The 144,179-nt window shown below is 39.7% G+C and overlaps 2 protein-coding genes across 3 annotated transcripts; both read left to right on the top strand.

The window, feature by feature from the left end:
- Nucleotides 1–47,860: 47,860 nt before the first annotated feature.
- Nucleotides 47,861–101,578, top strand: znf507 (zinc finger protein 507). The gene is made up of 7 exons (XM_060837677.1): nucleotides 47,861–47,892; nucleotides 79,722–82,076; nucleotides 86,535–86,646; nucleotides 89,805–89,916; nucleotides 94,051–94,155; nucleotides 98,968–99,102; nucleotides 100,922–101,578. Exons 2-7 carry the CDS (start codon nucleotides 79,785–79,787, stop codon nucleotides 101,310–101,312), a joined length of 3,147 nt encoding a protein of 1,048 aa, XP_060693660.1. The 5' UTR covers nucleotides 47,861–47,892; nucleotides 79,722–79,784; the 3' UTR covers nucleotides 101,313–101,578.
- Nucleotides 101,579–107,241: 5,663 nt separating this feature from the next.
- LOC132823699 (dipeptidase 1-like) lies at nucleotides 107,242–129,800 on the top strand. Of its 2 annotated transcripts, XM_060837675.1 has the most exons (10): nucleotides 107,242–107,403; nucleotides 113,204–113,330; nucleotides 115,142–115,274; nucleotides 115,687–115,837; nucleotides 116,956–117,025; nucleotides 121,298–121,474; nucleotides 125,561–125,645; nucleotides 125,725–125,800; nucleotides 125,892–126,027; nucleotides 128,705–129,800. In XM_060837675.1, exons 1-10 carry the CDS (start codon nucleotides 107,249–107,251, stop codon nucleotides 128,822–128,824), a joined length of 1,230 nt encoding a protein of 409 aa, XP_060693658.1. In that variant the 5' UTR covers nucleotides 107,242–107,248; the 3' UTR covers nucleotides 128,825–129,800. The 2 variants fall into 2 exon arrangements, with proteins under 2 accessions (XP_060693658.1, XP_060693659.1); XM_060837676.1 differs by lacking the exon at nucleotides 125,892–126,027 and having other exon boundaries at nucleotides 125,725–125,808; nucleotides 128,705–128,836.
- Nucleotides 129,801–144,179: the final 14,379 nt, after the last annotated feature.

Below are 144,179 nucleotides of genomic sequence, written 5' to 3'. Positions count from 1 at the left end.
GATGCAGCTCTTTTATTTACTCTTTCTTTGACTTCCCTGTTGTTTAATAAAAATTAACAGTACTAACTGTTTGAAAGTGACGTTCCCACATTCAGCAAAGTCAAGATGTAATGGTACGATGGGCATTAAGAGACAGTAGTGGTGATACAGATGGGTAGCCCCTGTAGCTTCATCCTTTTAACTGCAGCTGCACTGAATCAATCAGAAAGGTGACGATATAAAGGACAAAGGTATTTACAAATTTGATATTCTACTTACAATGAAGTCTCACCCATGCACTCGTGCCCTCAGAAACTTTTCTTTTTCATTTTCTTCCCACTACACCTACCATAATGGGCTGTCAGTGTTTGACCTGCTGCACAGTTGGGCTTTAAATTAGGGTCCTCCAAGCGAAATGTGCCAGCAACGATGGGCTCTTCCATTAAGTACAAAATAGCGCAGGCACAGCCCTATAGAAGAACAGTGCATACATAATGAGGTGAGCTGTGGCGAATTAGACATAACTCACTAAAGATCGTGGAGGGATACCCTTCATTAAAACTCCTCAAAATTTACACTTAGTCAATTTTTAGTATAGTTCATTCTACAGATTGTGCATCCAACACATTCCAAATGTGCCTCTTTCCAGCTGCTTTCGAAATTGCTAACAATCTAACCATGAGGAAACAGGCTGCTTGAAATCTTTGCTTTCTCAGGTGAAGGAGATCATGTGTATGCAAATTTCTTGTGAGGAAACTACAAGGAAAGAGCTAGTTTTTCTTTCAAATCAAAGTCACAAATAATGACCCATTAAAGGTCTCAAATAATGTTCCAGTTTAGAATTTCTTCATTTTATTATTATTAATATTTTAGCTTTGAAAGAAAAGTATCATAAATGCAGATTATGAGCAGATGACTCGCCTCTTTTTTAGGTTCTCTATTGCTTTGACTTGTAACCTTTAGAAGCTTCAAACCAGTCAGCATATTCTGCAAGCTTTTCTTCTTTAATAAAATTACAATCATTTATCAACTAGTGTAGCAATAATGTATGAATTGACAAGTTTCCAGAGACAACCAGGAGCCTGGATACTATAATATCTAACACCACTCAATACTGTATGTAGCTGTGACAGAAATCTATCAATACAATTGGGATGACAGATGTAAACCAGTGTCAGATGTTGCATCTTGCAAGATTTATTAAAAGAAAATCATTCAGGCTTTTTCATGTATAATATGTGGGGGCTTCCTACTCTGTAACAACTTCAGCAATCCACTTTTTTAATAGCATATGATTAGGATCTCTTTATGTTATATGTTAAAGCAGATCGAATTACATCAGAAAAATTATTTCCATATTATTTGTTAACGCCTAAATGTGTGGAGGACATTAGATGTTGATTTTTCCATTACACAATTAGTGAGAATTACATAGATTGATGGACTATAAATAGCCAACCCTCAAGTAAGGATTTGTTCATATATTGTAAAACCTGCTATGTTATTCAGGTGGATATCCTCAATAGGTATGGGTCACTACCGGATTAAACTACAGTACCTCGGGCATATACCTGAGGCCGTTACCTGTCAAGTTTACCAGTGGTCCCTATTGACTGTATGGTCCTGATAGCTACAAACTCGGCTGGGTTTATCGCAGGTCTCTAGGTCCCTTCAGTTTATCCTTTCACCTAGGAGTGAGAGGGATTCACTTTAAGTCAATCCTAATGCCTTGTCAGCTAAGTTCTAGACTTATCATACCAACACAAAGGTAAACATATCTTATCAAATAAAGGTTCGGCTAATACGAAGTGTGTGGTGTAAGATATAATCGAAATTTATCACTATAATAAGTTGAATACTCACAATCTGATGTTTTCAGTTAATCACAATCGTTACAGCCTTTTTGAATGTTCTTAAAAGATACCTAGGATAAAAGCAGAGCTTAATACCTGAGTGTCCCAAATGGGATCTTCTTAGACTAGCGTGTTTCAGCTAGTTGGTTCAGATTGTATCTTTTTCAGGCTAGAATGCAGTGCCTCAACCGAGAATCTTTTAGGCAGGCGTATTTCAGCAAGCTCTTAGCCGTCCGTATGTTTCATCCGATCGGTCTATATTTTGCACAAATGTGTCTTTTCTGCAAGCCTGGTGGTTCAGTGGATCTGCAGTTAAGCCAAGATGGTTGGGTGACTCATTGTCTGTGTTTCAAGACAAGAGTGAGTTCTGTCTGTTTTAGCTCTGCTTTTTATCCTTTACAGTCTAAGTTAAGCAATTACATCATTTGTTTAAAGAACTGGAATCTCAAACTGTGCCTCGGTCAGCATTGTTTAAAGGTCGCGTTAAACACTTAATTAGCTGAGAAAACAATAAGTAGCTGATAAGTAGCTGGTAAAGAGCAGCTGCCACATAGTCATAGTTATACTTAATTGTTGCTAGGCTAAAATACAATAAAGAGTTAATAGCATCATTGTTGCTATAATATAATATAATCAGGTAAAATTCCACAGAAGAATCGAGTCTTTTCATGAAGAAGTAGACGGATCCCATGACACTAACGAGTTAATAGCATCATTGTTGTTAAGCTTAATCTTATACAATATAATATAATCAGGTAAAATTCCACAGAGGAATCGAGTCTTTTCATGAAGAAGTAATGGATCCCGTGACAAACCAACATCAGACCAGTTGGAAGTTAGCTCCAAGGGCTACATTTCCAAATTGCACTTAAAGTGTGCTGCTGAGTGAGTTTTATAGGGCCTGGTCTACCATCGGCTGGGGCAAATTTTCTCACATGATCTTCTGTTTTTCACTTCATTCATTTTGCCAACGTGAGTTTGGGGATGTCTCTGGTAGAATTTGTACCCGGGACAACAGGACTTTCTGGCTCACATGCCTCTAGCGTCATATTTAAAGCCCCAGTGCAAGCAGGCAAGTTAGGAATAACCTCTCAATGCTTGACCCTGAAAATACCTCTGAAGAAAGCAAACTAGCTCCCTGCTTCCAGGACAAAGATCTGGAAGTGCTCTTGGTCAGGATTGTGGAGAGGACAGCAGTCCTTTCTCCTGCTGATCAGCAAAAGGAGGCCACACCAACAGACCCAGCCAGTCGAGAGCAAACTTGCAGAATGGATCGATGCTATGTCCTGAGTGAAAACGTACACCAAGCAGTGCTACAAGAAGGTCAATGATCTTCTGCACTCAGCTAGGGTAAGTGTCCCCATCTGCTCTCTGCTAACTCACACAGGGTCACCATTCTACTGCTGCTCATACATCTCACCCAGACCAATGGACTACCTCATTCTCAGCCAGACCAATGGACTACCAATTGCCTACCTCATTCCCCCAAACGACTAACCATTTCTGTCCTACGTGCTTCCTACTCACTCAATGCAGATACCTCACCACCATTCCAGTTCCTACATCATGACTAGTTGCTCTTCCATCTACATGTATCATACTCAATCACTCCCTTTGACTCACTGCAGGAAAAACTTGCCCAGGTTATGGAATCAAGCAGAGAAAGCATGGCATCATGAAGAAGAAATTATGCCTCGCAAATTTATTAGAATTTTGTGAGTAGGTAACATATTTTATCACCTTACTCACTATTAGTCTCACCACAATAGGGAAGGGTAAATTCCATCACACATGATTTTTGCAAACGTCTCAGTCTAATATTTTATACCTGTGACTCTTTTAAAGTTGCAGTATTTTTATTTCTGGTTAGGTGGTTAGCTACTTTTGTCAAAGTCATAAATCAGCATTTTCATTAAATTAGGTAAACTTCAAATTTCAGATACAAACAGACATTGGAACCCTAATTTAACATTTGTCCGCTACTGAAGAAATAGCTCCAAGAACAATTTTCAGATCACCTGGACTGCAGGATAAATCATCAAATAAATAAAGAAGTACAAATACAATCTGAGTTGCCTGGCTTCATGGGCTACATGCCAGACCATTGTTTGGAGACCCATTTATTTTGTAACCTCATGGTGAACGATCCAGAAAATTACTATTTAACCACAAAAGTCAGGTTATATAAAAAGTGTCACTCTTTTCTTCCAGCAGCTGATTACAAGATGGCTTTTCAAGTTATTTTAGCTGTTTAGCCTCACTACATCCAACACTATTGTCCTTCCTGATTAACATTGGAATGTGGAAAATGAATTTCTGTATAACTTAATTTATATTTAAAAGGAATAGTTTACACATATACACACAGTATATCTAGTTACTTATAAAAGGAATATCAACCATATTTTTTTGAAGAAGGGTAGAAAGGTAGATGGGGAGAAAAGTTCAGAGGTGGAATTACAGAGCTTTTGGCCTAACAGTTGTAGGTGCAACCAAAAAGACTGGAACATTAAAATTGTAAATGCATAAGAGACAGGTTGGAGGAGCAGAGGTATCTTGAACATTATTAATATTAGAGCAGGATACAAAAGTAGGGAGGGCAAAGATGGATTTGAAAACAAAGCTCAGAATTTTAAGCTTGAGGGATTCCCGGCTTAGGAACCTATGCAAGTCAACAGGCACAGGGGTGATGGGTGAACAAAATTCAGTGTGAGCCAGGAAATGGTTAGAGGTTTGGAAATGCTCAATTTTACATAGGACGGAAATTGAGAAGCTAGCCAGGAGAATTTGAAATAAGTAAGCTTGAGTTATTGAATGTAGAAATGAGAGTTTCAGCAGCAGATTAACTAAGATGAGATGGAGCTAAGTATGTTACAGAAGTGGCAATGGACAGCATTGGTGATGCAGCAGGTATGTGATCAGAGGACAACCTTTTGATCAAGTATAGCACCAGGATTACAAACAGGCTCACTTAAAGACAACTCTCAGGTGGGGGAGAAGTTCAATGGCTAGGGAACAGAACTTCTGATGGAAATCAATAGTCAACATTCCCAAAATGTATTTAGAGGAAATGTAAGCCGATTCAGTACTGGATGTTAGGCAAGCAGAGAGAAGTAAGAGACTGTGAAGGTTTCAGGAGAAGTTGTGGTGAGATAGAGCTGGATGTCATCGGCAGACATGTAGACTGTCATCTTTTTCCATTTGTTGCTGAGTGGAAATAGGTTACAAAATAGGAGAGGCCAAGAAGAGGTTCAGGGAAGATATTAGAGCAGCAGCAAATGAAACAATTACAGCATCCTGGCTACAAACAGATAGATAACAATGAAGCCAGACAAAGGCTATCTCACCAGCTGTATAACAAAAGACAGGTGTTGGAAAACACCGTGGTCAACCATGTGAAAGGCTACAGACAGGTCAAGGAATGTGAGGATGGATAGACAGTCTCAGTCACTCATCCATTACTTTGAGGGGCCATTCTGATACATGGACTATGACAGAAACCTGACTGGAGCAATTTCAGCATAGAATTGCCGGTGGATGGTCACCACTCTCGGAAGTAACAACACATTAAACAAATTTAGAGAGGAAAGGAGTTTAATGGGGTGACCATTTGCATCAACAGAGGATTCAAGTTAAAGGTGGGTATTTTGAGGAGGGAGGAGATGACTGAACATTTGACAGGAAGGGGGATAGTACCTGAGGAGGCAAAACTGTTGACAATATCATTGAATGGGAGAGCTCAGGAAAAGAAGTTGACTGGTTATCATCCTGGTGGGAATAAGGTAAAGGGAGCAAAAACTGGGTAAATAACAGCATAAGCTCAAGCATCACAGGACATGAGAACAAGAGAAGCTAGAAAGAAGCTCCAATATCATGGCAGTATTTTGGTAATCCTTAGGGGATGTTTGGCTTTGTGGACTACTGAAAGGAATGAAGTGGCAGAAGTAGCTGAATAGATAGAGAGAACAGCCTTGAGGGATTTAAGAAATGGATTTGTATTGGAAAAGAAATACATTGTATTGGAGGGATGGCACGGTAGCACAGTGGTTAGCACTGCTGCCTCACAGCATCAGGGTCCAGGTTCAATCCCAGCCTCGGGTGACTATCTGAGTGGAGTTTGCACATTCTCCCAGTGTCTGCATGGGTTTCCTCCGGTTTCCTCCCACAATCCAAAGATGTGCAGATTAGGTGAATTGGCTATATGAAATTGCCCGTAACGTTAGTCAGAGGGAAAATGGGCCTGGGTGGGATACTCTTAGGAGGGTCAGTGTGGACTTGTTGGGCTGAAAGGCCTGTTTCCACACTGTAGGGAACCTTAAAAAAAATGTGGGGTTATCTCTGCATTCCAGAGTAATCCTGGAATAGCAAACAATTTTGGCAGAACACAACTGGATCTGATCATGCTTTATACGATCTAGCTAAACTAGGTAATGCATGGTGAAAGCAGCTGTCCACTGTACACTGATGTTTGCATTCCTTAGAAGTAAGCAAGCAGACACAAATGCCAACCAAGGCATTAGGGGGTAGTGGTTTTTAACATGACAAGTGAAGATAAAGGAGAGATCAAACCGCGCAGTAGCTCCAGTTACTGTATTAGTAAATGGAAGACCAAAGACTAAATGGTTCAAAATTTAAACAAATTAAATGACTTGAGGGAGATCTTTTCTGCAGAAGAGTGATGTGGATGGACATGGATGAATAGAAGTAATCACAAATGGTCTGATCTGAAATGCACAATGTCATAAACTCATTATGACACAGACAGAAGCCATTTAGCTCACCAAGTCCTTGCCAGTTCTCTGCAGAGAATTCCAGTCAGTCTCATTCCTTCACTTTAGCCCCATAAAGTTGCAACTTTATTTCACCCACGTGCCCAACCAATTTCCTTTTGAAATTCATTCACCGTCTCAGCTTCTGCATTAAATTTCATCTGTCACTTGTCTGTTGATTCCTTTCTTACAATCTTCTTCTTCTTCTTCTTCTCTACATCATCTCTTCCCTGAGATTTTTCTTAAAATTCACCTCTTTGAACAACTTTTCCAATATTTCCACCTTTGGACAGGCATCCATTTCTTTGATTATCCTCTGTAATATGCCTTGTAATGTTCTTCTCTGTTAAACTTACTATATAACTGCAAACTGTTACTGTTGCTGCCATTCATCATAATCTGACCCTAAGGAACCAAAGATTCCAGGACATTATAGATAATAAATATATACCATTACTTTTCAAAGTTCACATTGGTTTCATGACTTGAAGACAATTAGGCAGCTATTGTAACCTTGGTAACAGCATGGTCAATCTCTCCAACTTGGCATCTGTGAAAAATGGGAGATTTTACATGCAACATTATGACAACATTGTGTGTAAAGCTATGTCCAAATGAGTCAAATTGTATTTACTGTAAGGAAATTATATTTGCTGCAAAGATCGGTCACCATTTATCCATTGCTCATGATACATAACTTTTGATTTAGAGATGGTTTGTGATTAAATCAAGCAAAACTATCTAAATCAAAATTATCTGAGTATACTTTTCAATAACTTTCTATTTTGCATATATTTTAGAAATATTAAGTTAATATAGTGCATTACACCATATCTATAACCTCAGTGTGATAATACAGCTAGCCTAATCATAAATTATTTGATGCTTTCCCCACTTGCAACTCCAACTCTAATTCCGAACATGCTAGAAATCATTTTACAGGTCTCTAGCTTATATTTTCCTTTTACCTCAAGGACTAAACTTCAAACTAACTAATAAATCATGAGATGAAAATTTCCTGTTTCAGCTTTACTGGATCTATTTGTTGTGTTTTTTTCTCTCACAATTGTTGCTTACTTGATGCAGATGAAACAAATGTTCCAGCTTTGGCAGAAGCTAAAATGATGCTCTGTGAGGCCGTAGAGATGAAAGTAGGAAGTGTAAGGTAGAATTTTCCATTCTCTTGAATAACATGGACAATGGCAAGAAAGTTGGGAAAATGTGGCAAAAATTGAAAACTCAGATCCTCAACATAGAGAAAAATTAAATTTAAATGTGCTCTTTAGAGTTATTATGGCAAGTTCTGAATCTCACTAAGAAGCAGTGGCTACCTAATTTCCATGTAACTGCAACTCATTATCAGCTAAAACACCCTATCAATGCTCCCAATTCTCTTCTCCTTCAAAGAAACTAGATGCGTCAATGCTTAACCTAAAAGTGAGAGTGGGTAATCGGTAGCAGCAGCTTACCACTTGTTTCTCCAGGTCTTCATCCAACAGTCCCTGCATGCTCCGAATTCACCCTCCACCCTTCGCCAAAGCAAGTCAGTATCACCAAACCACCTGTTTCACCATATCACCACTTCTGCTTTTGGACCAACGCACACACTACTTCAGCTCTTCAGAAAATCACTGTAGAACTCAGGGACAAATGGCCTGCAGGCTTTTGCCTGGCTGCCTTTGCTGCAGCATCCTATATGTATCCCACTTATTTGCACAGCATCCTCTTAACTTATTTCCTTACTTGGAAGCTGCCAGCATTTGTGGCTTGCATTTTTTTTTAGCACGTATACTCTTCGGTGCTAACTTACAGGCTGTCAACCTCTGTAGCTGACATTGCTTTTCAGTTAAAAAAAATCACACAATACCTGATTATAGTCCAACAGGTTTATTTGGAAGTACAAGCTTTTGGAGCACTGCTCCTTCATCAAGAAGCTAGTGGAGAAGGATCATAGGATACACATATTTATAGCAAAAGATCATAGTGCCATATACTGATGCAATATATTGAATAAACCTAGACTGCTGTTAAGTCTTTCATCTTTTAGAATAGGTTGCAGGTTCAATTCATTAATATGTAAATCCCAGAACTTCTTTCAAGTCACATTCCTAAGATAACTTAAGGTTTTATAAAATAAAGGTGACACCTCAGCTCAAACAAAGCAGTAAAACTATGAGGTTAGAGTCTGTATGTGTTCCAATCTTGAGTTCTATTTCCAAAGTAGTATTTTTTATAAAATGTCACATGGATTATAAAAAATATTGACTGCCAACAGATTGTGTGCTTTTTGAACAAAATAGAATCTATCCACTAATACAATTCTGCAAATGCAAATTCATCCCATAAACTTGTATGTGTGTATGCTTGCGTGAGAGAGAGAAAGAAAGAGAGAGAGAGAGAGAGAGAGAAGGAGAGTATGTGTGCGTGTACATAATAGAGTGTGTGTGTGAGTGTGATGCCTATGAGAGGGTGTCTGCATGGGTATGAGTATAGGGGATGTACGTGTGTGTGCCTGAGAGAAAGCGTGTGTATGAGAGAGGGTTTGCGTGTGAATATGTGTGTGTATACTGTAGTGGTGTAACCTGTAGTGTGACATGAACCCAAGGTCCAAGTTGAGGCCATCCTCATGGGTACCAAACATGGCTATCAGCCTTTGCTCGGCCACTCTACGTTACGTGTATCCTGAAGTCCATCTTGGAGGATGATCACCCGAAGATTCGAGACCAAATGTCCCTGACCGCTGAAGTGTTATCCGACTTGGAGGGAACATCCCTGCATGGCAATTTTACGCAGAGTCCATTCATTCATTGTCGTAGCATCTGCTTGGACTCACCAATGTACCATGACTCAGGGGATCCTTGCCTGCAGCATATCAAATAGACAACATTGGCCAAGTCCCATGGGTACCTGCCATGTACATGGTGGGTAACCCCACATCTAATGGTAGTATCCATGTCGATACTCTGACACGTCTTGCAGTGGTTGCCATGACAGGGTTGCATGAAGTTGTGGTCAATGGTGTCCTGAAGGCTGGGCAGTTTACTGCAAACAATGGTCTGTTTAAGGTTTGGCGGATATTTAAAGGCAAGAAGTGGAGGCATAGACAAGGTCTTGGTAAGGTGCTCATCCTCATTGATCATTTATACATTAATAATTTACATATTAATGAATCAAAACCAGCAATCCATTCTAAAAAATGAAAGACTTAACAGCAATCTAGTTTTGATCCATGTATGCATCAGTGTATGACATTATTATCTTTTGATATAAATTCTGTGTCCTATGATCCTGCTCCGCTAGCTACCTGACAAAGGAGTAGCACTCCGAAAGCTTGTACTTCCAAATAAACCTGTTGGACTAAAACCTGGTGTCATGTGATTTTTAACTTTGTCCACTCCAGTCCAACACCAACACCTCCACATTGTTTTTTAGTGCAGATGGAGGTGCTTTTTTTTACTGCAGCTGCCAGCATTTGGAACACTTAGTCAAGGGACTGGACATGTTTCTGTATGGCAGAATGTTACATCAACGTTACACCAAGAACGTATGCCAGCAGCCGACATGACAAACAAACTACATGTGCTTCACCCAAATGGCCATGCCTGGATTTTAAGGGGGATTTGTCTTTCAGGTCAAAGGAAACTACGCTCAGTCATGAATTGCACCATGCTCACTTAAGAGGCTTTCTGATTCCAATCATAGGGTTGCTCATGGTCAGTCAGGCACTTGGTCTGGGGATTTGGACCACAGTCAATCCTTCATGTCAAGAGAGCAACCAGTGCAGGCATTACAGATACACCAGTCAGGATGCAATTGACACATTTGACTGAAAAATGGGTGAACCTTACCTGCAAAAACACAAAGGGAGGCACTGAGTATGATGACAGCAGATGGAAAAGCAGTTAATGGCTACATGTGAGCAGGTGAGGTGATAATGTGTCTCCAATGAGGCTTATTATATTTTAGATACTGGGGATTGCTTTCTGCAGTACATTGTCTGTTACCAGTTCTGCTTTCAATTCCTCTCAAGTAACAAGTTTCATAATCATGTGTAACATCATCAGAATCAATCTCACAAGTTACTTTCTGTCACAGATATCCATGTGTCAATGATCACAAGCAGAGATGCAGACAAATACTTGCTTCTTTCCAGTAGGGTATCTGCATCTAGTTTCCATCAAGTAAAGGGTAAAGTCACCAAAGTCTCAAAGAACCCATAGAGCTGGTGTCTCATTAGAGAGATACAATTCATAGTGAGTTTAACCTGAGAGGTACCACACCTCAAATAAGGTTGAAACAGTGGGACCTTCATGGTATCCTCAGCTGATACCATCTTAAGAGAATTTTTGAGCCAAGCTTTGAATGACAGGCACATTTAAATTATTTATTTATCAATAGTTAACAATTATCATTCATAATTGTTTTCTCAGGTTGAAAGGCTAAGCAATGCTCAACTCTCAATAACATTACCAATGAACAACTGATTAAATAAAATTATTTTAAGAAGTTAATCAATTAACTGGAAACAAATCCAAAGGCAACAGCTATTCTTTTCAAGATTTTTAAGAAGAATGTTACCGAGAATAATTTATTTATTTTAAAATTATTCTGATCTGTTTTCTTAGACTGAATGAGCACTTTGAAAGAAAAGCAGTGATAGTAAACTTTTTTAAAAAGTCCTATGTGTGACAAATAAATTTTATCACAAACATAGAATGATACAGCACTGAGGTAAGTCATTCATGTCTCTGCCGCACTTTGTACAGCTATCCAATTGGCTCCAACTACACTCTTTCCCCACAGACCATCATTATTGAATCTCTGTCCATCACCTTTATAAGCAGTGTATTCAGATTATAACAACTCTTTTATGCAAAATTTTATCTCATGTCACCTTTGACTCATTTGCCAATCACTTTCACAGAATCACAAATTTTTTACAGCACAGAAGAGAACATTAGGTCCATCTGATCTCATCTTGAACCTGTCTGCCACTGAAAACAATTTCTCTTCAAAGTTTCAGCATTCTTCCAAAAGCCCTGCTCCTGTGTCCTGCTCACAGGATCACTTGTCCGTCCTCTGCATGCTGCAGTGCTTGAGCGAATCACAGCACCAACTGGAGGAACATTTCATCTTCACATTAGGCACTTTCCAGCCTTTTGGACTTTATATTGAATTCAGCCTTCAAATTGTGAATCAATTTCTATTTCTTCCCTTTCTTTTAGCCTTACTTGTTGCATTCCCTGTCACCATGACGTCTCTCCCCTACCCCCAGAGGGACTGCCTATTTTTCCAAGTCTAAGTTTGAGACAAAAAACTGCAGATGCTAGAATTTAAATAGACAGGCAGGAGGCTGGAGGAACACAGCAAGGCAGGCAGCACCAGGAGGTGGAGGAGTCAATGTTTTGGGTGCAACCTTTCTTAAGGACCTTAAGAAGGGTTAGACCAAAAACATCGGCTTCTCCATCTCCTGATGCTGCCTGGCTTGCTGTGCTCTTCCAGCCTCCTGCCTGTCTATTTAAATTCTAGCATCTGCAGATTTATGTCTCTAACCAAGTTTGTTCCATTACAAAGTCTCTTCAAATGTTAAAACCATACATTTTAATGAAATAATATAATAAATTTCACACTTTAAGGGATTTCTGAGTGTGCTAAGTTACAGTACTGTTTAAAGACAGGGGCTGAGGGTCATTATCAGCATCAGCATCATCATTTTCAGGTATAGTTCTGGAGCAAGATTATGACGAAAAAAGAAAACATGTAGTCCAGAAGTGGATGGCTGTGGTTCATTGTCCTCAGACTGTTTGTTGGGGGTTGGCTTAAAAAAGGCATCTAGCTTTTGCTGCTTTGCCACCTTTCTTCTTTCATGAAGAAGTTGTTCATAATGTTCCAGATAAGAATTTACGTCACAAGCTGCAATCCTGCTGCACTCTGCATTGTAGTCATTGTCTTCTAAGAGCTGCAACTACCTATCAACTTCCCTCTGGCTGTAGGAGCTGTTCCTTTTTTTTGAGATACTTTAGGTGCTGGAGGTGATTTCCTCGAATTCCAGGAGTAGCAGCTACTGTCTTATATGTTGCTGCATTGTTTTGGAACTTTGGAAAAAAAAGTCAAAACAACAGCAGTTTTAAAAGGGAGAAGAGCAGACAAAGGAAGTACATGGTGAGGACAGTGCAGGAGAGAGAGAGAGAGAGAGAGAGAACCTGCACTGTTACTGCCTTCGCTGTTTTTGATTTCATGTGTCGCTGGACATCGGAGTGCGTCTGGGAAAATTAACAAACAGTGAATTTCACAACTAATCTTGGAGGAACTGGTTTGGGTGAAGTTCACAACACAGAATCAGATAAGTTAATTGTTGTTTTAAGTCTGTCCAAGAGAAAGGCTGTATTCGTGAGTACAGTGGGTTCTTTCTTGATTATATGTTTTTGGAGATAAGTCTCTTGATTTAACTTAAAATATAAGCCATAGCTATTAATTTAACATGGTGTAGTGTTTTGTAGAGGAATAGGACTCTGTTATTTTCTGGGTCTGTAGACTGTGAAGGAGCAAAAATGGCCTTTGCAGTGATATGTACTTCTTGTCAGATGTGAGAGTTTAAAGAGAGATTAAGGGTTACTGCGGATTATACCTATCATAAATGCTGTTGGATGCGAATCTTATCAGACCAAGTGGTTCGGTTGGAGAGACAGATAGAAGCGATGAGGAATTTGCAACAGCAACGGTATGTGATGGACGGCAGTTATAGGAAGGGGGGAAGTCTCACATACAGTCACATAGATGGGTTAACTCCAGGAAGGGTAAGAGAAGTCGGCACCTAGGGCAGGAGTCTTTTGTGGATATACCCATTTCAAACAAGTAGGCTGTTTTGGATAATGTAGGTAGTGATGGATTCTCAGAGGAACATAGCATGAACAGCCAAGTTTCTGGTATTGAGACCGGCTCTAATGCAACGAGGGGTACGTCGGCTTCCAAGAGATCAATTGTGTTAGGGGATTCTGTAGTCAGAGGTACAGGCAGATGTTTCTATGGCCAACAGTGAAAAAGCAGAATGGTGTGTTGTTTCCCTGGTGCCAGGATCAAGGATGTCTCAGACAGGGTGCAGAATGTTCTCACGGGGGAGAGGAGCCAGCAGGAGGTCATTGTCCACATTGGAACCAACGATATAGGAAGGGAAAAGGTTGAGATTCTGAAGGGAGATTACAGAGAGTTGGCAGAAATTTAAAAATGAGGTCCTCAAGGATAGTAATATCTGGATTACTCCCAGTGCTACATGCTAATGAGGGCAGGAATAGGAGGATAGTGCAGGTGAATGCATGGCTGAGGAGCTGGTGTATGGGAGAAGGATTCACATTTTTGGATCATTGGAATCTCTTTTGGGGTATAAGTGACCTGTACAAGAAGGATGGATTGCACCTTCTTGGAAGGGGACTAATATACTTGTAGGGAAATTTGCTAGAACTAGTGGGTGGCACGGTGGCACAGTGGTTAGCACTGCTGCCTCACAGTGCCTGAGACCCGGGTTCAATTCCTCATTCAGGCGACTGACTGTGTGGAGTTTGCACATTCTCCCCGTGTCTGCGTGGGTTTCCTCCGGGTGCTCCGGTTTCCTCCCACAGTCCAAAGATGTGCGGGTCAGGTGAATTGGCCATGCTAAATTGCCCGTAGTGTTAGGTAAGGGGTAAATGTAGGGGTATGGGTGGGTTGCGCTTCGGCAGGTCGGTGTGGACTTGTTGGGCCGAAGGCCTGTTTCCACACTGTAAGTAATCTAATCTAATCTAAAAAAAAACTGCTTGGGAGGATTTAAACTAGTAAGGTGGGGGGGTAGGACCCAGGGAGATAGAGAGGAAAGAGATCAATCTGAGACAGGTACAGTTGAGAACAGAAGTGAATCGAACAGTCAGGACAGGCAGGGACAAGGTAGGACTAATAAATTAAACTGCATTTATTTCAATGCAAGGGGTCCAACAGTGAAGGCAGATGAACTCAGGGCATGGTTAAGAACATGGCACTGGGATATCATAACAATTACAGAAACATGGCTCAGGGATGGACAGGACTGGTAGCTTAATGTTCCAAGATATAAATGCTACAGGAAGGATAGAAAGGGAGGCAAGAGAGGAGGGGAGTGGCATTTTTGATAAGGAATAGCATTACAGCTGTGCTGAGGGAGGATATTCCTAAAAATACATCCAGGGAAGTTATTTGGGTGGAACTGAGAAATAAGAAAGGGATGACCACTTTATTGGGATTGTATTATAGACTCCCTAATAGTCAGAGGGAAATTGAGAAATAAACTTGTAAGGAGATCTCAGGTTTCTGTAAGAATAGTAGGGTGGTTATGGTAGGGGATATTAACTTTCCAAACATTGACTGGGACTGCCATAGTGTTAAAGGTTTAAGTGGAGAGGAATTTCTTAAGTGCATACAAGACAATTTTCTGATTCAGTACGTGGATGTACCTACTAGAGAAGGTGCAAAACTTGACCTACACTTGGGAAATAAGGCAGGGCAGGTGACTGAGGTGTCAATGGGGGAGCACTTTGGGGCCAGCAACCATAATTCTATTTGTTTTAAAATCATGATGGAAAAGGATAGACCAGATCTAAAAGTTGAAGTTCTAAATTAGAGAAAGGTCAATTTTGACGGTATTAGGCAAGAACTTTCGAAAGCTAATTGGAGGCAGATGTTCGCAGGTAAAGGGACATCTGGAAAATGGGAAGCCTTCAGAAATGAGATAACAAGAATCCAGAGAAAGTATATTCCTGTCAGGGTGAAAGGGAAGGCTGGTAGGTATAGGGAATGCTGGATGACTAAAGAAATTGAGGGTTTGGTTAAGAAAAAGAAGGAAGCATATGTCAGGTATAGACAGGATAGATTGAGTGAATCCTTAGAAGAGTATAAAGGAAGTGGGAGTATACTTAAGAGGAAAATCAGGAGGGCAAAAAGGGGACATGAGATAGCTTTGGCAAATAGAATTAAGGAGAATCCAAATGGTTTTAACAAAAGGGTAACTAGGGAGAGAATAGGGCCCCTCAAAGATCAGCAAGGTGGCCTTTGTGTGGAGCCACAGAAAATGGGGGAAATACTAAATGAATATTATGCATCAGTATTTACTGTGAAAAAGGATATGGAAGATATAGACTGTAGGGAAATAGATGGTGACATCTTGCAAAATGTCCAGAATTACAGAGGAGGAAGTGCTGGATGCCATGAAATGGTTAAAGGTGGATAAATCCACAGGACCTGATCAGGTGTACCCGAGAACTCTGTGGGGAGCTAGGGAAGTGATTGCTGTGCCTCTTGCTGAGGTATTTGTATCATCGATAGTCACAGGTGAGGTGCTGGAAGACTGAAGGTTGGCAAACGTGGTGCCACTGCTTAAGAAGGGCGGTAAAGACAAGCCGGGAACTATAGACCAGTGAGCCTGACTCAGTGGTGGGCAAGTTGTTGGAGGGAATCCTGAGGGACATGTATTTGGAAAGGCAAGGACTGATTAGGGATAGTCAACATGGCTTCATGCATGGGAAATCATGTCTCACAAACTTGATTGGGTTTTTTGAAGAAGTAACAAAGAAGATTGATGAGGGCAGAGCAGTAGATGTGATCTATATGGACTTCAGTAAAGTGTTCAACAAGGTTCCCCATGGGAGACGGATTAGCAAGATTAGATCTCATGGAATAAAGGGAGAACTATCCATTTGAATACAGAACTGGCTCAAAGGTAGAAGATAGAGTGTGGTGGTGGAGGGTTGTTTTTCAGACTGGAGGCCTGTGACCAGTGGAGTGCCACAAGGATCAGTGCTGGGTCCAGTGCTTTTTGTCATTTACATAAATGATTTGGATGTGAGCATAAGAGGTACAGTTAGTAAGTTTGCAGATGACACCAAAATTAGAGGTGTAGTGGATAGCGAAAAGGGTTACCTCAGATTACAACAGGATCTGGACCAGATAGGTCAATAGGCTGAGAAGTGACAGATGGAGTTTAATTCAGATAAATGCAAGGTGCTGCATTTTGGGAAAACAAATCTTATCAGGACTTATATACTTAATGGTAAGGTCCTAGGGAGTGTTGCTGAACAAAGAGACCTTGTAGTGCAGGTTCATAGCTCCTTGAAAAAGTGGAGTTGCAAGTAGATAGGATAGTGAAGAAGGTGTTTGGTGTGCTTTCCTTTATTGGTCAGAGTATTGAGTATAGGAGTTGGGAAGTCATGTTGCAGCTGTACAGGACATTGGTTAGGCCACTCTGGGAATATTGCATGCAATTCTGGTCTCCTGCCTATCAGAAGGATGTTGTGAAACTTGAAAGGGTTCAGAAAAGATTTACAAGGATGTTGGAGGATTTGAGGCTGAACAGGCTGGAGCTGTTTTCCCTGGAGCGTTCGGAGACTGAGGGGTGACCTTATAGAGGTTTACAAAATTATGAGGGGCATGGATAGAATAAATAGATAAAGTCTTTTCCCTGGGATCGGGGAATCCAGAACTAGAGGGCATAGGTTTAGGGTGAGAGGGGAAAGATATAAAAGAGGCCTAAGGGGCAACGTTTTCATGCAGAGGGTGGTATGTGTATGGAATGAGCTGCCAGAGGATGTGGTGGAGGCTGGCACAATTGCAACATTTAAGAGGCATTTGGATGGGTATCTGAATAGGAAGGGTTTGGAGGGATATGGGCCGGGTACTGGCAGGTGGGACTAGATTGGGTTGGGATATCTGGTCGGTGTGGACAGGTTGGACTGAAGGGTCTGTTTCCATGCTGTACATCTCTATGACTCGAAGACAAAAGAGAAGTGGAAAGTTCTCATTATTCTGAATTCTAGACTTCATCGTCTTCATCTCCAGCTTCAACTTCCCCCAAAGCAATAAATTGTTGTAGATCAGTCTCCACGTCTTCAAATCCAACTTGCTTTAAAGGAGTGACACAATGTTATTTGATTGCTGGAGGCTCCTCTAACAGTTCAATGCCTTAAAATCATGAAGAAAATCTGGGAGAAGCTTCTGCCAAACTGCATGCAAGCAGTCCTTACTGACATTGCCCAATCACGTCAATAGCGTTCTTAATATTAAAGCTCTTCCAAAATTGAAGAGCACTGTCCTCATTATCCCCCTGAGTAGCTGCAATCAACTTCCTGAATGTGCACCTTAAATAATAAGCTTTAAAAGCTGCTATTGCACCCTAGTCCATGGGTTGAATGAGAGGTTGTGTTCAGAGTTGATGTTTTCAGAAAGCTCATCAATGGTGGGAGGGTGACTTGGTGTATTGACTAGAATGCGAGAATCTTGAAATCCAATTTTTTCTCTCCTGCAACAATTTCTAAACACATCCTCAAAAACATCAAAATTTGCCCCATCATTCAATCTCTTTTACTTGACTGAAGTAAAAATCTAGAGAGGTATTAAGGTAACCGGGGATGGAATCACATAATAACCAATGGGAGTTTGCATTTTTTGAAAAATCATTCCCCTATTCACCAATAGCATTACAGCTAGATCACATTGACAAAATGCGTGTTATAGGAGAACAACCTGTGTGTGTAAGACATGTTGGCTTAGAACAGAGGGCATTTGTCAGAGAGAACAATACATGATAAGTCCAACAAAATGAGACACAATTCTGGATTTAGTTTTGGGAGGTGAAGATGGACAAGTGGGCAAAGTAACAATGGATGATCATACTGGGGATAGTGAACATAACTCAGTTAGATTTAGCATTATTTTGGAAAAGGACAGAGATAAATCAGGAATCAAAGTTTTTAACTGAGGTTAGGCAAATTTTTTAAAAACTGGTAAGTGGTTTGGCTGAAATGGACAGGACAGGGCTGCTAAAGATAAATTAGTGGTGAATCTGTGGTAGATATTAAAAAGTGAGATCCTTAGGCCACAAAGCAGACATATCCCCTTCAAAATAAGAATGGTACTGCTAAATATAGATGCTCACACGTGTCTGCAAAAATACAAAGGGACGATTAAACAGAAAGAGAAAACATATGATAGTAACAAAAAACTTATCATTGCAGATAGCTGAGAGGAGTATTGAAAGCACAGAGAACAAGTGAAAAAAAAGTGAAAACAAGTGAAAAAAAAAATATCAAAGGAAATGTTTCACTGCACTCATGTGAGTACATGTGGCAATAAAGTTAATTCAATTCAATTCAAAGTGAGGGTATGAAAAAATATTAGCAAGCAAGATGAAGGTAAATCCCAAAGATGTTTTACAAGTATATAAAAACTAAAACGATAACTAAGGAAAAAGTGGGACCCAGAGATAAAGAAGGGAATTTGTGTGAAGATGCAGAGGGTATGGGAAGAAATTTAAATGATTTTTTAAATCTCCATATTCACAAAGGACAGGGATGATGCCTATGCAATAATCCCAAAGGATCAGTGTGAAATATAATTGCATTTTAATCCAAGCACAGGTGTTTGATAATACTAAGGGATAAACATTGGTCAGGACACCAAGAAATCATAGTTAGCTTCTAGTAATGGCATAGCCCTCCAAATTTAACATATTCATAGAGCAATAGTCAACCCAGTTAGTTCCAGAAAGTAGTTTCTCACAAGAATAGTGAGTTTAGTTGATATATCCTTTCACCTTCTTCAATTTATCTGGTAGACTGAGTTAAAATAATACTTTTTTTTGGTTTATTTTGTCTACCCTGTTAACTGGATTACACATCTGTGTTTGGTCACATCAAGGAAACCCTAATCAAAAATAATGAGAAACTTTAGAAAAAGGCAATATTCATATGATAGAACTCCTTCATCACCATGTCTGAAGCTTTAAAATTATTGGGCAGAAGAAACTGGTAGAAAAGAACTCCCTCAAAGCAACAACATGGAAGTTAGCGCCAATAGTATTGCAGGTATAGACATCTGTCTGCAAAAAAAACCAGTTTTTAGTTACATAATGTTTCTAATGCACAACATATCCAAGTTTTGTTGCAGATAAATATGAAGAATGGATGTCAAATCATGGGAAGTGGTTTGTAGGCAAAGGGGTCTTGCGAAGTTTTAAAAATAAAGGACAGAGGAAAAGGTGAAGGGTTTAGGTAATTCCAGAGAACAGTGCTAAAGCAAAAGAAGGCTCTGCCACCAATGTTTTGGCTGAAACAAAATAAGAATACATGGGCCAGTTTTGAAGAATGGATAAATATAGGAAGGGATGTGGAGTGGAAAATGTTGCAGAGATTAGAAGGCCTGAAATCCTTCTGCAGTTTTAAGATGAGAGGGTAAGTATTTTAAATTACACATATAAGAGGATGATAAGCCAGCATAACTCAGCAAAGACAGACATGATAAATGAGTGATACTTAGCACAAGTAGTTCTCATGAATTAAATATGCACCTCCTTTTCCAACATTTAGAACAATCTGTTGAATGTATTCTCATTTATGCAACCAGAAACTTAGTGCATATTGTGAAATTTCTTCAATTTGTTTGCTTTACTGTGTTTCCTCATTTGCAACTATGCAATGTTCAAAACAAAAGATAGAAAGCTGAAATAAATACAAAAACCAAAATACTGTGAATGCTTGATATCTGAAATAAAAACAAAGATATGCTAGAAACGCATATTAGAAAGTTGACAGTTGCTGCAAAGAACATTCACAGAACAAGTTTACAATTTATAAGAGGCAGTTTTGAGCGCATTCTTTGGGTCTTATGTGATAGTGGAACAACAATACAATAGCTGAGCAAATTTGAAAGCAAGTAAGAGATCTAACAAAACTGCATGTGTAGAAGTAGTAGAATTCCTTCTTATCAACAAAGAAGGTTCTTATAAATCATTTGTATAAATGAGCAGACCTCCTCCTGACTCAACAAATTATTACAATGCCTCACCTCCCTTTTCATTACTGTTGTATTGATTTGTCAGCAGCAGAACCATGATTTATTAAGGTCTTTGAAAAAAGACTGTATTCATCCTAATAAATCCTTGCCTTCGAATTCATTGGTATACCATGGGTTTGTAGGAAACCAGTAAAACCAAATTTGACCTCAGACAGATTTCTAAGTTAGCGATTTTTGAGAAGATTTGTACATTTTTACACATTCCAATGCAAACTTCTTCTGCTGCTACCTGAGTAAATACTTAGTCACTGCCATATCAACAAAGTGCCTGTCACTTCCAAATCTGTTCAGTTAGACATTGCCCAATCTTATTTTTCCACTGTCCATCATATAGTCAAATTGGGTAGGGCCTGACAAATTGTGACAGAGTACCAGCAGGCACAAAAAGACAAGAAACCAGACACCAGATGGAAAATCCTAGGGAAGCAGCTGGTGGCACTTAAGGGTGTGGAGCTCCAACTGCAGAGATATCAGTAGAAGGAATATCTTGTGCTTTAGTGTAGTCTTTCTCTACATGCAGATGCTTTGGAATTTACATAGTTTCTGTTTGTCAGAGCATCTGCACATGGATTTGTCTTAAACTTGATTCTAAGGTAACGTTCATCTACAAACATTCACATAAATTCACATAAGGGTATATCAATCTTTGTACATTGTTTGGACTTTATTAATTGGTTCTTATGAAATAATGTACTTACATTTTGATAGAATGAGGTAGTCATATAATTTGAGCAAGAAATGAAGTAAATCATGCTTTGCCCTCCAGTTATTTTTGGAGGACAAAAAAATCCCAGCACAAATTTCAAGCCACATAAATTTTAAATTTCAACTTTCATCAGTCTGGTCAGTACATGATTCAGTGGCAAAATTTCACAATGATTGGAACATGAAGAAAGAACAAGAGTATATATACATTGATCTTTCATATTCGGGTTGGTAAGTCAGGAAAAAGTGCTATCATTGTGAAATTCGTCCTGATGAGCAGAGATACAAGTCCCAGTCTCGGAATGTCTCTTTTTTTAATTTAGTGCATTGCTTGCTTATCACGTTACTCCATTCCCATTCCTCCCTCTTCCTCCTGCTGAGTATACCTCATAATTTAATATCAAATGGTTGAAGAAACCATGCCTTATCTGTACATAGAGTACCGTCAATCTATCAAAGCATGCAAAATATTTTAAAAATTCCAACCATATGCTCCATGGTAACTTTTACAGAAGCACACGCCTCTCCTTGGACAAAAGGACCAGGGGCATAAGCAATAATTACAGAGAATATATACTCCATCACCAAGGCACCATCTGGACATGTACCTTTCAGCAATGAAGAGTATAGGAATGATAGATTTTACATAACTAAATAAAATTTGACAGCTGTATGGGCATTGACACTTGCAAACAATGAGTTGCTGATCACCAATGACATGAGTACTAACAGCTTTTTTGTTTCAGAGAATTTTTAAAGGGGCTTCATTCAGATACAGAGATGCTGTCAATGACCTCTAATCCTGTGGAACTCCTGTCATTCAAGTGGTCAGCCTCTCTCAGTGGTATACTACATCCACTTATCCCAACTGAGAAAACAATTAGTCATATATTTAATCCAAATTATGTAGTCAGTTAGTTTACATAAAAATTTGGATTGTATCTGGTTAAATTACATGGCATATGACTGTGGATCTCATGTGTTATTAAGTCTAAAGTTCAGATTAAAAACATATTTGAACATGTCAATGTTTGGGTAACTGGAGGTGATGGCTAAATGCCCCTAATGTCTGATGAATCAAGTATCCCTTATGGTGTAACTCCTTATCATCCTCCCCTTTCTTATCATGCATTGTTAAAACGGATCATTATTATTACCTGTGATGAATGTATTTATAAAACAGGCAAATGGCACCACAAGCAAAGCCAGGATTAGTTTCAAGCTGTACCTCTGAAAAATGAGTTGTTCTAGGCTCTCATTAGAGAATCAGACTCAAAGACACATCAACAGCAGATAAGGGTTTTCAACACTGAAACACAAATTCTGTCATCCATTGAAACACAATGGTCTATTGCTCAGAAAGAAGCTATTCACCTCATTATGTTCACTTACCACATCACTAAATCAACCTCCATGGCCAGTTATTGGCCTATAGCCCTCCACCTTCATCTGCTTCTATCATTTAGCCATATTCCCCTTCATTTTCTTGTTGTGTCACTTTCCCTTCCCTCAGTACTGTTCTAGCCAGGCTCTGCCTCAAAAGTGTCAGTCATTTGTCATTTTGATGTTATTTCTATAATGTTAGATGCTGTAAGGGATGTTGTTTCCTATATAATCCTGACAGTTATGATATAAAGCTTTTTTTTGTTTTATCTCTCTCTAATTTTTCTTGTATGTCAAAATGTAATGAGTTGGGGAGGTGAGTCAGTGTCTGGAACTTGTAACTGGGTGGTACTAAGGTAAAGTTGCACTGAAGGAGAAGACCCTAGCTGAAGACATCAGTCTTTTGAATAAAAACATTACATTGTTTAACCAAAAAAAAGTATTTAAATAATGCACATTCACTGACCTATGATCAAAAAGATGACTATAAACACCCAGACACCTTGTTTACACACAATGATTGGTGGCTTTTGGGATGGGGGGTGGGGGGGAGGAGTTGGTTGTCATATTCATTCCACCCAAGGATATGGCATGGGATAGGACTTATTTTGGCATGCATCTAGATGCAGCTCCTGCTGAGGGCATGGCATGACCACATGGCCAAAGTGGGTTTAATAGCCTAATCAAATGACTCATACTGCCTTAAAGGCCAAAGGCCTGTGTGTAAGGAGGTGCGTAAAACTACAGCCTTCAAGGACAGCAGGACTGCAGACAGAAGAGTATAATCTGGTCAGCTGTGGGATGCCCAGGAGAATCTATTGTCAGAGTGATCATCTGGTAACAGGTTCTTGAACACAGAAACCCACTAAGCAACTCATGTTTTGAGTGTAGGCAGTTGCGTTGGGGTGTCAGTAAAGAGTAACAACACTAAGTGTAAGTTGCATTCTTAGTTGTGTTTTGTGTCATTGCTGCCTAAGTACACAATAAAGGACTTCAGAAGATAGGGAGGCCTACTTCCCTTCCTTTGATTAAATGAAGTGAAGACTTTCAGATCTACATTTTTCTAGTAACAGAATGCATTATAAGAGATGTTTCATAGTGTGGGATGCTTTTCCACAGTCACAATCAATTTGTTTGGCCAGGGCCTAGTGCAGGAAAGTGGGGCTAACATAGATACTAGTGTATTTTTGGCAGTACAGACTCAATGGGCTGAAGGGACAACTCTGTATTGAATGATGATATGAATCTCCACTTCTATATATAGGTCTTAAATGGCACCATCGTCCTGAGGTGAGTGAACCAAAGCCAAATAAATCATGTTCGATGGCTCCTGATGGGAGGAAGTTCTCCAGGTTATTAGATAACCCATACGCCTTCATTTGTCACCAAGGCAGCAGTTGTAGGAGCTAATAGTCTTGGGACTGGGCAGCATGCAAGATATTGCCCCTTGAGTTGAGCTTCTTTTTTTCCTGATCCTTTCTCTTAAACAGGATGATGAGGATCACTGGACTATTTGTCTGTTCTATTCCTGATGTAATTTGCCTCTTCATGGCAGGTATTTCCTCTTAAAGGGTGTAATGCTTTCTGACTCAAATATTCCTTGTGGCAAAGTATTATAACATCCAATAATCTGCTGGGTAACGATATTCCTGCACACACACACACATCCCCCCCCCCACCCAGTTGGTTCTCTTTGATTCTTAAATAGATAATCTCTTGTCACTGACTCCCCAAATTTCAAGCACAACATCCCACTTGGAATATAGGATTTGTCAAATTTTCCAATGGCACTATTGTATCTCGTTGTGGCATGTTACTGCAAAAAAGGTGCAAGGACCATTTGAAAGGCTTAACATGATCCTTATTCTGGGACAAAATCCCAGGAACAAACAAAAAAAAATTAAAAATTGACAAAATACGCAACTGTTAGTGTTGGTTAAAAACAAAAGGTGGAAGTATAGTTCACTTTGGCATTTTCACTGAGGATTCTTCAAAAAATAATCATTGTTTTCACTTTATGATAAATCAACCTTGCATACTCCAGCATTTTCAATTTTTATTTCAAATATCATAAAGCTTATGGCAGACTTCAAGAGGTGACAATAAATATGACAAAGATTACGCTGAAATCTATGATCACCAACACAAGGTAAGCATCAGTTTGGTACTATTCAGAATGTGGGAAAGACCGAATTAATATCAAACTTGAGCCGAGGTACAAGAACCACAGTTGGAAAACAAAAGCAGAGATAATATCAGTCCTCAACTCAATGGCAACAAACCAGTCTTCTTCTGTCATAACAACTGCTGACCTGTCTCAATAAACATTATTTTCATAAGAACTTAAGAGCTAAGAGCAGGAGTATGCAATTCAGCCATTCAAGTCTGCTCTACAATTTGATACACTCAAAGTTCATCTCATCTCAACCTTATCTCCACTTTCCTGCCCACTCCTTATAATCCTTCAACCTGTTCTTAATTAATTATCTGTTTATCTCGTCCTCATATTTTCTCAATATCCCAGCATCTACCATACTCTGGAATGATGGATTCCACAGATTCGTGATCTTTGAGAGAAATAATTTCTCTTCATCTCTATTTTAAATCTGCTATTCCGTATCCTAAAACATTCCCTTCTAAGAATAAAATGGATTATGAAAGAGATCTTAAAAAGGCATTTCTTTCTGGAAGACAGAATACATTCTAAAACTAAAATATCCATTCTACACTTTCCATGGCTCCCATATGGGTTTAGCACAAATGAAGGGATGCTTTAAAGAGAAGGAGAGGAGTGTAAAATATAGTGCAGTAGCACCTGCACAAGTCCTGTAAGTTGCAGATTTACAAGACAGCAGCAACTGAAAAATATAAATATTATTGCTCAGATTTACAAGCTGTTTATGTAAGAGTGGTTAAAAGTATTGTACAATACAGAACATTGTTCCATGCATTGCTTGGATTAATTATCCATTCACAACTTAAACTACACAAATAAGAAGCGACTTACACTCCAAGAAATTTAAGTTCAAAAATATTTCTTTTACTAATTATTACAATACCAAGTATTGAAAATAATATATGTCTAATGGATGTTAATATTTGCACTTTGAGGAATCACTTAAATTTGATCCGAAAAATCAAGTACAGGTAAGCTGGGACTTCTCAATCTTCTGCATCTATAACAAATCTTTTAAAGTAAAATCACTAGAAACAGTATTTGTGAATTTTTAAATTTTCTTGTAGGTCTCCAGAAACCATTTGAAATCACTCTAGCACCTGTATTCCTTAGTACCTACATCTAACATTAGATTTAACATCTAATCTGTATGTTAAAAATTCGGGGAAGATTTTATGACCTTCACAAAGGGATGTTTTTTTTATCAATACATCCAATAAATTGTCTTTTTTACTACATCATTCATAGACTTCATAAAAGAACAATTAAATACTCATGGAAAAAATGAATCTAATTGTAATAAATTTAAATGTTACCTGACACATGAATAACAAAACTCCTTGTAGATTTATAACACTATAATTGGATCTCAAATTCTAATAATATTAATGTCGCCAGGCTTTTCTTCATATAGTACCATCGATGAAATCATCAGAGTACCCTTGATTTTCTACCAGGTAGCAAATACATTTTGTGAAAAATTACAAATTATATTTCATTCTTTTGATGATACCGGATTCAAACAACTAAATCTTTATGGATGCTGAGGAAGGTTGTTTATTTTCAATATGCCACTAGATGGAGACTGTGAACTAAGCTGCCCACTGACAGAAACATACCATTTCATTCTGTATTTGTTTTGTGAAGTACTTAAATGGTAAATAAAAGAACAGCAAGGAACACAAGAAGAGAGAACTCAAGTTAAATTTTAAAGGAATGAGGAAACAGAAATCTTTAAAAATGGCAGTACAATTTTAATGATCTCTAACCCAGAAGCAACATAACAAGGAAACTTTGGACTGTATGCTTTTCACTGAGCTAAGGGATTAGACTGTACAACAAGCAGTTACAGCAGCAGAATTAGGCCATTCAGCCCATTGGATCTGTTCAACCATTTGATCATGGCTGACATCTTTCCTAACCCCATTCTTCTGCCTTCTCCACGTAACCTTTAATCCCCTTACTGACCAAAAATCTACCTATGCCGATCTTAATTACAGTCAATGACTTAGCCTCCACAGCCTTCTACAGCAATGAGTTCCACAGATTCCCTGCCCTCTGCCTAAGGAAACTCTCCCTCATTCTCAGATCTAATGGGTCATCCCTTCCACTCTGAAGCTGTGCTCTTGTGTCCTAGTCTCTCCTATTAGTGGAAATATCTTCTCCATGTCCACTCTATCCAGGCTTCTCAGTATTCTGGAAGTTTCAATGAGATCCCTTCATCCTTTAAACTCCATCGAATACAGGCCCAGAGTCCTAACCATTCCTCATATGACAAGCTCTTCATTTGTAGGATCATTCTTGTGAACTTCCTCTGGATTCCCTCCCCTCCAAGGCCGGCACATCCTTCCTTAGATACGGGCTCAAAACTGCATGTTTCAAATGCAGTCTGACCACAGCATTATACCAAGCCTCAGCAGTATATCTCTGTTCTTGTGTTCCAGTCCTCTCAAAATGAATGCCAACATTACATTTGCCTTCCATATGCCCACTGAACCTGCATGCTAAACCTAACAGAATCCTGAACTAGGACGACCAAGTCCCTTTGTTTTTCAGATTTCCGAAGCCATTCCACATTTAGAAAATGATCTCTCTGCCTCTATTCTTCCTACCTACATGTATAAGCTCACAAATTAACCACATTGTATTCCATCTACCACTTCTTTGCCCTCTCTCTTAGCTTGTTCAAGTCCTTCTGCAGCCTCCTCACTTCCTCAACACTACTTGTCCCTCCACCTACTTTTGAGTCATCTGTAAATGTGGCAACAATTCTCTCAGTTCCTTCATCCAGATCGTCAATGTATAACATGAATAGTTGTGGTCACAACACTGACCACTGCAGAAGTCTACTAGTCACTGGCTGCCATCCTTCAGAAAAACCCTACAGCCCCATTCTCTGCCTTCTGCCAGTCAGGTGATCCTCTTTTCATGTCATTCCATTCTCCTATCCCCACCATTTCAGATCATCGAATTAAAAGGTGCACAGCTAATTAGCAACTGTCTAGTAGGAAAGTTGCCAATTAGAGGTGTAGAGAGAGTGGTTAGGACAGGGTGTTACACAGAGAAGCATTATGCTGGTAACAGGAAGTCAGTTGTGGCTACAATTTATTAGCGGGTAGGGTTAGTGTTAAATTTAAAACTCTAAAACTTTATTTTATTTCAGGTTCCAAAACAAATGTTTAAAAAATCCACAAAACTCTCACAGATGCTTCCACAATCACCAGTAGAATCTCAGCTATTGTCCTTGTGACAGGCCTTTACTTCCACCCTAACATGCCACTTGGTCATATCTGCTGTAAAGTGCTCCCAAACCCTTTCCCATGCAATGCCCAAAATGCAGTCAATACTATTTTTTTCAACAAGGTTAGCTTAATTGGTGATTGAAAAATAGTTGACTAGCTTTCAAACTGTGGGCCCACTCATCTCATAGTATTTGAAACTTGGATGATGACATTGTATTGCTGGCCAAGCGTCATCATGTTGCATTGTTGCAGGAGTGCAACCCACTTGTTTTACGTTCATTAAATCCAAATATTAGAAAAGAGATTTCTTCACAATTGCAAGACCAAAGACTAGTTCCAGGGATTGCTGGTAAATCATTGAAATGAGTGAATGTGATTAGAAAAGTATTGTAACAGGCTGTTAAAATGTGTTTAATTTCTTACTAGTTTGTCAAGTTACTGGGCTCTGGCTTATGCTATTTTATCAAGTCTCCACTCTGTCATCAGTATAGCGGAGCATGCTGAAAGCCAGGTGGCAGCAGTATGTAACTGCCAACAAGTTCTAACAAATTCCATGACAGCTGCTTCATTGCCTTCTTCAGTTACATTCCAGCTTATTGAGGCTGCAGTATTTCAACAGGTCAGAGTAAGTCAATGTCTTTTTTTAGTCTGCTTTTTATTTCGTTGCCTGCTAATGATAGATTATCATCCCACAGCATTCGCTAAATGAATAGAGATCACCAAACAACACTTTGGACAGTGAATGTGGATTGAGAGAACCCAAAAAAAAACAAAATTAACAAAATCTTCTTGAATGACTTTGCTACTTCTTGTAAGCACCAAAATATATATAATTTACGCATCACCTGTCACAAACATATTTAATTTGAGCTATTTGAAGCTTCCAAAAGATTGAAAACTTCTTGCCGCTGTTGGGTTACTTGACATGCTATCATAGTTAGTAAGCGCGAGCAATGTACAGATTTTTAAAAATCTATCAAATATTTTAACTTAACTCTTGATTAAGCAATGAACCACCCAAATTAACCAATAAAATCAATGTTGGTTTAGATTCAATTCCCTACAGTGTGGAAACAGGCCCTTCGGCCCAACAAGTCCACACCGATCCTCCAAAGTGTAACCCACCCAGTCCTGTGGAAGGAAACCCATGCCGACATAGGGAGAGCGTGCAAACTCCACAGAGACAGTCACCCAAGGCTGGAATTGAACCTGGGACGCTAGTGCTGTGAGGCAGCAGTGCTAACCACTGAGTCACCGTGCCGCCCAAATAGGGGTTTAATAGCAAAAGGGTATACATTTCAATACAGAAGTCTTTTACCAGCTGATACAAAATTGGAGGTTCCTCAAGTTACTTCACTGACATCAATTCATGCATGTTTTGCCTTTGTAAGCATCCAGTATGTCACTAGCTAGCAAAGATGTCACCTGAGCCTTCACTTCCATCCCTTAAATTTCAATACCTCATCTCAGACCATGTTTATGTAATTTAATAATGGAACAATGTAATTGTCTTTTGTTTCAACTGGAGTCTGAATGCCTGTGTATCTGTTAAAAACACACATCCAGGACTGGTGGACATTAACACAGACCTTCTAACCCAAGGGACAGTACAACCAGGCCACAAGACCTCCTTTAATGCCTGCATATATTGTCCATTGAAAGGACATATGTTGCCTTCATCTCTTGTAAGTATCTATTGTTTGCTTCAATTGTTGATGTAGTTAGGACTAGAATAAAGCTGAGCTATGCATGCTTTATCTGACTTGATGCTTTTCCAAAACAGCAAAATCTTACAGAAGCATTAGCCTCTAAAATATAAATCCACCTTAATATAGCCATGTGATTCTGATTAAGAATTTTACAATTAAGTACATAAGACAAAGGAGCAGAAATTAGACCATTCAGCACACCAAGTCTCCTCCGCCATTCAATAATGCTTGATAAGTCTCTCAACCCCAATCTCCCACTTTCTCCCATACCCCTTGATGCCCTTGACAATCAGGAACCTATCTATCTCCATCTTAAATGTACTCAATGACCTGGCCTCCACAGCCTTCTGTGGCAGTGAATTCCAAATAAACCTCTGGTTGAAGAGGTTTCTCCTTCTCTCTGTTCTAAAAAGTCTTCCCTTTACTCTAAGGTTGGGCTCTCGAGTCCTAGTCTCTCCTACCAATGGAAACACCTTTCCAACATCCACGCTGTCCAGGCTATTTAGTATTCTGTAAGTTTCAGTTAGATCCCCCCCTCTCCCTTCTAAACTCCATCAAAAACAGACCCAGAGTCTTCAAACATTCCTCATATGTTAAGCTTTTCATTCCTGGGAAAATTTTCATGAACCTCCTCTGAACCCGCTGCAGGGCCAGTACAACTTCATGAGATTTGGGGCCCAACATTGCACACAACACTCTAAATGTGATCTAACCAGAGCCTTATAGAGCGTCAGAAGTATATCCCTGCTTTTATATTCAAGTCTCTCAAAATAAATGCCAACATTGCATTTGCTTTCTGTACGACTGACTCAATTTGTAAGTTTACCTTGACAGATTCCTGGACTAGAACCCCAAAGTCTCTTTGCACTTCAGACTTCTGGAATTTTCTCCCATTTAGAAAATAGTCTATGTACCTAGACCATCGATAGAGTAATTTTATATTATATTATTGTAGTATGCTAGCAAGGTCAAGATTCAGTTTTGTACTAAAACTGTGCCAATTTGAAATGATTTTACTTTACTTTATTCATGTACTAATTAAGGTACGACAGCACAATTAGCAATGCATAAATATATGATTGACTAAGTCATGTACTTCTCAGTCCCTGCACTGATATCGGAAGATAATCTTAACTTCCTGACGTAGGATGCCCTGACTGCAGGCTGTCTTCGCTTGACCTGATGGGGAGTACTCCCCTTAGACGTTGAGACATGGCCATTTGGTGAATGCGCAGTGTGTTTGCCATGCACATAGGCTGACACTTAGTGCAGATTGAGATCCACGTAGCACTGTGACATACAGCAAAATGTCCATACCCTTGAGTAATTACTGCTGCCAAGCCTGACAAGCTGCCTGGCTTTGTGTTTGTGCTAAACAACATGGCCAGACAGAAGAACTCTGAGCATACAAGATCTAGCTGAGGGCAAATGCAAAAAGGCAAGGCAAACCATGACATAGCAAAGCAAGTAGCCTATGAGTATCCAAGTATGCACAAAGTGAATGAGTGCTAATGGAGCAAGGAAAGATCCCTGAGGTGCATCTTGGTCGATTCAATGAGTCAGGTCCTTCTCCCTGCACACAAAGTTCTGGCAGCAACATTACAATGAAAGGTACCACTGCACTCCAAAGTGCAGCATTGAGTTAAGAGAAGTGTTGCTTGTGAATCAAAGATGTGCCTTAATAGTGCAGTAGGTTGGTACATAGCCAATGCCAAGATCTGTTGACAGGACGTAAGGATAGTTGCTGCCCTTAGATGAGTGCCATGAGATCTCGTTGATCGGTGTCTAAGGTTTTATAAGTCAATCTAAACCAAGTGGACTGCAGCAGTTCAAGAAGGCAGCTTAGCACTATTATCTCAAGGGCAATAGGGAAGGACAATAAATATTGGACTAGCCAGCGTGGTCAACATCCCACAAATGAATTTTAAACAAGATGTGATCTGGAGGTGAAATGGTGAACTGGAGTAGCAAGGTAACAATTCTGACTTTCAGGTTAGGCAGTCTAGCTTCTGTATCACAGGTGGGAGAATGAGAAACTGCATATTAATGAGGGATGATTAATATTGCTAATGTTATTGCATGATAAAGATTGCAAAATGGCTTTCACTGCTTCCTATCAAGAACCTCATCTCACCATTCAACAGTTGGTTGGAAAATGGGACATTTTGTTCTCGACATTAAGAAACTCCTTGCTGGCCAACTCAGGTGATTCTCCTAAAGTTCTCATTGTTGCTCACATCATGTAAGAGCTGGGAAGATTCCACCCATAGGCAGGTATTATTTCCAACATTTCCATTTCTGTTCATCAGAAACTGATCTGCAAGAAATTAAGGAGGTCATGGATATCAGGATGTAGAGTATCAGGCTGTACATCTGTAACAAAATTAAGTCCTTGACAGTTAACTGATGAATGTGGTGTCATTTTCTGTCTTTACTTTTGCCTTTCTTTTCTTCACAATCTGTACCAAGTATACAACTGGATTCAACTTGTTTATTGTCTATTCCATCTTGAATCAAACACATTTTCCTTTTTACTTAAAATAAGTGTCAAATCTCCATCTCCAAATTCTCATTTACAAAATCTTTCTTTTGCATCAAAATAATTTTTGATTTTCTTTTTTGAAACTTTTTACCAATTAATAATTTACTATTGTTGTTCATTTCACCATTGTTGAGGAATTTGGAACTGCATGGTTCCTATGATACATACTTCTTGCTGTCCGTGTTAAATGGCCTGTTGGCCTTATGAGTCTCCCTGCATTGCCTGATAACAAGAAACTCCTGTACTTTTGTAAGGGGTTGACCTTATGACCATGGGCACAACGATAACCTGTTAGTCGATTGAGCAGGGTTACCACATATGCTTTAATAGTTAGTGAAGCTAAGCAAGGTGAACCAGGTTATTAATAAAAACTACCTTTTGCCAGTGAGGAGATTTAATATAACTTAATTGCCTTCAGGCATGAAACATCAAAATTGACTGGCTAATAAAAATGATCTGGGGCATTTCTATATTTTAAGAGGTCTAACATAATAATTTAGATTAAGGGAAAGTACTGGAACTTGCAGGAAAAATTAAAATGCTGGATGGAGGTCATGGTCTGAAGTTGTTAAACTCAATGTCAAGTCCAATAAACGTCCGCACCAGTACCCCTCCACTGACACTCTCATTCATTTGGCTGAACTGATCCTCATCTTCAATAATTTTTCCTTTGAATCCTCCCACTTCCTCCAGATGAAAGGGGTAGCCATGGGCATTGGCATGGACTCCAGCTATGCCTGGAGTCAGTTACCTGGACCAGTCCATCTTCTGCAGATACACGGGCACCGTTCCCCAGCTTTTCCTCCATTACTTCATGCTCCAACAAGGAGGTTGAACAGTTCATCAACTCCACCAACACATTTCACCCTGACTTCAAGTTCACCTGGACCATCTCAGACACCTCCCTTCCCTTCCTGGACCTTTCCATCTCCATCAACGGTGACCAACCCAACACAGATTTCTTCTACAAACCTATCGACTCCCACAGTTACCTGGACTACACATCCTCCCACCCTGCCTCCTGTAAAAATGCTATCCCTTATTCCTCCGCCTCTGCCGCATTTGCTCCTAGAAGGACCAGTTCCACCACAGAACACACCAGATGGCCTCCTTCTTCAAAGACTGCAATTTCCCCTCCCATGTGGTCGATGATGCCTTCCAACGCATCTTATCCACCTCCCGTACCTCCGCTCTCAAACACCATCCCTCCGACCGCAACCAGGACAGAACTCGCCCCCCTACCCCGGTCCTCATCGTCCACCCTACCAACCTCCCAACATCGCATCATCCTCTGCCATTTCCGCCAGCTACAAACAGACCCTCCCACCAGAGATATATTTCCCTCCCCACCCCTATCCGCTTTCCGTAAAGACCATTCCCTCCGCGGCTCCCTTGTCAGGCCCACGCCCCTACCAACCCACCCTCCCCTCCAGGCACCTTCCCCTGCCACCGCAGGAATTGTAAAAACTGCACCCACACTCTCCCCTCACCTCCACCCAAGGCCCCAAAGGAGCCTTCCACATCCATCAAAATTTCATCTGCACTTCCATACATGTCATTTATTATATCTGTTGCTCCCGATGTGGTCTCCTCTACAGTGGGGAGATAAGACGCCTACTTGTACAGCACATCAGAGAACACTTCCAGAACACCCGCACCAACCAACCCCTCCGCCCAGTGACAGAACACTTCGACTCCCCCTCCCACTCCACCAAGGATATGCAGGTCCTGGGCTTCCTCCATTGCCCCACTCTATCCACCCAATGCCAGGAGGAAGAACACCTCATCTTCCACCTTGCAACCTTCCAACCAGACAGCATCAGTGTGGGCTTCACTGGTTTCCTTATTTCCCCTACCCCATCTTATCCCAGTTTCAACCTTCCAACTTGGCACCGCCCTCATGATCTGTCCTACCTGTCCATCTTCCTTCCCACCTATCAGCTCCACCCTACTCTCCAACCTATCACCATTACTCCCATCTCCAGTAACCAATTGCACTCTCAGCTACCTTACCCCCAGCCCCACCAACCCCTCCCATTTATCTCTCTACTTCTCTGGCTCACAAGCCTCGTTCCTGATGAAGGGCTTTTGCCCAAAACATCGATTCTCCTGCTCCTCTGATGTTGCCTGACCTGCTGTGCTTTTCCAGCACCACACCCGCAACTCTGATCTCCAGCATCTGCAGTCCTCACTTTCTCCAGTAAAGTGACCAATTGGGAGATGAGGTGCTGTTCTCCCAGCGTGCATGGTTTTCACTAAAACATTGCAGCAAGATGAGGATAGAAAGACTGGAAAACTATTTTGCCTTACTGAGTCCCCATGCAGGACACTGACCTTCAGTTGTGTACCATTTCTAATGGCCATTTTGCTCTCATGCTCAAATTTCTGTATCTTGTTTTTATGGTTTGCTTTAGACAGAGCTAACCTTTATTCTGCTCTAATATCTATTCTGAGCAAACACTATGCTGCTTTACTCCCAACATTATCATTCCTTTTGATGTTTGTTTCATTTAACTCACTGCCCTCTAAACTATCACTAACCTTCCCTTTAGTTCCACCTGACAGACACTCCTTTCTCAACAACATAAAATGCATATTTCTACCTTTCTTAAGTCTGAAAAAGTATCAGATTGGATTTGAAATATTAACTGTTCTCTCTCCACAGACACTGCCAGACCTGTTATATTTTTCCAGCACTGTTTGTTTTTATTTCAGATCACCAACATCTCCAGTATTTTGCTTTAGTCCCCGTTTTTTTTAATTGCTTCCTTATGACATACACCAGGCTAAAATTTCCCCCAAGTCTGTTGAAATTCTTGAGGAACTTTTCAGTCACAATATGTAACTATTGTTGACTTTCTTATACATTAACAAAGACAATAAACACACTTTTTAACTGAATGACTGCTGCACTAATGAAATTTATTCTGATCTTTGTTTTCCTTATTGTTGAATCATACAAGGACTCTGAACCCTGGTGGAGCATTTAAAGTTAAATTTTCCTGGCCTTGCCCATATAAATCAACATTAGTACTTCTCATAAACATTAACTGTAACCTAACCCCAAGCACCAACTGCTGCTGTGTATTTTGAATTAGCTTCTCATTTAGCACACATGGATTAAGCATAAACAGTGTGTATATGAAGAAACAAAATAAACTTTAAAAAGACCATCTTCCAGAATAGAATTACATACACTTCTTAAAGCAGACATTCTAAGAGACACTCAATTGTCTGCCCCCTGTTGACAATACTGTATCTGAAGATCACTGGTAGCAATTGAAACTATTAAGTGAGAGCTCAAACATTAGATTAGATTACTTACAGTGTGGAAACAGGCCCTTTGGCCCAACAAGTCCACACCGATCCACCGAAGCACAACCCACCCATACCCCTTACCTAACACTACGGGCAATTTAGCATGGCCAATTCACCTGACCCGCACATCTTTGTGACTGTGGGAGGAAACTGGAGCAAACCCGCGCAGACCCGGGGAGAACATGCAAACTCCACACAGTCAGTCGCCTGAGGCGGGAATTGAACCCAGGTCCCTGGCACTGTGAGGCAGCAGTGCTAACCACTGTGCCACATTCTTTTATATTAATTTACTCCAACAATAAAACCCAAATGGCAGATATAAGCATTGATGCTATCTGTAACTCATAACAAATTGAATTTTCTCTTAGTTGAGTCTCATGCTGCATGTTGTAAATCCACAGAGTTCTAAAAGTTTAAACTTAAATAAAAATAATCTTTGTTTTAATTCCTGCTTCTTTTCTCTCTGAATGAAAGTAATTTGATTCTGTGTAGAACCATTTTTGTAGTGATACATTCCAAAGCACTCCTAGGAAGATTATCAAACAAAATCTGATCGATGATGAAGGATTGTTCAGATAGATAACAAAAAGGTTTGGCCAAAGAACACTCCTAAGGAGGAAAGAAGGCTTGAGAGGTTTAAGAAAGGATTCTAGAATATAGTTCAAGGCAAGACCATCAAGAGGGTGTCATTAAAATTGTGATGCTTCAGAGGCTAAAATCAGACCAGTACAGATTTCTCACTAGAAACAAAAATGTTGAAAGGGACGAAGATGCAGAAGCATGATTCTATGTCTTTCATCCTTTGATCGCAAATTCCCAAAATGAAAAAGAAAATTTTCACATAAATGACATCTTTTAGAACCTCAGATCATCCCAAAGCACTTTTTACACACAACTAATTCTTTCAAAGTATATTCACAGTTGGAAAGTAGGTGGTCAATATCTAGAACATAGAACATATCTAGAACCTCGATGTTGCGCCGACCTGTGAAAGAATCTAAGCCCATCCTCCTACACTATCCCATCATCATCCATGTGCTTATCCAAGGATTGTTTAAATCTCCCTAATGTGGCTGAGCTAACTACATTGGCAGACATGGTATTCCACACCCTTACCACTCTCTGAGTAAAGAACTTGCTTCTGACATCTGTCTTAAAATCTATCACCCCTCAATTATATATATGCCCCCTCGTACAAGCTGACATTGTCATCCTATGGAAAAGACTTTCACTGACTGCCCTATCTAATCCGCTGATCATCTCGTATGTCTCTATCAAATCCCCTCTTAGCCTGTTCCGCAAGTTCTCATAAAGAGCAGTAAGAAAACTACAGACTAGTAAAAAACTCCAGTCTGGTTAGCTCGACATCTGTATGAAAGAAAATGCTTGAATCCATAATTATGGAGGTTACAGCAGAACACTTAGTGAACGCTGTACACAATCTTGGTCTCCTTATTTAAGAAGGGATGGAAGTGCATATTGAAGCAATTCAGAGAATGTTCATTCAACTGATTCTTGGGAGTTCTTTTTATTCATTCATGGGTTGTTGTCGCTCTTGGCTAGGCAAACACTTATTGCCCATCTCTCAATACAAAGATGGCAGTTAAGAGTCAACCACATTACTGTAGGTCTGGAGTTAGACGGAGGCCATAACAGGTAAGGAAGGGATGGCAAAGTTCCTTCCATAAAGGAATTCTAATTCTAGTGAGTAAGATTGAGGGGCTATCTCATGAGGAAATGTTGGGCCTATATCCATTAGAGTTTAGAAGTATGAAAGGTGATTTGAACGAAATATATAAGGCCCTGAGTTTTATTAGCAGATTTACAGATTGACATTCAACCTGCTTGGCCACATTATGGACATATCTTCCATGGCATGATGAGGTGAGAGTGACAGCCCTTGACATCAAGGCTGCATTCAACCAAGTGGGGCATCAAGAAGCCCGAGCAAAACTGGAATCAATGGGTCTTGGAGGCAAACTTTCTGGTGGTTAGAGTCATACCTAACACATAGGAAAATGGTCATGGTTTTTGACATCTTCAACTCCAAGGCATCTCTGTAGGAGTTCCTCAAGGTACTGTCCTAGACCCAACCATCTTCAGCTACTTTATCAATGACCTTCTCTCCATCATTCGCAGCTCCTCAGACACTGAAACAGTCTGAGTTCAAATGCAACAGGACCAGGACAATATCCAGACTTGGGCTGACAAGTGGCAAGGAACATTCGTGCCACACAAATGTCAGGCTATGACCATTACCAATAGGAGACAATCTAACCACTGCCCCTTGACATTCAATGGAGGTTACCGTCACAGAATCCCAACATCCTGGGAGCTACCATTGATCAAAAATTCAGCTGGACTCACCACATAAAAATGCAGTGGCTACAAGTCAAAGGGGTAGAATCCTGCAGCAAGTAACTAACCTCCTGACTCCTGAAAGCCAGTCCACCATCTACAAGATCCAAGTCAGGAATATTCCCCACTTTCTTGGATGAATGCAGCTCCAACAACACTGAAGAAACTTGAACTAGGAGGTTCAGTTTAAAAGTTAGGGGTTTCCCTGTTAAGAGATTAAGAGAGCGTTTTTCTCTCTGGAGGGGCCTTTCCTATAGATTTCTTTTTCCCTAAAAGCTGTGGAGGTAAGGCCATTGAATATTTTAAGACAGAGATAGGTAGCTTTGTGACTATCACTGATCTCAAAGGGTATCAGACTTAAGCAGGAAAGTGAAGGTGAGGCTACAATAAAATCAGCCATGATATTACCAATTGTCAATATGACTCAATGGCCTACTCGCACTCCTAATTCCTATGATCATATAACTGAATGACTAGACTGGTAGGAAAGTCCAAGCTAATTAGCTCGACATCTGTACGAGGGAAAATGCTTGAGTCTATTATTATGACGGGCACAGCACGGCACTTAGAAAATGGTGTAGATTTTTTAGATATTTGTTGACATAATTCAGCACATCAAATTATTATAAGTACCAATAGGTTTATCATTAATAATGATAACTTTTATTATTGAAAGTTAACATTAAAAGGAGTAGACAACTGAGCAAGTAATCTTCAGAATGCAGCTCTTAAGATTGACATTCAGGAAATTCAAACTCTCCTTTATTTGTCTGGTGTCAGGCAGAGGATGGCCAGAAAATCAACCCCAAGCAGCTTAAAAACTAACTCTGTACAATTATATCCCAGGTTAATATAAACATTTTATAAACTCTTGTGGTGCAGTGGTAATTTCCCCACCTCTGAGCCGGGAAGCCCAGGTTCATGCCCCACCTGCTCCAGATATAACATCTCTGAACAGGTTGATTAGAAAATAAACAAAGCCACTCATAGAAATCAAAAAAAAGAATATTGTGGAAATGTATTTGGCTGTTTACAGAAATCCTCACAGAATTAAGAATGAATGCAATGGTGCAGTCTCACAACATACTTATGACTTGGAGTTCCTCTTGTTTCAAGCTATTATTAAATCCAACACATTAATGCAACTGTTTGAGAGGCATTTAAATAGATTGAACTACTCGAATAATTCAATACAAAACTAAGAAAACAAAAGAATTGTCAAATCAATTGTAGCTTTCAGGAGTCTGCGAATGAAGAGAAGTCTGCCAACTAAATTGAAAATCAATAGAGAAATAGTTTTAAACAGTCTGATGCATGCATTCAGGACTTGGACTGTGGACCGCCATATGAAGAAGCTCAATCACTTTCATTTGAACTGCAGAAGCTTCTAAACAGAAGTTACCAAGATGAAATGCAGCACTGGAGTACTCACCTGAGCTGGCAAACCAAGCATCTCCACCACACTGAAACTGTCACAACCATGGTATGTGTTGTAAACTATATCATTTTATTTAAAATCATTTATTGTAATTTTGGATTCCTGGTTTATAAGTTAGTAACTTATGCGTTTTCTGTATGTCTGAATTTAATCATTAACTTGTAAGTATTTCTGTCACCACGGTGTTGGGCATTATTGTGATTCCTATCATTGGAACATGATAACTGTGTGGACGAGTGCTGCGGAAAAGGGAACTAAGTTATCTCCGACTAAAGAGCTAATCTTAGTTCCAGACCATAACTGTTGTGATAAACCTCAAAATTAATTAAAGCTGAGTAAATTTAAGCAGGTATGTGATTGCCCCAAGAACAAGCTACCTGAAGTTACAGTCAAAAAATGGAAGTCACAATTGACCGAAACATACCAAGATGATGGATACAGAGATTCTGATATGAGCATTGTATGAGTGTTATTTCGGACACTTTACCAATGGTGCCTTTTATTTACTATACAAATGCTGCTTTGTATCTATTCAATTCACGAGTGTTGCATTAATGAGATTATTGTCTGTTTCAAAATCTTTGAATTTGTATTATATGTAGAACATTTGTATTATTCCATTTTATCTTCATTTCTTTCGTTAATAAACTTGTTTTATTGTTAATAAACAATAACATGCAGAATTCTGTGTTTATGTTTCATTGAGAGGCCACTTGTTAAAGCCAAAACAAATCAAAATATGGTCTGTCAAGCCAGGTTCATCTGGGATCTAACTTGCCTGGTAATCAGCTGGGATCAGAACATTGATTCAGTCATATAGCCAGAACGCTTATACTTGCTTGCCAAAGCGAATGTTCTATGGAGTGTTTGATTCTGTGGTTGCTCTCCTGGCAATTAAAGGGAACACAACTTGTGAAGGTTTCGGTTAGACATTTTTGCATCAACTTTATGTCCTGGCAGAAACTTGCCCAGGATCATTGCACCTGGACCAACTAAATAAAAATAGTTCAGCCTTCTTCAAAAGGAAGCCCAGAGGGGAAACCTCAGTAATACTGTTAAAAATCACACAACACCAGGCTATAGTCCAACAGGTTTATTTGGAAGCACTAGCTTTCGGAGTGCTGCTCTTTCATTAGGTGGTTGTGGAATATAAGATTATAAGACATGGAATTTATAGCAAAAGGTTAGAGTGTGATGTAACTGAAATTATATTTTGAAAAGTCCTGGATTGTTTGTTAAGTCTCACATCTTTTAGAATGAACATGTTGGTTTCAGTTCTTTCATATGTAAATTGCAGAACTTCTTTAAAGTTACATTCTCAAGCGAACAGCATCTCCAAATCATCAGTAATACTGAACCAATTAAAGACAAATATATTGTGGGTTTGAGACCAGTACATAAAACTGGCCTTGACACCAGAAATGTTGGCCAGTATGCTGGCAATATCGGTCTTTTTGAAACCGGTAATACTGGTAATTGTGCCAGTCATACTGGTCAAGGCTCAAAACAGGGTACAGTGCACTTGCAATGCTATGATACCAGTCTGTCTACAGTGAGTTTTGCTGTCAGTGGTATTATGTATAGGTGCTGTCCTGATAGATTCTCCATGTTTTATGGAGAATGTAGATGTGAAAGTTTGCATGGGTGGATGTTGTGCAGCTGAACAAGGGTGCATCAACAATCGTGACATTCTTTTAACAATTTGAAAGGTACTTTTATTGAGAATGTAACTGAAAGTGCACAGCCAATATAAAAAAGACAATTACTAAAAGGAACTATTTGCTTCAAGCCAAACTGGGTCACTGAATTGCCTTTTCTGGATCTGTTCAAATCTTGTCTTTTCTGAGATAGAACTATTGACTTTGGCTTGGCCCTTGTTGACCCTTCACCAGGAATCCCTTTAAAGTGTAGGTGACAGCCAAAACAAGCTGCAGATGGTGAGAAAAAAAGGGAGAAACAATGAATAATAGATCCTGAAAAGGGTATCAATGACACATCAGTGACTAGATAATTAAAAACTATTGTTACCCATGATGGGGAAAGCGCAGGTTGTGGATTGGAAGGATTATTCCCATTTATGAATAGGATCTTGGAGCTTCATACAACTGCATCTAGGATCCTTACAACCATTAAGTTTATCTTTGAAACAAGAACAATTTCCCATTGCAGCATCATTATCTGCATGCTACCCAACAGTTGCACCTGTTATGGAAAAAAAATCATGTTTCTACCTTACAGGTCTGGATATTGTGTTCACTAAATTTGTATAGAGTACAAGCACACAGATGAAATCCTTTAGAGTTAGAGGACTGCTGAGAGAATACTATCCCTCCACCACCTATACAATACTAGAGGTGCTTTACAAACAATAACTTGGCACAATGGGAGTGAGAATAATTAGTTACTCCATTGACAGGAGTAAAGACGGTCTCTGGTCAGGAACTGGATTCTCTGTCTGTGCCAGATGATGGGGACATAGGGTCCTTAGCCACCTGCACTAATCTGGGCAATACTTCACCTGATAGGATCTATGGTGGACATACTATAAGAGATAGAAAAGGAAAATATTTTCTTCTCTTCTTACCAGGTGCTGCGTTGTGATCTGAAAAAAAGATTAAAGTAGCAATCAATGATTCTGGTGATCAAATAGCTTTAGCTGTATGCAGCTCAGGGGGCTTCTCCTGGAGGTGGCAATCAAGGTCTCACAGTTAGTCTCTTCTGCCCTGGAGATGACAAACCATGTTCTGGCCTCCTGCAGCTCACAATTCAGAAGGCCATCAGATTCTGCATGAGGATGTCTATTTCTACCTTGATCTGTCCATCAGGCTCTGCAACTGTCATTCTGGGTGCTCTCAGTTCAGCCTCCCTTGTCCTTCCATCAACTAACAGAAATTAGAGGTTAGATGGGTGGCCCCGTGATGAGCAATTCCGTAACTTGGACAAGTTTGCCTCTGCTGTTCAGCAGTTCTATATCCCAAATTTGTTATATTGTAAAAACTGAATGAATGGTTCGAGTACATATTGTGGTTGTTCTAGCTCTTCACCTGTATGCTTCTGCTCAAACAGGGAGTATCATCAGTACTCTCTGATTCCACACAGCTATTCCAAATGCGACAGCCTGTGTTTAGCCCTTTCTACCCTATCTCTTCAGGAGACTCTGGAGACAGGATGCAGAGGAATTATAATCTCACGATTGACACAAACTGCTACATGAAATAATCAGGCTTAGTTGAAAGCTACATGATTTCTGCTTTGTAAATCATCAGAGTTCCATAGATTCATAGTGCTCTGACTTTCCAATGTTCATTCAGTCCATTGATCCAAACACCATGCTGGGATAGACAAATTGCAGCCTAAATGTCTTAATGTTTTTCTGAATGGACACAGTCCTGCATTGTAGCTACAACCATTTTATCTGGAAGAGCTGAAAGTACGAGCACTATATTACTGCAACTGACCAGCTGTTCCAATTAAAGACTTAAACCCCAGCTTTATAATATTCCCTATCCCCCAATGTGTACCTGATCTGACAGTTGAATGCAGCTACAGCCAGGATCAAGGAGAAATGCAACCACACCCTGCATTTCTCCCCCCACCCCCCACCTCAATAAATTTAAAGAAGGTTGAAGATCTAGGACATGAAAAAATAAGACCTTTATTGTTTTATGACTGCAGTTGACAAAGTGCATTGATCCCTTACACATAACTAACAATTGTATATACATGTGTATAAGCATACACAAACATTAACACAATGTGAATTGCACCACAAGAACCATCAAATCTTAATCCTTTAATAAAATGAAAAACACATATAAACATTTTGGGTCCGGTGATCCTTCCTCAGTTCTGAATAGAACATAGAACATTACAGCGCAGTGCAGGCCCTTCAGCCCTCAATGTTGCGCCGACCTGTGGAACCAATCTGAAGCCCATCAAACCTTCACTATTCTATTTACACCCATATGTTTATCAAATGACCATTTAAGTGCCCTTAAACTTGGAGAGTCTACTACTGTTGTAGGCAGTGTTCCACAGCTCTACCACTCTCTGCACAAAGAACATGTCTCTGACATCTGTCCTATATCTATCATCCCTCAATTTAAAGCTATGTCCCCTCATGCTAACCATCACCCTCCACAGAAAAAGGCTTTCATTGTCCACCCTATCTAACCGCCTGATTATCTTATATGTATCAATTAAGTCACCTCTCAACCTTCCTCTCTCAATAAAAACAGCCTCAAGTTGCTCAGCCTTTCATCATAAGACCTTCCAGGCTGAGCTTTACCCATTCCTTTATCTTCTAGGAGAATGTGAGGACTGCAGACGCTGGAGATCAGAGTTGAAAATGTGTTGCTGGAAAAGCGCAGCAGGTCAGGCAGCATCAAAGGAACAGGAGAATCGACGTTTCGGGCATGAGCCCTTCTTCAAGAATGAGGAAAGTGTGCCAAGCAGGCTAAGATAAAAGGTAGGGAGGAGGGACTTGGGGGAGGGGCGTTGGAAATGCGATAGGTGGAAGGAGGTTAAGGTGAGGGTGATAGGCCGGAGAGGGGGTGGGGGCGGAGAGGTCAGGAAGAAGATTGCAGGTTAGGAAGGTGGTGCTGAGTTCAAGAGTTGGGACTGAGACAAGGTGGGGGGAAGGGAAATGAGGAAACTGTAGAAATCTGAGTTCATCCCTTGTGGTTGGATGGTTCCTAGACGGAAGATGAGACGCTCTTCCTCCAGCCGTCGTGTTGCTATGGTCTGGCGATGGAGGAGTCCAAGGACCTGCATGTCCTTGGTGGAGTGGGAGGGGGAGTTGAAGTGTTGAGCCACGGGGTGGTTGGCTTGATTGGTCCGGGTGTCCCAGAGGTGTTCTCTGAAACGTTCCGCAGGTATGCGGCCTGTCTCCCCAGTATAGAGGAGGCCACATTGATGTGACTTGGGGCCACATCCCCCAAGTCCCTCCTCCCTACCTTTTATCTTAGCCTGCTTGGCACATTTTCCTCATTCCTAAAGGAGGGCTCATGCCCAAAACGTCAATTCTCCTGCTCCTTTGATGCTGCCTGACCTGCTGCACTTTTCCAGCAACACATTTTCAGCTCATTCCTTTGTCTGTCCAACTGGTGTTCCTTCTTGGGCTCCATTCCTACCATTGTTTACTTCTTCCTCTTCTCCAGCCACCCCCCCCCCCCAATCTTTAAGCATATGTATCAACCTTTTCCGAGCTGCATTCAGTTCTGAAGAAGGGTCATTGGATCCAAAATGTTAACTGTGCTTTCTCTCCACAGATGTTGCTATACCTGCTGAGCTTCTTCAGCAATTTCCGTTTTTATTTTGGAAGGCTGCCACAAATGACTACAAAAAGGATATTGTAATTTGCAGTAAATCTTTGTAAGTGAAAGGAAACCTCAAGAATAAATATTCAATATTAATATTCAAACAAAAATTGCTGGAAACACTCAGTAAGTCACGCATGTCTCAGATCTGAGGAAGGGTCACTGAACCCGAAACATTAACTCTGATTTCTCTCCACAGATGCTGCCAGATCTGCTAAGCTTTTCCAGCAATTTCTTTGGTTTTTATTTAACACAATGAACATGCGGCTCACATGTGTTTTCGTTTGGTCTTTAATCCTGATGAAGGGCTTATGCCCGAAACGTCAAATTTCCTGTTCCTTGGATGCTGCCTGACCTGCTGCGCTTTTCCAGCAGCACATTTTCAGCTTTAATCCAATCACAAAGGAAGACAGCATAGAGGTTGGGGTGGTGAATGAGATGTGAAGGTTGTAGGAGGAGGCAGGACCTCAGTATGTGTGAAATTTGGGGACGTACGTAAAGTTGGGGATTGAGGTGTGCAGGAAGTATGAGGGTTTAGTTTGGTGATACAAGCCATGAAGGGTGTCAGTGGGAGTTTTAATGGTGATGGGGAGTCAGCTATCTAAAAATAAAACAAAGGTAAATGAAGTAACAAATACAATACTGAAATTGATTATTGAAATTATATATAAGCAAGCACGATGATGTAAAGAATAATATCACTGCATGACGAAACGTCGTGAAAACTACTTGTACCAGATTTCTGACCAAAAGAATTAACAGTACCGAGGCCAGTTGTACGAATTCAGATCCGATCAGATCAAAATGACCATACGCCAGGACATCCTTAATTTTGTGAGGGTTCCATATTGGGCCAAACTGGGTATTACCTCTGAGACTGCACACGAGAGGCGGAAAGAAAGTGCAAAGAAAGGCAATCCCAAGCCATGAATCCACCCAAAACTGCAACAGAACTTCTGAGCATACACCAGCCTTAGCTACCTAATACCATGAACCATCTTTAGCCCAAAGGATAAATAATGGCAAAGAGGTAAAAACAATGACCGCAGATGCTGGAAACCAGATTCTGGATTAGTGTGCTGGAAGAGTGCAACAGTTCAGGCAGCATTCAAAGTGCAGTGAAATCGACGTTTCGGGCAAAAGCCCTTCATCAGGAATAAAGGCAGTGAGCCTGAAGCATGGAGAGATAAGCTAGAGGAGGGTGGGGGTGGGAAGAAAGTAGCATAGAGTACAATGGGAGAGTGTGGGGAGGGGATGAAGGTGATAGGTCAGGGAAGAGGGGTGAAGTAGATAGATGGAATAAGAGACAGGCAGGTAGGGCAAGTCCGGACAAGTCATGGGGACAATGCTGAGTTGGAAGTTAGGAACTAGGATGAGGTGGGGGAAGGGGAAATGAGGAAACTGTTGAAGTCCACATTGATGCCCTGGGGTTGAAGTGTTCCGAGGCGGAAGATGAAACGGTCTTCCTCCAGGCGTCTGGTGGTGATGGAGCAGCGGTGAAGGAGGCCCAGGACCTCCATGTCCTCGGCAGAGTGGGAGGGGGAGTTGAAATGTTGGACCACGGGACGGTGTGGTTGATTGGTGCGGGCGTCCCGGAGATGTTCCCTAAAGCGCTCTGCTAGGAGGCGCCCAGTCTCCCCAACGTAGAGGAGACCACATCGGGAGCAACAGATACAATAAATGATATTGGTGGATGTGCAGGTAAAACTTTGATGAATGTGAAAGGCTCCTTTAAGGCCTTAGATAGAGGTGAGGGAGGAGGTGTGGGCCGCGACTCCCACAGCTACCTGGATTACACCTCTTCCCACCCTACCTCTTGCAAAAATGCCATCCCGTATTCCCAATTCCTCCGCCTCCACCATATCTGCTCCCAGGAGGACCAGTTCCACCACAGAACACACCAGATGGCCTCCTTCTTTAGAGACCGCAATTTCCCTTCCCACGTGGTTAAAGATGCCTTCAACGCATCTCGTCCACATGCCGCACCTCCGCCCTCAGACCCCACCCCTCCAACTGTAACAAGGACAGAATGTCCCTGGTGCTCACCTTTCACCCTACAATTCTTCGCATAAACCCAATCATCCGCCGACATTTCCGCCACCTCCAAAAAGACCCCACTACCAGGGATATATTTCCCGCCCCACCCCTTTCCGCCTTCTGCAAAGACCACTCCCTCCATGACTACCTGGTCAGGTCCACGCCCCCCCCCACCCCCACCCCCACAACCCATCCTGGTACTTTCCCCTGCCACTGCAGGAACTGTAAAACCTGTGCCCACACCTCCTCCCTCACCTCTATCCAAGGCCCTAAAGGAGCCTTCCACATCCATCAAAGTTTTACCTGCACATCCACCAATATCATTTATTGTATCCGTTGCTCCCGATGCAGTCTCCTCTACATTGGGGAGACTGGGCGCCTCCTATCAGAGCGCTTTAGGGAACATCTCCGGGACACCCACACCAATCAACCACACCGCCCCGTGGCCCAACATTTCAACTCCCCCTCCCACTCTGCCGAGGACATGGAGGTCCTGGGCCTCCTTCAGCACCGCTCCCTCACCACCAGACACATGGAGGAAGAACGCCTCGGAACACTTCAACCCCAGGGCATCAATGTGGACTTCAACAGTTTCCTCATTTCCCCTTCCCCACCTCATCCTAGTTCCAAACTTCCAGCTCAGCACCGTCCCCATGACTTGTCTGGACTTGACCTACCTGCCTATCTCCTTTCCACCTATCCACTCCACCCTCTCCTCCCTGACCTATCACCTTCATCCCCTCCCCCACTCACCTATTGTACTCAGTGCTACTTTCTCCCCACCCCACCCTCCTCTAGCTTATCTCTCCACCCTTCAGGCTCACTGCCTTTATTCCTGATGAAGGGATTTTGCCCGAAACATCGATTTCGCTGCTCCTTGGATGCTGCCTGAACTGCTGTGCTCTTCCAGCACCACTGATCCAGAAATAAATAATAGCAAACTGAGATACAACCAAAGAAAGAAAGTGACATAAAGACAATACACAAACACCGACCGTAGACATTCACCATGAGGACATGGTCAAACCTCTGGGATAGAGCCGGCCCATTCTCATTACCATGACAACCGCAGCCCCACCCCCCCCTTCGCCAGCACGCTCCGTGACGTCCCCGGGGGCGGTTATCGCGAGATTCCCGCTCGGAGCATGCGCGCTGGCGGCGAGTGGTGGCATTTTGTTCGGAGGGAGGCGAGCGTGGAGCAGGAGGTGGAACGAGAGGCGAGTTCACTGCGCTTCGGTCAGCGGTGCGGCTCGGCTCGGCTCGGCTGCTGTGGTCTGGGGTTAGCGCGGCGTTTCGAGAGTGTACTCTGCATGCCCTGCCACTCCCCTGCCCCCTGTAAAAGGTTCAGGGAGCCCTGGTGTCGTGGTCTCACCGCGGCCTGTGCGGTTTATGGGGATGGAGGTGACAGTGACAGTGACAGTCTGGGCATTCACAGCGTGTACTCCTCCCGTTAGGCTCCAGAAGCAACTAAATACAAAAAAAAATTCCCGCATCTCTGCATTAATCTGGCCGTATTAGACTTGCATCTTGACTGTACCTCGTTTTCTCATCGGAGTTTACTTTCCGCTGAAAGTTACTTTCCATGCAAGTTTAATCTGGTTTAAGTTTATCCTGCCGTGCTGGCGGCAAGTAAGTTTCTGTTCGTAACTTATAAATGGAATTGCATGGAAACCTGAGCTTAGGGATTTAACTTCAATGGCGACAATTGTATTTCATTTTTAAAAAAAGAAATTGGATGCTGTTTCTGAAACGTGGTGTTTCAGGTGTTAGGTCAATTTTATCTGCTTTTTGGTGAAATTTGGCACTGCATTTGAACAGATTGCTGCTTATTGAACTGAATATGTATCCCGGTCGTGACGAGATCCATTAAGTTAAGATCCTCAACGCCTGGCAATCTATTGTTTTTATATAGAGGAAACATGGCTCTTTTTGATGTCCCTGCTTACCTTAGGGTGTGCAATGTGATTACGTTTCAGTCTTAACTTGTCTTGCTTTATTGAAGGTCACAGCTCATTGGGGAATGCATAATTATTACACTTAGCAAAGTTCTTAAATCAAATAATATCTGTGGAGAGGAAAGTCAGTGGTTCAGATTCTTCAGCGCTGATGAAAAATTGTCAATGAGAAATGTCAGAATTTTAAATGAGGGGAAGGGAGCAGAAAAACAGTGGAGAGGGCCTGTCATAGGGTAGAGGATAAGATTCATTTAATGACAAAAGATTGAGTGGTGCAGCTGCTGAAGAGTGGCAATACATATAGAAAAGAAACACAGATTGTGTCAAAATGAAGTGAGAATTGCTCCAAAAATAGTATCTGAATGCATCATGAAGATATAAGGAAAGAAACAAAATGTAGACCCAGTGAAATAAAGGAGGGAAATCATGTTTAACAAGATGAAGGCAAACTTCATGATCTAATGTTATTGAACTCACTGTTCATGGTCAAGAAGGCTGTATAGTATTGAACCAGAAAATGCTGTTAGCTGAGTTTATGTTGAGCTTCATTGTAGGCAGGCTATGTAAAGGTCACCATGGCAGCAGGTGAAGAATCAAAACTAACTGATCTTGGGGTCATGCTTGCAGACTGAAGGGAGATGTTCCAGAAAGTAGTCATATGCAATATTTCCTGTAAGATTTGTGTGCAGTCACTCTGATTGCTGTGTGCAGAACAATGTTTGGCATGCTGATCTCAACACTAACTTCTGTTTCTGAAGTCACTGCTGCACATGTGTCTCAAAGGAAGCACTGAGGGTGGCAAGTGTATAGAATGAATGTACTGAATGGGGGAACATTACTGTCTGAAACCACAAGTAGCTTGGAAGCATTATCAAGCTGGCTGAGTCTTAAAGACCATAGCTGCTAGATTGAATCTGTGGCAGATGGTGACAAGGAAACATCCACCTAACCTGCTCCTTACTAATCTACATGTCGCAGATGCATCCATCTATGTCAGTATCGGTAAGAAGAACCATTGCATAGACATTCTGGAGATGAAATCCTGTCTTCAGTGAGGATACTTGAGTGTACGTGTGGCACCTCTACCATATTAAAAGTCTGCGAGTAGCTGTAGTATTTCAATACTTGGGAATTCATGAGGTTCTATGGACTCTTGGCAGCACCAGAATTATATTCAGTCACAATCAACTCTGCAAAAACAAAGCTGGAATATTTGCATCCACCTTCAGCCAGGAGTGCCAAGTGAATGATTCGTCTTGGCCTACTCCTATGATTCCCAGCATCTCAACCTTGATCTCATGTTGAATGAATGGAAAAATGGCTGAAGGTACCAAATACAGCAAAGACTATGAACCCTGACAATATTACAGTTATACTACTAAAGACCAGTACTCTAGAACTAATTGCCCTTAGCTAAGTTGCTTCAGTAAAACAACAACAAAATATTGACCTCTCAATCAGAAAAATTGTCCAGGTATGTCCCATGTGCAGAACGCAAGACAAATCCAACCTGGTCAATTAACAGCCCTGTCAGTCTACTCTCCATCATTAGTGATGGGAAGAATCATTGACAGTGCTATCAAGCAGAATCTCTTGCTTGTTGAAGCTCAGTTTTGGATCTCCCTGAACCATTAGGCTCCTGACCTCATTACAGCTAAAACAGACAAAAGAACTAAACACCAGAGGTGAGATGATTGTTACTAACTTTGACATCATTGCCATACTCAGTCAAATGCTACATTGTTCTTGTCCACAGTCCTCAAACCATGCTAGTATATTACACAAATCTGACGTTCTCTAAATTTGTTTTCTAACTTCGTATATCTTAAGAGAAGCCTTCTGAAAATCTGAATGCACCACATCTACTGGTTCCCACTTAACTACTCTCCCAGTACAATTCTCAAAAGACTTAGGATTTATCAAACTGGATTTCCCTTTCATAAATCCTTGACTCTGAAAGTGTCCAGATATCACATTGTTTATAATAGATACCAGTGATTTCCTTGCTACTGATATCAAGGTTCACATCCTAAGAATGAATAAAAATCAATCTTTGCTAATCTTTTCCTTTTTACATACCTATATAGTCTTACCAGTTTATATTCGGGTGCTATTCTCCTTTTCTTTATCAGTTTCACAACCTTCCTTGGTTGGCGTCTGAAATGCTTCCAATTCTTGAAGTTACTAGTTTGGTTTTAGTAATTTTATAAACCACCTCCTCTGTTCTAACACTTTTTTACTTCCTTTGGTAGCCATGGTTGACTGGCTTATTTCCTGAAGGGTTTTTGTGCAATAAACACAAAATAAATAGTGATCTGAGATCATGTACTATTCCATCAACTCTCCTTGAACCTCTGTCTCTCACTGCCCTCAATTCTGGAAGGAAAGATAAGGAAGTCATAGACTTGCTACTACTCTTTCAATCAATCTCTGAATCACCTCTCCCCACACCCCACTTCAACTTGGCCACAAAACTTCCTAAAGTCTAGCATTGACTGCTCTGTATCTTTAAATTATTCATCACTTCAAATTACACTTTTCTGTAGTCTCCCTTCTCAGTTCTACCAAATCACAAAGATCGGAATTTGTAATTCCAGTCTGTTTCCTGCAAGGTTTCTGCTGTACCACAGTATTGAAACAGCATTAAATGAGGTCACAGGTGATATTGTATGATTATGACCAGATTCACTATCCTCTGCCTCTTCCTTGTTTCGGTTAACCACATTCTTCTCCCTACACATCTCCTCCATTGTCTATGAGTAGATCTGTTCTCATTAACCACATCCTTCTCCCTACACATCTCCTCCATTGCCTATGAGTAGATCTGTTCTCATTTGGATCTGTTCTTTCAAAACTAACTGTAGCTAAGGCAACTCCAGCAATAGATTATTTCTGCCCTGTCACTCGTAGGAATCTAACCTTGGCCATTCCTTTTTCATCTGCATGCTTTCCCTCAACATTATCCTATGTCCATAGGAATCTCGTTTATCAGAAGGTGGAGAGTATTTCATTCGGTTAATCAAATTTAGGATAATCGCATGCCAGGTAACATAGTTTAGCCAAGCATTGGGACATGCAATCTTGCTGGATGATTGAATGCCAGATAATCAAGGTTCTTTTGTATGTTGACAGTCCACTGCCCTGCCTCTTTAGCAACTCTCATATTCCCCTCCATTGTCTCTTGAGCTGTCTGGTTGTTGGACTTCCAATCCTGAATAACTCAGAGCAAAACACCAAAAATAGTGTTTGTCTACTACAGACTGTGCACCCACCACCGTATTTGGTCACTTTGTCACGTGAAACCAGGCTGTTCTGTGTTGGTGTTGTTGGACTCTCAGCTAAATTTTGATGGCAGTCATTATTACAAATGTGAATTCATAGCTGTCTCTATTTATAAACTAGCAGGTCACAAAGCAGGTTAAAATCATAGAATCCCCGCAGTGTGGAAGCAAGCCATTTGATTCATCAGAGCCATATGGATTCTCCAAACAGCATCCCACCCACCCCCATGCTGTAACCCTGTATTTGCACCAATCCACCTAATGTACTCATCCCTGAACACAATGGAGCAATTTAACATGACCAATTCACCTAACCTGCTCATCTTTGGACTTTGGGAGGAAACTGGAGTACCCGGAGAAAACCCATGTAGACACGTAAAGAATATACGAACTCCACACCGACAGATGTCCAAGTGTGGAATCGTTCACGATGCTGTGAGGCAGGAGTGCTAACCACTGAGCCACCATGCTGTAGCATTTAAGTTTAAGTGACCTTCCATTTTGAAATTGATTTTATAAAATGCCATAATGTATTTCAGTTCAAAATAATAAATCTTTAATGTTTCTGAAATTAATACACCATTGCCAAAAGAAGAAGAAACAGGAAGGATTCTCTTTCTCAACCTGTCCCCTTGCTTTTAAGCATGTTGACCCGGAGATTATCCGCCAGCAGTCATGTCTCTCCAATGAGAGAGCAGCCCTGTGGTCTGGCAAGACTATGGTAACTTTGTCTTTAGTTCCAGTCATAAGTATTTTAACCTTTTTTAATTATTATTAACAATAGCTGTTCATGTAGACATGGCTTGCAAGTAAGCTTCCCACAGATTCCATTATGTTTTAGCTGCAGTAGTTCAACAATCCAATGTTTGAAACTTTGGGTGTTAAAAATATGAAGTTCATTTTCACTTTGGAGTAACAGATTACAAAGAAACTTTGGTTTCACTCAATAGTTTTGACTGTAGAATTTTGGGAATCGTACTGCTTATATCATACTGAGTAGAACTGAACCTTTTTTGACTTTGCATCTTATTTTCTCTCTTAAATATTCTGAGTTATCTGAAGTTGTACTTAAAATGTCATTTTTTTTTAACCTTGACTATGTCAATATAAGATTTAGATTATTGGCAACAATAAGTAAAGACTGTGTAAAAGAGGAGGCAATATGCATTTCAGATTACAGAATGAACAGTATGCCTGGTTGATCGACTTACATTCAGAGAGCTATGACATTAAAGAATGGTGAATATATTTTTAAGTACATATCAGCAGTTATGGAATTAGATGAATTCATTGATCTTGAATATCCAGTGTATAAAAGTTCAATGTGAAATGGTTTCTGCCAATTGTACTATACAAAATGAATTGTGTTGGGATGTAGGACCTTGAGATCAGTTCAATGTTCTGCATGCAAATTTTTAACCCATACCGCGAGTGTGCCTCAGCACTGTTAATACCCAAAGAACTTGAAGTCCAAATCGAAATCACTATAAATGTGTTAATAAGTTGTTTTGGAATAATTCATATTTTTGTTTTGCTCTATGATTAGCCAATATATTATAGTTCTAGCAAATTAACATAACCTAGATATAATGCTTATGATCGATTACATATTCTGGATGGTTAAAGTATTGGAATTATTGAAATCTTAAAGCACAAAAGAGATATTTTCTCTATTCCTCAAATTCTCTGTAGCTTTTAGCTACTTGCCACCTTCTACATCTCTACACCACTGTCCAGCTCATGCCTTTAGGTACCTGTAGGCCCTGCAGTGGGTGATAACATTTTAATTTAAGATTGGTAAGTTTCCTTTGTGAATTTCCATACGATTTTGTTTTGTTCCAGTATCTCACTGGAAGCTGCGCAATTCATTTTTGCTTATTTAATAAGAGTGGAATAATGGACCACAGTAGGAGACCATTCAATGCCTCTGCCAACACTTTGAAAGAGCTATCCAATTTATCCCACTTCCCCAGTCTTTCCCAAGAGAATGACAGATTTGTTCCTTTCCACAATGTATTCAGTTCCCTTTGAAAACTGTTTCTGAATTGACTTCTCCATCCTTTCAGGCCATGCAGTTAAGGTCATAAATCACTGCATCAAAACAAATTCCACTTGTCCTCCCCAAGTGATGATTATCTTAAAACAGTTCTCTAACAAATGATATTGCCAAAGGAAACAGTGATTTCTTATTTACTCTTTTAAAACTGTTTATAATGCATGTCACTTAAAACTCCTTAACCATCTATATTCTAAAAAGCAAAATCTCATTCTCTCCACACAACTGCAGCCATGACACCATTCAAAATATCATCTTCGCACCCTCTTTATGGTTTTAATGTCTTGCTAAAGTGTAGTGTGCAGAATTGCACACAGCTCTAGCTGAGGTGTAACCAAAGAGTGAAGGTTCACAAGCTTCCTTGCTTTTACACTCTTCCTTTAAAAACACACGATTTAGGATAAGCCGGATAGGTATATGAAGGAGAAATGAATGGCAGGATCGTGGGAAATCATGTCTCACTAATTTGATTGAATTTTTTAACAAAGGGGATTGATGAGAGCAGAGTGATGAACAATTTCTATATGGACTTCAGTAAGACGTTCAACAAGGTTCCTCTTGATGGACTGGGTAGTAGGGTTTGATTACATGGAATACAGGGAGAACTAGCCATTTGGATACAGAAATGTAGAAAACTGAGGGTGGTGGTGGAGGGTTGCTTTTCAGACTGGAGGCCTGTGTACAGCGGTGTACCACAAGAATCGGTGCCGGGTCCACTGCTTTTCATCATTTTTATAAATGGTTTGGATGTGAGGGCATAGGTCTAGGGTGAGAGGGGAAAGATTTCAAAGGGACCTAAGGGGCTGCTTTTTCACACAGAGGTTGGTGTGTGTAAGGAATAAACTGCCAAAGAACATGGTGGAGACTGATGCAACTACAACAGTTAAAAGACATCTGGATGGGTATATGAATAGGAAGAGTTTAGAGGGATATGGACCAAGTGCTGGCAATTGGGACTAGGTTTCTTCAGGATATCTGGTCAACATGGACAAGGAGGACCGAAGGGTCTGTTTCCATGCTGTACAACTCTATGACTCTTATCTGCAAGTAAGGGGAGATGAATTACATTGGCGCATGTGATCTCGGAAGCCTATGGAGACTTGTGCTAGATAGTCTGATTCAGTGCTATAAGTTCTGTTCGATGTAACCTAAAGACTAAGAATCATATAAGCTATTTTTAACACTCTTATTAGTTTGTCCTGTCATGCTCAAAGATTGGTGTATGTGAACCACATTGCTTCCATTTTTGTCACCACCCCCCCCCCCCCCCCCCCCCCCCCCCCCCCCCACACACACACACACACACGCACACACCCCTTTTAAATTGTGGCAATGAATTCATATTGCCCCTCCTCATTTCTTCTTCCAATCTGTGTTTCTCAGCATTGAATTTCATCTACCATTTGTCTTCCATTTCATAAATCTATGCATGCCCTTCAGAGGCCTGCTATCATTCTTTTAGCTATTTGCTTTGCTTTCAAGATTTCTGTTGTCTATAAACTTTGAAGTATTGCCACCTGTACTGAAATCTGAATTTTAAAATAAATTCTTTCATTGAGAATTTTAAGATGTCAGTGGATGCTGCAGTTGTTGGGTGATTGTGTAGCTCTTTTGCCATTTGCAGACATCAATATAGATACAGTAATGATACAACACTTGATATTCATCAGCTTGTTTCAATGTTAGATTTTGTGAGTTTTAAATATGTACTTAATAAAACATTTTGTCTTTTCCAAAATTGTTTTACCGATCTAAATCCATAAATTTCTAGTGAACATTCTGTTCTAGTTTTTATTAGAGAAAACAAGCATTTGCTGGAGGCAAGCCTTTATTTCTGTGAATTTTGAAAAATAAACATGCCAGCAACTATTTGACAAGGGCTAAGCATAAAAGTAATGAAATTAGAATGAACTGTTGCTTTGCAATATTACTGAGACTTAAAGTACAAATATTAAGTAATGTAGCTGTATTTTGTACATAACATGTGACCTTATAGAGGTTTACAAAATTATGAGGGGCATGGATAGGATAAATAGACAAAGTCTTTTCCCTGGGCTCAGGGACTCCAGAACGAGAGGGCATAGATTTATGGTCAGAGGGGAAAGATATAAAAGAGACCTAAGGGGCAACATTTTCATGCTGAGGGTGGTAAGTGTATGGAATGAACTGCTAGAGGAAATGGTGGAGGCTGGTACAATTGCAACATTTAAGAGGCATCTGGATGGGTATATGAATAGGAAGGGTTTGGAGGGATATGGGCCAAGTGCTGGCAGGTGGGTCTAGATTGGGTTGGGATATCTGGTCGGCATGGACGGGTTGGACTAAAGGGTCTGTTTCCATGCTGTACATTTCTATGACTCTGAGATGTGCATGTTACTAGTAAGGCCAGCTTTTGTTACTTATTCATTAATGCCGTTGAGAAAGCTTTGGATAGCCACATTGATGAACCATTGCAGTCTTTGTGGTGTTAATACACCTATTGGAAGGAAAAGGCGTTTGGAATTTTTGAACCATCATAAGTGAAGGAATGGTAATATTATTCCAAAACAGAATTGTGTTTGATTTTGTGGGGAGCTTGTAGTATTCCGCTGCCCTTGTACTAGATAATAGAGGTTTTAGTTTTGGTAATCAGACTATTTTATGACAGTTTATCATTTTGAAAGTTTATATTTACCAAAGAGTTGATATTCACATTTATTTACATGATTCCATACCAGTATTTTATTTGACTTTAGCTCGATGTGATGAAAGTTTTTATAGTAAGTGATTACTATTTGGGAACTTTAGATTCTAATGTAGAGGTAAATTTACTTTTTGTTTCCAATGCTGAAGAAGTGTGACTTTCTTTAAGAAATTAATTTGGACAGTGAGCTGAAGGCACTCTTTCCAATTAATTCTGTGGCTTAAGCTCAATGGCTCAACAAGCTATCTGGTGAGAATATTGCTGCTTATGTTCACATCAGCTTTTAGAACCTACAGAAGGGGAAGCCAGAATGATAAGTAGGTGGCAGTTCAGATGAAATGATGCATACGAACGCATGCTGTTTCATTGCTTAAGAGTAGTCAAAACCTTATTTGAGTTCAGACAAAAAAATCAAGAGTTAGACAGTCTGCATGCTGGGGAGAAAAAGTTGTGGAGAGAATCACATCTGGTAAATACACAGAAAGTCACAAACTAAATGCTTGTCAACTCTTCAATTTAATAAGAAATTTCAAGGGGAAGATGGAAGTGCTGAGAAGAAAAAGAATACATCTTTGTTTTTAATGTTCATGATAACAGCTTTCCAAATTGTATGTTTTTTTGTGTAATTAACTTAATATTCTTTTTTTCTGAAAATATTGAGGGAATTGTGTGATTGTGTTCTGTGGCTAACCACCATGGTATCCAAATTGCATAATAAAACTTGTGGTGTAACAAGTCAGATATTACTCTGGAATCTCACTTCTCCAGGAGCTCCACATAATTGTTTTTTTTAAATTGCAGATGTCTTGTAAATTCAATAGATTTCTTTCCATGAAGGGTTGTCCCTTCACTCTCTGAGGCTGTGCCCTGGTTCCTAGTCTGTCCTATAGTGGAAACAGTTTCTCCATGTTCACTCTGTGCAGGCCTGTCTGTGTTTTGTAAATTACACTGAAGCTCCCCCCCTCTAAAAGAGTCTTCTCAGCTCCTCATATGAGATGTCCTTCGTTCCTGGCATCATTCTTGTGAACTTTCTCTGGACTCCCTACAAGGCTAGCACATCGACCTTGAATACAGGGTCCAAAATTGCTCATAATATTCCAAATGCAGTCTGACCAGCCCCTTATATACCATCTCAGTAGTGCATCTTTGCTCTTGTATTGTAGTCTTTTCAAAATAAATGTTAGCATTGCATTTGTCTTCCTAGCTGCCAACTGTACCTACATGGTAACCTTAAGAGGACTCCTAAGTCCCTTTGGGCTTCAGATTCCTGAAGCTTTTTACTTTTAGAAAATAGTCTACACTGCTTTTTCCTACTAAAGAGTATGACTTCTTACTTTCCCACATTGTATTCTGTCTGGACTTCTTTGCCTACTCTTCTAGCCTGTTCAAGTCCTTCTGCAGCCTTCCTGCTTCCTTATTACTTGTCCCTTGGCCTATTTTTGCATCATCTACAAACTGAGCAGCAGTACTTGCTGTACTCTCCCTTCGTGCAAATCGTTAATGTATAATGGCTGTGATCCCAACACTGACTTGCAGGGCTCCACTAGTTCCCAACTGCCATCCTGAAAAAGACCCTATTATCTCCACTTTCTGCCTTCTGCCAGTCAGCCAAACCTCAATCCAAGCTAGTACCTGGTCTTTAACGCCTTGAGCTTTTGTATTATTTAGCAGACTTCCACGCAGCATCTTGGCAAAGGCTTTCTGGAAATCTGAACAGATCGTGTCCACTGGAGTTCCTTTCTCTAACTTGCCCGTTACTTCCTTTAAAAAGTCTGATAGATTTGTCAAGGGCATGACCTACCCTTGATGAAGCTCTGCTAATTCAACCCTATTTTACCAGGCTCTTTCCTGTCTTCTAACTTTCTCCCTTCTTAAACAGGGTTGTTGCATCAGCCATTTTCCATTTGGATCCTCCTGACTCCAGTGATTCCTGAAAAATCACCAGCAGTACTTCCACGTTTCCTCAGCTATCTGCTTCAGAACCCTGGGGTGTAGACCACCTGGTCCGGATGATTTTATCTACCTTCAGACTTTCAGCTTCTCCAGCCCCTTCTCCTTAATGATGGCCCCTACACTCCTCTCTACCACCAATTGTCTTGAAGTTCTGGTATGCTACTAATGTCTTCCATGATGAAGACTGCTGGAAAGTACCTATTCAGTTCCTCTGCTATTTCTTTGTTCCCCATTACTAGTTTTCCAGTTTCATTTTCCAACAGTCCAATGTTGACTGTTGCCTCTTATCCTTTAATATATCTTAATAACTCTTGCCATCTTCTTATATATTATTAGCTAGCTTACCCTCTTATTTCATCTTGTCATTCTAGCTTGGTTGTCCTCTCCTGATTTTTAAAGACTTTGTACTTGTCTACACCATATTGTATGCTCTTTTTCTTTTATGCTATTTGAAAAAGCACAGAAGAATTTTCAATATCTTGGCCATTATTTCTTGCTTAAACAATGCTGAAAAAGGTTATTGAGTTTCTTTTAATTTGCTGTACACGGGACCTTGCTGTACACAATTTACCTGCTGTGTTTCCTACTTTACAACAGGATCTGAACTTAATTTTACATTTTACAACTAATAAGCATTTCTTATTTGTGGAATGCATTAAATAAATGTTAGTCTTTTCTGTCTTACAAACAATAAATGTAAAGATACAATGACAGCATCCTCCTGTGATCCCTCTAAAGGCAGACCGAGTAAGCATTCAGTGAGTTGAAGCTCACTACAAATTAAGTTGTTTTATTTCCTATCGGATGAATGCACAGCCCAATGGTTCTGATCAGCCTGACTTATTCCTTTCAAAACAACTTGTCTTAGCAATATATTCATTTCTTTTCTATTATGCTATCAGAGTTAATTGAGTCCGTCCTTGACTTAACACTAATTTTGTAATTCTCCTCTGTACTTAATTCTTGAAGCCCTTTGTTTGATTACTTCCAGCTTTCACATATTTTTGTCTGTCTACATTGTCAGCTTTTAGTCAAACTGGCTGCCCTGTTCTTTGTAGCCATCACGCACTCCATTCCCAAAAGTGACGAATCCACTACTATAACTTCACAATAGCTTCTGCCAAGTCGAAATGACTAGTGTTGATGCAAAAGTAATTAATGTGAACAATCGCTGGATGTCCAGCTATTTGCTTATCTCCATCAGCTAGTTCAGATAACCTTATTTGATAACTCATTAACACCTGACAACACTGCTGTCTTGCAGATTTAACACTGAGAGTTAAATTTACTTCGATAGTAGTATTGGTTAATATTTTGAATCAAGATCCCCTGAGGTAATATGGTCTGAAATCTTATTTCTGACAGTCTTCAAAACCTTTCTTTCCTCACCTAATAAAAAGGTGCTGTTTAGCTCAGTTGACTGGGTGGCTTCTTTGCAATGTAGAGTGACACCAGCATTATGGGTTAAATTCCTTCATGGCTGAGGTTACCATGAAGGGCCCACCTTCTCAACCTTACCTCTCAGTTAGGTGTGCAGTGACCTACAGGCTAAACTCACCACCAGTCATCTCTGTCATGAGAGAGAGCAGCTGTATTGTCGTCTGAGACTATGGTGACTTTACCTCGCTTTTAGTTAATCAAAGAGCCCCTGCCACTCCCCACCTTTTCTTCAATCCAACATTGAATTCGTAGCTCTCACTGACACTCACTAATGTGTCACGGTAAAATTCACTTTTCCTTGTGTTGAATCTCCAACCAGCCTTTGAATATTCATGGTAGTCTGACCTGACAGACTGCTTACTTGTGACTACAATGCTTGCAGTCATGCTTTAGCCCTGAGCAGACTCAAAAGCCTCCTCCTGAAGTCACCATAAGCATGAAATTTTTGTTTAATGATTATATATGAAAAATCTTTAAAAAGTGACAGGATATCAGATTTATACATTTTCTGCACAAATCGCCATTTGTCTGGAAATGGTTACTACAGGGGCCTGACTGAACATTAAAACTGTTAGCTTCACTGTCTTTTGTACTTTCGCTCTCTGCCAGAGCATGAGTCAGCCATTCAGTCCCTTGAGCTTTTTCTCACGTTTTGTTAAATCCTTGGCTTATCTGTATCTCAACTCCATTTAAACTCCCTTTTTCCATATTACATGACACCTTTACCTAATAAAAGTCATATCACTTTCAGTCTTGAAAATTTCAATTTACCCAATATCCACATAACTTTGGGAAAGGCAGGTGCACACTTCCACGATCTTTGTGTGAAAAACTGATGCTTATTTTCATTCCCTATGGTCATGTTCTAATTCTTAGGTTGTGTTGTCTTATTCTGTATTCCCACCATCAGAGGAAATGTACATACCCTATCAAATCATTTTGTTACTTTAAAGACTGACTAAATTGTCCCCTCAACCTTCTGAATTTAATGGAATATGAGGCAGATTTATTAGGGTTGTCTTCATAATCTAACCCTTTGTTGCTTCATCATTCTAATGAACCTGTATTGAGCTGTGATTGTTAGTGAGGTTCTGTAATAAACCTGGTGCAAACCTCCAGAGGAGGTCTGTCCAAGTCTCTATAAAACTGAAGCATCACTTCCTCTCTTTTTTAACTTTCCTTACAAAAAGGCTAGTATTCATTCACACTCTGAATTACTAGTTGTACCTGTGCATTAGTTAAGTAAACCTAAATTCCTATGTTTGTTCCACAGCTCTTAGTGTCTCACCTTTAAAATGTACTGGCTTGCATATGTCATAACTTTGCGCACTCAATTAATGTCCCTTTTTTAACTTTTGTTCTCATTCACAGAAATTGCTGTATCTCCTAATTTACTCTTTTGAAAATTTGGAAACATGAGTGTCTCTGTTCCTTCAGTTAAGTCATTAATTTATTTGGTGGAGAGCTGTTGTTCCAGTATAGACCTCTGAGGAGCACTGCTCATCACATCCTGTCAAATAGCGAATGACTCTTTAAAAATAGCCCTCATTTTCTGTATGCAAATAAATAACTGGCACATATTTTTCTCTCTCTCTCGTTTTTTGCTAATAGTACTTTGTGTGGAAACTTATTAAGTATCTTCTGGAAGTCAATATGGGTAGTGTCCATAGTGACTCCCTATCCATCATAGAGTAAAAAATGAGGTCTGCAGATGCTGGAGATCACAGCTGCAAATGTGTTGCTGGTCAAAGCACAACAGGCCAGGCAGCATCTCAGGAATAGAGAATTCGACGTTTCGAGCATAAGCCCTTCATCATGATAGGCTAAGTGATGGCCTAGTGGTATTTTGCTGGACTCCTAATGTTCTGGGCACCCGCGTTCAGATCCCGTCATGTCAGATGGTAATAAATATCTGGAATTAAAGAGTCTAATGATGACCATGAATCCATTGCTGGTTGTCAGGAAAAACCCACCTGGTTCACTAATGTCCTTTAGGGAAGGAAACTGCCGTCCTTACCTGGTCTTGCCTGTGATTCCAGATCTAAAGCATTGTGGTTGACTGTTTAGTGCCCTCTGAGTCATCAGGGATGGGCAATAAATGCTGCCTGGCCAGAGATGCCTTCATCCTGTGAATGAATAAAGGATCTTGAAAAACATGCCACAACTAATTTTTAAAAACTGCATCTAGAGGATATCATAAAATTTTGAAATTACGTTACCAATTTCCTCATTTTTAAAATATCTTGGATAGAGATAATCAAGTCCTGGAGGTCAGATCTCATCAATTTCTCTTGCCTTTTTGCACTTCTATCGACTACATTCATCATTTCATTCATTCATCTGTGTTTTTCCTGAATGCAGATCCTTGGCTCATTTTCTGTTGATGCTTCATACTGAGGTCCTTTTTTTGACTTTCAGTGATGATTTGATATTGCCTTCCTTCTCAGGCAGATCAAGGAGGCAGATCACAAGTTGAACTAAGTCAAAACAGGAATCAAACTCTCACTGTGGGTGTTATTCTGCAACACATGTTAGCCATCTAGCCAACTGAGCTGTTGTTTGAGGCTTTCTCTTTTTGTTGTCTGGTTCAAGACTATTATGTTGAACTATCTTCAATGGCTCACAATTATTGTTTGGTCCTGAGATTATTGTACTTGCAGTAAGCCTGTTAGATTGATTAACTTATAACTGTTATTAATTTTCTAAAATGAAATGTGCACATAGTAAAATGCAGTATAATTTGTAAATCAAAGACAATGAATAGGTAGAAGTTAAGAACCCTTGATATTTTTATTTGAAGTTGTACTAAAAAATAATTGCTAAAGATTATTCCGGTTTCCCAGTAAGTCTCAAATATAACATTTTACATTAAGAATATTATTAGAGGTAAAGAAAGTTAACCTTTGTAATATTGTAGTATCCTGCTGGTTGATTGCTTCGCAATTCCAAAACAGCATCAGGCCATCTGACCAACAAGTCCACTGGTGTTTGCATGCTTAGTGTTTCAAATTTCTTGTGTCTACCCTATTCCCATGTTCCTCTGTTCTCTTTTCATTCTTATTCTTATCCACAACAGTTAACTTTCTTTTTGTTTCAGTCATCAACTGGAGATGCGCATTTCACAGCCTCTCCAATAGATTATGTAAAGAAAAGCTTTAAATGTTCCTCAGTCTGAATCTCCTACTAAAGCTTATACCTTGTGTTTCCCACATTCTAGATATTTCAATTACTGAAAACGGTCTGTTTCTGACTACAGTGTACCAGTTTAAGTACATTTATTGACAATTCTTTCATCTCTTCCATTTCTTATAATAAGAATGTTTTCAAAACCTTCTTATTTTCTTGCATTGTACCTATTCTAGTGTCTCAATATCCTCCTTATAGCCTGGAGCTCAAAACAAGGCATGGCAGTCCTACTGTGGTCTTACTAAAGCTTTAAAGATGTTCCCAATTACATTATGACATTTACTACATAGCTTTTGCCAGAAATGCCAAAATTTTTTCTTATCATGTGTGACTTTCAATATCTTGTAATTAATAATTTTCATTTCTTCATTTTCATTGAAGTATTAATTCTTTTTCAGCAAATATTGCTGTCACATTTGTTGACATATAATTGTATGTGTCGCTTTTTTTTCCCCGTACTGGCGGTTGATAAGTATTTGCTTCCGCTCTATCTCAGAATTATATACAATACCTCATATTTAAGTGTCCTCTGAAAATTTTGAATTTAGTTTCCTCTAGAATCTGACTTGTCTAATATTTCTATCAGCTACAATCATAACACATGTTAGTTGAATCATAGAATCATAAAGCAGGGAAACAAACCCTTCAATCCAACTCATCCACACCAAACAAATTTTTCAAATTAAACTTGCCTGTGTTTGGCTCCTTTCCCTCTAAACTTTACCCATTCATATACCTATCTTTTAAATATTGTAACTGTACTTATATCTACCACTTCCTCTGGCAGTTCGTTCCATAGACATACCACTCTCTCTATGTGAAAAAGTTGTCCTACAGATCCCATTTAAATCTTTCTCCTCTCACCTTAAAAAATATGCCCCTAAATTTTGAACTCCCCCATCTTAGGGAAAAGACCTATTTGACCAGGACACCGAAGGGTCTGTTTCCATGCTGTACATCTCCATGACTCTGTGACCTTCAATTCAAATGTTTAATACTTTGACATCAATAATTGAGCTCAGTCATCAGTGGAATGTACAATTAAAGGAAAAGCAATTAATCTCCAGAGCAAATAGAAGTGAAGTTGGAGAAGCACAACAGGCCAGACAGCATCAGTGGAGCAGAAGTTGATGTTTTGGGCAAAGCATATCTTTTGAGAGTCTGTTTCCTGCTTAGTGTACTCTTAGGAAGAATGATTGTTGTAATATAGAAACAATTTTCCCATTTAATTGTTTTCTTTTATGAAAAGGGTAGATATTTTGAATTATAGTGTTCTTAATTTGTTTATGTGATGCTCTTATTGTCTAATTCCACTCTTTCTTGGAAGTACGGACCTGGGTTTTCACCATGTCCTGGATGGTTCAGGAGCACTTTGAAAATGGGGTTGCATCCCAATTCCGATATTCACAGCTCTATTCCTGGGTTTTCTGAAAATTGCTTTTAAGCTTTTGACTGGTTTAGGTAGAAAGCCTGTTACTGCTACTCCAGAGATAGCCACCTCCATTGTACCGAGAGGTGAGCAATTTTTGAGTCATCAGGCAAGCTTTTCATAGAGTCACAGATCACAGCAGCTCAGCTCAGAATTGTCATGAACTCTGCAAACAGAAGCCTTTAAAAAAATAAATTCAAACTGTCTTCCCCCTACCTGCAATGGTCCCTGATACAAATGTGCCTGGCTAGACCACTCTGCCTACCACATAACCAATATGTCCCATTCATGCCACCTGATACCAGGCTGTATCATTTATATGTCTGTTCACTGTCTATGTACTGGATTATAGTAATGAACACAATTAAGGGACGAGGATGAAGAGGAATTTCTCCAGCCAGAATACCACAATTTAGAAGCAATACATGTATAACCAACTGCAAATAAATTGTATTCATTCATCCTCATAAACTCCTTTTGCAAGATTTATGCACCTCTTGCCACAGTTTTTAATCTCCAAATTGTTCTAGCGTCATGCATTCTTGATGGTGTCAGCACTTACATTGTCTTTTTTTTAGTGATATGAACAGTTATTCTATCATAAAGTTGAATTTGAAAATTTCAATGAAGTAGTTCAACATTGAAAGATCAGGATTTTGCTCAAATATCAAGGAGTTTGGTAATTATAAATTAACATTGGTTTATGATTATGGTGGATATGAACTTTGCAATGTTTGAGAGCCAGTAACAATCCCAAAGTTCTTTTTCCACTGTAGAATATTTTAGATGCAGATTCACTGCTTTAGAAAGGTACCCCACTGGGTTTTCTATACCAATTCATCACCTTGCAACCAGACCACACCCACTGCCAATTCATTATCATTAAATGCCATTTTTAAGATTTGGCGAAGTCAGAGATGTCAACATAAGTTAATTTATTAGCACTGCCTTCAGCCTTTCAAAAGCCTGTTGGCATTCTTTTGACTATATTACTTTTGCCTGCTTTCATAATATTGCCTGCTTTTGTAATAAATACGTTGGAGATGTTATCATTGTGCCAAAGTTCAGCATAAGCATTTGAAAGCATACAGCGGATAGAGTTTAATTTAGTTAACTGTCAAGGAAAAGAAAAGTAAGTGGCTGTGATAGAATTGCCCCATCTCTAAATCTAATCATGAAATCATGAGAATTTGCAGATAGAGTCATAGAGATGTACAGCATGGAAACTGACCCTTCACTCCAATTTGTCCATGCCGACCAGATATCCCAACATAATCTAGTCCCACCTGCCAACATCCAGCCCATAACCCTCCAGATCCTTCCTATGGGAGGTCATGTTGTGGCTGTACAGGACATTGGACAGGCCAATTTTGGAATATGCGTGCAAATCTGGTCTCCTTCCTATAGGAAGGATGTTGTGAAACTTGAAAGCATTCAGAAAAGATTTACAAGGATGTTGCCACGGTTGGAGGAGTTGAGCTATAGGGAGAGGTTGAATAGGTTGGGGATGTTTTCCCTGGAGTGTCGGAGGCTGAGGGAGGTGACTTTATAGAAGTTTATAAAATCATGAGGTGCATGGATAGGATAAATAAACAAAGTCTCTTCCCTGTGGTGGGAGTGTCCAGATCTAGAGGGCATAGGTTTAGGGTGAAAGGGAAAAGATATAAAAGAGACATGAGGGCAACTTTTTCGCGCAGAGGATGGTAGGTGTATGGAATGAGCTGCCAGAGTAGGTGGGGGAAGCTGGTACAATTGCAACATTTAAAAGACATCTGAATGGGTATATGGAAAGGAAAGATTTGGGCCGGGTGCTGACAGGTGGGACTAGATTACGTTGGGATGTCTGGTCAGCATGGACGAGTTGGAGTGAAGGGTCAGTATTCGTGCTGTACATCTCTATAACTCTCTGACTTTATCTACAAAATTGTCATGATTTCATGATTAGTTTTAGAGATGGGTCAGTTCTATCACAGCCACTTATTTTTCTTTTCCTTGACAGCACTTGCCTTTGCCCTAACCCTACAATGTGTTCTAGATTAGTTGAGCTGGCAATTGCAAAGTAACTTTTGGCAAGATATATTGCCAAGTCTGCTGACGAACAGTTTAATATACTGTAACAACTGCAACCATTAGATTCACCACACAATTATGAACACTGATTACATCTTGATTCATAATTCTTTGGAAAGTAGCTGGAGCATTTTGAACCTGATGGCCTGGTGTGACATTAATATATCCCATTTGGTATATAACAAAGGCTGATTTCCATTTAGCTCTTCATGTCAGTGCCATTTGTCCGTATCCTTTCAATAAATCAATCCCAATAAGGAATGAGACATTGCTGAACCTCTCATTGTATTTTTTTTAAAATGAGTAATGGAAATGTTTTTTTTACTGCATTTACTTTCATCCGTGCAGATTCTAGTTGACGCATCTTGTTTGTGAGCTAATACTGCTGAAGAATTTCAACTGCTTTGACTGTTCAGTCATGACCAAGAAGTTGAATTCACTGTATTGTCTAGAAATGGTGATGGTCCATGACAAACAGCCAAGAAAGTGACTTTGCTGTTACCAGTGGTTAACTCATGCAAATAGTGGCTCATCGAAAGCTGGACATAGGCTGATTGGTCTGAGACAATCAAATCTCTCAAAGAAAAGGTTGTGTCAAGTAGAACATGATAGCATAACCCTGTAAGTGGAAGCTAAACTCATATTTGTATAAGGAACATTATGTAGTTGAAGAAAAGAAGCAAGATTGGGTTATTGTAAGATCTTGTAATTGTGAAAAACAGCCATTACTGAAGATCGTCTGCCTGTGACATGCTAAGAGTAAAAGCAAGCATTGATGTCCTGCTGAACTTAGGCAATGTAGCAGAAAGTTGAAGAAGCATTTTCATGGAGATTGAGCTGAGAATATCAAAGGCTATAGATCTTTTGGGGATAAGAAATAATGTGCCATAGTCATAGAGATATACAGCACAGAAACAGACCCTTTGGTCCAATGCTGACCAGATATCCCAACCCAATCTAGTCCCACTTGCCAGCATCCAACCCATATCTCTCCAAACCCTTCCTATTCATATACCCATCCAAATGTTTTTTAAATGTTGCAATTGTACCAGCCTCCACCACTTCCTCGGGCAGCTCATTCCATACACGTACCGCCCTCTGTCTTAGCCATTGAGAGTGTAATTCTTGATTTTGGATAGGGAAGTGGAAAGACCATGTATTTATTTTCTGCAGTTTTGATTATAGAATGAAATGGGAAAAGGATCATTTTAAAAACAAAGGTTTTGGAAGAGATTGCTGCATTTTATAAAAATAAGAATATTGTAAGTACTATTTATTCTGTTGCGATAGGTTCATTTGCAAATGAGTGGATACCAGAGACATTGTACAAAATGCGATTTGAACTGTACTGAGTAGCTGTTTAATCTGTGGAATACTGAGCAGTTATTGTTGACTGAGGCCTTCTGTCTGTCAATACCTTAATGATTGGTCTCCAGTTGCTGTACAGCTTGTGGATCTGATCAATCTAGCTAGAAGTCATTGGACCTCTGGAAAAGAAGGTGCTGTCATTCACTGAGTGCAGTTTAAAAAATCGCTTAAAGCCTGTGAAAGTTTAATTTTCCTCACCAGTTGGAATAAGCTTGGGCAGCACGGTGGCACAGTGGTTAGCACTGCTGCCTCACAGCGCCAGAGACCTGGGTTCAATTCCTGCCTCAGGCGACTGACTGTGTGGAGTTTGCACGTTCTCCCCGTGTCTGCGTGGGTTTCCTCCGGGTGCTCCGGTTTCCTCCCACAGTCCAAAGATGTGCGGGTCAGGTGAATTGGCCACGCTGAATTGCCCGTAGTGTTAGGTAGGGGTAAATGTAGAGGTATGGGTGGGTTGCGCTTCGGCGGGTCGGTGTGGACTTATTGGGCCGAAGGGCCTGTTTCCACACTGTAAGTAATCTAATCTAATCTAAGCTGTTATTTTTAACTAACAAATCAGAGTTTTTTAAGTTTGAACCAGTTGCTCCTCCTGCAAGCGTGAAAGTTCATGGAGAGAAATTGACCAACAGCAAGCTCTTGGGGGAGGGGCGATGGAGGTGGGATAGGTGGAAGGAGGTCAAGGTGGCCTACTTCTTCAAGGACCACAACCCTGCCCCCTGCAAAAACGCCATCCCATATTCCCAATTCCTTCGTCTCCGCCGCATCTGCTCCCAGGAGGACCAGTTCCAACACCGCACAGCCCAGATGGCCTCCTTCTTCAAGGACCGCAGATTCCCCCCAGACGTGATCGACGATGCCCTCCACCGCATCTCCTCCACTTCCCGCTCCTCCGCCCTTGACCCCCGCTCCTCCAACCACCACCAAGACAGAACCCCACTGGTTCTCACCTACCACCCCACCAACCTCCGCATACAACGTATCATCCGCCGTCATTTCCGCCACCTCCAAACGGACCCCACCACCAAGGATATATTTCCCTCCCCTCCCCTATCAGCGTTCCGCAAGGACCACTCCCTTCGTGACTCCCTCGTCAGATCCACACCCCCCACCAACCCAACCTCCACCCCCGGCACCTTCCCCTGCAACCGCAGGAAAAATGTAAAACTTGCGCCCACACCTCCACACTCACTTCCCTCCAAGGCCCCAAGGGATCCTTCCATATCCGCCACAAGTTCACCTGTACCTCCACACACATCATCTATTGCATCCGCTGCACCCGATGTGGCCTCCTCTATATTGGCGAGACAGGCCGCTTACTTGCGGAACGCTTCAGAGAACACCTCAGGGATGCCCGGACCAACCAACCCAATCACCCCGTGGCTCAACACTTTAACTCTCCCTCCCACTCCACCGAGGACATGCAGGTCCTTGGACTCCTCCACCGGCAGAACATAACAACACGACGGCTGGAGGAGGAGCGCCTCATCTTCCGCCTGGGAACCCTCCAACCACAAGGGATGAATTCAGATTTCTCCAGTTTCCTCATTTCCCCTCCCCCCACCTTGTCTCAGTCGGTTCCCTCAACTCAGCACCGCCCTCCTAACCTGCAATCTTCTTCCAGACCTCTCCACCCCCACCCCACTCCGGCCTATCACCCTCACCTTGACCTCCTTCCACCTATCCCACCTCCATCGCCCCTCCCCCAAGTCCCTCCTCCCTACCTTTTATCTTAGCCTGCTTGGCTACTCTCTCTCATTCCTGATGAAGGGCTTATGCTCGAAACGTCGAATTCTCTATTCCTGAGATGCTGCCTGGCCTGCTGTGCTTTGACCAGCAACACATTTTCAGCTGTGATCTCCAGCATCTGCAGACCTCATTTTTTACAACAGCAAGCTCTGTCAAGCCAAGAGGATAATCGCAGTGAATCCTATTGACAGAATTGCCTTCTCAGATTTTCCTTCTGTTCAAAACAACGATTTGTTTTTGGTGTCTGTCTGTATGTGTTTAGGGGGAGTTTTAGAAGAGTATTGGAGTTTTAACCAACTGTGAACAGTTGGTTAAAAATGTGAACAGTTCATAGTTGCTTACGTGTAGCTGGAATCTATTTATTTGTTATTATTAATTTTTGTTAAGTACACAATTCAGGTTTGTCTTTCAGTTAACCTCGTTCTAAAAGATAGATAAGTTGGAGAATTTTTGGTACTTTTATAAAATATTTAAATTTTGTGCTGATTCTGGGATTATGGGTCTTGGCTTCCAGGGTGCTAACCAAGTGAGGAGTAACAGAAATCACAATTTGACATTTGGAATTTCTGCCTCATTCTCTTTAATTCATAGCTTCCCCATATAGAATCAGAGAATCTCTACAATGTAGAAGCAGACCATTCAACCCATGGAGTCCACACCAATCTCCCAAAGAGCATTCCACCCACACCCACCCTCTACCCTATTCCCATAACCCTGCAATTCCCATGGCTAACCCACCTAGTGTGCACATTCCTGGGCATTATGGGCAACTTAGCATGGTCAATCCACCTAATCTGTACATTTTTGGACTGAGAGAGAAACCGATGCGCCTGGAGGAACCCATGCAAACGAGGGAGAGAGTTGTCTGAGAGTGGAATCAAACCAGTGTCCCTGGTGCTATGAGGCTGCAGTCTTAACCATTGAGCCACTGTGCTGCCCCAAGATCTTGATTCAGCTGTTTAGATTATAGTAACTACCAAGATTAATTCAGTTGTTGCATCCCTTTTTGAACTGCACTTGGCAGTGTTTTATATTTTCAAATAATTTGCAATTAAGTGTTCATTTTTAAGCAAGCTCTTTTAGATGGAATTCATACTACTTTCATTTTATTCATATAACTCCGTATTCTTCAGTTGCATGTTCGTCATGTTGTGAAAGCATTTAGTTTGGAGACTGCCAAGAGAACTTGGAATATAAAATCAACCACCTGAGACTGCTCAGTTTGCCAGTTGCAGGCTGATAATAAATTCCTTTTCCACCAAATGAAATTGTACCCTGCTTAGAAAAGAAAGTAATCCTTTATGACCAGGAAAAGTGTATCCTTGCTACTCTATAAAGATTTAACACTGTGTATTTGATAAGTTGTCTGATCCCTGAGAAAATCATTATGAAATATGTAAGGTTCAGTCATGCCCCCAGATTGAGCAAATAATCTTGGTTTTCACATTTTAATTTTGTTAATAATTTGGAAAGTCATTCATCTTGATAAATTTCTGTTCATACTTTCAAAAATGAGAAGACACGTTCTCATTTATTTTTTTTTCCCTTTGCCCTCTAATCCATTGACTAGAAAAAAAGGAATGTGGTATCCCTATTATAATTGGTCCAATTTACAGGCAACCCCTTTTAGAAATAATCTGTTGGAAACATGGGCAAGTAATGTGGAAGCTCAGTAAGGTTTAAAATGTAAGATGCCTATGGACGAAAAGAGTAGTGTTCAGTAAAGTTGTTTCCTGCCCGATAGGAAAAATTGTGCAGTTGATGGTACTCCAGACTGTCTGACATCTATGATTTAATGAGTATAGAGTTCTGATCTATCAACCTGACTTGTTAGATCATATGTTTATATTTGTTTGGTCAGTTAATGTGGTAATTATTATTAAGACATGTTCACTCGAGGCTATAGAATTTATCTAAATCTAAATACTTTTGCTATATGTTTTAAGACAATTATAACACAAAATCTTAACTTGTTTTCTAATACTATCCATTGGAGACTCCAATCCGAGAGAAATTACATTCCTTAAATTTCAGCTTAACTGATTCCTTACAAGAGTTTTGCTGTGAGGTAATTTAATGCATCCATTCTAAATTTGCCAGCATGCACTTTTTCACAAATCTGCGAGCCTAACCTTCCTCAGTTCCAGTAACCTCCAGACTGCTAACAAAATTGTCCAGGTTTGGAGATCTCAAAACTAAACTCTTCTGATATGTTTTGTTTCCAGTACTGTCCTAAGCTCCTAGGAGAAACTAAACTTGCTTTTAACACAATCATATTGTCTTAATTTAATTAAAACTGGTTCATTCCTAGACGCTTCTGAACTAAAAATAAAGCTATTAAACATCCATGTTTACTCTACCTACCCTAAACCTGACAATATAAACATCTTTCCATTAATGCCATATGTGTCTGCAATCACCTGTGTTATGACAAAATGCTGGATTTAGTCATTGTTCTATCAGAGCTCTCTGACTTTTCTTTTTTAAAAAAAAGCCATTTCACAGAAGTAACCCTGCTACTGCCACTTCTATTTTTAAATCCTAATTTCAAAAATATGAATTATAAGTCATGCATCACATGAAGCATTGTAACTACAAATGGATTGAACCAGCTAGAGAAGAGTTAATATTTTTCAAAAAGAATGTGCTAAGAATCATCTACAACTGAAGGAAAAGCAAAATACCGCAGATGCTGAAGACCTGAAACAAACACCAAGAATGCTAGAGAAACTTAGCAGGTCTGGCAGTGCCCATTGAAAGAGGAATTGAGTTAATGTTTGAGTCTGGTATGACTCAAGTCTTAGCCTGCCTGGCACACTCTCCTCATTCCTGATGAAGGGCTCTGGCCCGAAACGTCGAATTTCCTGTTCCTTGGATGCTGCCTAACCTGCTGTGCTTTAACCAGCAACACATTTTCAACTATGACTCAAGTCATATTGAACTCAAAGCGCTAACTCTGTTTCTGTCCGCAGATGATACTAGATACACATGTTTTGGCTTCATCCTATCATTTTTTTGGTTTTGAATTTGAAACTTGCTGTCTTACTGAGACTAATATAGAGAACTTCATAATTAATGTGCATTTAACAGGCATTTGAAAGGCAAATTGAATTGAAAGACAAATTGCTGTTTTGGAAGAAAGGTAACATAGCAATTTTGCAACTGGACAGACTATCTTTCCAATTTATTGAAAAAAACCCTTGCTTTGTCTTTTGGATATAGTTGAAATCTAGCTCAGACATAAGCAATAAAAGAACTGCTATGCCAGTGGCTGTCAGAAAGAAGAATTTGTCCTGTCAGAGTTTGTGTAGCTGCTGGTATATATTTTAGTTGAATAAAAGTGAGCAAGTTTATAATTTGGCACTCCAGACTGTCTGACATGTATGATTTAATGAGTGTAGAGTTCTGGAACAGTTCTCAATCACCAGTTGTAAAGCAAACTATTGTGTGTTCAGTATATAATGAAGTGCATCAAAGCCAGCTATAAATCCTGTCTGTAGAAGTTCCGTGGTGGATTTATTACTGTACCCAGTTACAAAAATATAGAATATTTTTTTGCTTACGTGCAATTCAGTTGTTTGATCTGAAAAAGCAGTCCACAAGCATTTTAAAACCTACTTGGTAAGAACGCAATGAAAATGTAGAGTAACATGGATTAAATAGCAAATGATTTTTGATTGGAAGAAAGATTAATTATTAATTCCATCTGCCCACAACAAAAAGTAGAAATAGCAATAAAATTCATAAAGCCAATATGTTGTAGTTCATGTGGTATTAATTATAATACTCAACCAAGTTTTGTGTCCTTTTATCTTTGCTATTTCTCCTCTGAATTATCACCTTATAGTGGAAGTTTCTTTCATAGAAATATTACTAAAAAACAATTGAAACAATTGGTCATTGTTAAGGTTAATGTAAAACTGCATGAGCATCTCCATTGTTTCAAAACTTACGAAAGCTACTTTTTGTCATTTTATATAAATAATTTGGATGCGAGCATAAGAAGTACAATTAGTAAGTTTGCAAATGACAACAAAATTGAAGATGTAGTGGACAGCAAAGAAGGTTATCTCCAATTTACAATAGGACCTTGAGCAAATGGGCCAATGGGCTGAGAGGTGGCAGATGGAGTTTAATTCAGATAAATGTAGGGTACTGCATTTTGGGAAAGCAAATCTTAGCAGGACTTATACACTTAATGGGAAGGTCCTAGGGAGTGTTGCTAAACAAAGAGACCTTGTACTGCAGGTTCATAGCTCCTTGAAAGTGGAGTCGCAGGTAGATAGGATCGTGAAGAAGACATTTGGTATGCTTTCTTTTATTGGTCAGAGTATTGAGTACAGGAGTTGGGAGGTCATGTTGCGGCTGTACAGGACATTGGTTAGGCCACTGTTGGAATATTGCGTGCAATTCTGGTCTCCTTCCTATTGGAAAGATGTTGTGAAACTTGAAAGAGTTCAGAAAAGATTTACAAGAATGTTGCCAAGGTTGGAGGATTTGAGCTATAGGGAGAGGCTGAACAAGCCGGGGCTGTTTTCCCTGGAGCGTCAGGGGCTGAGGGTGACCTTACAGAGGTTTATAAAATCATGAGGGGCACGGATAGGATAAATAGACAAAGTATTTTCCCTGGGGTTGAGGAGTCCAGAACGAGAGGGCATAGGCTTAGGGTGAGAGGGGAAAAAATATAATAGAGACCTAAGGGGCAACTTTTTCACGTAGAGGGTGGTGCGTGTATGGAATGAGCTGCCAGAGGAAGTGGTGGAGGCTGGTGCAATTGCAACATTTAAGAGGCATTTGGATGGATATATGAATAGGAAGGGTTTGGAGGGATATGGGCCGGGTGCTGGTAGGTGGGACTAGATTGGGTTGGGATATCTGGTCAGCATGGACAAGTTGGACCGAAGGGTCTGTTTCCATGCTGTACATCTTTCGTAATACAGTCACAGAAATAACTACAGACTCCTTCAGTAATATACTGGGGTTTATGTGGTGCAGGATACTGATGTGATATGCAAGGCTTAAAACATGAGATTGGTAGGCAAATTAATCTGGTTAGCGTAAAAATGGTTCAGGATGTAACTTACAATTGAAGCAAAAGCTCATAATGTTATTTGGAAATGTATGCTCTTTAGAAAATTGGATTTTAATTTTTAATTCTGAGAGTTTGGCTTTTTTTAAACTTAATATTATTCTGAACAGTGAGCAGATAATGGCATCTCCAAAAAATTGAGAGGTTTTAATAAAATAATGCAAAGGTGTTTGCTGACTATAGTTTTAAAACCCAAGAAGAGAAACACGGTGGCTAGAAGTGGAATAATTTAGGGAAAAGAGTTTTGTAAAAGCAGAGGTTCTATTAATATCAGTCACCAAAACAGTCAAGGCAGACTCAGGGAGAAGTTCTGAGTTGCTTAGAGGAGAATCTGAGAAACAGAAGGCTGTGGTAGTGTCTGAGAGCAAGACACAAGATTGTCTAAGGCTGTTGAAGATATGAATTTGAAGAACTCCTGTTCAGCAGTATTTGTAGGGTCAGTTAGCAGCCTGTTTAAAGGTTTCAGGGACAGATATTATTAAAGAAAAGAGCATTGAGTAAAGGAAACTGATTGCAGGCATGCCAGCTGTTCTAGGAGCTTAAGCATGGAGATAGTGACCCTTCGCTAAGGGTTGGATGTCTGTAAAGTTATTGTTTGGGTGAAAGGGTTGAATCTGTTTTTCTTGCATAATAAATCTTAATATTCTTTTGTTAAAAGTACATTGACAGCCTCTTGTGAATATGTTCAGTGACTAATCTCCATGGCAAGCAAGCTGGATCTGACTTGGACCATAATCAGCATACAAATTTGTATGTGCAACTGTCAACATGCACATGTACACTGACAAATCCACATCTCTACCACTATTTCACCTCAATATCCAATTACTGGTTCTGTCCAGAATCCAATTCTGATTAACAGTTCCTCCAGCTCAGTGTTGAGAAGATGGAACCCATTCCTTTTGGCTTTTATCACCACCTGTGGCTTCATTACCAGTCAATATCTCAGTCTGTAATGTATTATTAACGATATAATTTATCCAGGACTGATTTTCTATCTGCATACCTTTTACGTTGTTGCAGAATATTGTTCATTTACATTCAAATCTAAGTACATCTACGACTGAAACCTTTTGTCATCTCCAGATTTTACAATTTCAGTGGGTTTTTTTTAGCTAATGTTGCATATGCTCCCCTCTACAAACATGAGTTCATCCACTCTGTGGCTCTTCTCCAGCTTGGGGATTTTTTTCACCCCCACACCACTGTCCTTATTTCACTAAATCCCTTATTCAGCCAACCTTAAATTTAAAATCATTCTTCTTGTTAACAAGTCCCTACATAAACTCTTCCCTACTTACCTCTGTAAAGATTTGCACAACTCCTCCAAAATTCTTTCCCTCCTTTCACATTCTGTTCCTTGGAGTTTAGCTCTTGACTGGTTTGATGATCCATACATCCATTGCTAATAGTTGAGCCTTCACCACTTAAGGCCCACATTTTAGAATTCTGTCCCTTGGAAATATCTAGTTCTTCACCTCCATATTCTCCTTTACAACTCTCCTAACATTTCCTCCTTTGGCTAGTCTATTTTTTAATGCCTCCATAAAATCCACAAGATGTTTTTCTGCGTTAAGGTGCAATGTAAATGCAAGTTGTCTATTCCCAGATTTCAGTATGACTTTGGGAGTATTACATAATTTTTCAAGTTAAAAGTTCCTAGAACATGTTCTTTTAGGTTATACATAATTGGATGTGTTGATTTTAAAGCTAAGGATTTTTGGCTTTCAGTGCTATGAAGGTATGCTTTTTTTTTAAAATGGCCATAAAGTCTTTTGAGACAATAAGCTAAAGGCAGCCTTTTGAAGAAACCATGTGACTTGAGGTAAAAAGACCAAGCTAGACACCTGGTGAGATAATTGCAACTTATTGTTGACTTGAGCTCTTACGACTTACAGAAGAGGAAGCCAAAGACTAGCAGCAGGTTGCAGTTCAGAAGAAAAGATCCATACCATCAGATTGGCTGATTAGCAGCTTGAAAGTAATCAAATCATTATTTCTTCAAGCTCAGTGAGTAAAGTCAATAAATTAATTTAGGTGGCTGCATGCAGTCAGTAAGGAAAGATCACGTCGAAAGTGAGGCAGAGACTCAAGTGAATTTATATTTATGATTTTGGAGCAGCTTGAGAATAGAATTGGTAAATCTTTATATTTTTTCTTGTTTTAAAAATCTAAAGTTCAGTGTAGTTAAAAGGTAACTGACTGAGTGATAACCATTCCTCAATCACTTAAAACTTTAATCATGCTTCAGTAGGGATTGATTACTATTGAAACTTAAACTCGGCTCTGTTTGAGAGGATCTGTTGGAAAGTGTGCTATCAATGAGCTTTGCGTGGTCAGTAAGGAAGAATTACATCCCAAGCAATGCAGATTATGAAGCAGGAAAGGCAGATTGCAAGAGGGATACAAATGGTTTGCAGGAAGATATTGAATAGATTAAGTGGACAAAAAGTTGGCAAATGGACTATAACGTGGGAAAATGTGAAGTTCATTTTTGAAAGGGAGAACAAAGAACAATATTATTTAAATGAGGAAGAACTTCAGAAAGCTGTAACACAAAGGGACTTGGTAACTTTCTGTGCTTTATGCACAAATACTACACAGATGCAGCAAATAATCAAGAAGGCTAATGGTATGTTGGCTGTTTATTTCAAGAGTGTGTTATGGACCAAGCCAGACTCATCAAAACATTTCAAGAAGGTAGCCCAGACCCTAAGTTTGCTAATTGTTTTAAGCAGGTGTAACACGGAAATTCCAAGAAATGCTGCTGGTCAAACCACTTAGTTTTAAGCAAAACAGAATTTATTTACAAGATTACTGAATGAAACGCAAACAACAGAAAACAGAATACCAAATAACTTCTCCAAAAACCCAAAAGATCATCCCGACTTAATCGTGCTGTTCCAAATACGTGCAACAATCCCCATAAACACCCTTGGCACAAAAGGTAAAATCAAACATTGGTTCTGACAGGATAGAAGTCAGAGAGTACCGGTCTGGACCTGCTTCTTTGGGTGTAGTAGTGTTTTTCTCCCCCCACTACTGCTTAAACAAAACACCAAACCAGAGAAAAGCTGAGCTGGGAAAACTGGCCTTTGATTGTACAAGTGTTCTTTTTTAAAACTTGGAAGCCTTCTGCCTGAGGCAGTACCTGTTAGCTATTGTCAAATTGGCCCTGAAACCCTTCAGCCCCAGAGTTTTCGGAGTCTGTGTTGTTTACGGCCTCTCTGGAGGAGAGAAAAAAATCAAGGGCAGCATAACCTTGTCAAAGGAGTAGCTTCATCACAGGTGTTAGAGTATAAGAGTAGGGAGGGCTTACTGCAACTGTACAAGACCACCACATCTGGAGTACTGAGAGCAGATTTGGTGCTGTTAATTATAAAAGATATTATTTCACTGGAGGCAGTTCAGAGAGGGTTCATTAGGATGATGCCTGGTATGGTGGGTTTTATTTTTATAGACTAAGATTAAACTTATTGAGCATCTACTCATTAAAGTTTAGAAGGATGAGAGGTGATCTCAGTGAAACATATAGAAATTTTTAGGGGCTTGACAGAATAATTGCTAAGAGGATGTTTCCCCGCATTGGAGAGTCTAGGAGCAGAGCGCATATTCTCATAATTAAGGGATGTCAATTTAAGACTGAGATAAGAATTATTTTTCCTTAGAGGGTTGGATGTCTGGCACTCCTTGTATCAGAGAGCTGTTGGGGCAGTGTCCTTATGCATATTTAAGTCCTAGATTCGTGATCAGTTGGAGAATCAAGGGTTACGGGGAAAAGGGAGAAAAGTGGACCTGAGGAGTGTCACATGATTGTATGGAATGGCAGAGAAAATTTGAGGGTCTGAGGTTTTTCTCCTGATCCTAACTTTTAATGAAGTCTCCAGGAAAGACAATCATGGAAAAAAATTGCATCTGATGAACTTTCTGAAATTGACCAAACAGGCATTTGACTTTCAGATCCACGACAAATTTTTAAAGTGAAGGTAGGTCTGATACTTCATTGGGGTTATGTATCAGTAAAGTTTATTGCTGGGAATTGGGTTGAATTTTCTTTTTTTTTAATGTTGAGATCTTGCCAAATTCTTATTGTTTCAATTTACTGACGATGTAGGTGACACTGGCTGGGCCAGCTTTTATTGATCATCCTCTAGTTGCCCTTGAGAGGTTGGTATCAGTTGCCTCCTTGAATCACTGCAATATATTTGTAGACTCATGGTAAATTAGGAGGGAGTTCCAGAACTTTGATGCAGCAACGATGAAGGGTAAATGATACTGTAGTACTTGCAGGTGGTCATATTCCAATGTGTTTGTTGCCCTTGTTCTTCAAGATGATAGGACGGGATTAGAGTGGTGGTGGAAAAGCATAGCAGTTCAGGCAGCATCTGAGGAGCAGGAAAATCGACGTTTCGGGCAAAAGCCCTTCAAGGGATGATAGTCATTTCCATGCTGTACATCTCTATGACTTGACGACCATGTGTTTGAAAGGTAATGTCTAAGGAACCTTCATGTGGGTAGCGAGAGTGCACTTTTTCCTTTTTTTTTGAATAATAAAATTATGTTCTAAAGTCCATTAACATCCTCAAGTAAATGTGTTCAGTGACTGACCACCCTGGTAACCAAATTATAAGAATAATATTTGTGATCTATCAAGCCAGATTTTATTCTAAATTTTGACTTGTCCACCATTGCCATCACCTGGGACACAACACCACAAGAGTTAATGTGTTCTTAGAAGTAGGAATAATTTACATGCAGATGTTTAAAAGCTAAATGTTTTGTTTCTTTTGTAGGTACTCTGGGAAAAGCTTAACAGTGTTGCACTGTTAATACAACACACTAGTAGGCTGGACAGTATGATTTCAGATGCTGTTGCAGATTCCCAACCACAAAGCCATGGCTGTATAACAAAGCATAAATGTGATGAACATATCTTGAAGCAGATAGCAACTCGTTCATTTGTGGATAGCAAAATTGTATCAAAAATGGAAAGATCGGGCTCATTAATTCGGGTTATTGAAAAATTAAGTAAGATTGTGGAGAAAGGAAGATCGAAGCAATATTCTCTAGCTGGTCAAAAGAGGCCTTATACTAATACCGCTGACGCAAGAAGTGCAATATTTGAACATGCTGACAGCTGTGAGAGCACAGCCAAAAAAGCTGTGGACAGAAACTATGGCAAGTTACAGGATCATACCACAATTAGAGAGACTGACTTTAAGACACAAGATTTGCCTAAGAGTTGTAATAGACTAGATCAAAGGACACATAACTCTGCAGATAAAACAGACACTTCAAAAAGATTCTGTTGTACTGTTTGTGACTATGTTGCTTCAGAGCAACCAGCTTTTTATTTACACTTACGCAGCCATAACAGTGCTGAGATCTATACATGTGAACAGTGCAACTTTGCCACTACTGTTTCCAAAGATCTTGCCGAACACAGATATTTGCACAGGAACCTCACTCGATATCAGTGTAATTTATGTAAATTCAGTTCACTGACTTTTCCGCAGCTAAAGGAGCACTTTGAACAACATGGAAAGTCCAGTGACGTGGTGTTGATGTGTTCTGAGTGTTGTTTTGTTTCAAAAAAGCAGGAGGAGCTTGAAGCTCACATTTGGACCCATCTCGAAGATGCACAGGTACAGAGGAAACATTTGCCACAGATTCAGCAGCAATCAGAGTTAAGTACCATAGGCAGTGCAAAGTCAGGAGGCGTTGCTTTGGACTCTGAACCAGGCCCAAGAAAGTGGTATACATTTGATCAGTACGGCATGTATAGGTGTTTGATTTGCAGTTATGCTTGTGATCGCCAGAGAATGTTAAAAACACATGCATGGAAACATGCTGGTGAAGTTGATTGTTCATATCCAATTTTTGAGGAGGTATCTGAGCCAACTACCTCAGCAGTTTCATCTACAGCTCTCTCAACCCATGATGAGGAACCAGTTATTGTTTTTTCAACAGCCGGTAAATCAGAAAGTGTGCACTGCACTGGTTCAAATCAGTTGCAGTTTTGTGGTGTGGCTCCAGTTACTGTAATTAACTCATTGGACTGCAGGCCCTCTCTACCTGAGACAACTGTGAAAAGTTCCGATATTACCTGCTCAAAAGCACCAAGTCCAGCCGTAATGGAAATTGTCGAAGAGGAATCTCTGGTACTGGATTGTGAACATGAAAACATAATTTCTGATAGCCTTCTTTCCTCCGCACAGAAGATAATTAACTGTAGTTCAAACAAGGTGGGGCATGTCAATGTTATCGTGGAGCGGGTTCCAGGAGCTGGAGATACTGTTCCAGAAAAGCACTTTCTAATGACACCAGACATTGAAGTGGAAAAGAGACTTATCTCTGAAAAGTCTCATGTGATCTATTGTGAAGATCCATCAGAAATGTATCAACAAAGTAACAGTACGACTGAAGTGGAAACTGCTGCCATAGAGTGGAATCCTGAAGAAAGTAATAATGTTTTAAAACCTTCTGAACCTGCAGCAGTTGATGAAAATGTTCCACCAGTACGAAGGAGGACCAATTCAGAATCTTTGCGGCTTCATTCATTGGCTGCTGAAGCTCTCGTCGCAATGCCAACAAGAGCACCAGAATTAACCAGAGGGAATGCTAAAAATCCTGAACCTGATACAGGGCAGATAGGTGTTGACGTCGGCACTTCCATTTCTCCAGCTCTCGGTTATTCTCGAGATGGTACTAGTGACTTACAGCTTGATAAAGCTAAATCTGGTTTTTCTGAAGTACCTATCAAAATGGGCATCAGCATGTCATTACTCACTGTAATTGAAAAATTGAGAGAAAGAACTGACCAAAATGCTTCTGATGAAGATATCCTGAAGGAATTACAAGATAATGCACAAAGTCAACCTTCAAACGACCTGAGTTCATCAGGCAACCTAGTGGAGTATATACCCAATACAGAGCGGCCTTACCGTTGTTGTCTCTGTCACTATAGCAGTGGTAACAAGGGGTACATTAAACAGCACTTAAGGGTTCACCGGCAACGACAGCCTTACCAGTGCCCAATCTGTGATCACATTGCTTCTGATAGCAATAGTCTGGAAAGTCATATGATAAACCATTGCAAGACTAGAATGTATCACTGCAAGAGGTGCAGTGAAGCATTTTATTATAAGGTACACTGATTTTAATTACTTAGATATGTTGCAATTAATGTGTGTACGTTGAAACTAAAGTAGAATAAGAGTTATTTATTAAAGTAACTATTATACGAGTTCTGATACAGTGAAGCAACAGTAAACTGTTGAAAGCCCAGTTTTGATTGTAATAATTTGTAAGTTTGGGAATCTATTCTCTTATTGGAAAAAACACTCACTTTTTAAAAAGTAAGGAAGTTCTACATGTTTAACAGTATTTTATTTGTGATTCGGAAGCTTAATCAAGCTGTGTAAAGAAAATCTTGATCATTATTTAGAAAGTGGTGATTTTAACATTGAAAAGTGGTCTCATGCCTTTCTGAAAAATCGGGGTAGTTGAATTTTTAAATCTCATCCAATGCATACTTTGAAGTGATAAATTTGTCTAAGTTTTTAACTTCTAATTATTCTATAAGAATTGCTAAAGTGTCCTGTGAAGGAGTACATCTTTTAATTTTGGCTCCTTGTAGTTTGGTTTCATCTCAATCAGTTGTTCTGGACAAGGCTAGACCACTCAGAAAATTCTTAAGCAGGCAGCCCAGACCATAACTTTGCAATTTGTCTTGGTAAGTGTACAGTGAAAATTATCCAGAGTCAGGTAGCTAGGTTGACTACCAGTTTTAAAACACCGAAATATTTATTCACAAAATTACACAATGAAACACACAGAACAGAATAAAGAACCCCTACAGAACTCAGTCTATTCAAACTAGATTTAATTATGCTGTTCCGAATGTACACAACAGCCCCAAAAAATAAACCCCCCTTAAAACCCAGTACAAATGGAACATGTGACACTGGACACGCTCCAGTGCCAGTATGTCCTTCCTGAGGTGTGGGGCCCAAAATTGGACGCAGTATTCTAAATGGGACCTAACTAGAGCGTTATAAAGTCTCAGAAGCACGTCGCTGCTTTTATATTCCAACCCTTTTGAGATAAATGACAACATTACATTTGTTTTCTTAATCATGGACTCAACCTGCAAATCAACCTTTAGAGAATCCTGGACTAGCACTCCCAGATCCCTTTGTACCTTGACTTTATGAATTTTCTCACTATTTAGAAAATAGTCCATACTTGTATTCTTTTCCAAAGTGCAAGATCTCGCATTTGCTCAAGTTGAATTTCATCAGCTACTTCCTGGACCACTCTTCTAAACTGTCTAAATCTTTCTGTAGCCTCCCTGCCTCCTCAGTACTATCTGCCTGTCCACCTAACTTTGTATCATTGGCGAACTTCACCAGAATGTCCTCAGTCCCTTCATCCAGATCATTAATATATAAAGTGAACAGCTGCACTCCCAACACTGAACCCTGCGGGACACCAGTTGTCACCCGCTGCCATTCGGGAAAAGAACCTTTTATCCCAACTCTCTGCCTTCTGTCAGGCAGCCAATCCTTAATCCATACCAGTAGCTCACCTCAAACACCATGGGCCCTCGCCTTACTCAGCAGCCTCCCGTGAGCCACCTTATCAAAGGCCTTTTGAAAATCTAGTTAGATAATATCCACGGGTTTCCCTGGTCTAATCTACTTGTTATCTCTTCAAGGAATTCTAACAGGTTTGTCAGGCATGACCTCCCCTTACTAAATCCATGCTGACTTATTTTAATCCAACTCTGCACTTCCATGAATTTAGAAATCTCATCCTTAACGATGGATTCTAGAATTTTACCTACAACTGAGGTTAGGCTAATTGACCTATAATTTTCCATCTTTTATCTTGGTCCTTTCTTGAACAAGGGGATTACAACAACGATTTTCCAAACATCAGGAACTTTCCAGTGATTTTTGAACGATCATAGCCAACACCTCTGCTGTTTCCTCAGCCACCTCCCTCAGAACTCTAGGATGTAGCCTATCCAGGCTTGGAGATTTATCAATTTTTAGACCGTTTATTAGCTTTTCTAGCATGTTCTCTTTTGTAATGGCTACCATACTCAAACCTGCACCCTGCATCTCTTAATTGTTAAGCTGTTACTCATGTCTTCCACTGTGAAGACTGACATAAAGTGTTTATTAAGCTCTTCAGCTATTTCCTTATCTCCTAGCACTAGCCTTCCAGCATCAACTGGAGCGGCCCAATTTCCACTTTTCTTTCCTCTCGTTTGTTTCTTACGTATTGAAATAAGCTTTTACTATCATTTCTAATATCACTGGCTACCTTACCTCCGTATTTGATCTTCACCATCTCTCTTTGTTATCCTCTGTTTGTCTTTGTAGTCTTCCCAATCTTCTGATTTCCCAGTGCTCTTGGCCACTTTTTAGGCTCTCTCTTTTGCTTTGATACGGACTTCCTTTGTCAGCTGTCTAACAGACTGCACATCATCTGACCCTATATCATTCAGCGCCATAGATTTAATTTCATTCTTAACTAACAAGGCAACCCCGCCCCCTCTGCCCACCTCCGTGTCTTTTCGATTAATTGTAAATCCTTGGATGTTTAACTGCCGGCCCTGAACCCCTGCAACCTCGTCTCTGTGATGCTTACCACATCATCATCATTCACGACAATTTGCTTTGTTAATTCATCTACTTTGTTACGAATACTATGAGCATTCACCTTAATGCTAATTTTCTTGTCCTCAAGATTTCCAACATCTCTAGTAATATGTCCTAAGTTATGCATCGTTTTTGCTTCATTCCTAGTCTGCCTTGAACTTAAACCCTGCACACATGTGTATCTTTCTACTTGGCTCCATAGTCTCTGTTGCCTTCCCTTTCCCTTCTCCCCTGACTCACAAGTTGAAAGTCCTAGTGACCACCCTAGTTCTCCTTTTTGACAGAATACTGCTTCCAGGTGGAGATCATCCCATCAGTAGCGACCGCCTCAGTTCCATAACTGATGCCAATGTCCCAAGAAATGGAATCCCTCTTTCCCACACCAATCTATTAGCCACATACTTATTTCCCTAGTTTTCGTATCCCTATGCCAACTAGCACGTGGCTCGGGTAGTAATCCAGAGTATGACCCTCGACCTGTTCTTCAATTTTCTTCCTTGTGCTTAATACTCCCAAACAGGTCCTCCTTCCTAGCCTTGCCTATGTTGTTAGTGCCGATGTGGACCACAACAACTAGATCCTCCCCCTCCCACTCCAATATTTTTTCAAGCCGGTCGGAGATGTACTGCACCCTCGCACTGGTCAGGCAACACCCCATGCGGGATTCCCAATCTGACTTACAAAGGATACTATCTGTCCCCATAATTATAGAATTTCCTATAACCACTAATTATCTTTTTGCTCCCCCCTCTTGAATGGCCTTCTGCATTGGTCAGCTGGATCATCCTGTCCACAGCTCTTTCCCTCTTCTGTACAGGGAGCAAAAAATCTCATACCTGTTGGACAGGGTCAAGGGCTGAGGCTTCTCCACTCCTGAACTCAGAATCCCCCTACCTGCCTCACTTACAGTCACACCCTGTTGTTCCTGATCACTAACTGAAATTGAATTACTTAATACACTGGGTGTGACTGCCTCCTGAAACAAAGCATCCAGGTAACTCTCCCTTCCCGGATGTGCTTCAGTATTTGAAACTCAGATTCCAGATCACTAATTCTGATCTGGAGTTCTTCCAGCAACCAACGCTTGCTGCAGATGTGGTCACTGCCATTCGCAATGGGATCAGCCAGCTCCCACATCATACAGCTACAGCTCATCACCTGTCCAGCCATCCCTATCTATTTAATTAATTTATACAAATTTGAGTTAAATAATTTCTAGTACTTCTCTATGGTCTTATTCAACTAATAGTAAACTTTTAATCAATCACGCATTACACAAGAAATATCAATTGAAACACCTTAACTTAGCAACACATGAGATTCCTTTTTTTTGGTTCGAGAAGGAGGGAGGGTGGGAGACATTACACGTGTAGTGTCTCGGGATTCGGCCACTGCCCAAGTATATACCCAGCAGTCCTCTGCACCTCACTGTGGTCTCTTCCTCTGCTGTTCCTTTAAAACCAATTCTCACGCTCCCCCTTCCCGTCGCTCTGTAAAAAATGGAGGCCCAGCTCCCAAGGTAAGTCCCTTTTTAAGTGGGAAAACTTACCCTTCCAGCAGCTTCTCTCTGCCTTCTCCTTGTTGCTCTGTGAAATGGTTTGTACCACACAGCTCACTGCTGAGCTCCCATACAGTTCTGGACTGAGCTAAACTGCTCAGCTAGAGAGCTGACCACTCCCCTTTCATTATACAGGTCACTTCACACGACCATTTTGGCCTGAAGTCTCATCTGTTTACATATATAAAAAAAGGCCTCTCAATACCCTTTAATCTCTGTACCAAACCAGTCTAATTGACACAGAGAGATGTTTATAAACCCTCTGGGGAAAAAAAGGACACAGAATCCTTAAGAAAAGGAACAGCTTTTAGAAAACAGAAACCAGCTTTGTGACACAGTAGATGGCTTATTGACATTCTTGAGCGTCTTTCTGACAGAACCAGCTCCGGAACCATGAGTGTGAGCAACGTGGCCCCTCCCACATTTCCTCAACAAATGATGAGAATACAGACTGTAGTAGAGGAGGGGAAACTGAAAGCACACAGGAAGGTAATGTGAATATTTATAATTATATTTATGCACATAAAATATACAATAAAATTAGAGGTATTAGATGATTTCTCTTGAAGCTGTAGGTGAAATGAAGAAACTTTGTTTCTGAACTTATGACCTGCTTTCCATTCAGCCATCTGTTCTTTTAGACATAGTCGACAGACCCCTCAGTCCACCCAGTCCATGCCAAACATAATCTCAAACTAAACTAGTCCCACCTGCCTGTTCCCAGCCAATTCTTTCCAAACCTTTCTTATTCATGTACTTACTCAATGGTTGGAAAAGGGTACAGGTGTCTAAACTGGAAGCAAATTACCTCTGCAAAGATTTTTTTCTGGCGGTCTTTCAACAGTAATTAACTTTCTTCGCCTTTGGCAAAGCAATATCTGTCTGTTTTTGTTAATTAGTATTTCAAACCTTATATCTAGGTATTCCATAGTCTCCTCTTGTCCAGCAGAATCAGTGAGATGGGCCGAGTAGTGTTGGGGTAAAGTGCTTGTTAAATTGTTATATTACGTGAAGCGTAAACTACAATCCACTGCAAATGTGCCTATTTACGGATTAATTTAGATGGGTTTGGGCTTGTCCAGGCAACTTACTTGAACAGGCTGATTATTTCCATACGTTAATAAACCTCAATATCTCAGATTCAAATACTTCTTAAATTTTTCATGTGCTGGTCTGATTCACCAGGGCAGGTGAAGTAAGGCAGGAGCTGTCAAAGTGAGCACTTAAGTAATCTTCCAGCAGTACTTGTGGACCAATAGGAACGGGTCTACTTCTTATTTTTGGTCTCACTCACACGTTGTAGTTTTTAACCTTACGAGATTAACTTAACTCCACACAGTTCTCCTTTGTTTCCTGAGATTTCTGGCCCGCACCAACTTGCTTGTACTTTACAGATAACCCCTCCCCTCCAGCATTCCAGATGCCCTCCCCTTCCCTGCAAAACTATTCCACATACCTCTTCCCTTCACATCATAATCTCCAATAGCCTGACAGTCTTTCAGTCTGGTGGGAATGGAAGTAAAAGAACAATTCTAATAAAAACAGAAGTTGCTGGAAAAGCTCAGCAGATCTGGCAGAACCTGTGAAGAGAAATCAGTATTAACGTTTTGGGTCTGCTGACCCTTTCTGAGAAAGGTCCTTTTCCAGCAACTTATGTTTTTGCTTCTATTGACAGCGTTCGTGGTTCTTTCGGTGTCAGTTCTAATAACATCCTGCCCTTAAATTCAATGAGACCTTTGCAAACTGAGTTTCTGGATTTGCCAGCAGCTGACATGTATTATCACCACCTGTAAATATCAGCATCAGTGTGTGCTGGGTTGATTAAGCACACTCCGTGTCCTAGAAAGAGTTTGTAAGGGGGCTTATTCTTGTCTGTCAACTATTTCCAAACCATGAAATAAATCTCCTTTTTTGCAAGCTCTGAAAGGACGCTCTAACAGCTGACTTAAATATACAGGTTGTTCTTTTGTAACACAATGATTGGGTTCTTGTGCAACCCCAGCTTAAAGAAAAATTGCACTTTGTCAACATTTTAAGCATTGTTCCTAATGTAATCATGTTACAGCCTACACATTTTAAAAGTTCATGCTTTAGAAACAGCATTCCCAATTTATCAATTGCATTACAAAATACATGTTATAGCAGAACAGCCTGTATAAATGCTGTGGATTAAATAACATAATTGCATAAGCTCAAAGGATGACATTATATGTGTTAATGATCACTATCCTCTACATAATTATGATCAGTGGCCTTGAGATCACTCCCCTTCCAATTCATATAAAACAATCTGCAATATGTAGGGCGGCACTGTGGCTCAGTGGTTAGCACTGCTGCCTCACAGTGCCAGGGACCCAGGTTCAATTCCAGCCTCGGCCGACTGTCAGTTTGCACATTCTCCCCATGTGTACATGGGTTTCCTCCAGGTGCTCTGGAGGTGCTTCCACAGTCCAAAGATGTGTAGGTTAGGTGAATTGGCCATGCTAAATTGCCCATAGTGATAGTTGCATTAGTCAGGGGTAAATATAGGGTAGGGGAATGGGTCTGGGTGGGTTACATTTCAGAGAGTCGGTGTGGAATTGTTGGACCAAAGAAACAGTCTATACTGTAGGGAATCTAATCTTAAAAAAAAATTATTAATTTTAATTGGGTATCCCACTACATAATATGTTTTCCAAAATACAAATGCTGAGAGAATGAACTATCTTAAGATGTTACAAGCAATGAAAAATGTTTACTTCTTTCAATATATGCATTTCATGTACATGCATCAGTTTTAGATTTCAGTCTGCTGTAGCAGTGCAGCTACAGAATGCTGAGCAGTATGAGTCTCATGTTGTAGCCACTGATGGAGTAATGGCTTCAATATTTTGTCAATCTAATTTCCATTCACAAAAGCAGGATCATAACCTTTTCTTTAATGTCTTTTGGAAGAGAATTGGCTTGCAGACTTTACTAACTAGAAGTGAAGGTGATTGATAATTTTGCATCCAGCTACCTTTTTTTAACAGTTTCATAGAAGTCTCTTTCAATCTGAGTGCCATTCAAGGCTTTTATTTGGTTAATGTTAATGTCTGGTGACCCTTCCTCAGAACTGAGCTTTTCCAACAACTTCTGGATTTTTTTTTCTGACTCACAGTATCTGCAGTTCTTTTAGTTTTTATTTTGTTGACTGCTTTCTCAGTTTATTCATATTTGTTGGTTTATATCAATGTTGGAATATAGGCACATGGATGTTTGATTCTATCAGTTAAGTTTATGTGCATGTAAACTTTCATTCCTTTATCTTTAATTGCTTACTAACTGAAGTAATTCTAACTACATGTGACTATTTGTTCAGTAAGGGTCAGAACGGCAACATTACCCAAAAAATCTGAGGATGATAGCAAAAATCTTGTAGCTTTATGATTGAACAGCTTTGTGTTCTGAATGCTCACACTTGTCATGAACCACCACCACCATCCCTCACAAAACAAACCTTGACATGGTGAACTGCATTAGCACTATTATTTATGCATTAAATAATTTAAAAATACCTGTATCATGGAAGATATCCTTCTAAATTTTGGTTAACGGCCTTGTATAGCAATTTAGAGTTAAAACAGTCAACAATTCTACCATTAATTCTTTAACTCCTTTTTATCTAGAAATACTATCAACTCAGAAGCTGTACAAGTGTGATGTGTGTGACTACACAAGTTCAACGTATGTTGGTGTAAGAAACCACAGAAGAATCCACAACTCTGATAGACCGTACAGGTTTGTGCAACTTGCAAAATAAATCGAGCCAGCTTTTCATTGATGCAACACAAGATGTATTCATCTCATTGTGCCTGGGACTGTTTAGTAGAGCTATCCAACCAGCTACATTCTCTGACCCTTTGCCTATAACCTTAACTTTTCTCTTTGAGTATTAATGTGATTCCCATAAAGAGTTCATATTGAACTTCCTCTGCACTTTAGCACGGTACATTCCAAGTCACCTTAGTTTGCCCTCTAAGAAGATTTCCTCTTGTCACATTTGTTTTCCCAATCACTTTAATCTCTCCTTTTGGCTACTAGCTTTTCCACCCCGAAAAATAGTTTTTATTTACTCAATCAAAATCATTCATTTTCAAAATGAATTTATCAGTTACCTTGTAGTCTTCTCTGATCCAAAGATTTGCATAACTGGTACCGATCAAGTAAATCTGCAAAAGCCATATCTTTGTATGCTTCTGTATTTTTGAATGGGAAAAGGTCTTTTAAAATCTGAAAATTGTGGAGGGGATTGCTGCATTGGTAGCTTGTTTTTAAGTGCTGTTTAAACCATTATTTGTTCACCCAGTGGAACAATTTGAAGACAAACTGACAGTAAGGAGTTGTGTACAAAATGAGGTTCAGCCAACCACAAGCAGCTAATTGGTCTGTGGGATGAAGACCAGTTGTTGATGACCAAGTACTTCTATCCGCCAACAACTATGTGATTGACTCCCAGTTCTTCTGATATACAGTATATCAATGATCTAGATCTTGGTATATAAGGGACAGAAGACCCTGAAATGAGAAAGTATTATAAACTCTGAGGGTGGCAGTGTGGAGCTTAAAAGGACATTAACAAGTTGGTTCAGCGGACACAAAGGTATTTGATGAAGTTCAATACAGAGAAGTGTGAGGTGATGCACTTTGTCTTTCAATGTTCTTTCTACCAATGTAAAAATGGGGATACAATTCTAAAGGAACAGGAGGACTTGGGTAAACACGTGGACAAATCAATGAAAGTGTCAGGATAGTTGGAAAGAGCAGTTCATAAAGCATACAGTGGTCTTGGCTTTATTAATAGAGGTAAGAAGGTGGTGTTGGACTTGTATAAAACACGTTAGACCTCACCTACAGTATTGTGTGTAGCTTTGGTGCACTGGAGAGAGGACTGAAGCGATTTACAAGAATAGCTCCAGGAATGAGAAACTTCAGTTATGAGGTGAAATTGAAGAGGTTGGGCCACTTCTTGAAGAGAAGAAGGCTGAGAGGAGACACGATGAACATTTTCAAAATCATGAACAGGCTGCATAAAGTAAATAGAGAGAAGCTTTTCCCACTTGTAAAAGGAATGAGACAGAGAGAGCATAGATTTAAAGTGATGCAAAAGAAGGTGATCTGAGAAAAACTTCATTTCACACATTGTGTAGGTTAGCACATGGAATGCACTGTCGCAAAAATGTGGTTCCATTGAGGCAGTCAAGAGGGCATCAGATGATTATTTGGAGAGAAGTAGTGTGTAAGGGTGTGGGGATAAAGCTAGAGATTGACAAGAGATAATGCTGTTCATTTAATGAGCATGATGCACTAAATGGCCTCCTATGCCATAACACATCTGTGATCCTATGAGGTAGCTGAACAGCTTGTGGGCATGAACGATATGGCTAGAAGCTGTTGGATGGCTGGAAGAGAGAGTGATGTGCTTTCCTCTGCAGCAAAAATACCTAAAGCCTGTTTACTGCCCTACGTCAGTTGCATTAAGATGTTTTTAACAATGCATCAGAGATGTATTGTAAACCATTCATTCTGTGCCTCCTGTGAACAAATGAAAGTATCTGGAGAAGAGAGATCAAGGAGCAGCTAGTTGCAGCAAGCCAAAGGGATCATCTCAGTGAGCCCTGCAGAGAGGGACCATTGGAGTGCCTTTCCAGTTTTTTTGCTATCTAAGACTCCATTTTTTTCCCCAGAGTCTTTGTGTGTGTGTGTGTGTGTGTGTGTGTGTAAAAAGAGTTTTATAACGGGGTTAGAGTTTTAACTAATAAAGAGATATGTCAACTGTTCATATATTTCTACCTTTAGTTAAAAACTCTTTCTAATAAATAGTAATTCTTGTAAGTGCAGAAACCTGATCCCCTTCAGGAGAACATCACTACACACTTCTCTACAGTCTGAAAAACAATCCTCTTCTTTTCGTCCTTAAATCAATCCTATAACCAATCTACCAGTTCTTTTTATGCCATAGGCTTCAGTTTTGCTAACATTTTGCCGACTGACACACTGATTTTGTTAATGCAAATTAGCTAGCACAATGCAAAAGTCATATTCTGAATTACAAACCTACTACAAGTTGTTCATCAGTTAGAATTGCTTGGCTGCTGGCGCATTTAAATTTGACATACTTTGTTGTAAAAAGATAAATTGGGAAGTCGCACTGCTATACTAGGAGAACTGTATTTAATCATTTATTAAGATGAATTCTTTATAAAAGCATTAAAAATAAGTTAGTATATATGGCTGATAAATATGTTTTAATACAAGATATTTTCCTTCTCTTGTACTCTTCTTTCCCACCATCCGCTAGTGGGTTTTTGCTAAAATTGATAGCTAAGCAAAAACATCTAGGATTAGGTGAGTTGTTGCAGAGAGCTGTCAGTGAAATGAGACACTGAATGGCCTCCTTCATGCTGCAGCTTTTCTGTGACCCATTGTAACATAGTATTGTACACTGTCAAGCATTGCGTAATTTGTAATGAGCAAGCTTAGGAAAAATCAGGAGGAGTTATTTGGATTTTATTGTTTGTCTTTCTAATTGTAGTTCTTGTATTTCCATCTGCAGCACAGTCTTATGATTTTAAGTTCTTGCACCGTAGATGATTATCACAATGAATTGTCAGCTAATTGTATGAAATGCAGTTTGTTGGATCTGTATCAAGTATTTTATAGTGAAGTTGTATAGGTTTGCAGTATACTATGTGAAGCACTCCATGAGTCCATCTTCCTTTTCCCATGATGGTCTCTGCAATTTTCATGTTTTTAAGCTAAATTAAATCTAGCAGTCTGCTGCTCCAATATAAACTCAGATGTGTGACATGAGAAGGGGCCGAGGAAAGTAGTTTCTCTGTTCAAAGTCTGTAATAAGAAGCCCTCTCATTGACTAAAGTTAATTTAGTACCTGCTATTTGATTATTCAAACAAATTATTGCAACAAAGAAGTTATTGTTGCAGAAAACAACACTCAGCAATTCCCTAGTAGTGTACTGAGAAAAACCTATTATAAAAAGAATTCTATGAGGTAAGAATCCAAAGATTGGGAAGAAGATTGCCTTTATTTGTATGAAGTTGCGAAGTGTTTTCATACACCTGATTACAACTGCACAGGAAAGCAAGAAAACCACTCCCTCTCTTTGTACAGACCCAAATTAACCGCTTTAAGTGCCAAAACCATAAACAATGCCAGATAACCATTTGTGACAGAAGTTTCCCACAGTTGAAATGTTAATTTAACTGCTCTCACCACAGATGCTATCTGGTCAGCTTAGCCTTTGTTTCGAATTTCCAACCTCAGCAATTGTTTTGCTTTTTTTTTATATTGCTTAATTCATTTCCACTCCTTCTCAGAATAGCTACCTGAAAGTCTACTCTTTGTCCTCCTGAATTTCTAAAGAACAATTATTCCAGTAACTTTGTTAAATGTTGTTTCTTTCCTTAGTAAAATAAATAATATTGCATTCCCTTAATCCTGGCACCTTATTGATATTTTCAAAATTAAATGCCATTCCAATACTTTGTTACAGAAATAATCTGTATTGCAGCCATAATGGAAGTGACAAGGAGCTTTAGTAAAGCTTCTTTAGTTTATAACATGAATATAAGTCAGTACCGTATTATAGTTAAGCAGGTACTTAAAGACACATACAATCATTTCTTGTATAGTGTGATAGTTGTGGTCCTGTGCAACCTCATGTACGAGAAGTGCACAATACAAATAACACTTAGTGTTGGTATAGGATCACACTATAGCCAGCACATGTTTTAAAAGTTTGCACATTAAATACAGTGTCCCCTATTTGTCATTCACATTATAGTGAATTTGTATGACTAAACACATTATAGCAGAATGACCTGTACTCACATTCAACCATGATCGATTTACAGATGCAGTAGCTGTGACTTTGCAACTACAAACCTGAACAGCTTAAAGTGTCATATGAAACGCCACCCACAGGAGCATCAGGTTGTTCAGTTGCTGGAACAGTATAAGTAAGTGTTGTGAAAATCTAATTTGTAATTTATACTTTTTCAAGAACATAACCTTCAGCATTAGGAATTAAATTTGAACTGTAGCAAAGAGGAGCATCTGGTTGAGAAATTGGTAAAAGCAGCTCTGATGTAAATGAAAATTAAATGAAATTTATTACCCTTAAATGATGGCCTGTGTTTGTCCTGCAAGATGAGTGGTAATGGTGAAAAACTGGAGCAGTGAATTATCCTTCTCAAAGCTTGTAATGAAGCTAGGGAATCTGCAGAGGAGGCAATTAAATCTAGTAGTGATTTAAATTGTCCATATGGGTTGCAGAACCAAAGATTTGTGTCACGGGTAAAATAATTTGTGATTTTCTTCAAATCATCCAAAACAACATATTGTTTGCTGTTGGCATAGTTATTTAGAATGGAAGTTTAGGTGAATCTGCCTGGTTATTTGCTAACAGAACTTGACAATTCAGTTTGGGTATAATGTAGAGAAAATCAGCCAGAAGATGTGTTCTACCTTGCAGGTAGTGGCAGAGATCTACAATGAGCCTTTCAGAACCATGTGCTAGAAAGTAAGCAGCTTGAATAGTTAGTTAGTTTGGAGCGAGCTGTACTGAAACTGTTGGAATGGACTGGGGATCAAAGTGTGTATGCCCAAAGTCACAGTAAAGAAATGAAGAGTCCATAACCACAACCTATTTATACAAAATTGGAGGCTTGCTGAGCCAACTGCTGATGGACAACTGCCCAGTGATTTGAATCTTGATGAATAGCAGGAATTTAAGGGAATGCAGGTTTTGGAAGGTCATGTGCACCTTTTATAAATAGCGAGTTTTGAGAAGGGGTGGCACGGTGGCTCAATGGTTAGCACTACTGCCTCACAGCACCAGGGTCCCAGGATCGATTTCAGCCTCGGGCAACTGTCTGTGTAGAGTTTGCATGTTTTCTCTGGGTGCTCCAGTTTCCTCCCACAATCCAAAGATGTGAAGGGCAGGTGAATTGACCATGCTAAATTGTCCATAGTGTTAGGTGCATTAGTCAGAGGAAAATGGGTCTGGGTGGGTTACTCTTTGGAGGGTCGGTGTGGACTGGTTGGGCCAAAGGGTCTGTTTCCACACTGTAGGGAATCTAATCTAATCTAATCTAAGATTTGTAGCTCAGGTTGAGGTTTTGGATGTAGGTTTGCTCGCTGAGCTGGAAGGTTCATTTCCAGACGTTTCATTACCCTACTAGGTAACATCTTCAGTGGGCCTCAGGTGAAGCAATGCAGAAAATTCCTACTTTCTATTTATATGTTTGGGTTTTTTTGGGTTGGTAATGTTATTTCCTGTGGTGAAGTCACTTCCTGTTCCTTGTCTCAGGAGGTAGTAGATAGGGTCTAGCTCGATGTGTTTGTTGATAGAGTTCCGGTTGGAATGCCATGCTTCTAGTAATTCTCGTGCATGTCTTTGTTTGGCTTGTCCTAGGATGGATGTGTTGTCCCAGTCGAAGTGGTGTCCTTCCTCATCCGAATGTGCAGATATATTAGTGAGAGAGGGTCATGTCTTTTTGTGGCTAGTTGGTATTCATGTATCCTGGTGGCTAGTTTTCTGTCTGTTTGTCCAATGTAGTGTTTGTTACAGTCCTTACACGGTATTTTGTAAATGACATTAGTTTTGCTTGTTGTCTATATAGGGTCTTTCAAGTTCATTAGCTGCTGTTTTAGTGTGTTGGTGGGTTTGTGGGCTACCATGATCCCAAGGGGTCTGAGTAGTGTGGCAGTCATTTCCGAGATGTCTTTGATGTAGGGGTGAGTGGCTAGAGTTTCTGGATGTGTTCTGTCTGCTTGTTTGGTTTTGTTGCTGAGAAATCGACGGACTGTGTTCATCGAGTACCCATTCTTTTCGGATACATGGTATGTGTGATTTTCCTCTGCTCTGCGTAGTTCCTTTGTGCTGCAGTGTGTGTTGGCTCATTGAAATAATGTTCTGATGTAGCTTCGTTTGTGGGTGTTGCAATGATTGCTTCTGTAGTTCAATATTTGGTCTGTATGTGTTTTTCTGTAGATGCTGGTTTGAAGTTCTTCATTGGCTGTTCGTTCTACTGTGACATATAGGAATGGCAGTTGTTGTTGGTTTCCTCCTCTTTAGTGAATTTTATGCCAGTAAGGCTATTATTGATGGTCTTGAAGGTTTCCTCTAATTTGTTTTGTTTAGTGATGACAAAGGTGTCATCCTCAGCTAGTTGGTGATGACAAAGGTGTCATCTACGTAGTGGACCCAGAGTTTGGGCTGGATGGTTGGCAGAGCTGTTTGCTCAAGTCTCTGCATTACTGCCTCTGCTAAGAATCCTGATATCAGAGAACCCATGGGTGTTCCGTTTGTCTGTCTGTAGGTTTTGTTGTTGAAAGTGAAGTGGGTGGTAAGGCATAGGTCTACTAGCTTGATATTCTCTTTGTTGATGAAGTTAATGGTGTTTGGTGTATGCGTCTTCGGATCTTCTAATAGTGTATGCAGTGTTTCCTTGGCCGGGTTAATGTTGATTGAAGTAAACAAGGCTGTTACATCAAAGGAGACCATTATTTCATCCTCTTCTATCTTAGTGTCTTTGGTCTTCAGGAATTCAACAAGGAGAATATCATCAAGCTAGTGGACGTATACCTTACCACCCACTTCACTTTCAACAACAAAACCTACAGACAGACAAACGGAACACCCATGGGTTCTCTGATATCAGGATTCTTAGCAGAGGCAGTAATGCAGAGACTTGAGCAAACAGCTCTGCCAACCATCCAACCCAAACTCTGGGTCCACTACGTAGATGACACCTTTGTCATCACCAACTAGCCACAAAAAGACATGACCCTCTCTCACTAGTATCCTCAAATACGGATGAGGAAGGACACCATTTCGACTGGGACAACACATCCATCCTAAGAAAAGCTAAACAAAGACATGCACAGGAATTCCTAGAAGCATGGCATTTCAGCCGGAACTCTATCGACAAACACATCGAGTTAGACCCCATCTACTACCCCCTGAGAAAAGGAACAGGAAGTGACTTCACCACAGGAAATAACAACATCAACCCAAAAAAACCCAAACATATTCAATAGGAAGTATGAATTTTCTGCATTGCTTCACCTGAGGCCCACTGAAGATGTTACTTAGTGTGGTAATGAAACGTCTGGAAATGAACCTTCCAGCTCAGCGAGCAAACCTACATCCAAAACCTTTATAAATCTTTCTAAGCTATGACCTTAAATGCTATTTACTTTCTTTGTTGATTCTTGATATACAATGAAGTTTGTTTTATTAAAGAATAAAAAATCTTGGTGAAAAATTCTGTCAGTTAATTGTTGTGTGCTCATATTTGTTGAAGTATTTATGGTAACCTGACATGGTCGTAATATAAGTGCATTCTAAAGCAGTTCAGTAATTGTTGGTGAATAAATACTTGTTTTATTCTAAGAAATTGTATTTAAATATGAACTTCACTAAACCACAGGCTCGTTTGAAGATAAGTCGGCACATGGCTTGCTCTCACCTGTGACCCAGTAGGTAGCCTAGTTCCCATAACACAGATTATTCCATTTTGAGTTTCAAGGAGCTGCCCAACTGGAGAATTTAAGGAAGTGAAGAAGTGGTTGAAATAATCAAATCCAAGTAATTGTTATTTTGTTCATTTTTGTTTTGATCGGTTTGGATATCATCAGATCCCAGCCAAATCAACAGTTGATTATTTTTCCAAATTTAAGGATGATGTCCAATCGTGATGCTAATTTAGTAATACTTGCAATAGCCTTGAATGTTTCTGACAATGCATCTGATTCAGCAAACATTACTGCTGGTTCACTGATGATGTGTGAAATATTTTGAAGTACTTTTCTATGATCGCCCTGTTCTAGAGTTATGAGGTGGTCTCCATTTTCTCATTAGTGCTTTGTCATTTAAGTAACAAAAGTTGTTGTTTTTGGGTCAGTTTCTGAGTATGCTTTTGGTATAACATTCTCAATTCTGGATCTGGTTTTTAGATTTCTGTTGAAGAGAATGTGCCAAACATCTCAACCTAAAGAGCAACTAACATAGTACCAAGTGTTCTGTGCATTCCCAATACTTATCTGCTGCTTTCACTAATTTAAATTATATTTTGAAATTTGACTGTATATATAGAGGGATGGCTTGTACAATGTATGTATTTTTATGTAGATTCTTTAACACTGATGCTGCCAAAATAGTTAGAGTCCAGTTTTGGGGGTGTTGCATGTAGACATGATATGCAGCTAATGATGGGTAGAAGAATGCATATATTTGCATGTAATTACATTAATTGCTGAAAAATCCGTTCTTCTGACTCCTAAATGCTAACGCAATTTGCTGAAATATGTTTACTAGCTTTAAGAGATTTTTAATTACTTTTCCTTTTTTGTTAGCGAGTAGTTTGAATGTCAGAATATATTTAAATATGGTAATCAAAAATCACATTTAAATGGATTTATCATTTCATGTACTAAATTAATTATATTGTATGATTTTTGTTGCACTTTTGGGGTTCAGAAAAATTCTTTAAGAATGGATCTACAAATTAAAAGTCACATTGTAAGAGGCAACTTTTGACTGGACTGGTTGAGCTTCCTGTCAAAAAGCCAACTTAGCCAGTGCCAATGGACTAATTTGAATTTCAATCAAGATTGCAGTTTTGATTTGTGACTCTCTTTACAAGACTTGTTTTTGTAGCTATGAAGCCATGTCACTATATCTGGTTTATTTTATGTAATTACCTGTATGAACCTTAAACATGGATTAGTTTATGTAATTGTGTTCTGGTTTTGTTTGTTGATAGGTGTTCTCTGTGTGGTTATGTGTGTAGCCATCCTCCATCTTTGAAATCCCATATGTGGAAACATGCAAGTGATCAAAATTATAATTATGAACAGGTGAATAAGGCCATAAATGAAGCCATTTCTCAAAGCAGCAGGTGAGGATACATCCATTAATAGTAGAAGGCTTTAATTTGTTAATATTTCTTTTGTGGAGATTTGATTTAACTGTAACATGTTGAACAGCTTCAAATTGTAATTAGACAAAGCACTGTTTAATCATTTATAATGTCAATGCTAGGTCACACTGTGCTGGAAAAATAGGAATTTATATTTAAGGTCTTGTAGAAGAAGAGAAGTTGCCTTTTGGGAGGGGAGACCATAATCTGCCTTTCTTAAAGATTTGATTTTTGGTGAACATCAAGGAGAAGAAAATGCAGACTCTCTTGGCCCATGCATTCACTTTCTGTTCACACTCTCATGAAGGCGAGGAGGAAGTGAGGAGATCAGTAGTTGTCCTACTTTCATTCCTGGGAGAGGAAGCTTTAATCATTTGATACATGATTTTATTGTAGATTTCAGGAGTAGAGATTTTAGATAGGGCCCTCATAGGATGGATGTAGTGCAGCTGGGAACCATTTAACCACTTGGCCCAAGCTAGTCTGTGGCAGAGCCATTTACTCACCTGCCCTTGCCCCATATCCATTTTCTTTCTTCCCTTCATATGCTTATCCAGTTTCTTTTCAAATCTCAATTAAGTCTGCCAGCATTGCCCCTTCAGGTAGTCAGTTCCAGGTCTTAACAACTCATCATGTGAAAAGTGCTTTTTAATCCTTCGTGTCCCTTTGATTCTTTTGTCATCACTTTCATTCTGTATCCTTCTTCTCTCAGCCTCAGTTCCCCCAGTCCATCCACATTGTCTTGTTTCTGCAACTGTATCCATAAGCATTCACCTGAAGCCTTTACATCCTCCCTAAAACCTCTATCTAAATCTGAAAAATCTAGTGCAGTGCCCAGAATTGGACACAATGCTGCAGTTGATGCTGAATTATCCTTTGTAATCTCTGCCTCGCATGGTTTTATAGTACTTTCCCAGCTTGCCTTACCACCTTCAGTAATTTATGCACACTTACCCCGGGTCATCTGTTCCTGTAACCTGTTTAGACTCCTTGTTTTCCCTCCAAGATGTCAAGTACAATTTTCTTTCCAAAAGGGAAAATGACAGGCTGGAGATTCTCCTGAATTTCAAGTTAAATAATTATTTTTTGTCAACTGAACCTGGGGCTAAACACTCAAGTTGTAGTGAACCGTTCATTCCAGCAGGCAAGCACTGCAGGTGGGTTCTGTTTTCAAGGACCCAAAGGCCATCGTATCGGGCCAATTCACTTCACTCAGCTTGTCACATTTTGGTTGACACAGCTAACTGATGTAGCATCTACAGAATGGCAGTGTGAGATTTGTTTAATGGAAGTGGATGTCAAGGGTAAATACAAACTGGGGAGCTTAACCTTAGATCTTTTACTCTTGCATTGCTGCCTGGGTCCTGAAATGAACTGAGTTGTGAAAACAGTGGTTAAAGTAAATGCTGTAAGGATTGCTTCTGGCCTAAGAGGAGGAAACATGAGGACAAATCCAGTTTTCCACCAATTCATAAGAGGGGAAGAAAGCTAACTGCTCCAGCGTGTCACCCAGTGGCTAAATTCTGCCATTACATATGTCAGACTTGCATGAATACGAAAATCGTATTTAAAATGTAAAGGACAGATGTTACCAGATGTGAATGCAATAAATATAGTACAAACAATGGTACACATTATCCTAGCCTTTCTATTTCTGGGCTAAATGTCTGGGTACAGCTCCCTCTTGTCATAGAGTTATAGCATGTCCAACGAGGTATTTAAAACATTTTTTTTGTTTGCGTTATATTATGGTGAAGTTATTTTGTGTAAAATAATGCATGCATCTAACTTATATAAGGTGTCAAGACCTCCAGCGAAAACCTGCAGATGAGTATGTTGAAGAAATATCATCATCGTCACCATCACTTCATCCTCTTTCTACAAATTCTGATAAGCCTCCCTCAGCTCCAGAGGCAGAGAGCCTCATTACTGATGAAACCAAAGGCCCTGAAAAGTGCCAGAAATTGAATTCAGACTTAAATGTCTCTGATACACCAGGAAAAACTGGAAGTCAGATTCGTGCTGGCATGGAGTACTGTGTGCTGTTATTCTGTTGCTGTATCTGTGGTTTTGAATCCACCAGTAAAGAGCTATTGATGGATCATATGAAGGAACATGAGGGTGAGATCATTAACATTATCCTCAACAAGGACCACTGCTCCCAACCTGAACAGAGTGGCTCTGACTAAATCAACCTGGAGAAGCTATATTTACAAAACACATTGCCTCTTTATAGAAGGAGTCATGAGATAAACTCTTGAACAAACCGTGAATGTCATCAATTCAAAATGTGATTTTAGTCCCTTTTAAATGGTGTAAACATTACTGTTGTCACCCGTTTTAGAATATATTACAAGTAATATCTTGCATATAAGTAATCTAGGTGCAAGGAAGATGTTCAAGGATCATTTTGATATTTCATTTCTCCTATACTGTCCTGCACCATGTCCTAAATACTGGTGCTTTAGGTACAGATAATATTTCTGTATTTATTGAAGTTTTTTAATATTTATGCCTGTAGTTATAAGCTGTTACATGCAGTGAAGTTATTGTATTCACAATGCACTTTGCTTATGGTGCTATTTTGTAATCATATCACTGAACAAATCTCTTGTAAAGACAACAGTACGTGAAGGGGTTGTAGAGTGAAAACTTTTACCTTGTTCAGTTGTAATATGAATTTAGTCTTTGAACAAAGGTTTTGTTCAAAGTTCTGTGTCATACAGTAATTTTCTGGGGAAATGGTCTTGCCAAAGTCTGCCCAGGTTTTTCTCTTTTTGAGAACGATGGCAGGCTGACTTGAAACATGAAAGTTTCAGGTATGTGCTTTACAATACACTGCAAATGGAAATGAATAAAGCCTCTTCAGACAAGCAAGTTAACATGTTGTTCATCTTCAGAAGACCTCATGCTTTAATCTTCTGGGTTTTTTTGTGTTCCATGAATACCTAATTTTACTGCATACAGATTATCTTTGAAGTTCCATACAACTATGCTGTTGAGTTATTTCAAAGGGATCAGAAAACTGGCTTTGTTCCAAACATAGCATGCACTGACATTTTAAAACCTGTTTTGTTGGAGGAATGGAGAACTGCTAACTTATTTTACCCTTTCGTTCAGATGCCCATTTAAAGTTTGCAAATGTTCACAAGGATTATGATCCTGCAGACTGAAATGCCCAGGCTTTGAGATCTACACTTAGAGTGTACACAAAATTGCTATTTTAATATGTTGTATCACAAGTGGAAGCTATTCCAATCATCTTCAATAAGATCATAATTATGGAACCATTTACTCCGAGGTTTGTCCTGAGTTTTTGGTAATAGAGATGGCCACTTATGTAAAAATAAATATTAATAGTTTGACTTGAAACGGTTATAATTATTGATTTTACTGCTTAAAATTATGATTTCACTAACTTTACAAGAAATATTGCACTGAATTATATAAGTTGAACAAGCAGTAAAAGGTACCTTGTTACAATTCAACTTGCATCTAAAATTGTCCATCTGAGTTTGAAGGAAATCCATGTAAAATTTAGCAATGTATTTGAAGATATAAAGCTGAATTTACTTTTAACAGACATGAGCATTGACTTGAATACAATTTGAAAAATGTAACAATGATTTTACAATTAGTTAAATATATTGGTTTAATACAGATAATTGTGACTAAATGATAGTTAAGAACTTTGAATTTACTGTTCACTTTTGAACTTAGTTCAGTTTTTAGAACTCTGAATTTCTGTTTAGTTTGGGCAATAAATTAATATTATCAATTATGACTTAAACATTAAAAAATCTATTTAAATTCAATTATCTACTAGGAAATATTTTGCTATTTACACCCAGTAGTGTCTTGGAGAAATACAAAGACATCCTTATCTCCAAGCATGTCTTCGGCCAAAATAGTATTGGGATTGTGAAAATTGCCAGAAGAACCAGTTTGTTGTCTTCTTTCTGAAACTTACCACAAGCAAGTAAGGGAGATATGTGTCAGAGTGCTTAGTATTTGTCAGCTGATAAGAAGAGGTTTCCCAAACACTTTAACATGAATTTGGTACCTTTTTTTAAAATTAAAAGATTGTGGTTTGAGTGAGGATATGTTTGCTTTTTCTAAGATAAATTTGTACTGAATATTCTGTGCATTTGATATTTCCTAGGCAAACATACTGTTAACATTCATCACTTTCGTTTTTAGGAAAAAAATGCAACGGTTATTGTATTGAAATTTGCCTTTAGTTTTACAATTCTTCATAAGCCATCATGATAAAACTAACCGACTGTCTTGTAGTTACTGGGTTCATCCTTTCTTCAATATTCTAAAACCTGGCAGTGGTTGGAAGAATATTATGAAGCTGTAATGGACTTGCAGTTATTTGAAAGACAATGGGGAGCAATAACGATAACATCCAAACTGCTGATATGAGCATTTGTAATGCCTTGCTCACATTGCTTACAAAGTGAATGAATCTGAAAAGTTTCTTGTTTTGCCCAATTGTACTGATTATTTATGTTGTGCATGCATAATTATTTAGGCTACTTGCAAACCAAGAAAGAACTGATTTAGTTTCAGTTCCCAACATGAATGAAACTAAGATTTTTTAGAAACAGAATCCATTGTGCTTGTTTCACACTGTTTTTACATAAAGCAACATCCTATTGATGTTAATGATTGAGATTCCAACTTAATAAATGTAGAGTAGGTGACATACTGTAGAATGTCTGTGCTTACATAGGTAAAATTTCACAATCTTACATAAATTCTTTTACTGATTAGAGAAATTAAAGTCATAGTAAGCCAACATTATTCACCTACTTTACATTCTGTGGTGACTGAAATGATTTTCACAGGTTGTGGACATTGAGATCAGAAGGAAAATATTAGAGGTAAATAAAATAATTGCTTCAACAGCTGTTTGTATAAAGTTCCATGTATTTAAAAGTAAATTATGGTTCCAAGGTTTAGGAGCTGAAGGAATAACAGGATCTGTATTTAAAGTTTTTTGTTCCTCTTTAAGCTGGATTCAGCTGTACAAATACTTCCACTGTGAACCTGAATTAACACAAGGTTGACTGAAATTTTAAATACTCTGCATTGTGGGTAGCTTGCCGTTTGCTTGCTATCATGCTTTACACCAGTTTATTTTGGGTGATCGTGCCACAGGCAAGGCTAAGGAAAACTTACTTTTGTGAGACATTAATGAATTTAATTTTAAAAGTTTAGTCTGCAGTTTTTAGAACCTCTTACAAAATGTATTTTTTATTTCTGCTATTGTTTCTCTTATCACATTATGTTTTGTTTTGTATTTCTACGCTCATAACTGTATTTCCAAATCTTATGAAAGATATTAACTGAAAGTTTCATAAGATGGCTACTGGTACCATATGTGGACATTTTGAGAGCACTTAGTTAAAATAATATATAATTGTTAAACATCCATGATTCTACAAGGAAAGTTTAAAATTTGATACCTGAAATGGATACAGAAACTTATAAGTAAATGTAACATACATGCCATTTGATATTAAAGAATTATTTTGAATACATGTACTTACCCTCCCAATGTCATCAATTACACTAAAACATTTTGTTAGCCAAAGCATTTTAGAAAACTGACAAGTATCTTTTAACAATAGGACTGTTGAGTGTGCGCGTGTAGGAATGTGTATCCAAGTTTGATCTGCACGTTAAGCTGCATGCCTTAATGCCAAAAGCTCTTTGGATCTCTTACTGTAGAACTGATCAAGTTTTTCTGTGTTAATAAAACCAGACCTGTAGTACTTCTGTAATTATTGTACTACTTAATGTTGTGTAACATTAATTTATTTTACTTGTAATGTTTGTCATCTATTATGTTTACTCAATGTACCATTTGTAATTTGGTAATAAATCTTTGTCTTAAAAAATGAACAGGATATATTCTATTTAGTTTATCTGTTTTTCTTCCATAATGTTGTCTCCAAATGCAGTTCTGTTTTCCAGTTAAGAGCGAGCTAAGTGCTGCTTATTCAGGTCTGTGTTGTGACCATAGGATTACTTAGCATGGAAAGAAGCTAGTTAGCCCAACTGGACATGTCATCATTTATTCTCCTTTACCAGTGGTCCCAATTCAACATGCCAACTCTGTTCTCCTATCTCTTTGTTTCTCTTTCCTTTAACTGCTTAGTTTAATTCTGTCCATCAACTTTGACCTGGTTGTTGAATTTGGCTGCAACTGTTCAAAAGCTTTGTAACCTATTATAGTTAAAATTGTACCTTTTTTATAATTTTTGTAGCTGGCTTTGCACACAGCTTGAAGAGTGTGAGATTGATAAACCTATTGGTAAAACGCGACTGTAAGTGGGGCAAAAAGAATTCCATTCTACTTTGGTCAAAACACATGTACCCACATTGAAAATTCCTACATAGAAACCAAAATTTGAATCTAAATGTCATTTCTGTTGCAATATTGGACCTAGATTTAACAATTTTTGCCCTACACTAAAAGCTGGTTTTAAGAAGCAATTTATTTTTGAATGCCTTTCCTAACTATAAAATGTTTTCATGTATCCAGTGAGAATGGCATGTCTGATTTGGCCTTATTTCAAAAGTTTTATATGTCATCTGACCCTGTGTGTCCTGCTGTTTCACAGCTTCACAGGATGTACTAATTTTATAAACCGAAATTGGAAGCACTTGGCAAGTACTAAATTCTGGTGACATCAGCTAACTTGACAGAAGTGCTTATTCCTGAGTTTTGAAACTTGGCAGAAACTTAATGCAATATTCAAATCATGTTAAAAATAAATGTAAGACGGTATTTGTAAGCATCATTAGAGTTGTACAAAATAATACACTAAAATTTTGAAACATAAATTATAGGAATACTTAAGCTGATTTTAGAGAGTTTAAGTGCTGCTTTCTTCATCTATCTCATCACTGTTCATCTCATTCACCAACTGATCCACATGATAGGCATGAAAACCTTTCGCAAAATTTATTTGAAATCTATGTGAATTGTTAAATCTTGAAGTATATAAAGGTTACACAAAATCACAAGAAGGACATTCAATGTAAGTGTGTGAGAGATTATCCATTTAGGCCAAAGAAAGGAGAGATTGGCGTACTTTCTGGATGGTATGAAATTAAATGCAGTGGGTTTCCAAAGAGATTTGGCGGTTTAGGTACATAGATCTTTAAAATGTCACGAACGGTACAGAAAATAATAAGCTAATGGAGTGCTGGTCTTTTTATCCGGAGGACTGGTGAACAAGGATGCAGAAGTTAATCACAGACATGATGGGCCAAAGGGACTGTTTCTGTTCTCCAGTTTCCATGTTAGTTGTACAAAAAGTTGGTTATACTTCACTTGGAGTACTGAGAGCAGAGTGAGCACTGCACTTTAGGAAGGATATATTGGCCTTAAGAGTGTAAAACTTGTTTACAAGAAATCCTCTGCAATCCATGTTTCAAAATTATGAGCAGATATTTAGGCCTGTTTTCTCCAGAATTCAGAAGATTAAGAGGTGACCTGATGGAAGTGTTCAAGAAAAGACAGTGTAGATAAATAATCTATTTCCTTTAGTTGAAGATTCCAGAACTAGGGAGCATAGTCAAATAGTTTCAGAATAGATATTCAAAAGCAATTCTACATAAAAAGAACGGTCGATGTTTGGGCCTCTTTTTCACAAATGGCCGTGGATGCTGAGTGAGTTAATTGTAAATTTGAGAGGCTTATGGGTCAAAGGCAGGCACATGGAGTGAGACCACAGATTAGTCATGCTTTCATTGAAAGGTTAAACAGGTTTGAGGGGCTGAATAGCCGCATCCCGTTCCTATGTTCCCAAGTGTATTCTGAAAATTGACAAAGAGGGTCTTGAAAGCAGGAAACTATTTGCAGGAGCAGAAACCAACTGAATATCATTCCTCAACTGCTCGATCAAAAACAATTAGATTTGTGTTGCAACCCATCTGATTTTATATGTAGAAGCATAATGTACATTGACAGGATATGCCATTTGAGCCCGTTATTTTTGTGTTGCCAAGAAATACAAAGGAACTGTTTCCTGTAGCAGAAAACCATTGTTTAAAAACGTCCAACACCTTAACAGGAAGTTCAGACATCGAGGAGCAACTTTTAGTTATGAGCAATGTTAAAAGTCCTGTAGAAATGTTGCTAAAATGTCTGGATATCCTAGTGTTGCTGAGTTTAATGCAGTGTTTTGAAAAATATACAGCTATACCTTCTTATCAAGAGAGAGCTGAGCAGTTAATGAAGACTACTGCCTTGATTGATGGGTAGGTAAATTATTCTAGCTATAATGTGTTAAAATTGCAGATCACGCTTTCAACTTTAAGGCTTCACTGAATAAGAAAAATACAGCTTATGTTTTTACAATTAATTTAGTTAAACAGATGTAACTGATATTTTGATTAGCCTGAGATGAGTCCAGAGTTCAATTGTTATAGAGAAAAAGCAAATATTGTAAATATTCATGTATATGTTGATACCTGAAGTGTACACACATGTAGAAGCTGACTCTGGTTTTTCAGTGATTATCTATTAATTATTTATCAATAATTTAAAGGAATCTGTCAGAATTTTTTTTTAAGGTTTTCTCTCCTCCAGTTCTAGTAAAATAATTTAGCCAATTGCCAAGACTTGTGATGATCTATCATGATGTCATCAAGATAAAATGGCAAGTACATGGCTCAATTTAGACAAGAGGAGAATGTGGCAGAATGGGTTAATCAACACTGCAGAATGGCCATATTAATACCCAGGAACCACCTGACTGCACCCTCAAAGACACAAGAAAAGATGGTTGTTGTGGTTCTGTTCGCCGAGCTGGGCATTTGTGTTGCAAACATTTCATCCCCTGTCTAGGTGACATCCTCAGTGCTTGGGAGCCACCTGTGAAGCGCTTCTGTGATGTTTCCTCCGGCATTTATAGTGGTTTGTCTCTGCCGCTTCCGGTTGTCAGTTCCAGCTGTCCGCTGCAGTGGCTGGTATATTGGGTCCAGGTCGATGTGTTTGTTGATAGAATCTGTGGATGAGTGCCATGCCTCTAGGAATTCCCTGGCTGTTCTCTGTTTTGCTTGCCCTATAATAGTAGTGTTATCCCAGTCGAATTCATGTTGCTTGCCATCTGCGTGTGTGGCTACTAAGGATAGCTGGTCGTGTCGTTTCGTGGCTAGTTGGTATTCATGGATGCGGATTATTAGCTGTCTTCCTGTTTGTCCTATGTAGTGTTTTGTGCAGTCCTTGCATGGGATTTTGTACACTAAGCTGCACAAAACACTACATAGGACAAACAGGAAGACAGCTAACAACCCGTATCCATGAACACCAACTAGCCACGAAACGACACGACCAGCTATCCTTAGTAGCCACACACGCAGATGACAAGCAACATGAATCTACAAACAAGTTTGTAGATGATATAAAACTTGGAAGAATTGCAAAATCTGTAGAATACTATAGATGAAGGCAAGTGAATGGATTGGGCAGATAGGTGGTAGATGAGATTCATTGCAGAGAAGTGTAAGGTGATGCATTTTGTCAGAAAAACATTGAACGACCATACAAAATAGGAGGTACAATACTAAAGGGGTTGGAGAAGCAAAGGAACAAGGGAGTACATCTGTACAGATTAAAGAAGGTGACAGGATAGATAGAGAGAAATTACTAGAACATACAGTATTCAAAGCTTTACTTAAGGGTGTGTAGAGTACAATGGAAAGAAGATGATGTTAAACTTGCATAAAACACTTGTTAGATCTCAACTATCATAATGTGTAATGATCTGGGTGCAACATTATAGATAGGACGTGAGTGGCTTTTGCCTGAAACGTTGATTTTCCTGCTTCTTGGATGCTACCTGACCTGTTGTGCTTTTCCAGCACCACTCTAATGTAGACTAGATTAGATTACTTACAGTGCGGAAACAGGCTCTTCGGCCCGACAAGTCCACACCGACCCTCCGGAGAGCAACCCACCCAGACCCATTCCCTTACATTTGCCCCCTTCACCTATCCTGCACAGAATGTGCAAACTCCATATAGACAGTTGCCCGAGGCGGGAATTGAACCCAGGTCTCTGGTGCTGTGAGGCAGCAGTGCTAACCACTGACCCACCATGCCGCCCAGTAAGCACGTTGTAGAGAGTGCAGAAGCCGTTTACATGAATGGTTCCAGGAAGGAGAAACTTCAGTTATCAGGACAGATTGAAGATATGGGTCTGTTCTCTTTGGACAGACAAAGGCTAAAAGGAGATCTGATCGAGGTTGGTAAAATCACAAGCAGGCTAGATAGGATGGATAGTGAGTAACTGCTCCCACTTGTGTCAGAAACAGGAATGAGAGGGCATAAATTTGAAATGATTTGCAAAAAGAACAAATACGATGTAAGTAAAAGTCTTTTTCATTAGTTGAGTACTTAGGGTAAGAAATGCACTGCCTGGAAGTATGGATGAGACAGGTTCAATTGAAACATTGAAGGGAGCACTTGGTAATTATTTGGATAAAAATAACATACAAAGGCACAGGGAAAAAGCAGGAGATGAACACAAATCTGGATCATTTGGAAAGCTATTACAAACATGACCTCTTCCTTTGCCATAATCCCTCTGTGATTCAGAAATTCTATAGCAGATTTTGCAAAATTGAATATCTGTATTCAAGTGCAAAATTCTCCCCAAAGAGAAATTTATTTAGGTGCTGACGTCCACATTCGGAAGAGGCTGGATGAATAAAGCAGGTACAAGAAATTGATGAATTACGTGTGAAATTTGAGAGCAAGAGCACAATTGCAAAAGGTTTGTTCACCTGTGATATGTTCAAGTCCCACCCTCAATGATGTAGTCTGTGATAAGAGCAGGCCAGAGGTCAGGAATTGTATTGTGAATAACACCTTCAATCTCCTAAGTACCTGCTCACCACCTACAAGACACAATTGTCTTATGCAAGTTTAATAGTCTCTATTTGCCTGGCTGAGTGTAGCTTCAACAACATTTGAGAAACTCAGCACCAACCAGGACAATGCAGCCTGCTTGCTCAGCATCCTATCTGTCCATCCTTCAATGTTCACTCCCTTCAAAGTGATGCACAGTGGCAGTAGTGTGTACCTTGAAGAGGAGTAACTCACCATGACCTTCCCAACATTTGACCTGTACCACCTAGAAAGTCAAGTGAAGCAGTTATGTGGGAGCCTGCAAGTTCCCCTCCAAGCCACTCACCATCCTGACTTGGAAATATGTGGCTATTCCACAAGTGTCACAGGAAATCCTTTCCCAATAGCACAGGTGTCCCTACAGCCTAAGAACTGCAGTAGTTGAAGGCAGCTTCTCAGGGAAATTGGGGATGGGCAATAAATGTTGACCTAGCCAACAAAGCCCACATTTCATGAAAAGATTAATAAAAAATGTTAGCATTTTGCCCATGGGTCATAGATGCATGGAATTAATAATTTTTCTTTTGACAGTATTGGGCTTACACGGAATTTCGAGTGTGCACTATGTTAATAGTACAGAACTCAATTATTTGTGGAATCATGTTTCCAAAGTGACTAATACTACCAAAGGTGATGAAGATGTTGTGAAATGATTATACAACTAAGCTATTGGAGTGAGTTGTTTGATGATTCAGACAGTGATCTGAGTGACTTTACAGCAATGCACTGTAATGTGATGTAGTGAACTTAATATGGCATATATTTATATTGTGTTGGATAACAGGAGATATACTTTTACATAGTTTTCTAGAATTTAAATGATTTCTTTAGTATTATTAGTTTTTACTTGATTCAATTGTGACAAGGTTTTTTTGTGCTCACATTAAATATTCATGTCACTCCTTTAAAAGAAATTATCCAAGTTAAAGATAACCCCTGAAATAGAGGAATCTACATATGAAGTAGGCTCTGAGAAAAATATAATTCATATTTACTTGGATCAATTATCATTTTGGCTTTTGTCTTGCTGGTTTTATTGTGAGCATAATTAATATTAGTTTTAGATGGCTGTTTTAACAAGTTATAAAAATAAACATCCTTGTCTGATAGGTTGAGGCATGTGCTTCCCGACAAAAGGCTGTTTAACTTTTTGTTTTAATATTGGTTTTGAATAGTGTTGTTCCATTAAATATTATCTTAAAAACTAGCTGTTAATTATCAGCCATTTGAAGTGATTCAATCTGTATCGATGAAGCTATTCCATTCAATTTCAGACTCCTCAGGATGATTAATATCTAATGTAGCTGTTTTACTTGGTTGTGTATAGGGAAGGCATAGGTTACATGTGAGAGGAGGAGTTCACTGTATCTTTGTAGCATCTTTGATAAAAAGGGACCTGGGCAATGCTTCCGTCTGTGTTTCTGCTGATGGATAGTTAGTCAATCTATAGTTGGAAGAGAAATTGACTCATTCCAATTGTATTGTAATGTTTTCTCATGTTTTCATGTTACCTGTTTTTGAGTATCTGCCAGGGGCACTTGCAATAATCATGTCTCCACTGACTCAGTTATGCCACTCAACAAGCTTCAATTTGCACTTCATAGGCAAGTCATTGATTGTTCAAGAATGCACATGAAGAATTCTGGCCTCTAGCAAGAAAGATCATTTTATTCTGAGCTCTAATTACTTCCTTGTCTTGTAAGCTGGACAAACCTAATCAGATAAAGGCTTTTAAAAGTGACATCCATATTTGCCATTTCATAAGCACAGCTAACATTAGAATTACATGGTCATCAACAAATCCAGAAAGAACAGTGATACCCACTGCTCATCGGAACAACCTCCAAAAGGTGAAGTAGAAAGTGGAGGAGAATGGTGAGATCCTAGATCTATAGACCCACTGACAATTCATGAACTTTCTGCTGCACTCACACCATCCTGACAACCATCAAGGTCATAGCTGGCGTGAACTTTAAATCCACTGACTCATTCAAAGGACCAATAGGAGACCCATGTGGCATCTCCCAGTCCTCCACCCACAAATACTTCTGGGATGTTACTGATGTTAGTCACATCCATGCCCTGTGATAAGGAAAGTGCGGCAGCTCAGCCAGTGGAGATTTCCCATATTGCTGATTTCCTGCAGGTGAAGTATTATTACTTATGTTGCTTTGAGACTGCCCTATTACCAAGCTGCAGAGTTCGTCAATAGAAAAGGTGTCCTGGCCATCAATGCAAATTTTTGGAAGTCTGCACCAAAACAACTTTGGAGTAAGCATAATTCTTATCTGCAAGAGAACTCTCAGGTTCCTCATTTGGAAGGTCTTCTGACCATGCAGGAACAATGTACAACTCTGATCATGTTTCCATTAGATCAGAGTGGAACAGATCATAGACCTCTTTAAGAAGAGGTTTTGAGCAGGAGGCTATCCAAGAGACCATGATAGAGCAATGCAGTGTCAAGCATGAGAAACCACAGGTAGTTTCATTGAAAGCCACATCCAAGATAAGTGGGTTTGAACTTGGTTTAGTTGTTTACTATTCTATTGATAGCCTGTTAAGCAACTGCTGGTAAATGCAAGGGGCATGTGAATCTTATTATTCTTGCAGTCCTTGTTTTTTTTTCTGTTGCTTAATAAATAGGAACATAGGAACAGGAATAGGCCATTCAAGCCCTCAATCCTACTCCACCATTTAATACAATTATGGCTAATTGAACACTTAGTACCTTTTACCACAGTATTCCCATAACCAGGAGAAACATTTTACCTGCTGTGTTTATTTAAGTATTTTAAAGAGTTCATTGAGATCTCCTTTCATTCTTCTCCCCAATAACTAACAGGTTTTGATATGTATGGAGGATGCAGAGGCTCACAGACTTGATTGTAAATGCTAAAGCAGAGTAAAGGATCCCAGCATGAAACCAAAAAACGAAACTTTGGTAATTGATTTCTGCATCTGTCACAAACTAGTTAACTGAAAAGAGGAAATAGAAGCTGTTCAGCATCTCTGCAAAGGCTTCAGGACTCATGTAGGCAAACATTCTATTCTCTGCAATCAACACTATAAAACATCAATGTACTAATATACCAAACTATAAAATACTTTGTTCCCACTTTTAAAGTGTACCTAACTTTCATTATTTCAGACATAATGACATGCCGTGGCAGCTGAGGAAGAGAGTGCACAATGATCTTTCTGCAATAGACCTTAAAACATGGAATGTTACCCACACCAACATTGAGAAGCTCCGGGCTGGTCTGATTGGTGCTCAGGTAGCAGATTCTTTATATGTGAGGTATCTATTGATATAATCTTAATGAGGTGGTGAGGAGGTGGGGGTGGGGATAGGAAGAAGGAGGATTGGTTAGGAAATCACCAGAACCAATATTAAGATTGCAGAAGAGTAATGAAGGTGATCATTTTAACACTCTTAAGGATATATAGTCTGATTATTAATCAGGCCTTTAATTCCTTTTTTCTCTCACTAACTGGAAATCACCTATGCATAACAACAGAAGGAAGGAAAGGGGATATGTTACAAATCACTTAAGATAAAGAAAATTAGAATTACTTCACTTGAATGATTAAAATCCAATAAATTTGTGTCCAGTTAATGTTCTTTCAGTTGACCGGGCCCAGAAGTCCCTTTTGCTTACACGCAGCTAAATTGCTGGTGAAGGTGTTGAGATGTTAGCTGAGAGTTGATTCATTTTGCGGGTAAAACACAGGTTTCTTTTCAGAATCAGACTCTTGAGAAATATTGAGATCAGTTGTAGTCATTTAGCTGAGCCTGGGTCTGCTTATTCTTCTGGCATTACAATGATGAATAATTATAAAAGCTGTGTAGCTAAAGGTGGATCAAACAGACTAGCAGTTTCAGTCATGTGACTGGAACTTTAGTTTGAGATACTCTGCTAACAAGGAAGATTTAATGGTCCTCTTCTGAAACCAGGGTTTGTAGCAGATAGCTGTGGAGTCATTTGAACAAGGACGAGCAAAATTGTCCAGAACTGGCTGAGGTAGACATCTTGTTCACTCTCCCTTTGTATTTGTTTAGTCGGAATGTTCATAAAATGCAAGGAGTGTCTGTTTTCAGGAGGTGATGAGTTCACTTTAGGCCTGGTAATTTCTAGAAGAAGTCACCTTGTCCATTGTGTATCATAGCAACCATTTTAAAAATTAAACCAAATATTTTTAAAAGAGAAAATTAAGATCTCTTTCTTCCTATCCCTGGGCATTACTCAAGTGCTGGTAAATTTGCTGATGTATACACCTGGAGGACATGGAAGTCATAGTCTGTAATATTGTCTGTTTTCCATGCCTGGACACCACGTTCTTTTGCCATGATTCCAGTGATTATAACTGCACGCATTCTTAAAATGTGAGAAAATAATTGATGAGTTACATCATGAAGTTACCTCAAAATCAAATCCTTGAACCAAATGCTGGATTTCTCATGTATCGGTCTGCCTGTTGCTGTCGTGCTCAAGTTTAAAGGTTGCGCTCCAGATTACATCTGTGGTACACAGTTTAGGCTAACTCACTGTTTCAAAGGGAATGTGAACGAATAGATCTATTGTGGTGCAGTGATAGTGTTCCTATTTCTGTGTTCAAGCCCCCCACCCCACTGTACTTCTGTGTTGTAAAAGTCTATCCAGCCAACTCCCCGTCCCCATGACAATGCTGAACACCAGAGGGCATCAATGTTTTTTCATTGAAATAATACAATGGCAAAAAGCATCCTTTTGTTACATTGAATAACATGAAACTGTCTGCCAAATAACAAGTGTTTAAGAGTTTACCTTCATCCTAAACTTGACCTTTATCAATATTCCAAAAATATAATAAGAAGTAAATATCCTTTTTATATATGCAACATTATGAATTATGTCAGGTTAAAATATTTCTGCTGAATATTTCATTTTAAGCAAAGGCAGAAAAGGGCAAAAATGATATTTAAAAAAGAAATAAGGAATGAAAATGAGAGAAAGTAAGTACCGATTACTGTGTATTTCTGATTAGATAAACTTCCTATCTGACTTTACCTGTCCAATAAAACTAATTGCTATTTTATTTCACCTAGTTTTGGGTTGCATATGTGCCGTGTAATACACAGAACAAAGATGCAGTGCGTCATGCACTGGAGCAAATTGATGTGATAAAGAGAATGGTACAGATGTTCCCAGAAGATTTTCAGCTAACAACAACAGCTGATGGTAGGTCATAACCTAATCTGTATTTGGCTGAGAAATGTTACAGAGCCTTTGTTCTTGCACAACAGGTGATATTATAAATGTATATAATGTTAGCAAACTGAAGAACAAAGGGATGACTTGGAAGATCACAAATATTGACATATTTGAAGAATGCATGTAAATCAGTTTTGCAATTTGAGGGTGCTATGAAATTGGGTAAATAATGAATGAATGGTTGAAAATTTAAAGAACAATTTGCATCTTTTAATTTGGATCATGCTATACTGGGAGAAATTTTCATCATCCCCAAGATAATGTTTTAGACAAAATACTGATATCAACTTGAGATACTGCATCAGCCATAAGGTTGCAAGAGGATTGTATGATTAATGCGTTTTGCAAAGTATAATACTATTGATTAACTCTATTAAAGGAATCACAGAAGTATTTCAGAGTGGTAAAATAGCCAGCCTTATTGGTGTGGAAGGTGGACATGGAATTGACAACAGTCTCGGAGCTTTGCGCATGTTCTATGAACTTGGAGTCCGTTACCTGACATTAACACATACTTGTAACACACCATGGTAAGAAAATAACTATTGTACACAAAGCTATAGTCAGTTGCCTCTGAATGGCAAATAAGGGATTAAGCAGAGCAAGATCATTACATGAACTAATGCAAAGCAAGTAAGTTAAAATAGTCATCTTGGAAAAATGTCTTAATAAGGGGAGGTGTAGTAATCCATTGGGGACAGCATGGTGGCTCACTGGTTAGCTCTACTGCCTAATAGAGCCAGGGACCTGAGTTTGATTCCAGCATTGGGTACCTGTATGGTGTTTGTAAGTTCTCTTTGTGTCTGCATGAGTTTCATCCAGATACTCTGGTTTTGTCCCACAGTCCAAAGATCTGCAGACAAAGTGGATTAGCTATGGTAAATGCAGGTTTATGGGGATAAGGTGTGGGCTCGGGCTGGGTGGGATGCTCTTCTGAGGATTAGTGCAGACTGGATGGGCCGAATGGCCTCTTTCTGTGATTCCAATTCCATTACAATGGAGATTTGTCCATGTTGCCCAATATCATTGAAATAATTATCACCTAAATTCAAAATTATCTTCCTTTAGTTTGGAAATGTAACAATGTGCTGATAAACCCCCATGCAGTATCATGGACTAAAGTCAATGATTCTCAACATTGTGAGTTTAGCTATGAAGACATGCTGAGCTGATAACAAATAAATAAGATACTTTTTGTCTAATAAAAACTGAAAATAGTGATGAAAATATCAATTGGAGCCATTTTCTGCTCTACTTGGAGTGCATAGGAAAGGTTTTTGTATACAGGAAATGATTTTATTGGGAAAATAGGAAAGTCCATGCCATGTGTCATCCATGGCTAAAAACAACAGGAGGCCAGTTTCCTACAGTTCTTCATATCTGACATATAGAGGTGTACCATTACAGAAAAACATAATTCTCACTCTCTGTGGGAGATTATTTGCTATCAGCTCAGCATGTCTTCATAGCTAGGATTGTAAACTCACAATGTTGAGGATCATTGACTTCAGTCCATGATACAGCAAAGGGGTTTATTAGCACATTGTGCCACAGTGCAACCCCTGACTTGCTGTTTTACATTATAGTAGCAATGCAAAATGCAGTCATTGTAGACATATCATTCATTTTAACTTCTCTCATTTTTCAGGGCAGATTCCAGCAGAGTGGACAGTGGTAGTGTAAAACCCGGTGTCAATGGATTGTCTGATTTTGGTAAAGTTAGTAAACTCTTCCTGAGGTGGTATAAATTTGCTTCTGATTTGCATTAACAAGTTTACTAGATATCCCTACTGACGTCTCTGAGAAGTATGCAAAAAATACAAAGAAAGCATTCACAATGATGTATTATGTCAGAGTTCTTTGTCCTTACATCAAGGACATTTTTGCAATGTATATATAGAGATTACTGCTGTAAAAGGAAAGCTTGTTATTGAGAAACATTGAGGAGAAAGTGAGGACTGCAGATGCTGGAGATCAGAGCTGAAAATGTGTTGCTGGAAATGCGCAGGTCAGGCAGCATCCAAGGAGCAGGAGAATCGACGTTTCGGGCCTGAAATTGAGAAACATTGTTCAATCTGAAGTCTTCAAACAACTTAGCTGATAGTAATCAGTAGTATTAGAATATGAGCAAGATACAAAACCTATCTGATTATTGTGAATGTGCAGGAGAATGAAACCAAAACACTTATACAAATCTTGCCAAATACCTTGTAACAAATCCTTTCACTACTCCTTGCATTTGTGAACGCTGCCCAAGGACTACAGGGTTGCCCAGGTTACACATTGGTTCAAAAGAAATGAGAGGAGGTATGAACTTTGTAACTATCAGCCAATCAGTCCGAGAGTAGTTGAAGGAAATCCACTGGGACTATTGTCAAAGGGCAGATTTTTACTTGAAGACAGCCAGCATAAATTTGTCAAAGACAAACTGCATCTTGGCTAACCTGATTGAGTTAATTGAAGTAACAAAAAAGGTTGATGAAGATAATGCTTGTAGATGGTAGATATATGAATTTCCTGAAGACATTTGTTAACAGAATATTTTAGGAAATAGAAGCAAATGGTATTAAGGTAACGTGTTTACTTGGATTGTAAATGAATAGGGGGCCGACAGTAGTGTAACCATGTTTTTACTGATTGGAGAGGACTCCTCCTGGAAGTCAACACTAATAATATTGATTTTCTTGTTTTGTGTAAATAATTTGGGCATTGACAATATACATTACATATTTGTGAATGATACACAAGTTAGTACTGTAGTAAAGTTTTTGTTACTTTGGCGGCACGGTGGCACAGTGGTTAGCACTGCTGCCTCACAGCGCCAGGGACCTGGGTTCAATTCCCGCCTCAGGCAACTGACTGTGTGGAGTTTGCACGTTCTCCCCGTGTCTGCGTGGGTTTCCTCCGGGTGCTCCGGTTTCTTCCCACAGTCCAAAGATGTGCGGGTCAGGTGAATTGGCCATGCTAAATTGCCCGTAGTGTTAGGTAAGGGGTATACGTAGGGGTATGGGTGGGTTGCGCTTCGGCGGGTCAGTGTGGACTTGTTGGGCCGAAGGGCCTGTTTCCACACTGTAAGTAATCTAATCTAAATAGTGAGCAGTAGGATATAGACAGAGTAGTAAAGGTGGCAGCACTTGGTAGATGGAATTTAATGCTGGTAAGGGTGAAGTGATGTAATTTGGGAGAATCTACGGAGGGGTGGTGGAATCTAAATCAGGCTTGATCAACTGACGGATGGCAAGGGGTCCAAATATAGTGCAGAAATTGGAAATGAATGCTCTTCAAGGAGTTGTGCATGGAATTAAAAGTAATTTCTCTCCCCCATTTATGGGCGAGAACACAAGTAACTCTACTGAGTATGAGGCCTGTGGATGAAGAACTGCCAGATCACGGGAGGGGAGGAAGGGACCAGAAGTTTGCTAGATGTGTCAGTTGCCAGCTGGATTAAGGGAAAATTTGCCAGTGGGTACATGCTGAGTGAGAGCATGAGAGAAAAACAAGCCTTTGTCCTTGTCCAAGTGCTGGCCTGCTGAAGGAAGCAATCAAAATGGTGGAGCACAGCACCTCAGCCCAGGGAGGAGGATGAGTGATGGTGATTATGAACAAGGGAGAGTGTTGTTAAGCGGGTAAATGGAAAACAGAGAGACAAAGACAGGGAGGGTGAGAGAAGAAGAAGGGAGAGAAGGAATGAAAGGGAGGGAGTTAGAGTGAAGCAGGTTGTAACGGAAAGAGAAACAGAGTGAATGAATGTCTGAGTGGAAGGTGTGCAAGGGAATAAGGAATGGAGAGGGTGTGTGAGGAGAAAGAGATACTGTGTAAATGAGTCAATGTGTATGTGAACATCGAGAGTGAGCTGGAAACCTGTCCACCCTTGCCATTCTCTCACCTCCCTATAAACCTACCAAGAAGGTAGGCTCAGTGAGAAGGAAATCCCAGGCTGAAAGGTAGCCTAGCTCCAGTCCTCAAGCTTCCAGAATAAAAGCAGGAAATAGTAGCAGGTCAAGCAGTATCAGTGGAGAGAAAGCCAACATCATCATGCCACTCAGAAGCACTGAAATCAGCAGCCCATCCACCATTCACAACATTCATACACACACAGACAATACAATCATCTGCAATGTTTCATTAGCCACTGCATTTCTTGGGTATGGGTGTGAAAAGGTTTGAAATTCTTTTATTCTGTTGGTCCTGGGGGAAGAGGAAGTCCTGTCCAACAGGAACTCCAGGTTACTGCTCATAAAGCAGGGCATCAATTTCCCCCTGTCTACCATGTCTGGGGTAAACATCAGGAGCTGTGTAGGGGAGCTCTGAACTGACAGGGCTTGTCCAAGAGCACAATGGGATTTTAAGGATAGCACCTGTGTACTGGTTGCTGGTGAATTCCAGGATATCCAGTGAGTGTCAAGTTGTTCAGTAAATAATGTCTGGTAAGGTTGGCAAAAATCAGGTGTAATACACATCATGACACAGAAACAACAATTAATACGGCGAGTTTGGTACAGATTCTTGTTCAGCCACACAAGAATCCCTCCAACAAACTCCAGGCAACTTGCATTTCACCAAAAAGAAGTTAGAATCAGCCTCTAAGCATTGTGTTTTGTAGAAAGGTATTGGTTGGATTTCATGCAATATTTCATTTTTGACCCATTATTGAAGGTCTACCAATTGGCTTTGCATACCAAGATTCATCTTTAATAATGTTGAATTATTGGAATAACATTTGCCCGAGCACCACTCCATCCCTGTCCATATCACTTTCTGAGGCTGAATCAAGTGTTAGTCATTTTTACTTATGTTGGAGAGAATTGTTGGAATGATATATGGACCAAAGATTAAATTATTAAGAGGGGTTAAGCAAACTAGAGTTGTATTCTGTGGAATTTAAAAGGTGAAGTGGAGATTTAATTGAAGTTTTTGAGAAACTAAGGGAGCAAATAGAATGAATTGGGAGAAACTGTTACTGCTGATTGGAGAATAGGACTAGGGAACCAGAGCAATGAGAGCCAGATCCCTCAGGAGTGAAATTAAGAAAAATAATTCTACACACACAGGATGGTAGAGATAAGCATGTTCTCCTGCAAACTGCAATTGGCACTAAATCAGCTGTGGTGTTGATAGATTTTGTGAACCCAAATATATTAAGGGATATCAGATATGATCTCAATGAAGTGCAGAACTGATTTGAAAAGCCAAATGGCTTATACCTATTTTTTGTTCTGGTCTTCCTCTGATCGTTTGCCACTGTCTAGTGTGGCGAAAAACTCTCCTCAGTTGGTCAATCTAAATGTCACAAATGTACCTCAATCAATGACTTTCATTGCTATACATATTTGATTTAAAAAACCTTTTATTACAAATAAAAATCATTTTCCCCAGCACTTTGCTTTTATTGGCATTGCTTTTATTGGCAGTGGTGCAGCATCAATTCGAAAGAAGTCATATTGTACTTGAAATATTAAGTCTCTTTCGCTCCACAAGTGCTGAGTTCATCCAGTACTTTTATTTCAGATTTCCAGCATCCAGATTACTTTGCTTTTATTTAATTGGCAAGATCAACAATTGTTGCCCATCTCTAATCGCCCTTGAAGTGAGTGGTTTGCTAGACCAGTTATGAATTGACCACATTCTTGAGTCACATGTTCACCAGACTGGGTAATAATGGAAGATTTCTTTCCCTAAAGGTCATCAGTGAATCTGGTTGGTTTTTATGGCAATCAAAGATAGTTTTGTAGTGACCATTACTGAGACTAGCTGCCAGTTCCAGATTTTTATTAATTAAGTTTAAATTTCAATAACTAATATGGTGAGATTTAAACTCATTCTCAGGGCATTAGCCTGATTTCTGGATTATTATGACAACATAATGCAAACATCACCTTAGAAACTCTTTCTACATTAAGGGAGCTACATAAACAGAAGTTAGTATTATATATATGGAAATAAAGAAAATGCCAAACTAGAATCAAAAGTTTACTGTATCTGCCTTTCAGAAAGTTGTAAAAGAAATGAATCGTCTGGGAATGCTGATCGATCTCTCTCATGTCTCTGAAGATACAATGTTAGCTGCATTTGAAGTGTCAGCGGCTCCTGTCATTTTCAGTCATTCATCTGCATTTGCTTTATGCAACAATTACCGAAATGTGCAAGATAAGGTTCTACGTAAGCTGGTACGAGGAATCAAGTGCATACTTTAAATGTCTATACTAATATTTAACATTTAAAATAAATAAATTGAACCTCATGAATAAAAGTAAGAGATTAATGTAAAAGTCAGTGTTTTCAGATATCAGAGATATGCCATGAGGTCCATGGTTGAACAATTAATGTTCTGTTTGCCATTTTCTTTCCACAAGAGCTAAACTTAACCCTTTATCTCACCATTATTTCTCAAAATGTGCTCAATTTGCCTGTTAAATATTCCACAGAAAGTTATGTATAATATTAATAACTTAATTCCTCTTAGAACACAAAATGATAATTGTGAATTTTTATTCATTTTGTTTTCTCTCTACTCTCCCTTAATCCAGATTTACCTTTCCTAATTTCCACGGTTGAATTGGATTTGGCTCAGTCCTGAGTTGATTTATTTCCCAAACTTTAAATCTCATTATGGCAGGAGACACGCAGGTGTCAGATTGTCCTTGCCAGGCATCCAGAAAGTTACAGTGCAATACATTTTTGAGCTGAATGTTATCATAGAAAAGGATCTAAATCTAACTCTTTATCTGTCTATTTGGAAATAACTTGTACTTGCACTATTAATAAATAAAACCATCAAGTGTTTCCATATTTGACAGCTGTAAATTACCGGCAGAATTACATTTAGAGTTTGAGGTGTTAAAAGCTAACAGCAGGCTTGAGCAATTTTATATTGCTTGACTCCTGAGATGCATCATTGCCTTTCTGAAAATTCTATGCAATATGTGAAGTTGTTGAATTGTTTTGCTATAAGCTTCTTACGTGCCTTTGAGTTGGAAGGAAGCATTAAAACATGACTGATAACAAAGGTTGGCAATCACAGGTAATTTCAGATGCAGTCGTGCAATGAACAGTAAAATTGGAACTAATTAATTGTTACAGGACATGTAGCTTCAATTAATTGCAATTATAATAGGATTATTGCTTTTAGGTTACTCTGATAGACAACTGTGAAATAATAGTATCTTCGTGAGTTTGAAAATAATTATTACTGATGGGGAGAAATATTTTAATTGATTCCCCCGATGTACACTGTAATTTGTGACATCCTGGCCCACAACTATGGTTTTGTTGAAGCTTGTTGTAGGTGAGAAATTTACAGGCTGGGAGAGGCAATCTATGTGTCTTTGGAGCTAAGTTTCTGTGTCAGTGAAGAGCAAGACATCATGCACATGAAAACACTTTTTGATCAAATGTGCTAGACTTTTGTCTTCAATTTTGATTTTGATAGATTTTTGACCTATTTGACTTAATGCGTGAATAAGCTCCTTCTATACCTGCAGAGAAGGCAAAGGTTAGGAATGTGCAGAAAATGGGAGCTAAGACACAGCCCTGTTTCATTCCACTATTCATCCTGAAACTGTCAGAGTGGTCCCCTCAACCTGTAGAGAGTGTGCTGCCATGGAAGGATCAGATGAGACTGAGAGATTTGAGGGATGGCCCATTTTCTCCAGAAGTGTATATAGTCTTGCCTAGTGATTGTATTAAATGTAGTGACATCTACAATCACACCCAGAGGTGAGCAAATTCTGCTACCATGGTCCATCGTGACAATCTATCTCTTGATACAGAAATCAATATCTAATTTGAAGTTCTTTCTCAGTATTGGTCTTTGGATGTAACTGGATAGGCCAGCATTTATTGCCGATCCCTAATTGCTCTTGAACCACTGCAGTCAATGTGATCTAATTACATCCACAGTGTTGTTCGGCAGTTTCTGGATTTTGACCCAGCGACAATATAGGAAAGATAACATATTTCCAAGTCAGAGTGTGACAAATGGCTTGGAGAGGAAGTTACAGGTGGTAGAACCATGTATCTGTTATACTTGCTATTTGAGATGGCAGTGGATACAGTTCATGCATGGGGAAGACAGTTGCCATTTTTGTCAAGATTAGAGTGATGCTGGAAAGGCACAGCAGGTCAGGCAGCATCCGAGGAGCAGGAAAATCGACTGTTTCGGGTTCCTGTGAAGGGCTCCTGCCCAAAACATATCCCAAACCCTAATTATCTTCCTAGTTGTAAATTATTTTTAAAATTCAGTAGGATTAAGAAAATTATATCAACTCATGCATCTATATAATTTATATATATAGAGCCTAAGAGCAGGAATAGGCTATTGGCTCTGAAATTCTGTTCTGCTATTTGTTATGATCATGGCTGATTATCCAACACAGTACTCAGTTCCCACTTTCTCCCCATACCACTTGATCCCTTTAGTCCTGAGAACTACATCTTGAATATATTCAATGTTTTGGTCTCAACTGATTTTGTAGCAGAGAATTCCACTGGCTCACCACTGTCTGATTGAAGAGATTTCTCCTCATCCCAGTCACAAATGGCATGCCCTACATCCTTAAACTGTGATCCCTGTTCTAGGCTCCTCAATCACTGGAAATATCCTCCCTGCATTTATCCTGTCTAGTCCTGTTAGAATTTTAACTCCAGTTTCTATAAGTTTCAGTATCTTTTCATTCATCAGCCCTGCCATCCCAGCAATCAGACTGGTAAACCTTTGTTGCACTGCCTTAATAGTCAGAACATCATTCCTCAAATGAGATGACGAAAATTACACACAATATGTCTCAGGTTTGGTCTCACCAAGGCTCTTAGCAATTTCAGCAAAACGTTCCTTTTACTGTAATCAATACTCTTGGTATGAAGGCCAAAATACCATTTGTCGTTTATCACCTGCATGCTTACTTTCAGTGACTGGTGTGCAATGACACGAGGTCTCACTGCATCTCTCACTTTCTCATTCTCATAATAATGTCTTCCTGTTTTGTTACCAAAGTGTAACCTCACATTTAGAGAGATAGCATTATACAGCATGGAAACAGTCCCTTTGGTCCCATCTCTGGATCCTCCTCACAGTTCATACTCCCATCCTGCTTTGTGTCATCTGCAAACAAGATAAATCATTAATATATATTGTGAATAGCTTTGGTCAAAGCACTGAATCCTGCGGTACCCTACTAGTCACTGCCAACCACTCAGAAAAAGACCCATTTATTCCAACGTTTTTTTCTTCCTGTCTGCCAACCAGTTCTCTACTTCTCTGCATCCACTTCTCAAATTAACCCCATTCAGAGTCTAGCATGTTAAACCTCTTCAGAATGTTTTCTGTTTCAATGTTATCACCTCTCATTCTTCTAAACTCCAGAATGTATATCCAAAAATAAATGAACAACTCCTTCATCTCAGGAAAGAATGTTGTGAGCTTTCACTGTATTGTCTCCAAGACAAGTTATCCTACCCTCAATATTAAGGCAAAAACTGAGCACAATTGATAATAGATTCATGGTGACCATAACAACTATCACCAATTGTTGTACAAACTTGTCTGGGAAGTCTGACCTACATAAGATTCCTGACCCACAACAATTTCATTAACTCTTAACTACCCTCAGCAAAGGCCAAGTAAGGCTTTGAGTTCAGAGGTAATTAAGAATTGACAATAAATATTAGTCTTGCCAGTGATGCCAATGTCCTGTGGAAGAATTTCTAACAAATACTTGAAATATGATCCAACCAAAGATTGACAATTGTAGTTATAGCTATTACTGGTACTTTAAAATCTCCTAAAACTACCTCTATTTAATTGTAATGTACGACAAATCAATTGACATTTTGTGTACTGCCTCATTAGAAATCAAAATGTGTATAACGCATGCATGACTAAATATTACACACATCAAAACATTAACCTACCTTTTTCAGATACTGATTCATCCGATGTGCATTTCATTTTAGATTTTTAATGTTTAGAATATCTTTGTACCCTGCAACCATGCTTTATTTTTCTGAGCATATTAACATTAATCAACAATATATTTCTAAAGTTGTAACTAGAATTGTAATTTAGCCCATTTCATACATTATTCATTGTAATTGCTGTAGTTCTGGGTTTTGCTAGAATTAAAAAGTATTATATTCATGATTCGATGATGCTAATTACAATCATACAAACTAAAAAAATCCAAGTAAATGTAGTGTTAAGTACAAAATTCAAATACAATTTAATGTACAAATTGCCTATTTTGTTTATTTTTCAGGCAAACAATTCAGGCATTGTGATGGTAAATTTTTATCCTGATTTTATTTCTTGCAACGGAACTGCCACCCTACCCCAAGTGGCAGGTTAGTATGACCTATGACCATTTTGAATGATAAGAGCAGGTGAAATTCCCTGTCTTTAATAAACTGTCTTCTGTTTTAGATCATCTTGACCACATTCGAAATGTGGCTGGTGCAGATCATGTAGGCATCGGGAGTGACTTTGATGGTTTTGACAGGTACTTAGGTAGCATGTGGTTCTGATTTTAAGCTTACGATGACATATTTATTAAAATAAGAAAAAAAATGTATTTTCTTTTGGATTTAAAGGGGTCCTATTGGACTAGAAGACGTTTCAAAATATCCTGCATTAATTGCTGAGCTTCTCCAGCGGAACTGGACTGACAAAGACATTAAAAAGCTGCTTGGTTTAAACTTTCTCCGAGTTTTTGAAAAAGCTGAAGAAGTGAGCATTCTTTTTTGTAAACCAATTCATAATTCTTGATTCATAAAGTATGCATAAGCCTATTCTACTAAATTAAAAATTCTAACAGTATGCCCACAAAAGAAAATGAAATTGCATTTTAAATTGGCATTGTTATGGTATTTTTAATGCAAACAATTTATATCCTCATAAAGCCCAAATTTCTCTCAAACATAGTATAGTTTGCTAAGCTGGAGTGTTTCAACAGTTGGTAGTATTTGCATTTTTGGTAATCATTTTTCTTTAAGGAGTATTTTCATCTTTGAATGTTCTTATCCTGTCTCCAGCAGAGGACTTGCTCCAGAATTATACCTGGGTTTCTCAGCAGTTTATTACAAGGATGTGTGTAAAAACAATGGGTGAATTCCTGATTCTTCCCAGCAGCAATGCAATGGAGACTGAGGACTCAACCGGCAGAGAGTAGTAGACATCACAAGTATCAATCTGATTTAGAATCATAGAGTGAAACATACCCTTTGGTCCAGTTGGCCCATGCTGACACAGAGATCCTAAATTAATCTAGTCCCAGTTGCCTGCATTTGGCCCATATCCCTCTAAACCCTTCCTATTCATATACCCATCCAGATGCCTTCCAAATGCTGTAATTGTACCAGCCTCCACCACTCCCTCTGGCAGCTCATTCCATAAACGTACCACCATCTGTGTGAAAAAGGTTGCCCCTCATGTCTCTTTTATATCTTTCCCCTCTCACCCTAAACCTATGCCCTCTAGTTCTGGACTCCCCCACCCGAGGGAAAAGACTTTGTTTATTTATCCTATCCATGCCTGTCATAATTTTGTAAACCCCTATAAGGTCAGCCCTCAGCCTCCGATGCTCCAGGGAAAACAGCCCCAGCCTGTTCAGCCTCTCCATATAGCTTCAATTCTCCAACCCTGGCAACATCCTTGTAAATCTTTTCTGAACCTTTTCAGGTTTCACAACATCCTTCATATAGCAAGGGGACCAGGAATGCATACAATATTCCAAAAGTGGCCTAACCAATGTTCTCTGCAGCCGCAACATTACCTCCCAACTCCTATACTCAATGATCTAACCAATATAGGAAAGCATACCAACGCTGTCTTCACTATCCCATCTTCCTGCAACTCCACTTTCAAGGAACTATGAACCCACCCCCCAAGGTCTCTTTGTTCAGCAACGCTCCTAAGGACTTTACCATTAAGTGTATAAGCCCAGCCCTAATTTGCTTTTCCAAAATGCAATACCTCACATTTATCTAAATTAAACTCCATTTGGAACTCCATGGCCCATTGGCCCATCTGATCAAGATCCCGTTGTACTCTGAGGTAACCATTTTTTGCGCTCCACTACACTTCCAATTTTGGTGTCATCTGCAAACTTACTAACTATGCCTTCTATGTTCACATCCAAATCATTTATTATTGTTTATTGAAGGTCTTTAGAAAATTAATACCTCTAATGACTGGAAGAATGAATCTAAGAATACATTTAATATCTCTATTTGGATTATATTCCAGCAAAATGACAATGTCTAGGACTAAGATGACAGACTCTTAAATATTTTAATTAATTTGATAACATCTTAGAGCCTAGATAACACTTATTTAAGTAGTCCATGCTAATGTTTCATTGTTAAAAATGCTATTTAGATGTATATACATATACGTCTGTATTGTTTTCACATGGGGGGAAAATATTCAGTGTAACTAAGACTAAAATGTATAAGATAGCTTTGGACAATGATCCATTTAAAATTAGAATTATTTGTATGAACTCTAAACAAAACAGGTTTGTTTCTCCACTATATTCAGACTTTACTGATATTTCTGCCAGTCAATCACACCATTAACATGCAAGTTTTATAAATACATTTGATAACTTAACTAAGCAATTTAAACATTTTGCATCCAAGTACATATTCACAGAAATATAATGCCATTCCCATACTTTCAGCATTAAGAAAATGTTTATTAAAAGTTTTACTCTGGCAAAGGAATGATGGTGGTACTTTATGTTTACTAATGTATAGCAACACAAGAAAAAGCCTTAAGTGATACTGACAGATGTTATGATCAAGGGTTATCATCTCAGACATGAAGTTTCATTGCCAGGAGTGTTTATTCTGATGATTACTAGAAGAAATGGGATCCTTTCATTTCCACTTCAAGCATCTCCTTTGCTTTTCTTGGGCTGGAAATACCGCAAAAATACATTGTATAGCATTATAAATGGGAAAATACTTAGTATTTAACAGTATTGGACTCATTGGCCCAGGATTTGCTGAAACAGGGCACATTACCTATGTGCCCTTTAACTCCTGTATCCTTCACGACAAAAATATTTGCTCATTACTTAACTTACCATTACTAGTTATTTCTACAATTAATGTACAAATTCAGTAACATCATAAAACTCCCAGAGGTTAAGGGCAAGATGTCCATTTAAAAATCCACCAGTAGAGTGATGCTAACTGGGCAGGAACTTGCAGTGATTCCCGAATCATGAGTATGTTATATTTGCTACAAAGTGCTGGTCAGTTTCCACAGTTCTTGCAGTGTGTGTCATTCTGACATCCCCAACAGATTCTGGGCCATTATGTTTAAGATTCCTTGTAGTAAACTGAATGACATCACAGGTGTATCTGTAAGTTTAACTGGGTATTTTTGTGTTTTACAGGTAAGCAGACAACTTCAGAAAACCAGCATGCCATCAACTTATGTCATTGATCAGGATAAGGTGCAAAGTCCATGCAGAACATTTCTTGGCTACCCATCCGCAGCTTCTCACCATCCCTGATTCCATATTATCATTAACACAGTCATGTTCATTATTTCCTTAACAGCAACCAGAAGTTAAAGTAATAATCAGAAAGATGCAATATTAGAAATAAATTTATAACATTAAACATGTATAGCAAACAGAAGTTCACAAAAAGACTATCATGACTGTACGTTATTCATATTTCTAATACCATATCATAGAATTCAGTGTGGAAGCAGGGCATTCAGCCCACACTGACCCTCTGAAAAGCACCCCACCCAAACCCACTCCCCTAACCTATCCTTCTAACCCTGCATTTCCCATAGCTAATCCACTTAACCTGCACATCCTTGGACATTATGGGTAATTTAGCAAGGCTGATCCACCCTACATCTTACAAAATATATATCTTGAAATATTAGTGTATATACACATGCTAATAGTATTAATTGCTATTGTTGCATTGTATGACTTTGCTGCAAGACTAGTAAGTAGGCTGATGTGTTTTAGTATGTACCAATTTCACTTCTGAACCACAAGACTCTGAGTTCAAGTTACACTCTAGAGTCTTGAGCAAAACTATCTTGGCTGAGAGCCAGTATATACTGAGGAGTCCTGCACTGATGGAAGTCCAACCATTTATGAATAAGACATTAAACTGTGGTCTTGCCTGCCTTTTGAAGATGGACACAGAAGATCCTAATGACATTAATTTGAAATAGATAAGTGAGTTAGCCAATATAATGTTCAATGTTTATCCCATGATCAAACTGCAAAAACAGATTACCTTAACAGTATCACATTTCTACTGGTAAGAGCTTGCTGACCACAAACGGACAACCGTTTTGCCTGTGTCACAATACTGACTATGTCAAAATGTACTGCATTCGCTGTACAGAGTTTTGGATTTCTGCAGATTTTGAAAAATGCAAGCTTTGTATTTAACTTGGTTAAAACTGAAACCATGTAATGTCTTGCTTCCAATTAGCAAATAAAGATCAGTGAGAAAGCAGATACCTCACGACTCACGCAGACAGAATTGTGGTGATCCAAAACCTAATGGCAGACAAAGTTTTCAAACTGTATTGGGTGGACTAGTTAGACTCTGTGCCAATGTTCAATGAGATCAGGGTAAAATTGATCTCAGATTGTAGCACAACTCAGGCAGTGATGAATTGGGAGCCCTTTTTAGACACCTCACAATTTTATTTTCATTGCCTTGATAGCAGATCTCTCATAGTAAAAATTAAAAGAAAATATAGTTAGCCTTAGTCAAGCTGAAATGATTATACAATGAACTCTAACATACACTGACTAATTATTGTGTTGATTTTATACAAGTAACTATTCTATTAGGTATTAGATAAAATGGCAAATAGTTAGTATAACCTGTCTTTCCACAAGTCCTGTTAAAACTGATCAAATTTGTTATCTTTCATCAATCACTGTTATGCTAATCAGGCTTCTGACTGTTTTAGAGTGTTCTTACATTTGGAGGGACAGATTCTACCCTTTATCTCTTCAACTATCTTACAGACCCAAAAGAAGCACCTGTCAACAACTTGAAGCATGAAACATGTGCATAAGCCTCGCCTGCCACCTGCTAAATCTGACAGGTGGGAGACTGGAAGAACACAGCAAGCCAGGCTGTTGACAGGTGGAGTGGAGATGTTGACATTTCAGATTTAACCCTTCTTCAGGACTGGAGGTGAGTGTGAGGGAGCTGCAAATAAAGGAGGTGGCGAGGGCAAGGTGGTGGAGTGGGGATAGGTGAAGACAAGTAGAGGATTCAACGTGGTCAGTCAATGGGAGGAATGAATCTGGTTGGTTGCTGGGAGGACCAGAAGGGAGTGTAGAGGCTGGGAAGGGAGTCGGGAAATCGGAAGGGAGGTTATTTGACTCAACTCAATGTTGAGTCCTTTGGGCTGCAGGCTGCCCAGGTGGAAAATGAGGTGTTGCTCTTCCAATTTGCAGTGTGGTTTATTGTGGCAATGGAGGAAGCCATAGATGGTCATGTCAGAAAGGGAATGGGAGGGGGAATTAAAAGGGGTGGTGACTGGGAGGTCCGGTCAGCCTCTGCAAGCTGGGCTGTGATGTTCAGCAAACCGTTTTCTAAGTTTACGTTCACTCTCCCTGATGTACAGAAGAGCACATCGGGAGCACCTGATGCAGTAAACTAGGTTGGAAGAATGGCAGGTGAACCTCTGTCTAACTTGGAAGGATTATTTGGGGCCCTGGATGGAGGTGAGGTGGTGGTGTGCTGGCAGGTTTTGCATCTTTTTCGGTTGCAGGGGTAGGTACCTGGGGGTTTGGGGAGCGGGGGGGATGTTGGTGGGGAGAGTGGTGCAAACCAAGGACTGTCGAAGGAAATGGTGCTTGCAGAAGGCAGAGAGGGGTGGGGAGGGTAAAATGTTTTTGGTGGTGGGGTCTAGTTGGAGTTGGTGGATGTGTTTAAGGATGATGCATTGGATGTGGAGACTGGTAAGGTGGTAGGTGAGGACAAGAAGGACTCTTTCTTTATTGCATTGGTGGAGGGTTTAGAGCAGTAGAATGATGAATGGTGTTGGTGCGTTGGAGGGCTGTCTGGATGACAGGGAGGAAAAGCATGTTGTTCGAAATAGGTGGACATCTGGGATGCTGACGAGAGGAATGTCTCATCTGAGTAGATGCAGTGGAGGTGCTGGAATTGGAGGAATGGGATGGAGTTCTTGCAGAATACTGGGTGGCAGGAGGAGTAGTCCAGGTTGTTATGGGAGTCTGTGGGTTTGTAGTAAACATCCATCGCTGAAGATGAAAATGTGAGTTCAAGAAAGGGGAGGGAGATTTTGAGATGGACCAGTTGAGTTTGAGGGCAGGGGGGAAGTTGTGGGTGAAGTCAATGAATTGCTCCAGTTCACCCTGGATGCAGGACACTGCGCTTATGCAGTCACTGATGTAACAGTGGAAGAGTTGGGGCACATTGCCTGTGTTGGTACTGAAGACGGACTGTTCAATATGGCCAACAAAGAGGCAGGCATAGCTAGGGCCTATCTGGATGCCTATGGCCACCCTCTTGATTTGGAGAAAATGGGAGGAGTTAAAGGAAAAGTTCTTGAGAGCAAGGCAGAGGAGGGTATTGGTGGAAGGGGACTGGACGGGTCTCTTAGAGAGGAAGAAGCAGAGGGCCTGGAGGCCATCCTTGTAGGGTATGGACACATGTCAGGACTGCACATCCAGACTGAAGATAAAGCGCTGGGAGCTGGGGAAGTGTAAGTTGCTGAAGAGATGGAGGGCATGGTTGGTGTCATGGATGTAGGTGAGAAGTGCCTGAACTGAGGGGAGAAGATGGAGTCGAGGTAGGACAAGATGGGTCCAGTCGGGCAGGAGCATGCCGAGATGATGGGTCGGCAAGGGTATCAATACCCTCCTCCACCTTGCCGAACTGGTCCTCACCCTCAAGAACTTCTTCTTTAGTGCCTCCTATTTCCTCCAAATCAAGGGGGTGGCCATGGGCACCTAGATGGGCCTTAGGCATGCCTGCCTCTTTGTTGGCTATACTGAACAGTTCCTGTTTACTACCTACACAGGCACTGTGCTCCAACTCTTCTGCCATTACATCGACGACTGCAACGGTGCAGCATCCTGCACCCAGGCCGAACTGGAGATCATCAACTTCCCCCATAACTTCCACCCCACCCTCAATTTCAATTTGTCTATTTTGGACTCCTCCCTCCCCTTTCTTGACCTCACCATTTCCATCTCTGGCTACAGTCTCCAGACGGACATTTACTACAAACCCACAGACTCCCATAACTACCTGGACTACACCTCCTCCCACCCAGTATCCTGCAAGAACTCCATTCCATTCTTCCAATTCCTCAGTCTGTGCTGCATTTGTTTGGACAAGGAGACATTCCTCTCGTGAGCATCCCAGATGTCCACCTATTTCGAACAACATACTTTTCCTCCCTCTGTGATTCAGAAAGCCCTCTGCAGCACCAGCTCTACTCCCTGTTCCACTGCTGTAATAGCCCTATCCCAATACAATAAAGACATAGTTCCTCTTGTCCTCACCTGCCATCCCACCAGTTTTCTCATCCAAAGCATCATCCTTAAACACTTCCATCAAGTTCAACTAGACCCCAACACCAAGAACACCTTCCCCTCCTCACCCCCTCTGCCTTCCACAAGGACCATTCCCTTCGAAAGTCTTTGGTTTGCGCAACTCTCCCCACCAACACCCCACTCCAAGGTACCTACCCCTACACCCAGAAAAGATGTAAAACTTCCATGTACAGCACTCCCCTCACCTCTGTTGCAGGGTCCTAAACAATCCTCCCAGGCGAGACAGAGGTTCACCTGTCTCTCTTCCAATCTAGTCTGCTGTTTCAGATGTGGTCTTCTCTACATCAGGGAGACCCAACGTAAACTTAGGGAAGGGTTCACCAAACATCTCAGCTGGGCCCACAGGGGCTAACCAGACCTCCCAGTCACTGCTCATTTTAGTTCCCCTTCCATTCCCTTTCTGACATGGCAAACCATGGCCTCCTGCACTTCCACAACGAACTACAGTGCAAGTTGGAGGAACAACACGTCATCTTCCATCTGGGCAGCCTACAGCCCGGTTGACTCAACATTGAGTTCTCCAGTTTCAAATATCTTCCCTACCCAGCCCCCTATCCCTCCCTTCCATCTCTCCCAGCCACCAACCAGATTCATTCCTCCCACTGACCAACCAGGTTGTACCCTTTGCCTGTCCCCACCTATCCCCACTTCAACACCCTGCCCCCGCCAACCCCTTTATCTGCAGCTCCCCCCACACCCAGTCCTGAAGAAAGGTAACACCTGAAACATCAACTTCTCCACCTCCTGATGCTGTCTGGCTTGCTGTGTTCTCCCAGATTCCTGCTTGTCTACTTTGGATTCCAGCATCTGCAGTTTTGTTTTGTCTCTAACCTGCTAAATCTGAGACGTCGCAGAATGAGACCTGAAGATGGCATTTATTGCCCATTGACAACTTCAACTGGGGGCACGGGTGTCCTGCTGCTCGATACCCTATTTATAGTATCACCTCCCCAATTCCCATCCATGGACAGCCCATAAAATCCAGCCTGTGAAGAATGCAGTGGTTTTATTTGTTTTCTTTCTATGTCTAGAAGTGCTCTTACACACAACTGGACTTCTTTTTTCATCACCAAGTTACTCGTTTTATTTTATTTATCCAAGGCAGGCTCTCATTTTCACACATTAAGCACAAAAGAATCAGAACGATTCTGTAACATTTATGGTTTAATAATATTGCCTGTTAACTTGCTGGAGGAATCAGCTGTTAAAGTTGCACTGAGGGCAATAGCTGAAAAACAGAACTAACATATGAATGGCTTTGCTCCAACTTGGATGCTTGCAGCAACTGGGCCATGCCTTGCCTTTATACACATTACTGCTTCATTCTGAACTTAGAAGTTCATGTTGGTTGCATCTTGCTTTTTAGCGAAGAGAAACATTCAGGTAGTTTGTCATGTTTGCCAGCAACAATCAGCAAAGTGGATGCACATGTACCAGTATAACACATTGACATAGCAATGTCACAACTACACCAGGTGCTAGCAACTTACTTAAACATGCTGGTTGTGCTTCAATACAAAATCTATGTCTCATGATCAGCGAGTAGCATTACCTCAGTCAATGGCATTGTCTGACCTCTGTTCAGGGGCTTGGGACATTCAGGGTCAGGTAATCCATTTTAGTACAGTCCAGGGAATGGGCCACAGATAGTCCTGCAGGTGAAGTGTAACAAGTCTGGGGATTTACAATAAGTCAGTTTGGGAGCTGCACAGAAATTAGTCAAGAGTCTGAATACTCATCAGTTGGTGCTGTCCTTCCAGGTTGGTCATGAGCGTGGGCCACAGTCAGTCCTGGGAGGAGAGGGGCAGTCCTGCTCACTGAAGATCAGAAGGCCACTACTCTGGTGGGGGTGTTTGGCAAGTCAAATTTGAGGAGTAGAGGCAGCATAGTGGGATGCAGAGAACTGAAGTGAAGGGGATAACACACAAGGAACGTAAATGATGAGTACATGATGTGTGGGGTTTGATGGCTGAGGAATGTGTTCCATGATGTTTGACATAACTAAGCTGTGATCCTGAGGTATTAGGGGATAAGGTTAAGAGTTAATTAAAAAGGATTGGGTGAGAATATGGAGAAGCTCAAACCCGAGGAGATCGACACAGGGTAGAACGCAGAAAGGAACTTTGGAGAATCACCAAATTAACAGGCTGAGTCTATAACTCTCTCAGCAAAGCATGATCCACCATACCCTTCCTTCTGAATTTGAATCAAAAAATGTGCAATTGAAATGCAAAATGGCAGCCAATACACCAACATGTTTTTTTCTGTTTGGGGGAGTCAACCCCCACTGAATGATATGAGGCTCCTTAAGGGGCAATTGTATTGATCAGGCGCTTACACACTACAGATTAAAGACAAGTGTAAGCACAGAATTTGGCATGTGTACCTCTTGCAGAGACTAATCGTGCCAATTACAAATCTTGGACACAAGCAATCCGAATCATGGCATTGGTTATTACAAATTAATCCACGTAATCTATGTGAAGCAAAAGAACTCTTGGGTGACCTATAAACTGTCATCTGCATTCTACAATTCATAAACATATTCCAATATATCTCTCACCTGCACATAGTCCTGGAACAGTTTTCTTCAACCTTGAACTATAGATTTTTCACATCATTCTCTTATATGTCCCCAGGCCTATATTTTAGCAGTCTGCATAAGCTTCAGTAATACTGATATCCTTGATAATACTCAAGTTTCTTATTCCTTTCAAAGATTACTGCCTTACGAGAATGGCTAATGGGAGGCAAAGGGTTTACCTCTCCAACCATGGATGATAATCAGTTATGCAATCCCCTGACCAAGACAGAGCTCGTAGTATAGTGTATATAGTATGTAACACCTTCTTTCACTGCACAATTGAGGAACATGTGATTTGTACTCAAAATGAGATTTCCATGTTTGCACGGGTCTGGGATTTGCTACAGGACACTAAGGAGAGTGCGTCACACAATCTTTGTAGGCTGTGCTCTGGATAGCTGGATCATGTGAGAAAGGGACATGATTAGACTGGATTCCCTACAGTACGGAAACAGGCCCTTCGGCCCAACAAGTCCACACCGACCTGCCAAAGATTAGCCTAGCTAGACCCATTTCCTCTGACTAATGCACCTAACACAAAGGGCAATTTGGTATGGCCAATTCACCTGACCTTCACATCTTTGGACTGTGGAAGGTAACCGGAGCACCCGGAGGAAACCCGCGCAGACATGGGGAGAATGTGCAAACTCCACACAGACAGTCGCCCAAGGCGGAAATCGAACCTGCGTCCCTGGCGCAGTGAGGCAGCAGTGCTAACCACTGAGCCACTGTGCTGGACCAAATAGCTGGAGATGAAGAGCTGTGAGAATGGAGCATTCCTCTGAGGAGGTACCTCACCTTCACCACGATCAACTGCAGCAATAAACATAACAAGTAACACAGAATTTGACAACTGCTTCTCATGAAACTAAGTTAAATGATATTATTATTCACTGACTGTAAATTTTTTGATGCTGGAAGAACAAGTAATCTCTTTTTATTACCAAGTACAAATACAACTTCCTTCACCAATTGCTAGTGATGGAGTTAGGTCTGCAAGCATCTGCAGCAGCCAATGAGCATTCCGCTGGACCTGACTCTTCACAGCAGTCTCCGACATATTCACGAGGCATACAGACACTTGTGTGCTCAAGGCAGCACAGGAGATAGCATCGATGGGCTCCTCCAGGTTTCCAAGTGCCTTCAACAAACCTACCTTCTGCTCCTGTGTTAGCTTATGCAGTTTGAATGAAGCTTTTAACAGCATTGGCTCCTCTATGCCAAGTGGCAGAAACCTGGGGCTTTTCTTCCTTAGCCAGCTGCGGAGACTGACGGTGACATGCTCACCACAACGTGCTCCTGACTAGAGTTACAGCATCTATTGAAGGCTCAGTATTTGAGCAATTGGTGCAGGGACAAGCCTTGCCAGTACTTTCTCTGAGGGCTCTGCATATTCTTATTTAGAGGTGGGGGAGGAGCTGATGTCCAAAGAGGCTACTGTCTTCAAGGTGGAGGCTGTGTTGATGCTTTCCATGCCTGCAGAAAACCAGTGAAAGATTGTATACAGAAATAATACAAATGATATTAATGGGAGAGGAGTGCAGCCTTGACAGTGAGTCTCACATGGCTGCTGAAATGTGGTTAGGGTCCTGTCCTGCTCGTACATGGTTCTCTCCTCAAGGGGGTGAGAGGATGTATGACCACCTGTCTTTGGCCTGTCCATTGTGGGCAGCTTCTGTCTGAAATGGGCAGGAATTGGGTATGATGTAAGTAACTGGCACAGCTGTTCATGGTTCTGCAGGTGAATGAAGACAAATGACTATAGTGAGTAGGAAGCACTGAGGCCATGCAGGGTACTTTGTGGTTGGGATCTATGAGAGTCATCAAGGGGAGATGCTGCATGCAACAGTAGATCTTGGTGGGAGATGGGTGCTGGGGAAGATTTAGTATCGGTGTGAGAGAGCAGAACAAAATGGTGGCACTTAACCTCTTGGAGAACAGAAGATCATTAACATTCTTCTTACACTGTTAGGTGTTCCTCCACACTGCGACGTCTGCACTGACCCAGGTAGCATTTTCAGACCACTATGACAGCGTCTGATGCTATGGCTTACTTTGGTGGACCTGAAGAAAGAGAATGGCATTCATTGCACCATCCTATCCACCAGGCCATCCAGGTACCTGTCAGCAAAGTGCAGTGCGCATTTTCCTCCACTGGACATCTCCCGTGGGATTCTTTACACACTGGAACTTTGAGGTTAATTCCTAACATGCATGGGTTGAACTAGTGCACAGCTGGGCTTTAAATATGGCCTTGGTGGTGGGAACGTCAGGAGGTTCTGAGAGTGGCGAGCAAGATGGTATAAAGGAAGTGCCAAGAATGTGTGGTGTATACTTAATGAAATGTGCAATGTAATATTGCACAAGGTAACTCACTATAGCTCATAGGGAAAAACTGTCCATAAACCTCCTCGAAATGGATACTTCACCAATTTTTTGAGAAAATTCATCTGGATATCTCCTTAACCAGAGGGATTAAGGACTAAGAAACAAGACTGGATAAATTACCTGTCAAATCAAATACATAAAGCAGTGAGGAAAGTTGGGATTTGCAAACAAAAGTCAAAGGAGAACTGTTGCTTTAAAATTTGACATTTTAAGAATCTAAAAATTGACGAAGAATGACTCCACACATGGTTTGGATTTCCATGCCTACTATTTTAAATGGGGAGGAGGTGTAGTTAACTCCTCTCGTCTTCTGTTCATTTGAATACAACAAGTTAAAGGTTATGCCTGTAAATTCAGTAAGTCTTTGACTGTTCACATGCTGTGACTGCAAAAGACACACAGGATTCCATGAGTTGTTTCAAAAGTTGTCCAGGTAGCCCTATCTAAGTAAACTAATTTCCACATGCAAATACACAACACCAATAACTTACAGAATGGGAGGACAGCTAAAGTGATATTTTAAAGCTCAGTAAGTTTATATAGTTCTTGCAGATTGAAGAGTTAGGTGGATCCAGATTGAGCTTTCCTTCTGGTTTCAGCTTTGAGGTGATTTCAAGTTGTGAATAGATGATTTATCTGTTACCTGGAGACAATGATAAAATCTCAGTAAAATTGTTAAAATCTCTACCAGCAGAACATGGAAATCAAATAACAGATAGTGTTAGAATTTACAAATGGTGGGGACCCAGCTATTGCCATTTCATCTTTTCTACTTCTGTCCCTGGTCTGGAGAAAACAGTTTCTTAACATAAAACGTTAGCTGGCTTGTCACATGATTCTCTCTCGAGCTGATTACTGGCCCTAAAATGGTCATGACTATTTAATTCCAGGTGAATGGTTTCAACTTTATTTGATTATTACTGGGAGAGATTCCTTTCTCAGCCAGAATTCACTGCCTGAGTTGATCACATTTAATGCATAATCACCTTCAAGTTGATTGGATGTCCTGCAGCTGGGTCAGGAGATGATCTCGCTCATGGTAACTGTCACTGCTGAGGCTTCTAGACTGGTTGATTCTATCTAATGACACTGGAATTTATCTTACATAGTGATGTAAATATTCAGCCATCTTAAAGCTGCACTTTCAAGTTGGAGTTTTAGCCCTTTTAAAATATAATCAGTGGCTCAGCAGCCAGTAAATAGAAAAGTCAGTTTTTAAAAGTACAACTTTGTTTTAATATCATCGCCGCAGAGTGACGAAAGCTTCTGTGATAGCATTCTGGCCCCTCTCCAACATACCAGCAAATACAGAATACATTGCCATATCAGTGGCAATGAGGAAAGAGGCAAATCAAAAATCACAGAAGTAAAATCCAGAAAATAGGCAAATGTTTGCTGACAAATTAATGTTTTCATGCAATTGAGAAAAAAAATGATTGGATAACTAAATCAATTTTCAAATGAAAATGACTAAATTTGAAGACAATTTGACTGGTAAAAGTTTCACTGTGTATGAATTCTTGTAAATCAGTTCTCTGAAGAATTATGTCAAAAATGTTGGATTTAAAATTATGCTTCCTTTGTATAAAGTATTTAAAATAATTTATGAAAATATGGTAAATGATAAATAATAAGCGGGCGGCTCAGTGGTTAGCACTGCTGCCTCACAATGCTGGGGACCCATGTTCGATTCCGGCCTCAGGCGACTGTGTACACATTCTCCCCATGTCTGTGTGGGTTTCCTCCGGGTGCTCCGGTATCCTCCCACAGTCCAAAGATGTGCAGGTCAGGTGAATTGTCCAAGTTAAATTGCCCATAGTGTAAGGCGCTTTAGTCAGGGGTAAATGTAGGGAAATGGGTCTGGGTGGGTTACTCTTTGGAGGGTCAGTGTGGACTTATGGGCCAAAGGGCCTGTTTCCACACAGTAGGGAATCTAATCTAATAATGAAAGCAGTAAAATATGCAGTACAAATGCAGTTGCATATAACACCTCTCAAATTGACTTAATACTACCAGATAAGCAAAAACAAATGTCTCTCAAGTATTGAACAGCGACCTTTTTAATGACAGTAGTGACGAGTCAGTTCTTTAATTGCTGTCAGAGAGCCCTTAGTCATCCCCATGTAATTTATCAGTGCAGATTCCAGTGCAGCTTGATAAAAAGGAGCTTGGGATTTTATATCTTGCAGATGAAGGATGAAGAATTGCTTTCGAGTTTCAAAATAGTCATGTTTATTTTCGTCGTCAAAATTATGTTTCTTTATCTTCAGTTTCTGAGGCCTAAGTTGAAAGATTTAAAACTAATTTAAACTCTAATGTACTAAATTAATCATTTAACACTTTGGGCTTCTCCCAACAATTTTTACTCATGTTGACAGTTTCCATAAGCAATCATGCAAAGTAATAACACACTTATCTCACACTGGCTTACTAAACTAAATTTTGAAAATAAAATTAAAATAATTTGAAAAATTTAGCTCTTGTTGGAATTTCATTTTACACAGCTCTGTAATTGTAACTTAGACAAATATAAATTGGCTGGCTGCTCTAACTCCAAGGCTCAGCCTAAGAGGCCATGACAATGGTTAATATTCACTAAGGCCAGTGACCCAAGATCTGATATGGATAATGTATGGAGGCTTGTAAAGGAAATTATGATAAGTCTGAACACAAGGTTGATTCAAACTCAACTAAAGCATTGCATGCAATTCTGGGCACAATACCTTTGGCAAGATATGAAATCACTAGAGATAGTGTGAAAAAGATTCACAAGAATTACTGCAGGGATGAGGAACTTCAGTTACATGGATAGATTACAGAAGCTGTGAAGGGTGACTTAATAGAAACAATCAAGATCCTAATGGATTTCATGATATTCTTGGGTCCCAGCACTACCAACTTGTTGTATCTTGTTGCTATGGTATGACACCAATCATCCCTCCTGTGCAATGTCTAAGGGCCTTTCTATTCATCAGTAGATGATAGACCACTATATAGTGTTAACAAGAAAAAGCATCTATCTTACATTACAACACACGATGTATTGCATTACAGCAATAGTTACAATTAAGATTAACTAGCTTGGTATAATTACAGGTATTAGGAGGTAGGAATGTCACATTTGCCTTGTGTGTGACTATGTATTTGTTCACCCAGAGACTGTAGGATATCGTAAGAACAGGTGGAGCGCAATGTGAAATCTTTTGGATCCCATACCTTAAATAACTATCTCAAGCCTTTTCCCTTTAATGAACTGTTATATAGCAGTGCAAAGATAATACAGGGAATAAAAAAAGCTCTCACCTCTCAAAACAAGCATCACTGCTATTGTATATATGCCCCATAAGGGACAGGTAAGGTCAAGGACCAGAAAAATAATTTATAATCTGGACAGCAGAAGTGAAAATCTGCAGCCTTTATTTAAATCTGTAAAGGCAAAAATTAAAAGACTTGTAAAAGGAATATAACAGAAGAAGAAGGTTCAAACAACCTTAAGATTTTTAGAAGATTCACATACTTGGGATTTAAACTAGTTCAGCTTAATTCCATGGAAATCCATAAGTGATTTCATTAATGATCTCTACAGATTGCTGAAAAACTATGACTATGGACCTTTGAAATCAGAATTCATAAGAGGCAGTATTAGATTAGATTACTTACAGTGGGAAACATGCCCTTCGGCCCAACAAGTCCACACTGACCCACCAAAGTGCAACCCACCCAGACCCATTCCTCTACATTTACCCCTTCACCTAATACTATAGGCAATTTAGCATAGCCAATTCACCTAACCTGCACATTTTTGAACTGTGGGAGGAAACCGGAGCACCCGGAGGTAACCCGTGCAGACATGGGGAGAATGTGCAAACTCCACACAGACAGTAGCCTGAGGCGGGAATTAAACCCAGGTCCCTGGCATTGCTAACCACTGTGCCACCATGCACTCGTATTGTTGTTGGAATTATTGCTAAATGATGCCACATTTCTAATAATCCAAAGAAGAACTAACTTTGGTAAAATCTATTCAAATCATGCTGAAAGGTGAGACTAGAAAGACTCATAGGCAGATTCTCTAAGAAGAATAACAAACCTCCCACAGGAGTGCAACAGAAACTATTCACTTTATAAGGTGCCGACAATCCAAAATGGCACTTGAAAAGCTAACACAGAGAACAGCCACATATTATGAGTCAGTATCAGCACTGCAGAGCAATAAAGCTGAAGGCATTGCTCAAACGTGACAAAAGAATGCTACATCTGTAAAACTATAGGTCACACCCATATGCAGTGCAAAAGTAGTGCACAACTTGACAATAGCAAAAAACAACACACTTTATTCTTATAAAGAGATTAATAACTTTGGATTACCTGCATTATCACATCAGATAACATCCTACCATTAGAAAAGATACCAGAGACATTCTGAAGAGAAATTACCATTTTAAATGACTGACCTAACTTTTACAGACATTACATTAACGGACATTGGGTTAAGTTTAAGCTTGTCCTTTCAAAGGCATTACAGCCTACAAAGATGGAAGTACATGGTCCAGATGCAACAACTTCAAAGATTCAAGGTATGCTAAACGTAACATGATGACATAAACAGTGGATTTCATTTAGCTTCCTCAAATCATTGACAAAGCAAAACATAAATCAATCTGTTGATGTTACCTCTGTTGCCAAAAGAGAATTATTTTATACTGTCAACAGAAAGTTAAGATCACTATATAAATGGGAGAGCTTTGCTCTGACGTTGTGCCACCTGCTTCTTAGTTCCCCTACAAATGGGGAATCTTCTCAGTGTCTATCCTGTTCTGAAGAAGAGTCACTGGACTCAAAATGTTAACTCTGCTTACCCTCCACAGATGCTGCCAGACTTGTTGAGTTTTTCCAGTAATTTCTATTATTGTTTCTGATTTCCAGCATCCGCAGTTCTTTCTCTTACTTTCCCTCAGAATCTTATATGTTTCTTCTAAACTTCAATGAGCAAAAACCCAAGCTGCTCAGCACGTACACATAGACAACCCCTTCACTGAACTGCCTTCTTAAGTAAAGTAACAAAAATAGCATTATTTACATGTGGTCTCATAAATGTATGGTTTTAACAATACTTGCCTACTTTTATATTCCACCCTCTTCGGAATAAAAGCCAATATTCCATTTGCCTTCTTAACTCCTTGCTGGATCTGCATACTGGCTTTTTGTGAATCATGTATTAGGACACCACAACCTTCAAAGATCTTCCTCCACGTAATTCTCTGTCGTTCTATTCTTCCTGTCAAAAGGCCAACCTAATTTTCTCACATTATACTCCATCTGCCTCATTTTGTCCACTCAAGTTCTGAAGCACTGTTTTCGGGGCCCATGTACTTTTCAATTTCCAGTGTCTCAAGCCACTTCTTGGTATCATGTGGAGTGAATCAAATTGGCTAGAGACTGCCATGTGATACTGGAGATGTATTGAGGAGGTTCATTCTGCTAATGTAGCATGTGTATAATAGCTATCATGCAATAAACTGTGTCTTTTTAAGACAACACCCTGCAATTGTTCAGATTCAAAAGTGGTTGACCCTCTACCACTGAAAATCACACAGACACCTGGACTCAGTCAAGGAAAGATGATTAGTAGTAGTATCCTTCTACCAACAAAGATCACATGAAGATCAACAATGAGCATTGTTGCATAATTGAAGGTACATTGGTGAAAAAAAATCATTGGACCCAGGAGAGGAAAATTCCAGGAGACCGGGAGAATTTACAGCTTTAAAGACGTTTTTACGAATACTCATAGTCAGCAGCTGCAAATACTTGAACAAACAAGCAATCAACAGGAATTCAGGTAAACACCAACAAGAAATAAACAGCACTCTTAGAGCTAACGTCTTTCATTCAGATAGAGTCATAGAGATGTAGAGCACAGAAACAGACCCTTCAGTCCAATCGTCCATGCCGACCAGATATCCCAATCTAGTCCCACTTGCCAACACCTGGCCGATATTCCTCCAAACCCTTCACAGTTATATACCCATCCAGGTGCCTTTTAAATGTTGCAATCATACTGGCCTCCACTACTTCCTCTGGCAGATCATTCCACACACGTACCACCTTCTGCATGAAAAAGTTGCCCCTTAGGTCTCTTTTATATCTTTCTCCTCTCATCCTAAACCTATGCTCTCTAGTTCTGGATTCACCCATGCCAGGGAAGAGACTTTGCCTGTTTATCCTATCCATGCCCTTCATGATTTTATAAACCTCTATAAGGTCGCCCTTCAGCCTCTGATGGTCCAGAGAAAACAACCCCAGCCTATTCTT

Source organism: Hemiscyllium ocellatum, chromosome 17, assembly GCF_020745735.1.
Source record: "Hemiscyllium ocellatum isolate sHemOce1 chromosome 17, sHemOce1.pat.X.cur, whole genome shotgun sequence".
Classification (NCBI taxonomy): domain Eukaryota; kingdom Metazoa; phylum Chordata; class Chondrichthyes; order Orectolobiformes; family Hemiscylliidae; genus Hemiscyllium; species Hemiscyllium ocellatum.
This window is presented reverse-complemented; position numbering and strand designations above follow the sequence as displayed.

Coding starts and splice junctions, on each gene's coding strand:
- znf507 (XM_060837677.1), top strand. CDS start 79,785: ATGATTTCAGATGCTGTTGCAGATTCCCAACCACAAAGCCATGGCTGT. Junction 82,077..86,534: donor GTGAAGCATTTTATTATAAG/GTACACTGATTT, acceptor TCTTTCTGACAG/AACCAGCTCCGGAACCATGA. Junction 99,103..100,921: donor GCCATTTCTCAAAGCAGCAG/GTGAGGATACAT, acceptor AACTTATATAAG/GTGTCAAGACCTCCAGCGAA.
- LOC132823699 (XM_060837675.1), top strand. CDS start 107,249: ATGAGCAATGTTAAAAGTCCTGTAGAAATGTTGCTAAAATGTCTGGAT. Junction 115,275..115,686: donor GCTAACAACAACAGCTGATG/GTAGGTCATAAC, acceptor ACTCTATTAAAG/GAATCACAGAAGTATTTCAG. Junction 115,838..116,955: donor CATACTTGTAACACACCATG/GTAAGAAAATAA, acceptor CTCATTTTTCAG/GGCAGATTCCAGCAGAGTGG.